The 144,179-nt window shown below is 44.7% G+C and overlaps 1 pseudogene; it reads right to left on the bottom strand.

Annotated features, from left to right (window-relative positions):
* Nucleotides 1-53,461: 53,461 nt before the first annotated feature.
* On the bottom strand, nucleotides 53,462-111,338 carry LOC139706374 (E3 ubiquitin-protein ligase RNF213-like; annotated as a pseudogene).
* Between the last annotated feature and the right edge of the window lie 32,841 nt (nucleotides 111,339-144,179).

Below are 144,179 nucleotides of genomic sequence, written 5' to 3'. Positions count from 1 at the left end.
CCTAACCCGACCAAACCCTAACCCAAACACAAACTCTAACTCTCGCCCTAGCCCTATCCCTAGATCTAAACCTATCCCTTATGATAACCCAAACCCCAGCCATAACTTTGATTTAACCCTAACTCTAAATCTAACCCTAACCATGAGCCTAAACCATACCCTATCACTAGTTTAACTCTAATGCTAATTTGAAAACAAGCCCTAAACCTAGCTCTAGCGCTCAAGCAAAACCAAGCCATAGCACTGACACTAACACTTAACATAAACCATAGCCTAAACCTACACCTAGCCCTAACAGTAGCCCTAATTCAAGTTCTAACCCTAACCTTAGAACTAATACTAACCCCGACTCTGACCCTAACACTGACCCTAGCTCTATACATCACTCTATCCCTAAACCTAATCCTAACACTACACCTAGCCCTAAAGCTAACCCTAAACTAGCCCTAATTGTAATGCCAGCTCATACATTAGCCATACCCCTAAACCTAACACAAAACCTAGCCCTAATCCAAGGACTAATCCTAGCTTTAACCCTAACCCTAGCCCTAACCATAACCCTATCCCTAGTCTTAACCCTAGCTCTAACCCTATCCCTTATGCTAAGACAAAGTCTCACCCTATTTCTACCCTAGTCCTAACCCTAATCTTAAACCTACTCCAAACCCCAACTTTATTACTAGACCTAACCCTAGCCCTCATTCTATCTCTAAACTTAACCCAAACCCTAACCCTAACCCTGACCCTTATTCTGACTCTAACACAAAAGCTAAGTTTAAAACTGACCCTAACCCTTATCCAAAATATAACACTAGCCCTACCAGTAACCCTATACCTAAACTTAACACCAACACTAGCCTTAGACCTAAACCTAATTCTAAATATAGCCATAACCCTAGCCTTAGCTCTAACAATAACTCTTAACCTAAACCAAACACTAACCCTACCCCTAGACTTATCCCTAGTCCACGTTATGGACCTAAACCTAAACCTAATCCTAACCTGAACCCTGACACTTACCCTAACAAAAACCTTAGCTCTAAACTTTATCCTAACACAAAAACTAACCCTAACACTCGAGAAACCCTACATCTAGCCATAACCATAACTCTAGCTCTTAAATTACTAATACACCTAACACTAGCCCTAAACCTCACACAAAACCTAGCATTAATTGTAGCCATAAACCTAACACTAAGCATAACTCTAACCCTAAACCTAGCCCTAAACCTAACCCTAACCCTCGTCCTAGCTCTAACCCTAGCTCAAACCCTTAACGTGACCATAAACATAACCCTAGCCCAAACCCAAAACCTCACCCAAAACCTAGACCTAATCCTAACCTTAATCATAGCACAAACCCTAGTTCTAACTCTATCCACTACATTAACCATAACACTAAACCTAATGCTAACCCTAGCCCTAACCCTAATCCTAATCCTACCCTAGCCCTGACTGTAACCCTAACCCTCACTCCATCCCTAACCCTACCTCAATTCCTAACCCTTAAACTTAAGCTAACCCTAACTCTAACCAAAGCCTAACCCTAACCTAACCCTAACCCTAGTCCTAACCTAAACCCTAGACATAACCCTAGCTCTAACCCTACCCATTACCCTAACCTGAAACGTTACCCAAATGATAACACTAGACTTAAGCTAAACATAACCTAAACATAAATATAAATCTAACCCTAGAACCAGCAGTGAACCTAACCCTAAACCTAACCTAAGCTAGCTCAAATCCTAACCCTAACCCTAAACCTAACACTAACTCTAAACTAAACTTATCCATAACTCTAACCTGACATCTAAACCTATTACCCTAAACCTAAAGATAACCCTAGCCCTAACCCTAACACTAACCCTAACACTAACCATGACCATAACCCTAGCACTAACCTTACCTTAGCACCAACCCTAGCTCAAACCCTAAACCATTTCCAAAACCTAATCCTAAGTCAAACCCTCGCCCTAACCCTGACCCTAACACTAACTCTAGCCCTAATCCTAACCATAACCCTAGCCCTAACCCTAGTTCTAACCCTATAAATTAGACTAATGATACCATAATGCTAATACTAACTCTAGGCCTAACCCTAAACCTATCATAAACCAAAACCATTTCTACTACTCTAAATCTAACCTGAACCCTAATTCTAACCCTATCAATTACCCTAACCTTAACTCTAACCTTAATGCTAATTTGAGCCCTAAACCTAAACCTTATCCTAACCCAAACCCGAAGGCTGACCATTACCCTAATAATACGCCTAGCTCTAAACCTGACCTTTCCCTAAATGAAAGACTTAAATTTGACCTAGCCATATCCTAACCCTAAGACTCTCCCTAACTCTAAACCTAGACCTGACATTAGCCATAACCCTAATTCTTGCCCTAAACCTAATACAAAACCTATCCCTAATCCTAGTGTTAAACCCAGGCTTAATCCTAACCCAAACCATAACCATAGCCCTAACCCTAAAGCTAATCATAAAACTAGCCCTAACCCTAACCATAGCACTAAAACAAAACTGAGCAACAGGCCTAACACTAAACCTTAACTTAAACCAAACACTAGAACTACACTTAGAACTAACCCTAGCCCTAATTCAAGTCCTAATCCTAACCTTAAAAATAACCCGGAACCTGACTCATATCCTAACACTCACCCTAGCTCTAAACAGCACCCTAAATTTAAACCAAACCCTAACAGTACCTCTAGCCCTAATTCGAGTCCTAACCCTAACTATAAAAGTAACCCTGACCTGACTCATATCCTAACACTATCTCTAGCTATAAATATCAATCTAACATTAAACCTAACCATACCACTGACCTACCCCTAATCTAACCCTCAAACTAACCCTAATTGTAACCCTAGTTCTTATATTTGTCATTGTTCTAACCCTAGGCTTAAACCTCACACAAAAACTACCCCAATCTGAGCCCTAAACCTAGCTTTAATCCAAACCATAACCCTAACCCTAGCCCTAAACCTATGTCTAACCCTATCACTTACCCTAAGCAAAACCCTAATTTTAATGGTAACCCAAGACCTATTCCTAACTCTTAGACTAAACAAATATTAACCCTATTAATAGTACTAAGCCTAGACCTAATTCTAGCTCTAAACCTATTCAAAACCTTAAACCTAACCCTGGCCCTTATTCTGACCATACCAAAAACCAGAGGTCTAAACCTGAAACTAACCCTTAACCAAACCCTAAAACTAGCCCTACTAGCAACCTTATACCCAAGCCTAACCTACCATTATCGCTAGATCTAAACCTAATTCAAAATCTAGCCTTAACTTTAGCTCTACACCTAAACAAAAACCTAGCCTTAGCCCTCACAATAACCCTTAACCTAACCCAAACACTATCTCTACCTCTAGACCTAACCTAGTTCTAATTCTAATTCTAGTCATAACACTAACCCAAACCCTGTCCCTTTCTGTAACACAAATCCTAGCTCTAAATTTTAGGCTAACAAAAATCTAGCCATAACCCCAACAATAGACCTAGCCATAACACTAACTCTAGGTCTTACTTTACATATAGCCCTAATGTAGTCCCCAAAACTCACACAAAACCTATCTCTAAGCATAATTCTAACCCTAACCCTAGACATAACCCTAACCCTAACCCTTACCTTAATCCTAACATTAGTTCAAACACTAACCCATGCCCAAATATGAATCTAGACTTAACCCTAACCATAACCCTTGTCCTAATCCTACCATAACCAAAGCCAAACAATAGTTCTAACTCTATGCATTACCCTAAACATAAGCCTAATCCTAATGCTAAACCTAGATTTAACTTAACCCTAACCCTAACCCAAGATGTCACACTAACCCTAACAATTGCCCTAGCCCTAAACATAGCTCAAAACCTAACACATACCCTAAACCTAAAACTAACCCTAACCCTAGGCTTAACCCTAACCCTAACCCTAGCCCTAATCCTAACCATAACCCTACCCCTAAACCTATCCATTACCCTAAACATAAGCCTAATCCAAATGCTAACCCTAGGCCTAACTCTAAACCTATCCCTAACACTAACCCTATCCATTTCCTAAAATTAACCTGAACACTAAACCTAACCTTATTAATTACTCTAACCCAATCCCTAACCCTAATGCTAAATCAAGCCCTAAACCTAAACCATAACCTAAACCAAACCCTAAACAAAGCACGTATCCTAACAATACACCTAGCTTTAACCCGGACCCTTTTCCAAAACCTAACCCTTACAATAGACCTAGCCATAAACCTAACCTTCACACTATCCCTAAGTGTAACCCTAACTGACATTAGCCATAGACCTAATTCTTGCCCTAAACCTAACACGAACCCAAGCCCTCATCCTGGCCCTAAACCTAGCCTTAATCCTAACTTGAACCCTAACCCTAGTCCAATCCCTAATTTCAACCCTCGCCCTAGTTCTGAACCTACGTATAACCACATCCCTGCCCTAACCCTAACCCTAACCCTAATCCAACACTAACACTAATGCTAACCCTAACCCTAACCCTAACACTAACCCTAGCTCAAATCCTAGCCCTAATTTAGTGCTAATCATAACCCTAACTCTAACCCGACCCCTAAAACTAACTCTAACTCTTGCCCTAGACCTATTTCTAGTACTGACTCTATCTGTAACCATAACCCTAACACTAGCCCTAACCTAACCCCTAAACGTAGCTCAAGTCCTACCCCAGATCTAAACATAACTCTAAATATAACACTAACCGTAAGCCTGAACCTCACCCTACTACTAGCCCTAACACTATCGCTAATCCTAAAACTAGTTCTAAACCTAGCTGTAGCTCTAAAACAAAACTGAGCCCCAGACCTAACCCTAACACTAACGAACTGTAACCTCAGACCTGACATTAGACCTAGCCCTAATTATTGACCTAAACCTTACCCTAACCCTAACCCTACACCTACCCATAACTCTAGCCTTATTTCTAGTGTTATCCCTAACCCTAAAACTAACACTGACCTTGACTCTGACCTTAACACTAACCCTATTTCAAACCATCATTCTAATCATAACCTAACCCTAACACTAGACGTAGCCCTAACCCTAACCCTAAAACTAGCCCGAATCGTAACCCTAGTTCTTATATTAGCCAGAACCCTACCCTAACCCTAACCTAATCTAAAACCTAGCCTTAACCCTAACCCTAACACAAGCTTTAACCCTAACATAACTCTAAACCTAATCCTAACCCTAGCCTTAATCCTAACCATAACTGTAGCCCTAAATCTAGCTCTAAACCTATCTATTTCCTTAACCCTAACTCTAACCCTAATACTAATCCTAGGATAACACTAACTCTATCCATAACCCTAACCCTATTCATTACCATAAACCTAACCTGAAACCTAAACCTAACCATATCCATTATATATATATATATATATATATATATATATATATATATATATATATATATATATATATCCCTAACCATTACCTGACCATAATAATACCCTATCTCCAAAAGTGACCCTAACCCTCAATGATAACCATACACTGTACAAAGCCATAAACCTAAACATGAAATTATTCCTAACCATAACCCTAGACCTAACATTAGCCCAAGCCCTAATATTAGCCCTAGCCCTAATGTTAGCCCTTATGCTTAAACAAAAAGCCTTAATCCTGACCCTAAACCTAACCTTAATCAGAACACTAACCCTAACACTAGGACTAACCCTAAAATGAATCCTCACCAAAGCCCTTAACCTAGCTATAATATCATACCGTATCCTAACCCTAATTGTAACCCTGCCCTAATCCAAGGCCTAGCCCTAATACTAAACCTAGCTGTAATCCTAAACCTAATTTAGCCCTAACCCCAAATCTAATCATATCCCTAGCCCTAAGACTAACTCTAACTCTTGACCTAGCCCTAACCCTAGTTCTAACATTATCCCTTAGTATGACTCAAAGCCTAGCACTAACCCTAGCCCCAATCTTAGCCATAGCCCCAAACCTAGATCTAACCCTCACTCTAAATCTAACCCCAACCTAAAACGTAAACTTCACCTTAACACTAGCCCTAATCCTAATGCTAATTTGAAAACTATCCCTCACCATAGCCATAGCATTCAAGCAAAAGTGAGCTACAGCTATAATCCTAAACCTTAACCTAAATCAAAACCTAACACTATGCCTAGCCATTACCCTAGCCCTAATTTGAGTCCTAAACCTAACCGTACAACTAAAAATGACCCTGAATCTGATCCTAAAACTAACCTTAGCTCTAAACATCACCCTAACACTAAACCTAACCCGAACATTAAATTTAGCCCTAACCCTAATTCTAAAACTAGCCCTAATCATAATGCCACATCTTACATTAGCAATAGCCCTAACACTAACAAAAAACCTAGCCTTAATTGGAACACTAACCCTAGATTTAACCCTAATGCTAACAGTAACCCTAACCCTAACCCTAGCTCTAACTCTATCCCTCACCCTATGCCAACCCTCACACTAATGCTACCCTAGTCCTAACCCTAATCCTTAGCCTACCCCAAAACCTAACTCTATTACTAGTCCTAACCCTAGGCCTCATTCTATATCTAACACTAACCCAAACCCTAAGCCTATCCCTGACCCTTATTCTGAACCTAACACTAGCCCTAGGTCGAAGCCTGACCCTAACTCTAAACCAAACACTAACACTAGCCCTACGGGTAAACCTATACCTAAACCTAACCATAACATTAACATTAGACCTAAACTTATTCCTAAATATAGCCATAACTCTAGCCATAGCCCTAAACTAAAACCTAGCTCCAGCACTAACAATAACCATTAGTCTAACACAATGACTAACAATACCCCTAGAACTAACCCTTGTAAAATTGTGCTCCTAACCATAAATCCAATGCTTACCTGAACACTGACCCTTTCCCTAACAAAAACCTTAGCTCTAAACCTTATCCTAACCCAAAATGTACCCTAACACTGGACCTATCCATAACCCTAACATTAAAACTAGCCATAACCATAATCCTGGTTCTTACGTTACCCATAGTCCTAACAATAGCCATAAACTTCCCTCCAAAACTTAGCCCTAAATGTAGCACTAAATCTAGCTTTAAACCTAATCCTAACCTTAGCCCTACCCCTAACCCTCACACTTGCCTAGCCCTAAACTTAGCTCAAACTCTCTTACCCTAAATGTAACCCGAAACCTAACCATAACCCTTGCCCCAATCCTAACTGTAACCATAGCACAAATCCTACTTCAAATTCTATCCATTACCTTAAATATAAACCTAACACTAATGATAACCCTAGCCCTAAATCTAACCCTAATTCTAACCATAGCCCTGACTGTAAATCTAAACCTCACCCTAGCCCTAACCATAAACACTTAACCTAAACCTAACCCTAACACTAACCCTAGGCCTAACCCTAACCCTAGTCCTAATCCTAACTTTAACCCAATACCTAACACTAGCACTAACTCTATCCATTACCCTACACATAAGCCTATCCCAAATGCTAACCCTAGGCCTAAACCTAGCACTATCCCTGAAACTAACCCTATACATCACTCCATACATAACCTGAATCCTAAACCTAATCCTATTCATTACTCTAAGCCTAACCCTAATGCTAATATGTGACCTAACCCTAAACATTAATCTAGAGTAAACCCTAACCAGGAATTTGATCCTAATAATACACCCAGCTCTAAACCTGACCCTTACCCTAAACCTAACCCTTACACTAGACCTAGCCATAAACCTAACCCTAACCATAACCCTAGACCTGACAATAGTCCTAGCCCTAATTCTAGACCTTACACTAACACAAAACCTAGCCCTCATCCTAGCCCTAAACCTAGCCTTAATCCTAATCCAAACCCTCACCCTGGCTCTATCCTTAATTTTAACCCTCAACCGAGACCTGAACCTAACTATAAGCCCATCATATCCCCAAAAACTAACCCTAACCCTAACTATTACATAAACCCTAAACCTAGCCTTAACCATAGGCCTAACACTAACACTAACTCTAGCGCTAATTCTATCCCTAATTTAGCCCTAACCCTCACCCTACTCCTAACCCTAGTCCTAAAACTAAATCACTCTCACCCTAGCCTTATTTTTATTTCTAACCCTATCCATTAACTTAGCCCTAACCTTAGCCCTCATTGTAGCCATAGCTCTCACCCTAGATCTAACCATAACTCTAAATCTAACCCTAAACTTAAGCCTAAACCTCACCGTACCACTAGCCCTAATACCATTGCTAATCCTAAAACTAGCCATAACCCTAGTCCTAGCCTTAAAACAAAACCGAGCCATTGCTCTAACACTAAACCTTCACCTAAACCAAACCCTAATCCTACAACTAGCATAACCCTAGCTCTAATTCGAGTCCTAGGCCTAAAACTAACCATAGCTCCAAATATCACCCTAACACTAAAGCTAATGCTGACACTAGAACAGCCCAAATCCCATCCCGAAAACTAACCCTAATCCTAAAAATAATTCTTACACTGGCCTTAGCCCTAACTCTAACCTTAACTCTAACACAAATAAAGCCATAATCTGGGTCCTAATACTAGATTAAACCCTAACCCTAAACCTAGTCCTAAACCTAACCCTAACTCTAGCCCTGACCATATCCCTTACCTAAGCCAAACCCTATCCATAATGCTAATGCTAGTCCTAATCTTAATCCTTACCCTAACCCTATTTTTAGTCTTAATGCAAGCACTCATTCTAGCTCTAATTCTAACCCCAAACCTAACCCTAACCTTCACCCTTATTCTGACATTAACACTAATTAGGGGTTTAAATCTGAACCTAACCCTAAACAGAATCCTGAAACAAGCCTTATAATAACCTTATATCTAAACCTCACCCTGACACTAGCCCTAAACTTAAACCAAATCCTAAATCTAGCAATAACACTAGACCTAGACCTAAACAAAACTTAGTCCTAGCTCTAACGATAACCCTTAACCTAAAACAAACACTAACCCTACCCCTAAACCTAACCTTGTCCTAATTCTTGCTTTCACCCTAACCCTAACTCTAACCTGAACACTGACCTTGCCTTTAACAGTAAACCTATCTCTAAACCTGAGCCTAAACAACATCTAAACCTAACACTAGACCTAGCCATAACTCTAACCCTAATACTAGACCTAATCATAACCCTAGCTCTTATATTACCCATAGCCCTAACCCTAGGCCTAAACCTAACACAAAACCTAGATCTTATCCTAGGCCTTATCCTAGCCTGAGGCATAATCCTAACAGAAACCATAGACCTAAACCTACCCTAACACTTGCCTTACTCCTAACCCTGGCTCAAAACCTAACCCTTACCCTAAATCTAACCCTAAACCTAGCCCTAATCCTAACCTTAACTCTAGCACTAAACCTATCTCTAAAGATACCCATTACCCTAAACATAACCTTAACTCTATTGATAAACTTAGGCCTAAACCTAACCCTAAACCTAACCAGAAAACTAATCCTAGAACTAACCCTAACCCTCACCCTCACCATAGACCTAACCACAGCTCAAACCCTAAAACTTATCGTAAACCTAACCATAGCCCTAACCATAAGCCTAATCTTCAATCTAACTCTAACCACAAACCTAAACCTACATCTAATCGTATCCATTACCCTAACCCTAACACTACTCCTAATGATGACCATAACCCTAACCCTAACACTAACCCTAACCATACTGTAATCTTATCACTAGACCTAAACCTAACCCTCGCACTAGCCCTAAACCTAGCTCATAACCCAACTCTCACACTAAACATATCCCTAACACTAACCCTAGATCTCACCCTAACCCTAACCCTAACTCAAGACCTCTTTCTAACCATAAACGTAGCCCTGAGCTTAGCTCTAACCCTATTCATTATCCTAACCATAACCCTGACCCTAATGCGAACTCTAGACCTATTGCTAACCCTAACATTATCAATTACCCTAAACCTAAACTGAACCCTAAACAAAAACCTATCATTACCCTAACCCTGACCCTAAAGCTAAAGAACCCTAACCCTAAACACTAACTTCAAACAAACTCTAACCCTGAACCATACCCTAATAATTCCCCTAGCTTAAACCTGACCCTTACCCTAATCCTATCCATTACACTAGACTTAGCCATAAAACATTCTAAATCTATCCCCAACTGTAACCCTAGACCTCACATTAGCACTAGCCCTAATCCTAGCTCTAATCCTAACACAAACCCCAGGGCTTATCCTAGCCCTAAACCTAGCCTTAATCCTAATAACGCTAACCTTAGGCCTAACCCTAACACTAACCCTAGACCTAATCTTACCCATAATTTTTACATATCCCTAACCTTAGCCCTAACCCTAGCCCTAAGTCTAATTCTAACACTCACCCATCCCCCATCTGCAGTTCTAAACCTATACCTTACTGGAACAATAATCCTAGCCCTAACCCTAGCCCTATCCTTAATCCTAGCCCTAACCTAGATCTAACTCTAACTCTAAATCTAACTTTAACCCTAAGCATAAAGCTAAACCTAACACTAGCCCTAACCTTAATGCTAATCTAAAACTAGCCCTAATCCTAGCCCTAGCCCTAAAACAAATCCCAGACATAACCCAAAACCTAACCCTTAACCTAAACCAAACCCTAAGCCTTACCCTAAACTTAGCCCTAATTCAAATTTTAAGCTGAACCAAAAACTAACCCTGACCCTGAATCCGACCATAATACTAACCCTACCTCTAAAGATCACCCTAACCCTAAACCTAAACATAACACTAGACATAGCCCCAACTCTAAATCTAAATTTAGCCTTAAATGTAACCCTGGTACTTACATTAGCTGTAACCCTAACCCTAGCACTAAATTAACACAAAACCTAGCCCTAATTCAAGACCAAACCCAAGCTTAACCCTAACACTTACCCTAACCCTAGTCCTAATTATAACCATAACACTAGCCCTAACCCTAGATCTAAACCTATCTATCACCATAACTATAACCCTAACACTAATGCTAACCCTAGGCCTAAACCTAAACGTATACCTAATCCTAACCCTATCCATTACCCTAAACCAAACCTAAACCCTAAACCTCACCCTATCATTATCCTAACCCTAACCTTCATGCTAATTCAAGCCCTAAATTTAAACCATAGCCTATCTCAAACCCTAAACAAGGCCCTGACTCTAATAATATCCCTAGCTCTAAACCTGACCTAAAACTCTACATAACCCTTACTCTACCTGTATCCATAAACCTAACCCTAATTCTATCTTTAACCATAACCCTAGAGTTGATATTACTCCTAGCCCTAATCCTAGCCCTACCCTAAACCAAACACTAGCCCTCATCCTAGCCATAAAACCAGCCTTAATCATCACCCTAACCCTAACCATAGGCCTAACCCTAATTCTAACACTCACCCAACCTCTAAACCTAGCTATAATGCTAATCCTTACCCTAAACTTAACCCTAACCCTAAACGTAATCCTAGGCCTAAGGTGAACAATAACCATAGCCCTAATTCTAGCCCTACACTTATTTCTAGTAAAAAACTTGTCTATTGCCTAACTCTAACACTAGCCCTAAACTTAGTCCTAAACCTAGCCATAGTCCTAAACCTAGAACAAACCCTAACTCTAAATCCAACCCTAACTCTAAACTTAAACCTCACCCTACCTCTAGCCCTAACTATAATTCTAATTTGAAAATTAGCCCTAACTCTTGCCATAGTCCTATTTGAACCCTAACCTTAACCCTCCCCTTTACCCTAGCACTAAGACTAACTCTAACTCACACCTATTTCTAGTTATATCCCTATTCATTACTGTAACCCTCACAATAGCCCTAACTGAGTCCTAACACTAGCCATAGCTCTAACCCTAGTATAACCATAACTCTAAATCTAACCATAATCTTAAGCCTAAACCTCATTCTACAACTAGCTCTAACACTATTGCTAATCCTAAAACTAGCCCTAATCTAAGCCCTAGCCCTAAAATAAAACTGAGCCATTGTTCTAACCCTAAATCTTAATCTAAACCAAACCCTAACCCATAACTACCCATAACCCAAGTTCTAATTCTAGTCCTAGGCCTAAAACTAATTCTCACTTTGACTCATATTCAAACACAAACCTAGATCTAAATATCACCCTAACCCTAAACATAATGCTAACACTAGACCTACTTGAAACCCTAACCCTAAAACTAACCCTAATCATAACTCTAGTTCTTCATTGGCCTTAGCCAAACCCTAGCCCTAACTTAACACAAAAATAGCCCTATATCCGAGACTTAATATTAGATTTAACCCTAACCCTAACCCTAAAACTAGCCCTAAACCTACCCTAATCCTAGACTAACCCTAGATCTAAATCTATCCATCACCCTAAGCCATACCCTATTTATAATGCTAACTCTAGTCCTAATCCTAATCCTTAGCCAAACCCAAACAGTAACCTTATTACTACTCCTAACACCAGCCCTCATTCTAGATCTAATCCTAACCCAAAACCTCACCCTAACCTTCACCCTTATTCTGACCCTAAAACTAATTATAGGTCTAAACCTGACCCTAAACAGAAACCGAAACCTGAAACTGCCCTACCAATAAACTTATACCTAAACTTAAACCTAACAGTAGCCCCATACCTAAACCTAATCCTAAATCTAGCTTTACTCTAGCCCTTGACCTAAACAAAAATTTAGTGCTAGCCCTTACAATAACCCTTAACCTAAACCAAACACTAACCCTACCAATAGACCTAACCCTAGTTCTATTCTGCATTTCACCCTAACCCTAACTTTAACCTGAATACCGGCCCAGAAACTAATATTAAACCTAGCTCTAAACCTGACCTTAACCCAAAATCTAAAACTAACACTAGACCTAGCCCAAACCTTAACCCTAAAACTAGGTCTAATCAGAACCATAGAACTTACATTACACATAGCACTAATCCTAGGCCTAAATCAAACACAAAACTTAAATAACCCTAACACTAATCAAAGCCTGAACCTATCCTAAACACAACCCTCACCCTAACCCTAACCCTAGTCCTAACCCTAACCCTAACCCTCACCTTAGACTAACTCTAGCTCAAAGCCTAACCCTAAGCCTAAACATAACCCTAGCACTATCCCTAACCATAATCCTAACTGTAGACCTAATCCTAACTTTAACCCTAGACCTAACATTAGCTCTAACCCAAGCCATTACCCTAACTCTAACCCTAACCCTAATGATCATCCTATCCATAACCCTAACTAAACGCTAACCCTAACCATAAACCTAACCCTAGACCTAAACCTAAACCTAAACCTTGCCATAGCCTTAACCCTAACTCAAAACCTAACTCTTACCCTAAAACCAACAGTAAACCTAGCCTTAATACTAAACTGAAAACCTAAACCTAATCTTAACCATAAAGCTAACCTTACATCTAACCCAATGTATTACTCTAAACCTAATCTTAACCCTAATGAAATCCCTAGCCCTAACCCTAAATCTAACCGTGACCATAACACTAAACCTAACCCTCGTCCTAGACCCAACCCTAGCTCAAAGCCTAAACATTACCCTAAATATAACCCTAACCCTAACCCTAGGCTAAGTTTAATAGCCCTAATCCAAAACCTAACCTAACTCTAGCACTAATATTAACCTAACCCTAATCCCTAACCATAGATGTACCATATATTGTATCCTTATGATAACCCTAATCCTAATGCTAACCCTATGCATAACCCTAACCCTTTTGCTAACCCTAAAACTCTCCAAGCCCTAAACCTACCCTCAAACCTAAACCTAACCCAATCAATTACCATAACCCTAACACTAACCCTAATGCTCATTTGATCCCTATCCCCAAACCTTAGTCTAAAACAAACCCTAACACTGATCCTGACCCTAAAAATTAACCTAGCTCTAAACCTGACCCTTACCTGAAGCCTAACACTTACACTAGGAATAGACAAAAACCTAACCCTATATATATACCAAAAACTGTAACACTAGACCTGACATTATCCCTAGCCCTAATTCTAGACCTAACCCTACAACAAACCCTAGCCCTCATCCTAGCCCTTAACCTAGCCTTAATCATAACCCTAACCCTAATCCTAGCCCTAACCCTAATTCTAACCCTCACCCTACCTCTAAACCTAGCTATAACATCATACCATACCCTAAAACTAACTATAACTCTAGCCCTAACACTAGGCTTAAGCTGAACACTAACTCTAGCCCTAATTCTAGCCCTAACTTAGCCCGATCCATAAAACTAATCACAACCCTAGGCCTAAGGCTAACTCTAACACTCAACCTAGCCTTAGCCCTAATTCTAACCCTATCTGTTACCGTGACCATAACCCTAGACCTAACCCTTGCCCTATAGATAGACCTAGCCCTAATCCTAGATATCATGCTAAATCCAAATCCAAACCTAATCCAAAGCCTAAGCCTAACACTAACACTAGCCCTAACCCAAATGCTAATCTTATAACTAACACAAACCCTAAACCTAGGACTAAAACAAAACTGAGCAACAGCCCTAACCCTAAACCTTAACTTAAACCAAACCTTAAGACTATACACCTAGACATAACCCTAGCCCTAATTTGTGTCCTTACCGTAACTTAGCCTGACCCTGACTCGTATCCTAACACTGACCCTAGCTCTAAAGACCACCCTAAACTTAAACCAAATCCTAACAGTAGCCCTAATTTAAGTCATAACCCTAACCTTAAATTTAACACTGACCCTGACTGATATCCTAACAGTCACCCTAGCTCTAAACACAGTTTTAAGCTGAAAGCTAGAACTAACACTGACCCTGACTCTGACCATAATACTAACTCTTGTCTAAATATCACCCTAACCCTAACCCTAAACCTAACACTAGACCTACCACTAACCCTAACCCTTAATTTAACCCTAATTGTAACCCTGGTACTTACTAATGTAATGTTATGTAATGTTACCACTAACCCTAGCACTAACTTAACCCAAAACCTAGCCCTAATCCAAGCCCTAACCCGAGCTTTAACCCTAACTCTAATCCTAACCCTAGCCCTAATCAAAACCATAACCCTAGCCCTAAACCTATCTCTAGCCCCATCCATTTCAGTAACCATAACTCTAGGCTAAACCTAACACTATCCCTAATCCTAAACCTATGCATTATTCTAAACCAAACCTAAACCCTAAACCTCATATTATAATTACACTAACACTAACCATAATGCTAATTCGAGCCCTAACTTTAAACTTTAACATATCCCAAACTTCTAACCCAGACCTTGACCCTAGCTCTAAACCTGACCTAACCCTAGACCTAACCCTTACATTATATGTAGGCATAAACCTAACCCTAAAACTATCTTTAACCATAACCCTAGATCTGATATTAGCCCTAGCCCTAACACTAAAATAAAGCATAACCTTCATCCTGGCCCCAAACCTAGGCTTAATCATTACCCTAACCCTAACCATAGCCCTAACACTAATTCTAACCTTCACCTTATCCATAAACCTAGCTATAATGCCATTCCTTAGCCTAAACTTAAACATAACCCTAACCGTAACGCTAAGCCTAAGGTGAACACTAATCTTAGCCCTAGTCCTAGCCCTAATTTAACTCTATGCCTAACCCTAACCCTAACCCAAGCCCTAAGACTAACTCTAACCCTCACACTATCCCTATCCCTACTACTAACCCTATCCATTACTGTAATCCTAAACCTAGCCCTAAACCTAGCCATAACCATTGCCAAATCCTTATTTCTAGTCCTAACGCTAGATCTAAATCTAACTCTAAATCTAACCCTAACCCTAAGCCTAAGCCTAACATTAACAATAGCCCTAATGCTAATCATAAAACTAGCCCTAACACTAACCCTTGTAGTAAAGCAAATCCAAGAACTAGCCATAACCCTAAACCTTAACTTAAACCAAATCTTAAAACTAAACCTAGACCTTACCCGAGCCCTAATTTGAGTCCTAATCTTAACCTTAATACTATCCCTAACTCTGACTCATATCCTAATACTCACCCTAGATCTAAACACCACCCTAAAATGAAACTGAACCCTTACAGTAACCCTAGCTTTAATTTGGGTCCTAACCCTAACCTTAAAACTAAATCTGACCCTGAATATTTACCTTACACTAAAACAAGCTCTATATTTCACACTAACCTGAAAACTAATCCTAAAATTAGAGGTTTAACCCCTAACCATAACACTAAAACTAACCCTAAAAACCATAGTTCTTACAATAGCCATTGCTCTAACCCTAGCCATAACCCTAACACAAAACTAGCCTTAATCCAAGCCCTAAACCTAGCTTTAACCGTAACCCTAGCCCTAACACTAGCTCTAACCCTATGCCTTACCCTATGCAACCCTAAATCTAATGCTAATGCTAATGCTAATTCTAATCCTAAGTCTATTCCTTCACCTAACCCAAACCCTAATCCTATTAGTTATCCTAACCCTAGTCCTCATTCTACCTCTAACCATAACCCAAACCCTAACCCTAACCCTGACCCTTATTCTGACCCTAACACTAATAATAGGTCTAAACCCGAACCTAACCCTAAACTGAACCCTAACATTAGCCCTATTGGTAACATTATACCTAAACCTAACCCTAACACTAGCCCTAGACCTAAACCTAACACTAATCTATCCATAACTCTAGCCCTAGACCTAAAGAAAAACTTAGCTCTAGCCCTAATAATAACCCTTAGCCTAAAGCCAAAAACTAACCCTTCCCCTAGTCTTAACCCTACACGTAATTCTGGCTTTCCCATTAACCATAACCCTAAACTGAACATTGACACTGAAAGTAACACCCTAGCTCTAAACATCACCCTAACCCTAAACCTAACCCTAAAACTATACTTAGCTCTAACTTTAATCCTAAAACTAGCCCTAATCATAACAAAGTTCTTACATTTGCCATAGCCCTAACCTTTTGCAGAACCTAGCCCTAACCCAAGCACTACCTTAGCTTTAACACTAATGCTAACCATAACCCTAACTTAGACTAACCCTAAATCTAGGCTTTACCCTAGACCTAATCCTAAGCATAACACTAGCCCTATCACTAGCTCTAACCCTATACATTACCCTAGTGATAACCCTAACTCTTCTGCTAATCCTAGGCTGAACCCTAATCCTATACTTAACCCTAAACCTATCCATTACACTACACCTAACCTGAACTCTAAACCTAAAACCATCATTAACCTATCCCTAACCATAATGATCACTCGAGCCTTAACCCTAAACCTTAATCTAATAAAAACCCTAAATCTGACCCTTACCCAAATAATATCCATAGCTCTAAACCTGACCCTAATAAGAAACCTGATCCTTACAATAGACCTAGCTATAAACCTAACCCTAAAACTCTCCCTAACTATAACCCTAGACCTGACATTAGCCCTTGCTCTCTTAGTCCTAATCCTAACAAAAAGCTTAGCCCACATTCTAGCTATAAACCTCGTCTTAATCATAAACGTAACCATAACCAAACCCTAATTCTAACCACACCCTAGTGCTAAAAGTAGATATAATCCCATCCCTTAACCTAAACCTAACCCTAACCCTAACCCTAACACTAACCCTAGTCCTCAAACTAGGCCAAACCCTAACACTAACCCAAGTCTTAATCCAACCCCTAATTTAGCCCTATTCATAACCCAACCCAAACCCTAGCCCTAAGACTAACTCAAACTCTCACCCTAGCCTTATACTTAGTTCTAAACCTATCTCTTACCATCACCCTATACCTAGCCCTAAACTTAGCCCTAATCCTATCCCTATCCTTACCCCTAGCTCAAAGCCTAGATCTAAACCTAACTCTAAATCTAACCCTAAAACTAAGCCTAAAACTCACACTAACACTAGCCCTAATTCTAAAACTAGACCTAACTCTACACCTAGCCCTAAAACAAAACCGAATCATAACCCTAACCCTACACCTAGCCCTAATCCTATCTATAATTCTAGTCCTAACCCTAACCTGAAAACTAATCTGGACTCTGACTCTGACCCTAATATTAAACCTAGTTCTAAACATCATCATAACCATAAGTTTAAACCTAACACTGGACATAGCCCTAACCCTGACCCTATCACTAGCTCTAATTATAACGCTACATTGTACAGTAGCTGTAGCATTAACCCTAGCCCTACCCTAACACAAAACGTAGCCTCAATCCAAGTCCTAAACCCAGTTTTTTTAATATGTATTTTTTCTTAAATTTCGTTGGACACAACATCTTTATTTTATTGGTATGTGGTGCTGAGGATCGAACGCAGTGCCCTGCACATGCCACTTGAGCACGCTACTTCTTGAGTCACATCCTCAGCCACTAAACCTAGCTTTAACACTAAAGGTGAATCTAACCCTAACCCAAGAAAAGACCTAATTCTATAAATAACCCTAATCTTAGGTCTAAACCTATCCATTACCTTAATGATAACTCATTATGCTAAACCTAGGTCTAACCCTAAACTTATCCATTACACTAAACCAAACCTAAACCCTAACCTAACATAAACAAAAGCCCTAAACCTATACATAACCCTACCCCTAATTTTAGGTCTAACCCTATCCATTACCCTAATGATAACCCTTATGCTAACCCTAGGCCTAACAATAACCCTATCCATTACACTAAACCACACCTAAACCCTAAACCTAACCCTTTCATTACCTTAACCCGAATCCCAAATGTTAATTCAAGCCCTAAACCTAAACCCTAACCAAAGCCAAACCCTCACCTTGATCCTGACCCTAGTAATAACCCTATGTCTAATCTGACCCTTAGTATACACCTAACATAACACTAAATCTATCCCTAACTGTAACCCTAGACCTGACATTAGCCCTAACCCTAATACTAGCCCTAAACCTAACACAAACATTAGCCCTCATCCTGGCCCTAAACCTAGCTTTAATCATAACCTTAAACCTAAGCCTTGTCCTAACCCTAATACAAACCATTGCCCTAGCCCTCAAACTAGCTATAACCCAATACCTTACCCTAAATGTAATCCTAACTCCAACCCTAACTGAAGGCCAAAACATAACACTAACAATAGCCCTAATTTAGACCTATACCTAACCATAACCCTAACCCTAATCCTAGCTCTAAGACTAACTCTAACTCTCATACTAGCCCTATCACTCATTCTAATCCTGTCCCTTAAAATAATCCTAAATCTAACCCTTGCACTATCCTTAGCCCTAGCCCTAACCATACATCAAAACCTATCTCTAAATCTAACCCTAACCAAACGCCTAAGCCTAACCATTATAAATACAATTATATTTTGATTCAGTGTCTACAGATGTTGGCTTCAATTATTATTTAGAATATAGTCATTAGTTTCATAAAAGGCATATCATTTCTGGTGGTGTATAGAGAACTGAGGGTCAGGGGTAGGATGCTATGTTAAGGGGGAAAGGAATGAGGGTATGTGATTAATTTAACTTAACAACATTGGAGGATAACTCTAATGAATAGACAGGGGGGATTTATGGAAGAAGGTATGAATTCAAACTCCGTATCTGTATTCATTAAATTATCCTATGTATAAATAGTAAAAGTTAGGAGGCTGAAAGTGGGATAGAGGGAGAAAGAAAAAAGAAGAAAATATAACAAGGAATAAAGAAAGAGAGGGAGAAAGAAAATAAGAGAAAATAAAGAGGTGGTGAGGTGGGGCCTATGCCATTCCTCTATATTACACAACTCTAGTAATTCAGTTCTTAAAGTCCAATTTCATGAAAGTTCTTGGTTTCACATATGTTGATGTTGTGAGGACCAGAGGGGAAGAGTAGAGGAGAATGGATGAGAAGAGCAAGAAAAGAAAAGTAAGAAAGAAAAAAAGTATCTCAGATCTCTCTTTTCTTTTCTTGCAGTAGGTGGAGTTGTCTATTCCTAGTTTGGGTCTCTGTGCTCAGGATGGTGGAGGTCGCCAGGGTGAGAGGGCTTGAGCTTCTACCTGGAGCCTCCCTACTCTTAATCTCTGAATTGGAAACCAGGTGCCTGTACAGTTGTTGTTCCTCATTGATAGCTAGACTCCCCAAAAGCTAGTGTGAAAAATCTTGAGTTATCACAGCTGGAGGTAGGGGAGTTGGAAACCGGGTACCTGATAAGCTGCAGAACCAAGCTGGTAGCCACGCCCACTGATAGATGATGAGTAAGTTTTTGCAAGATGGATTCCATCGATTACCCATGTATGGTGTTTGGTGAGGTGGGTGGTTCTGGAGTGATCTTGTGCTGTTTCCAGAGCTCGGTTTGGTGACCTGCAAGCAAAGCCTCTGTGTTCTGTGCTGCCTTCTGTGTGTGCAGAGAGTGCCTCCGTGGCCAAGACTTCTGTCTCAGCCGAGAGCGAACCCGCAGCCCAGCCTTCCATCTGTGCCGAGAGCACCCATGCGGCCCTAGATTTCCTCAAATTTCTATGATACTGGGAAGGTTTCATCTTTTACTTAGCCTTACTATGCTCCACATGTTTGGGCCTTGTCGGTTCAATGGTTCACTCTCAGGAACAGTTTGTATTTTAAGGTTTCTCTTCATTATGGCTTATTGATGTGGATGAAAATTGAGCTGAAAATCAAACAGGGTTCACCAGAGGTGCTTGAAACTTCACACAATTAGTTCTTAGTGGTCACTCTCTGGTTTCTTTCAATTGAAGGTAGGCCAAAGATGAAGCATGCAAAAGAAACTGTATCTGAGAGCCCTTAAGGAGAAAACAGAGAATCATGTATGTAATGAAATATGTCTCCCAAAAATTTGATCAGATTTTTTTGATACTACACAGTATTCATCTTTGAGCTTGCTACACTAGGCTCCCCAAGTTTGGCACTTTTAGGATCAATGGTTCTCTAAACAGGTAAGGGATAGTGTTATGGTTAGGGTTAGGGCTAGCTTTAGAGCTAGTGTTAGGGTTAGAGTTTGTCTTGTTCAAATTTCTTTGATACTGGGAAGATTTATCTTTTACCTAGCCTTACTATGTGCCCCAGTTTGGGGCATTCTCAGTTCAATGGTTCGCTGTTGGGAATAGTTTGTTTTTAATGTCTCACTTTATTTTGACCTATATGGGTAAATGAGAATGGAGCTGGAAGTCAGAGGGTTGGTGCTAGCTGGTTGAAACTTCACACACTCAATCAGTTGTCTGTAGGCACTCTCTGGTTTCTTCCTTGTAAAAGTAGCCATAAGCTGAAGCATGCAAAACAATTTTATCCAAGAGCACTTTAGGAGAAAAGAGGGCAATATGCTTGTACTGAAATACCTCCCCCAATTATTTGGTCAGATTTATTTGATACTGGATTCATATGTAAGCTTGCCCCACTAGTCTCCCCAAGTTTAAAACTTTTATGATCAAAGGTTCTCTTAACAGGTTAGGCTTAGGGTTATGGTTAGAGTTAGGGTTAGAACTAGTATTAGGGTTAGAGTTAGTTTTCTTCAACTTTATGAATACTGGGCAGGATTTATCTTTTTTCTTTTCTTACTATGCTCCCCAAGTTTGGGCCTCCTAGTAAAAGGGTTATCTCTTGGGAGTAGTTTTAATTTTTATCTTTCACCTCATTTTGCCCTATAGGGGTGAATGAAAATGGAGCTGGACTCAAACATTGTTTGTGCTAGCTGCTTGAAACTTCACACACTCAACCAGTTCTCAGGGCACATTCTCTCCTTTTTTGTTTTTTTTTTTTTTTTTTTCTTTTGGGAGTAGCCCAAAGCTGAATTAGAAAGAAAGAGCTTTATCTGTGAGCACTTTAGGAACAAGCTTCAACTTTTTTTGCATGGATTACTTTGATATTGTACAGGATTCATCCTTTTCCATTCTTAGTAGGATCCCCAAGTTTGAGTTTTCAAGGTTTGACAGTTCACTGTCAGAAATAGTTTAAATTTTTAGGTTTCACTTTATTATGGCCAATAGACATGAATGAAAATGGAGCTGGAAATCAAACAGAGTTAGCATTAGCTGCTTGAAACTTCACACACTCAATCAGCTCTCTGTGGGCACTCTGTGGTTGTTCCTTGTCCAAGTACATTAAACTGAAGCATGAAAAAATAATTTATCAAGGAGAACATTAGGAGAAAACAGAGAAATATGCACATACTGAAATACCTCCCCCAAATATTTGGTCAGATTTCTTTGATACTGCACAGGCTTCATTGGTTAGGTTGCCCCATTGGGCTTCTTTACTTGGGGACTATTGTGATCAATGGTTTTCTAAACAGATTAGATTAGATTTAGTATTAGATTTGGGCTAGGGTTACAGCGAGTGTTTGTTAGATTTAGTTTTGTTCAAAATTCTTTTATACTGTGCAGGATTCAACTTTTACCTAGGATTACTATATTCTCTAGGTTTGGGCCTCTTAGGTCAAGGGTTTGCTCTCCTGAACAGTTTGTATTTTAAGTTTTCATTTCATTTTGACCTATGCGTGTAAATGGAAATGGAGCTGGAAATCCAACAGGGTTGGTGCTATCTACTTCAAACCTCACACACTCAATCAGTTTTCTATGGGCATTCTCTGGTTTATTCCTTGTAAAAGTAGCCCTAAGCTGAAGCATGCAAAGCAACTTTATGTGAGAGTACTTTAGGAGAAAACAGGGAAATATGCATGTACTCAACTACCTCTCCAATTATTTGGTCAGACTTGTTTGATATTGTGAAAGATTCATCTGTTCAATTACCCAATGTGGCTCCCCAAGTGTGGGACTTCTAGGATCAAAGTGACTCTAAACAGGTTAAGGTTAGTGTTAGGGTTACTGTTAGGACTAGGATTAGACCTAGTGTTAGGGTTAGATGTTAGTTTTGTTTTCAAATTTCTATGATACTCTGCAGGATTCATCTTTTTCCTATTTTGACTATACTCCAAATGTTTGGGCCTCCTAAATAAAGGGTTTGCTTTCAGGAACAGTTTCAATTTTCATGTTTCTCTTCTTTTTTCCATGTAGGGGTGAATGGAAATGAAGGTGGAAATCAACCAGGGTTTGGGCTAGCTGCTTGAATCTTCACACACTCCATCAATTTTCAGTGAGCATAATCTGGTGTTTGCCATGGAAGTAGCCCTAAGATGAAGTAGAAAGTAACAGCTTTAACTCTGGGTGCATTAGAAGCAAGCATAATACCCATGAATTGAAAGAGCTTCAAGTTTTTTAGTTGGATTAATTTGACACTGTACAGGATTCATCTTTGACCTAGCCTTAGTAGGCTCCCCCAGTTTGGGCCTTCAAGTTTCAATGGTTCAGTGTCAGAAAGAGTTTGAATTTTTAGTTTTCACTTCATTAGGGCCTATATGTGTGAAAGCAATGGAGCTAGAAATCAAACAGTGTTTGTGCTAGCTGCATGAAACTTCACACACTCAGTCAGCTCTCTGTGGGCACTCTTTGGTTTATCTTTGTGAAAGTTCCTTAAGCTGAAGCATGAAAAACAGTTTATCCATGAGCACTTTAAGAAAAAAAAAAAAAACAGGGAAATATGAATGTACTAAAACACCTCCCTGAATTTTTCATCAAATTTTTTTGATACTGCACAAGGTTCATCTGTTTAGTTGTGCCTCTAGGTTCCCCAAGTTTGGGACTTCTATGATCATAAGTACTCTAAACAGGTTAGAATTAGATTAGGGTTGGGTTAGATATAGTGTTAGATTTAGAGTGAGTTTTGTTCAAATTCATTTGGTACTTGGCATAATTTGTGTTTTACCTAGCCTTACTATTTTAACCAGATTTGGGCTTTATCCCTCCAATGGTTTGCTATCAGGAACAGTTTGTATTTTAAGGTTTCCTTCATTTTGACTTATACGGGTAAATGGAAATGGAACCTGAAATCAAACAGTGTTGGTGCTCGCTGCTTTAAACTGCACACACTCAATCAGTTCTCTGTGGGCACTCTGGTTTCTTCCTTGTGAAAGTTTCCCAAAGCTGAAGCATGCAAAAACATCCCTAATACTAACCCTAAACCTAACCCTAACCCTAGCGCTAAGACTAACCATAAACCTAGCCCTAAACCTAACACTTACACTAACCCTAAAACTTACCCCAAATCACACCCTAGCCCTATCCCTAAACCTAACCCTAATTCTAGACTTAATCCAAACCATAACCTAGCCCCAACCCTAGCTCTAAACCTATCCATTACACTAAACATAACTCTAACCCTAATGGTAAACCTAACACGGTTGCTAAACCTAACTCATCCATTACCTTAAATGAAACCTAAACAAAACCCTATCAATTACCCTTATCCTAAACCTAACCCTAATGCTAATTCGAGCCTTAACACTAAGCTTTTAGCTAAATCAAATGCTAACCCTCACCCAGACCCTGACCCTAATAATAACCCTAGCCCTAAAGCTGACCTTTAACCTACCTAACTCTTACACTACACCTAGCAATAACCTAACCCTAAAATTATTTTTAACATTAACCCTAGACCTGATATAAGCCCTAGACCTGGTCCTAGCCTTAACCCTAAAAGAAACGCTAGCCCTTAATCTAGCCCTAAACCTAGCCTTAATCCTTAAGTGAAACATAACCCTAGGTCTAATCCTCATTCTAAAGCTCACCCTATCCCTAAAGCTAGACTACTACTATACCTAACTCTAATTCTCACCCTAGCCTTATCACTAGTTCTAAATATATTCGTTACCATAAACCTATCCCTCACCCTAACCCTCACCCTAGCCCTAGCCCTAAGCCCTAGCCCTAACCCTAGATCTAACCCTAACTCAAAATCAAACCCTAACCCTAAGCCTAAACCTTAACCTAACACTAGCCCTAACCCTCATGCTAATCCATAATCTAGCCATAACTGTAGCCATAGCCCTAAAACCAAAACAACCTATATACCAAACCCTAACCATACAACTAGTACTAACTTAAGCCCTAATTTGAGTTCTAACACTAACCCTAAAAGTAACCCTGACTCTGACACTAACCCTAACATAACCCTTGCTCTAAATATCACCCTAACCCTAAACCTAACGGTAACACTAGACCTAGCCCTAACCCTAACCCCAAAACTAGTACTAATTTCAACACTATTTAATGCATTACCATAGCCCTAATCCTAGCCCTAACCAAACCCAAAACCAAGCACTAATTTGAGCCTTAACCCTAGCTTTAAACCTAACACTACACCTAATCCTAAACCAGAATATAGCCCTAAACTTTCCCCTAACCCGAGCGAGAATTCTAACTATAACCCTATCCCTGTCACTAGCTCTAACCCTATCCATTACCCTAACCATAACCATAACTCGAATGGTAACCCTAGGCCTAACCCTAAACTTATCCCTAACCCTAACATATTTCATTAACCTAAACCTAACCTGAAACCTAAACCTATCTTTATCATTACCCTAACTCTAACCTTAATGCTAATTCAAGCCCTAACCCTAAACCTTAACCCAACCCAAATTCTGACTCTGCCCCTTCCCATGATAATATACCTAGCTCTAATCCTGACCCTACCCCTTAACCTAACCCTTATACTAGACCTAGCCATAAACCTAACCCTAAAACTATCCCTAGCCATAATCCTAGACCTGACATTTGCCCTAGCCATAATTCTAGCCCTAAACTTAATACAAAAATAATTCCATAGCCCTATTCCTAACCCCAGCCATAATCCTATTCATAACCCTAGACCTAAATTTAGCAATAACCCTATCAATTACCCTAAATATAACCCTAATTATAATGCTAACCCTAGGCCTAAATCTAACCCTATCCCTAACTGTAACCCTATCCATTATGCTAAATCTAACCTGAACCCTAAACCAAAATCTATCATTACCCTAACCCAAACCCTAATGCTAATTCGAGCCCTAACCCTAAACCCTAACCTAAATAAAACCCTGAACCTGACCCTGACCCTAATAATACCCCTAGCTCTAAATTTGTCCCCTACCCAAAACCTAACACACTAAACATAGCCCTAAACCTAACCCTAAAACTATCTCTAACCATAACCCTAGACCTGACATTCACCCTAACACTAATCCTAGCCCTAACCCTAACACAAACCCTAGCCCTCCTCCTAGCCCTAAACCTAGCCTTAATCATAACTCTAATGAACCACTAGCCCTAACCCAAATTCTAACCTTCACCCTAGCCCTATCCCTAGTTCTAACCACATCGTTTACATGAAACCTAACCCTAAGCCTAAAACTAACTTTAGGCCTAAACATAACCATAAAACTAGCCCTATTACTAGCCCTAATTAAGCCCTATACCTAACCAAACACTAAGCTTAGCCGTAAGACTAACTCTCACTCTCACCCTAGCCCTATTCCTAGTTCTAACCCTATGCCTTACCATAACCCTAATCCTAGCCATAAACCAAGACCTAACAGTATCTCTATACTTAGCCCTAGACCTAACCCTAGATTTAATCCTAAATCAAAATCTAACTTTAAATCTAAGCCTAAACCTAAGCCTAACACTAGCCCTAAACCTAATGCTAAGCCTAAAACTAGCCCTAACCATAGCACTAGCCCTAAAACAAAACCGAGCCATAGCCCTAATTTTAAAACTTAACCTAAACCAAAACCTAACCCTAGCCCTAATTTGACTCCAAACCCTAACGCTAAATCTACTCTGATCTTGAATTTGACCCTAACACTAACCCTAGCCCTAAACGTTATAGCTAACCCTAACAATAGACCTAGTCCTAACCCTAATCCTATAACTAGCCAAAATCGTAACCCTGGACAATATATTGGCCATAACTCTAAAACTAGCCCTAACTCTAACCAAAACCTAGCCTTAATGCAAGACCTAACCCTATCTTTAACACTAAATCTAAACCAAACGCTAGCCCTAACCCTAACCCTAACCCTAAACATAGCCCTAATCCTAGCTCTATTCCTATTCCCTTCCCTAAGCTAACCCTAAACCGAGCTATGGTTTGTGTTAGGGTAAGGGTCAGTGTTTGGGTTAGGGTTAGGTTTATGATTAGGTCTTGCATTAGGACTAGGGTTAGGTCTATGGGTAGAGTTAGTGTTTGGGTTAGATTAAGGGTTATTGTTCGGGCTAGGGCTAGGTTTTTATTTAGGGCTAGGGCTAGAGTTATTGCTAGATGAAAGATTAGGTGTAAATCTAGGTTTACTGTTAGGGTTAGGTATAGGTATATGGTTACAGGTTGCACCAATGTTGGGGGTCGATTTATGGTTAGGGTCAGGTTTAGACCTATGGTTAGTATTAGGATCAGAATAAGGGTCAGTGTTAGATTTAGGGTTTTGGATAGGAATAGAGATAGATTGAGAGCTAGTGTTAGGAGTAGTAATAGAGTTAGGGTTTGGGTTAGGCTAAGGATTAGGTTAATACTATGTAGCTTTAGTGTTAGAGTTTGGCTTAGGGTAAGGGACAGGGTTAGTGCTAGGGTTAGGGCTAGGGTTAGGGCTAGACTTAGGGTGAGGGTTAGGGTTAGGGCTAGGGTTAGAGTTAAAATTATTGTTAGGGCTCAGATTAGCGCTGTTTTGTGTTAGCTTTAGGTCTACGGCTAATGTAAGAACTAGGGTTACAATTGGGGCTAGTTTTAGAGATATAGTTATGTCTAGGTCTAGTATTAGGTTAGCATTAGGGTTAGGGTTATGTTTAGGATAATGGATAGGTTAGGGTTAGGGAATATGTTAGGGTTAGGCTGAGGGTTAGCATTAGGGTTAGGGTTAGGGTTAAGGTGTTGGATAGGGTTAGAGCTAGGGTTAGGGCTAGGGTTTTGGTTAGGGTTAGGGCTAGGGTTAGGGTTAGGTTTAGGGTTAGTGTAAGGGTTAAAATTAGGGTTAAGTTTAGGATAAGGGTTAGAGCTATATTTAGGGATAGAGTTAGGAATAAAACTAGCATTTGGGCTCAGATTAGGGCTAGGTTTTGGGTTTTGTTAGGGATAGTGTTAGTGATACGGCTAATGTAAGAACTAGGGTTATGATTGGGGCTAATTTTAGGGTTACAGTTAGGACTAAGTCTAGTTTTAGGATTAGGTTTAAGTTTAGGGTGATGTTTTGGGCTACGATTAGTGTTAGGTTCAGAATCAGGTTCAGGGATAGTTTTAGGTTAGGGATAGGACTTGAATTAGGGCTAGGCTTAGGGCTAGATATAGGGTTAGGATTTGGTTTAAGTTAAGGTTTAGGGTTAGTGCTATAGCTTGGTTATGTTTTAGGGCTAAGGCTAAGTTTATGGTAAGGGATAGAGTTAGAACTAGTAATAGGGCTAGGCAAGAATTAGATTTAGTCTTAAGGCTAGGGTTAGCATTAGGATTAGGGCTAAACTTGGTTTAGGAATAGGTCTAGGATTAGTGTTAGGGTTAGGCCTAATTTTATGGCTTTGTTTAGGGTTAGGTTTAGGGTTAGGTTTAGGGAAAGAGATGGGGTTATAGCTAGGTTTAGGGCTAGGGTGATGATTAGAATTAGGTTTAGGGATAGGGTTAGGATTGGGTTAGGATTAAGGCTAGATTTGGTGTTAGGATGAGGGTTAGGGCTTTTTATAGGTTTAGGGCAATTTTTAGGGATAGGGTTAATGTCAGTTTTAGGGTTATGGCTAGGGGTAGTTATAGGGTTAGTTTCAGGCCACGTCTTGTATAAGGGTTAGGTTTAGGATAAGGATCAAGTTTAGAATTAGGTGTTTTTTTTTTTGTTTTGTTTTTTTTTTTTTTTTTTTTTTTAAGGTGAGCTTCAGGTTTCAGTTATGGGTTAGGTTAAGTTTTAGGGTTAGGGCTCAAATTAGGCTTTGGGTTAGAGTTAGGTTTAGGGTAATGGATATGTTTAAGATTAGAATTCAGGTTAAGATTAGGATAATGGGTATGGTTAGGGTTAGTTATGGAGATAGGGTTAGGCCTAGGATTAGTATTTGTGTTATGGTTTTTGTTAGAGTAATCCATAGCATTAGAGCTAGGGTTAGGGCTAGTGTTTTGGTTAGGATTAGGGCTAGACTTAGGGTTAGGGTTAGGGCTAGGGCTAGGGTTAGTGTTTGGGTTAGGTTTAGGATATAGGTTAGCTTTTGAGCTAGGATTAGTGCTAGGTAGAGAGTTAGTTTTAGTGTTATGTCTAGGGTTAGATATACGTTAAGTTTAGGGTTAGAGTTAGGGTTAGGGCTAAGGTTACCTTTAGAATTAGGTTAATGGATAGGATTAGGTATCAAGTTAGGGTTAGGGGTAGTTTTAGGTTTAGGGTTAGTGTTAGGGTTTAGGCTAGGGTTAGTTAGTGTATAATTTAGGATTTGATCTAGGGTTAGGGCTATGTTGAGGGTTAGGTTTAGGGTTAGGTCTAGTATTAGGTTTACAGTTAGAGCTAGAGCTAGGGTTATCATTAGGTTTAGGGTTAGGTTTATTGTATTGGATAATTATAGAGATAGTATTAGGGCTAGTATTAACATTATGATTAGGGCTAGGGTTAGTGTTAGGTTTAGGGATAGGGCTAGGGTTATGTTTAGAGTTAGGGTTAGGGTTTTAGCTAGGTTTAGATCTAAGATGAGGGTTAGGATTAACTTGAGGGATACGATTAGTGTTAGGGTTATGCTTAGGACTAGTTTTAAGCCTAGGATTAGGGCTAGATTTTGTGTTAGGTTTAGAGCTAGGGTTAGGGCTATGGGTATATAAGGACTAGGGTTATGGCTAGGTCTAGTGTTAGGTTTACATTTTGGTTAGGGTCAGTTTTAAAGCTAAGTTAGTTTTAGTGTCAGGGTCTGTATTTGGATTAGGATTAGGGTTAGGGATAGAGTCTAAATTAGGATTGGTTAGGTCTAGATGTAGGTTAGTGTTTGGGTTAGGTTAAAGGTTATCATTAGGGCTAGGGCTAGGTTTTTGTTTCAGTCATGGGTGAGAGATAAGGCTAGATTTATGATTAGGTTTATGTCTAGGGCTAGTGTTAGTGTTAGGTTTAGGTATAGGTTTACAGGTAGGGCTAATGTTAGAGTTTGGTTTATGGTTAGGGTCAAGGTTAGGGTTAGTGTTTGGGTTATGGTTATAACTAGAATGGCTAGATTAAACTAACTGGAAAACTGACCCTATACATAATTCTAAATTTAACACTCACCATAGCCTTAACCCTAACTCAAACCCTAAACCTAACCGTAAACCTAAACATAACCATAAGCCTAAGCCTAACACTAACAGTAGAGCTAACCCTAATACTCATCATAAAACTAGTGCTAACCCTAACCTTGGAACTAAATCAAAACCGAGCAATAGACCTAACCCTAAACATTAACTTAAAACAAACCCTAAATTACACCTAGAACAAATCCTAGCCGAATTAGAGTCCTAACCCTAATCTTAAAACTAACCCTGACCCTGACTTTTACCCTAACACTCACACTATCTCTGAAACACAACTCTTACCTTAAACAAAACCTTAACAGTAAACCTAAATCTAATTTGAGTCCTCATCCTAAAACTAATATTGTCCCTGACTCCTACCTAACAATAACCCTAGCTCTAAATTCATGCTAACCTTAAACCTAACCATAAACACTAATCTTAAACATTAACCTTAAATCTAACTAAATTGTAATCCTGATACTTACATTATTCATTGCCCTAACCCTAGCCTAATGCTAACACAAAAACTAGCCATAATCTGAGCCCTAAACCTAGCTTTAACTCTAACCCTAATCCTAACCCTACCCCTAACACTAGCTCTAACTCTATCCCTAAACCTAAGCAAAACCCTAAACATAATGGTAACCCTAGACCTATCCCTAATCCTTAGGCTAATCAAAACTCTAACCCTATTAATAGTCCTAAACCTAGCCCTCATTCTAGCTCTAACCTATCCCAAATCCTAACCCTAACCCTGACCCTTATTCCGATCATAACACTAAACTAGGTTTAAACCTGATTCTAACCCTAGACCAAACCTTAACACTAGCCCTACCAGTAAACTTATACTAAACCTGACTCTACCACTAGCCCTAGACCTAAATCTAATCCTAAATGTAGCCTTAACCATAGCCCAAGACCTAAACAAAAACCTAGCCCTAGCCCTAACAATAACCCTTAACCAACCCTACCCCTAGACATAAACCTAGTCCTAATTCTGGTTTTAACCTTAACCCTAACATTAACCTGAACATGGACCCTGCATTTAACAATAAGCTAACTCTAAAGCTGACCCTAAGTGAAAATATAAACCTAACACTAGACCTAACCATAACCCTAACACTACAACTAGCCCGAATCATAATCCTAGCTCTTACATTACCCATAGCCCTAACCCTACACCTTAACCTAACACAAAACCTAGAGTAAATCCTAGGCCTTAACCCAACCCTAGGTGTAACACTAACCCTAACCCTCGCCCTAATCCTAACCCTAACTGTAGCCTTAGTCTTAAATTTACTCAATGCCTAACTCTTGCTGTAAATATAAATGTAGACTTATCCCTAACTCTAATCCTAACCCTATCCCTAACCCTAAACTTAACCCTATCCCTAAACCTAGCTCTGAACATACACATTACCCTAACCCAAAACCTAACCCTATTGATAACCCTAGCCATAACCCTAACCCTAACCCTAACCCTAACTGGAAAACTAAGCCTAGACCTAACACTAATCCTAACACTTGCCATAGCTCTAACTTTAGCTCAAACCCTAACCTGTACCAGAAACCTAAAACTAACCATGCCTTAACCTTAACCCTAAAACTAAATCTAACCCTAAACCTAAACTTACATCTAACCATATCCATTACCCTAACCCTTATTCTAACCCTAATGATAAACGTAGCCCTAATCCTAACCCTAACCCTAAACCTACTGTAATTTTATCCCTAGACCTAATGCTGAACCTAACCCAAAACTTAGCCCTTGACCTAACTCTAGCTCAAAACCTATCCCAAACCCAAATCCTAATCCTAGCCCTAATCCTAACCGTTACCATAGCCCAACCCTAGCTCTAATTATATCCATTACCCTAACCATAACCCTAAACCTAATGCTAACCCTAGCTCTAACAATTTTAAATCTACCTTTATCCCTACCTCTAATTCTAACCTGAACCCTCAACCTATCCCTAACACTTACTAAATCCATGAGCCTTATCCTTAACCTAACGGTAAGAAAAAACTAAGCCTAACACTAACCCTAACACTAACCCTAACCCTAACACTAACCCTAACGTTTGACCTAACCCTACACCTAACCCTAGCCTTAGCACTAACCCTAGCTTAAACCCTAACCTGTATCCTAATCTTAACCCTAACCCTAAACCTAGTCTTAACTATAATCCTAACCCTAACTCTAGCCCTAATCCTAAACATAATTCTAGCCCTATCCATAGCTCTAAATCGATCAATTACCCAAACAATAACCAAAAACCTAATGATAACCCTAGACCTAACCCTAACCCTATCCATTAACCTAAACCTAACATGAACACTAAAACTAAACTGAAGCCAAAACTTAACCCTATCCCTTAAACTACCCCTAACTCTAACCCTAATGCACTAACCCTAAACCTCAGTTAGTTGAGCACTAACCCTAAACCTCAAACTAATCCAAACCCAAAACCTGACCTGACCATTATAATACCCCTAGGTCTAAACCTGAACCTTACCCTAAACCTAACTCTGAATATAGACCTAGCCATAAACCTTACCCTAAAACTAACCCTAACCATAACCCTTGACCTGATATTAGCCTTAGCCCTAATTCTTGCCATTAACCTATCACAAATGCTAGCTCTCATTCTAGCCCCAAATCTAGTCTTGATCCCAACCCAAACCCTAACACTAGCCCTATCCCTAATTTTATCCCTTTTCCTATATCTGAACCTAGATATGACCCCAACCCTTCCCCTAAATCTAACCCTAATTCTAACCCTAGATTTAACCCTTACACTAAACCTACACCTGATCCTAGCCCTAATTTAGCCCTAACCTTAATCCTAACACTAGCACTAATACTAACACTAACTATCGCCCTAACCCTATTCCTAGTTCTAACTCTATCCCTTACCATAACCCTAACACTTGCTCTACCCTTAGCCCTAAACCTAGCCTTACCACTAACCCTAGATCTAACCATAACTCCCAATCTAACCCCAACCCTAAACCTAAACCTCACACTAAATCTAGCCCTAACGCTAATCCTAAAACCAGCCCTAACCTAGTCCTAGCCTTAAAAAATCGAGCTATAGCCATACCTCTAACCCTTAACCTAAACCAAAACCTAACTCACACCTAGCCCTAACCCTAGCCCTAATTCAAGTCCTACCCTAACCCTAAAATTAACCTTGACCCTGACTCTGACCCTAACACTAACTATAGCTCTCAGATCAATCTAAAATTATACCAAACCCTGAAACTACACCTACTCCTAACCCTAACCTTAAAATTAGCCCTAATCACAACCCTAGTTCTTATGTTAGTCATAGCCCTAATCCTAGCCCTAACCTAGGGTTAGTGTTAGGGCTAGGCCTAACATAGGGCTAAGCCTAACCCAAAACCTAGCACTAATCTGAGCCCTACACCTGTTTTAATCCCAACCCTAACCAGACCCGTAACCATTATTTTAAATCCAACCCTAACACTAAAACTTGCCCTAAACCTAAACCTAACCCTAGCCTTAATTCTAACCATAATCCTAGCCCTAAACCTAGCTCTAACCCTATCCATTACCCTAACCATAACCCTAGCCCTAATGCTAATTTTAGGATAACCCTAACTCTACCTCTAACCCTAACTTTGTCATTATCCTAAACCTAACCTGAAACATAAACCTAAGCATAAACTTTACCCTAACATTAAAACTAACCCTAATGCTAATGAAAGCCCTGATCCTAAACTTAATCTAACTCAAACATTAATCATGACAGTAACCCTAATAATAACGCTATCTCTAAACCTGACTCTAACCCTCAACCTAAACCTTACACTAGAACTAGCCATGAACCTAACCCTAAAACTAACCCTAAACATAAAGCTAGACCTGACATTAGCCCTAGCACTAATTCTAACACTAACCCTAACACAAAACCAAACCCTAATCCTAGCCATAAACCCAGCCCTAATCCTGGCCCTAAACCTAGCCTTCATACCAACCATAACCCTAACCCTAGCCATAACCCCATTTTGTACCTTGCCCTAAACCTAGCTCTAATATAATACCTTACACTAATCCTAACCCTAACCCTAGACCTAAACGTAGGCCTAGCCCTAACACTAACCCTAGCGCTGATCTTAGCACAAATTTAGTCCTAAACCTAACCCTAACTGTAACCCTAAACCTAACTCTCACCTAGCACTAACCCTAGTTCTAAATCTATCCCTTACCATAACACAAACCCTAGACCTAAACCTAGCCCCAAACCCATTCCTACTTTAGCCCTAGCCCTATACCTAGACCTAACCCTAACCTCAATCAAACGCTAATCCTAAGTATAAACCTCACCCTAACACTAGCCCTAACCCTAATGCTAATTGGAACACTAGAATAACCCTAGTCCTACCACTCAAACAAAACCGAGTCATAGGCTTAACACTAATTCTTAACCTAAACTAAAACTTAAGCTTATACCTAGCCCTAACCCTGGCCCTAATTTGAGTCCTAACCCTAACTTTAGAACTTACTCTTACCCTGACTCAGACCCTAACAATTACCCTAGCTCTAAACATCACAATAACACTAAACATAACCCGAACACTAAACCTAGCCCTACACCTAACCCTAAAACTAGCCCTAATCTTAACACCAGTTCTTCCATTAGTCATAGCCCTGTGCTAAAAGAAAAGCTAGCTCTAATCTGAGACCTAATCCTAGCTTTAAACCTAACTCTAAACAAAACCTAGAATTATACCTAAACCTAGCTCTAACCCTATCCCTTACCCTAAGCCAAACCTTCACCCTAATGCTACCCTAGTACTAACCTAATATTTAGTGTACCCCAAACCATAACACTATTACTAGTTCTAACCCTAGGCCACATTCTAGCTCTAACCCTAACCCAAATCCTAACCCTAACCCTGACCCTTAATCTGACCCTAACTCTAACCCTAGGATTAAACCTGACCCTAACCCTAATCTGAACCCTAACACTAGCTCTATGGGTAACCTTATACCTAAACCTAACCCTAACACTCGACCTAGACAAAAACCTAATCCTAAATCTAGCCATAACTCTAGCTCTAGACCTAAACAAAAACCTAGACTTAGCCCTCACAATAACCCTTAACATAACCCAAACACTACCTCTACCTCTAGACATAAACCTAGTCCTAATTTTGGCCATAACCCTAACCCAAACACTGTCCCTTTCTGTAACACAAATCCTAGCTCTAAACTTTATGCTAACCCCAAATCTAGCCATAACACTAAAAGTAGACCTAGCCATAAGCCTAACTCTAGGTCTTACATTACATATAACCCTAATGTTTGCCCCAAACCTCACACAAAACCTATCTCTAAGCATAAACATAACCCTAACCCTAGACCTGACCTAACCCTAACTCTTGCCTTAACCCTAACCTTAGCTCAAACACTAACCCTTGCCCAAATATAAATCTAGACCTAACCCTAAACTTAACCCTAACCCTAGTCCTAATCCTAACTATAACCAAGGCCAAACCCTAGTTCTAAATCTATCCATTACCCTAAACACAACCTAACCCTAATGCTAACACTACCTCTAACTTAACCCTAACCCTAAACCTAGATGTCACACTAACCCTAACCATTGCCATAGACCTAAACATAGCTCAAACCCTAACACTTACCCTAAACCTACCTAACACTAACCCTAGGCTTAACACTAACCCTAACCCTAGCCCTAATCCTAACCATAAACCTAGCCCTAAACCTATCCATTACCCTAAACATAAGGCTAATCCAAATGCTAACCCTAGGCCTCACTCTAAACCGATCTCTAACACTAACCCTATCCATTTCCTAAAACGAACCTTAACAATAAACCTAACCTTATTAATTACTCTAACCCAATCCCTAACCCTAATGCTGAATCAAGCCCTAAACTTAAACCATAACCTAAACCAAACCCAAACAAGAAATTTACCCTAACCCAAGCCCTCATCCTAGCCCTAAACCTAGCCTTAATCCTAACATGAACCCTAACCATAGCCCAATCCCTAATTTCAACCCTCGCCCTAGTTCTGAACCTAGGTATAACCACATCCCTGCCTCTAACCCTAACCCTAACCCTAATCCAACACTAACACGAATGCTAACCCTAACCCTAACACTAAACCTAGCACTAATTCTAGCCCTAAATTAGTGTTAATCGTAACCCTAACTCTAACCCTACCCTTAAGACTAACTCTAACTCTTGCTCTAGACCTATTCCTAGTACTAACTCTATCTGTAACCATAACCCTAACACTAGCCCTAACCTAACTCCTATTCTAGCCCAAGTCCTAACCCTAGATCTAACCAAAACTCTCTATATAACCCTAAACCTAAGCCTGAACCTCACCCTATCAGTAGCCTTAAAACTATCACTAATCCTAAAAGTAGTTCTAAACCTAGCTGTAGCTCTAAAACAAAACTGAGCCCTAGACCTAACCCTAACACTAACCTAATTGTAACCTCAGACCTGACATTAGACCTAGCCCTAATTCTTGCCCTAACCCTAACACAAAACCTAACCCTACACCTATGCATAACTCTAGCATTATTTCTAGTGTTATCCCTTACCCTAAAACTAACACTGACCTTGACTCTGACCCTAACACTAACCCTATTTCAAATCATCACTCTAATCATAACCTAACCCTAACACTAGACCTAGCCCTAACCCTAACCCTAAAACTAGCCCAAATCATAACCCTAGTTCTTATATTAGCCATAGCCCTACCATAACCCTAACCTAATCTAAAATGTAGCCCTAACCCTAACCTTAACACCAGCTTTAAACCTAACCTAACTCTAAATCTAATCCTAACCCTAGCCTTAATCCTAACTATAACCCTAGGCCTAAATCTAGCTCTAATCATATCTATTACCTTAACCTTAAACCTAACTCTAATACTAATCCTAGTATAACCCTAACTCTAAACATAACCCTAACCCTATTCATTACCATAAACTTAACCTGAACCCTAAACCTAACCTATCCATTATCCTAACCCTAAATATAATCCTAACCTAATTTGAGCCCTAACCCTAAATCTTCACCTAAACAAACCCTAACAGTTACTCTGACCCTAAAAATACCCCTATCTCCAAAAATGACCCTAACACTCAACCTAAAACTTACACTATACATAGCCATAAACCTAACCCTGAAATTATCCCTAACCATAACTCTAGACCTAACATTAGCCTTAGCCCTAATCCTGGCCCTAAACCTAGCCTTAATCTGAACCATAACCCTATCACTAGGCCTAACCCTAAAGTGAACCCTCACCCTAGCCCTTAACCTAGCTATAATAACATAGAGTACCCTAACCCTACTTCTAATCCTAGCCCTAAACCAATGCCTAGCCCTAAACCAAGGCCTAATACTAAACTAGCTCTAAACTAGACGTAATGTCGCCCTAACCCTAAGACTAACTCTAACTCTTGACCTAGCCCTAGTTCTAACATTATCCCTTCCCATGACTGAAGGCCAATACTGAACCCTAGCCCGAAACTTGGCCCTAGCCCCAAACTTGGCCCTAGCCCTAAACCTAGATCTAACCCTCACTCTAAATCTAACCCTAACCTAAAACCTAAACCTCACCCTAACACTAGCCCTAATCCTAATGCTAATTTGAAAACTATCCTCACCATGGCCATAGCATTCAAGCAAAACTGAGCTACAGCTCTAATCCTAACCTTAACCTAAACCAAACCGTAACACTATGCCTAGCCCTTACCCTAGCCCTAATTTGAGTCCTAAAGCTAATCATACAACTAATAATTACCCTGATTCTGATTCTAAAACTAACCTTAGCTCTCAACATCACCCTAATCCTCAACCTAACCCTAACACTAAACCTATCCCTAACCCTAATCCTAAAACTAGCCCTAATCATAATGCCAGGTCTTACATTAGCAATAGTCCTAACCCTATCACAAAACCTAGTTTTAATCTGAACCCTAACCCTAGCTTTAACCCTAACGCTAACACTAACATTTACCCTAACCCTAGCTCTAACCCTATCCCTTTACCCTATGCCAACCCTCAATGTAATGCTACCCTAGACCTAACCCTAATACTTAGCCTACCCCAAACCCTAACTCTATTACTAGTACTAACCCTAGGCCCCTTCTATCTCTAACCCTAACTCAAACCCTAAGCCTATTTCTTACCCTTATTCTGACCCTAACTTTAACCCTAGGTCTAAGCCTGACTGTAACCCTAATTGACACTGATTGCTATGATATTCAATGCACACTGCCTTGCATGAGGGGCCTGGCAGCTGGGCTGCATCTAGTCAGGATATGTTGGGCTGTCCCTTGGGCTCAGCAGGAAGCCATCATGCCCAGCATGTGGCAGAGTCTCTTTCCTTGCTGCATTTTTGTTTGGTCCACAGCCCAGCTACACTAGGGTAATGTGACAGGTTGCTGAGAGACCCAAGGTATTATGCACATATGGCATGTAAGATATTGGTGTACTTTTTATCTTGGTACCAGGAATTGGACACAGGGGTTTTTCACCACTGAACCACATCCCCAGACATTTTATATATTTTATTTAGAGATAGGGCCTCACTAAGTTTCTGAGTCTAGCTTTGAACTCACAATCCTTCTGCTTCAGCTTCCTGAGCTGCTGGGATCACAGGTGTGTGCCACCATGACTAGTGACATTAGTGTATTGAAAGCTGTTCATGGAGAAAGCCCAGGGTAGCAAGTTGGACAGGCAGTGCCCCTTCCTCCTGCCCCAGTATACCTCCTGCAAATCTTTCCTTTTTTTATACCTTGTCCATTGGCAGATGGAAAACAAGAGGAAATTTTCATCTCCATGGTGCCCCCAACACAGGCCAGTCACCCAGGGAGAGGGGTTTACTTGTCATGCCACAGCACTGACATCATTAGAGTCCTTAATCTGCTTTGATTCTTTCATGACCAGCATCCAAAGAAGCAGCTGTCCTAGGTTGTGTGGGAAAAAAAAGCAGCTCCTACTGATAATTCTGGTCTGCCCTATATACCCTGTGTGAGATTCAGTGTCCCTCAGGATGACATTTACCTGGACATTCTTGTCTGGGCTTAATGTGACTTGGGAATAGACTGGGGCACTTCAGGGACATGGTTTTTCACTGTCCTCCACTTCTTTAAAGATGACACACCTCCCTCCTCTTCTCCATTGTTGACTACCTTCTTCCATCTTGATCTGGAACTGGGGAAATGGGCCCCAGAGGATCTGCAGCCACCTACCCTCTGCCAACTCCACTCTGGGAGCCTGGAGTCTGGGGGGCAAACTGGTACATGAAGGATTGGGAATGAGGCAGGTCACAGGTGGGCCATCCATTGTGCCCTTCCTCTCAGTTTCCACTTCAAACTCAGGCAAAGAGAGGAAGTGGCCAGATAGGCAGGGAAAAAGTTGCCTTCCCACAGTGGAGATGGGGCTTGAGGCTGTTCCTCTGGGTGAGGGTGGCAGGAGTGTCCCTAGCTCTCTGGCAGTGGGTACGGGGTCTCACTTGGCTTCCTGTTTGGCATCCTCTGAACCCCTGGCAGCCCATGCCTTGGCCTCATTCCAGGCTGAGGACAGACTCATGAGTACTGAAGCATGGCCACACCAGTGTGAACCCCCTCTGTGGCTCACTATGGCTGGTGGGGCACCAGTTAAAAATGAACCCTCAAAGAAAAGACAGAGCAGTTCAAGGCAGGTTTATATTCAAAGAATGGACTGAGCAGGAGAGCTTTGATATTCGCACAGCTTTGGGTCCATTGTGCACATGAACATAAATCCTCTTCATATACACTTTCTGGTCTGGAACTGGCCCTGGGAAGGTCTGTCCTATTGGGGCACTGTGGCCACATCTACCAGTCAGTGCTGGATAGGATAGGCTTCCACTGGCCATACTAGTTGTTCCAATGGGCATGTCCAGGATCCTCCTCCATGTTCTGATGGGCCTCTACCTGTGGTTTGGTTGGTGAGGTCCTCATAGCTACTTTCCTGGGGGTGGAGTGGGAAGTCAGCAGTCCAAGTGCTCACAGCACTCAGTTCTCTCCACTCTGCTTGGCCCTGCTTTTCCTGTGAGCCTCCAAGCCTGCCCTGGGGCCTCTGCTGTTGTCATTAGTGTCTTAGGACTCTGTGCCTTCTGGTTCCTGGTAATGGCATGGAGAAAGGGCTACCATAAAATGCCAGAGCTAGCCCAGAAGACACGGTGTGGTCCTTGGAAGCCCTGAGGATGCATCTGGCCAGAGCTTGACAGGCCCACCCTGCACTTAGATTGGCAGCTCCAACTGTGAAGCTGGGCAGTCCCAGTGGCCTGTCTCTCAATTCTTAAAGCAGCTTAATAAGGCTTAGGGATAGTCACCAGGAAATGAGAACAGAAGGGAAATAATCACAGAGGATGAACAGCTCTCGATGTCTTGTGCTGTCCAGGCCTAAGTACCACACCAGCATGGATCCCCACTGTGGCCCACTATGGCTGGTGGGGCACAAATTAGAAATGAACCCTGAAAGAAAAGACAGAGCAGGTGGAGGCAGGATTATATTCAAAAGAGTGGAATGAGCAGAAGAGCTATGGTGTTCATGCAGCTTCTCTCAGGGAGTAAGAAGTGCCGAAATAGGGCTTGGAAGCCAGGCTGTCACTGCATGTCACTGCAGCCTGTGCTGCTGCAGCCTGTGCTGCCACTTATTAACATACTGGGCCTGAATTTCTTCAGCTATACAATCCAGTTCCTGCCTCGTTGTGAGGCTGCCATTGGGCTTTGCTAACCCATCTACAGTCCTCACAACAGGACTGTGTTGTGACACCTGGGACCAGAACTACTGTGCTGCCTCACAGATGAGGAAAAGAGGGCCAGGCTGAATGCGATATAGCTAGTTGTGAAGAGCTACCAGAGGCCATGTCATTTCTGTGAAACCCAAGGCAGGGTCCCTTGAACGTAAAGTGGACCATGAGAAGCTGGGATAACCCTGCAAGGAGACAAGCTTGGGGTCAGTTATTTCCAGAGAGTTCCCAAAAAGCCAGGAGTCTGTCTCACTCTCCTCCCCCTTTAGAGACCTCTCCTGTGTTCCTGGCCAGTTCATAGCCACAACACTGCAGCAGAAATAGGCTGGCCACTGAAAGCAGCCACCTGTGAGCAGCCTGAGCCTCCCCTAGTGCTCACCTCTCCTGCACTTGTGCAGATGGCCTGAAGTGACCCAGAGTCCTGCAAATGTGTTCTCAAGAGCAGATGTCACCCTGAAGGAGACAGAGCTTGGTAAGATGTGATGGCGATTCTGAGCCAGACTCTGGACACACCTTTCCTGACCAACAGTCTGTGATACCCTCACACCTCAGGCCCAGATTTCCAGATATTACGAACAACAGCCACTGGTGTATGGGTGACAAGGATGCCACGAACCTCAGTTGTGAGGCTCTGAAACAGATGAAGAGGGTCCTAGGGTCCTCCCTATATGAGCAGCTCTCCACATGAGTGAAGTTTGAAGACTTCACTCAACTCTCTTTTGCAGACTCCCAAAGACTGTCATTCCAACTGTGACTCCTGCCATTTATAGAAAGTTCAGCAAGGAGATCAGAGTGAAAGAGGGCTTGTGTGTCACAGGTGGAGACTGGGAAAGACCCTGGTGAGAAGGGATATGGAACAGGGCACAGTCCCAACTTGGACCATGGCCTCAAGAAGCCCCCATGATCCTGGCTCAGATGGATTTAGCTTAGCTTTGGGATCACATGACTCATGGACAGCAGCAGCTGATCCTCAAATGGCTTCTGCTTCAATGGGGAAATAGGTGAGGTGGGCAGTAAGTGTCTGGCAGGCAGTAGCCCAGCGTGGCAGGAATACTTGCACCTAGCAGTGGCAAAGCAGCAGTATCTATGACCAGGTGTCCACCAAGCAGTAGGAGGGAGACTAAACTCCAAGACCATCTCTCATATTATCTAGGAGGGCTGAGAGGCCAAAGGGCCCAGAAAGAAAATGCCAGGCCTGCAGGACCCATACCCATCCCAGGAGGTATAGGGACATGGGCTTCTGGATGCAAGGGGCTTTTCTCTGATTTGTGATTTCAGGACTTGGTGGGCTCTTCTTCAGCTCAAGGCACATGACCCTGTCTATTTATAGGTGGACAAAGTACTTTTCATGTGGCTGACACCTCAGCTGCAAGTACAGGGGCCACTCATTGGTAAGCTGAGAAGAGGACAGAGACCTGCCCAGCAGGTCTGGGATAGCAAAATCCAGAATTCTGGGACTGAGGGGCCTCTGAGATAATCTCCTGATTTTTTTTTCTCATTAGGCCACTGCAAAAGAATGGAAGAGAAAAGGCCTTTTGGGGATGGGGACGTACTCAGGTTAGACAGCCCATGAGCCTAAGACTTCAGCAACATCCTGGATGGGAGAGAGCGAGGCTTTTGCTAGTGGACACCCACAAGCCCACACATCCACCACCTCTTTGCAAAGCTGCCCCAGGAACACAGCCATGGTGGTATTCAGGCTGCTGTTGCCACCTAGAGGTCATTCTGCACACTTGTAATCAGGCCCAGGCAGGGCTGAAGCCCACTTTCAAAAGAATGTGCTTGGTGGTTGCCTGCATCCACTCAGTACAGGCAACAGGCCCAGAAGTTGGGAGATCAGAACTAGCAGAAAGAGAGGGGAGGCTTCTGGTCCCTCTGCCCCATCTCTCAGCAGTCTCCAGGGCTGTGCTGAGGAAGGCAGGTATAGACCATATCCCCAACTCCTGCCAAAGGCCCAAGGGCCTGGTAGTACACAGGGAGCTGCTGCCCAAAAAGACAGATCTGAAAGCCCTGAACACTGGCTTCTGAGTCCCTGCAGTGAGGTCTGCAATATGAAAGCTTAAGATACAAACTGGCTCCTGTTTGCTTCATACACCACCCACCCCCCATCATCTGGCTGAGCTGCCTGATCAAACTCCTACCTGAGCCAGGGCCTTTGCAAATGCTGTTCCTGAGCCAGATATCTTCTTGATCATGGCTTCCATTAGATTTTCACCTTATGGCTTCTGTGGAACACATACTGGCATGTGACTGGCATCCCCTCATCATAACTGAGTGTGAAAGTGAGCTGTGGGCATCATGTGCTCACCTGCAGGCTGAGTTCCTCTCAGCTGAGCCAACTGGCTCATTAGAGTGCTGATCCCCTGACCTCTGAGCACCAGTTTAAGTGCTGACTACCTGGTATAGCCACACCCTGGAGTTCCTGATGCCATAAGTCTTCCTCAGTGCTTTCCCCCAGTGTTCCTGCATGGGTCCTCAGCTAAGAAATGCTCCTTCTGAGCTCCTGATTGGGGACTAGTGGAGCACCCTGCCATCAGAGATAACATCAAATGATCTTCCAGAAAACCTGGTACCCAGGTGCAGGAGGTTGAAGTAAAGGAGAAGCTGAGTGTCAGGCACAGTGGCTTCTGAAGTACAGGCAGGCAATTCTCAGTATAGAATTCCTGAGAACTCTGCATCCTCCTGTCTATACTCCTGCCTCTAGGGACCAATATGTACACACCAGGTTACCCAGCAAGGGGCTCCTAGACTTGTCCTCAGCCCAGGGCCATCTTGTCCTCAAACCACTGCTCTGTGACCCCAACTGAGCTGACGAATGGTGAGAAGTTTAGGTGCTGGACCCCACCTGGTAAAAGGGTTCTGGAATCTGGCACCTGCAGCAGCATCAGGTTAAATGCATGGATGTCTCCAGGCTCATCTTGTGGCCCACAGAGATGTAAAGAAGCTTGGTGCTAAGGCTGTATCTCTTCAGGGCCTATAGCATTAAAGGTATGTTAGAGAAATATGGGACACATGCCCTTGGGTCCAGGCCAGCCACAGGGGCTAAAGGCTCTGATGAGGTCCTGAGTGTAAGCAGGAAGCTCTTGGACTCCTGGCCCTTAGGCTCCTTCCCAGTGCCTGTCCCCAGGCACAGTGGGCAAGTGCTGACAGCAGAGGGTCTGAAGTGCATGTGTGCGAGTGCATGCACTGCCTCTGATCTCACAGAGTAGGGTGAAGGTCCAGGCCAGTTACCATTCCCAAGATAGTGCTAGAGCCTCCTGAGAGAAGGAAAGCATCTCCTTCAGGCCACAGAAGCTAAATCTAAAAAATGGGTAGAAAACTTTAAAAAAAAAAACTTCTTTCCTTGGTGAAGGGCTTATGTGAGCCTCTTTCTCTTAAAAACCTAGTTACAAGCCAGGAAAGGGAAGGGCTCTATCTTGGATGGATACTGTACCCAAGCAAAGCCATCTGCTGAGACAGCCTTAAGTGTGTCTAAGGCCTGACCTTAAAACGAGAATTGAGATGGGCAGCAGCTCATCTGGGAACACAGCACTGGTAAGTAGAGGAGTGGGCTAGGGCACACAGGCCACCTTGGCAACAGGCTATGGCCAGGACTGAGCTTTTACCTTCCTTCTGCTTCCTCTCCTACTAGGAAATCGTGCATGTGTGGGTCACCTCAATACTTTCCTTTGGAAGGGAGAAGGTGATCCCAGAGTGTATCACATTGGCCTGGGTAGAGTCTGGACCTCTGCACCCTCCACTGATGTTGATGGAGTGAGTGCTCCACACAGGCTCCTGAGCTGGTGGAAAGGACAGATGGGGTCTCGGCTCTTGGAATTTGCTGTCCAATTGAAGATCCATAGTGTTAATGTCACCTTCCCAGTTCAGTTTGCAGGGCCAGAGGAGGGAGATGCAGGAGTGAGAAAGGGTGTGGATGTAGTCACAGGCAGGAGCAGCAGTCCAAAGCACAGGCAGTACCATGAGCAGGGTCTGGAGGCTGAGCTAGGCGAGCACCCAAGGGGGACAGGCAGCTGGGATGGCATGGGGGTGACTGGAGAACAAAATCTACAGTAACCAATGTGAGTGTGGCAGCAGCACAAAGGTGGAGATGGTAGAGCTAATCATAGCAGAGGGAGGAGTCCAGGAGCCTGAGGGGTTGTAAGCTACAGGCTGGGATGCACTACCCAGGGCCTCATGGAGGGAGGCACCCAGAAAACACCAGGTGTGCTTTACTCCAGGCCAGGATCTAGGCACACAGAGGTATGCAGAAAGAAGGTAGCTGACCAATCCTTCCCATCTCCAGGGCCATTCCAGGCACCTTCTGGCTGAGCTCAGGCTGTCCAGCCCTCCTTGCCTTCTCATTGTGCAGGGCACTGTTCTCCAGCCCATCTACCTGCAGGAGTTTCTTGGCCACTCCAGCACAGGGCAGCTCTGTGAGGACACCAAGGTAGCAGGCCACTCCAAAGCTTGGCAGTTGGCAGAGGTGGGTGAACTGGTGAAGTGGGGATGGCTAGCAGTAAGCCATGAAGCCTGCAGATGGGCACAGTATGAGGGATTAACATAATCTCACCATCTGCAGACCTGCAGAGCACTCAGGGCCCAGACTTCAAGACCCTCTGTGCCCTGACTTCATTGGTGAGGTTGGTGCAGAGGAAGCCTTCTTCCTTTACAGGCCCAGTAGCCTAATTAGCATGCTCACAACACTTCACCCTCTTCTTCCTTTCATTTTCTGGCAATCTTCTTTTTCCTCTCCCCTTTGCTGCTGCCTTCAGGCCTATGTATATGTTCCTATGGCCTGGGTTTCCATGCCCAGGAGCAGTCTGCTGCTCTCAAGACTAGCATCCAGGTCAACATGAGTTTACCCTTTGGCTTTGGGGCCATGGGGTCCAAGGGCAGTGGCCAGGATGACCATCAACCTCAGCACCCTCCTGGACCAAAGTCTATTCATCCACAGTCCTGATTATGGAAAGAGGCCATTCTGTCCATTTAATGGATGGTAGTGAGGGTAGGGCTCTCTGAGTTCAGGCCCTGTGACTTTTCACAGTGGCCAGGTTGGCACTGGACCATGGTCCTGGAGATGGGCCAGTGTAGGGCACTGTGGAGAAGAGGAGGGTAGGCAGTGAAGGTGGGGTAAAAAGGGGGCTCTTCTCTGGGTGGGGGATCTGTCCTGTGTCTCATGGCCTGATGGTGAAAATGAGTCCAGAAAGGAGCCATCAAAGTCCTGCTGGCAGCAGATGCTCTTGCCATGGGTTTGGAAGTGCCCTCTCTGGTCCTTCCCAGCACCCACCCTGACCTCTTTTGGGAGCAAGAGTACCTTGATGGTAGAGCATCAAATTTCTACACACAAGGAGGACCTTCAGAGCCACAGGGGAGTCACAGTCAGCTAAGCTGATCTTCACTCCTCACTATTGGCTGTCCTTGGGGCAGCACAAAGAAGAACTGCCACAGGGGTCCAGGTTTTTAGAAAATTCTCTTCTTTTCTGGCTCTGGTTATTGGTGGCTCACAGGAGCCTCGCCCTTTGACCAGGCTGAAGCAGAGAGGCCACTTTACTGCCCTGAGGTGAGGCATCTGCCTGGGGGCATGAGGCCTGGCTTCTATAGCCATTGCACCAAATCAAATAGGAAGGGCAACTCTTGGAAGGCCATGAGGCCAACCATTCATCTCTCTTCATACACCACCTGCCACCAGGCATGCAGGCCAGCAGGCACCTGAGGCCACCTGCTTCCTGCGTCCATTTTCTCTGCCCTGTTTCTCACTGCCAAAAACAAACCTCCCGTCTCTACCCCACCCATGGCCTCCTTCTCTGCCTCACCCATGGGTAAGTTATGCAAGGTAAAAGATTTGAAAGAAGTGACAAGATAACCTTCCCCAAAAATGGTGGTGGGGATTGAGTTCAAAGGTGAGCTCTCAGTTCAAAGGTGCTCACCTGGGACCTGGTATGTGTGAGGATCCCCAACTCCTTTTCCCAGGAGCTGTTCTAAGGGTGGTGGTTAGCCTCACCCCTGCTTGCCCCTTCCCTTCTGGCCTTCTTGTAAGTCAATGCTGACTTCTCCACCACTTGCATGGGCTGCTGGAGGCTCAAAGACAATGCACTGGAAGGCACTAGCATGAAGGCAGCATCATGTGGACACTGGAAGAGATGAGAAAAACCGGGTCTCCTGGAGGCTGTGACAATGAGGTTACCACACTGACTTTATGAAAAGACCTCTAATAATCTAATAAGTTGGGCATGCCCTCAGAGCTAGGAAATCTGAGAGAATAGGGGTTTGCAGGGACAGGATAACTTAGAGACACAGAGGGAGGAGGGGAGTGCACCCTGGTGTGCAGCTGCAAGGACAGAAGATGAACTGACTCTGAAGACTTTTCACATGATGTTAGGAGGTGTGGGTGTGGAGGACAGAGGGCTCAGATGGACCGGGCTTTCTGGAATGACTGGGAACAACCCAGAAAGCTTTTAAAGTTCAGCTCCTTTTCTTAGGCTTCTCTGGCAAAGAGACTGTTTCAAACTCAAAAGACCCTACCCCACAGTGGAAGAGGGTGGCTGGTTATAACCTGGTAGAGCATATAGGTCAACCTCTGCTCTGGAGCATATAGGTAAACCTCTGCCTACAGCACATGAATGCTGGGCTCTTAACTCTCTTTTAATTCATCTCCCTGGCCTGAGCTACTTTGCAGCCTGATCTGTTCATTTCCCCCAGGGGGTACAGTGACATCTGTAATAGGCTCATCTTATGTGATGGGCATGGGAAATGAGAGGGGGCTTTCCTTTCTTGCTCTCTGGTTTTTGGAGCTTGTGTGGAGAAATTCTAATTAAGCAGCAACCATAATCCTATGGGGACACAGGATGCCCCTTGGGTCCCTGTGGAAAGCCATCTGTATGCTTCAGCAGTCCAGCCTGTTTGGCTTCACTAAGAATCAGTTTCTCTTGTCTACCATTAGAGTGGACCCTCCCCACTTTGGATAATTTACAGCTAAGTTTCTTACCAATTTACTGATGAAAAGGCCAAGAGACAAGTAAGCCCTCTAGGCTAACAGAGGAATCAATTCTCCTAGGTGTGTTAAGTTGACAATCCGGCCTCCAAAGAGTAGTAGAAATTGTGATTTAGGAGCTATCACCAAGAGATCTGGAGTATTCAATAATAAAAATGGGGTGTGGGAGGTGGATGGTTCTAGAGAATGTGTATGTAGCAGGACTCTTGGACTTCAGCCTCCAGAACTGAGAAAAATAAATTTTTGTTGTTTATAAGGCACTTGGTCTGAGAATTTCTGCTATAGCAGCTCAAATGGACCAAGACAAGGGTGCAGGGGGCCACTCCTGGACTTGTGGGGTGAGGGGGCTCACTGAAAGAAGCAAGTCTACACTAGGTCTTAAGAGAGAATTGGGAGCTAGCCAGGTGAAGACTAGTCCAGGAGAGGAAATGTGCCTGGAAAGGCCAGGTGGCCAGGCACAGCACTGTATGTGAGGGAGGCAAAGCCAACCTGAGAGGGCTGTGGGTGTGGGGAATAGGGTGTGGGAAGGATAGTAGTGGTGGGAGCCCAGCCTACAGGGTCATATCAACAGGGGACAGATCACAAAGAGCTTCAAGCCACTGTCAATAAGTGTTTACTTGAGGTTACAGGAAGGACACTGAAGTCCAGTTAAGAGGACTTATGGTGACATGATCCCACTTTTTTTTAAGGAAATCACTCCTAGCCTTGGGTATCAAGGAGTAATATTTGGGGTGGGGAGCCCATGGCCATTTGCCTTAGTAACCTACAGAGGCAGAGATGGCAGAACAGACAGGGAAGGGGGTAAGGGGAGGCAGAAAAGAGGGCAGATTCCAGCAAGATTTAAAAAGCTGAAAATATGAAGATGACATCAGACAAGATGTGAGGGGAAGGGAGGAACCCAAGAAGGGACTGAGATTTGCAGCTTGGGCAGGTCAGAGTGTATGCTGCCTGTCACTGAGGTGAGCACCCAAAGCGGACAACCATACTTGGAGGTAAAGACCATGAGTTGGCCATTAATAGTCACAGAATTCCCTTAATCTTTTATCTTTTCATTTTTCCCCTTTCAAACACTTCTCACCTGTTAATGAAATTCTATGAAAGGTGGGCTGCAGATGTGGCTTAGTAGTAGAGTACTTGCCTGGCAAAATGCCAGGTCCTGAGTTTGGACCCCAGTACCGAAAAGGAGAAAAGGAAACAAAGAAACCTATATACCATTAAGCTCTGAGAGACCTCTGCATTTTTTAATATTGGCTTTAGGTCTTATTTTATTTATTTACTTATTTACTGCTGTGTTGTCTAAGCTGTTCTCACACTTCTGGACTCAAGCCATCTTCCTGCCTCAGTCTCCTGAGGAGCTGGGACTTTAGGTGTGTGCTGCCACCCCTGGTTAGATCATATTTTAAAGCAACAGCACATATAAATCCAGCTGTGGCAACACAGGCTGCCCTTTCTGGTCAAGTTCCCCCTTGGCTCCCAGGTAATCACATTCCTAAGCTTCTCTGAGGTTTTCTGTGCCTGTGTAAACACCCTGCAGATCACTGACATAACCACTGTATGGCAGCACCCATGAAAATTCAGATACCTGTTTCCAATAATGGGTATGTAATATGTATTTGGGTTTTCACAATTCTGAAAGTGATTTTCATTGCTGTACTAATACTCTAGCATACGTCTGCTTCAGTAAAAACAGGAAGTTCGGCTGGGGAATGCTGGCATGAATGAAGCTCTGAGTTCCACCTAAGCACCACAAAATAAATCAAAGTGTCTCCAGGACATTTATTTAGAAATGCACATCTTCAGCAATGCAGGATAGTGAATTTAATGATTTAATGGCTGTTTCTGAGAGTTTGTGGTCAGATATAATATTGAAACCAGAATTAGACACTCAGATAGGCAAGGGTCAATCCAGAGAATGGAGGTATTGAAATGTTAATTCCTTCAGAACACTTCCTCCACCCTTATCAACATAACCTTCCCTGTACCAACCTGTTGCTAAGGTAACTGGTCCTAGGGATGGTCCCTCCCTATAGGGAGTTTTAATTAAGCTCTCTTCCTGCCTAAATCACTCTGCTTTGGCTCCTCCAGCCCATCTGCATCTCACCTTTTGGCCATCCATCTTCTGAGCCTTGTCACTTACACAGGAAGGAGAGAGATAAGGGAGAAGAGAGCTGGAGAACAAAGGAAGCCTAGGACATAAAAAAAGGCAGAACACCCTCACTTCTTGGGATACCAGGATACCTGCTATGGCCCCCTTTGTCCCTCCTGGGAGAAGTCTATGTTATCCCTTTTTTAAATAAACCCTGCTCTATACACTTGCCTCTGCATGTTTCTCTAATGTTCAAACTTCAACATTTGAGGAAGCAGAACTTGTCACTGGTAACCTGTGGTATCAATGTTAGTACAGATGTTCCTATAGGAAGTAGTCCCCTGGGCATTATAAAAGTAAAGACTGTTCCCTATTTCTACTTTGCTGAGGTTATATTTTTTCTAAATCATACATTTTGTCAAATGTTCTCTATACCTATTGAAATTACCATTTAGAGCTTGTTGTTTAGCTTAGACAACTGATGATATTTATATATATTTTTGAGCTATCCTTGAATTCCAAGAATTTATCATACTTGTAAATGATGTGTGTTAATTATCCTGATAAATTTGATTTGCTAATTAACAAACAAACTCAGCAATGGGCAAAAGACTTAGCTATTTCTTCAAAGATACATAAATACCCCAAAAGCACAAGAAAAGGTGCTCAACATAACTAGCTATTATGGCAATTCACACTCTGAGGACCAGGTTAGTAGCTCAGTGGTAGATCACTTGCCTAGTATGTGTGAAGCACTGGGTTCTATCCTCAACACCACATTAAAATTAAGAAATAAATAAATGTGTTCAAAATAAGCTAAGTGTTCCTTATTTAAAAAAACAAAACAAAACTAAACAAAATTCTGAACCAGGCAAGGTGGCACATTCCCAGCAACAAAGAAGGCTGAGGCAGGAGAATCACATGTTCAAGGCTGGTCTCAGCATCTTAGCCAAATCCTGACTCAAAATTCAAAAAGGGGCTGAAATGTAGCTCAGTGGTGGAGCACCCCTGCATTCAATCTCCAGCACCTACCCCCCAAAAAAAGAGAGAGAGAAATTTAATAAATTGATACAGTGAGTCACCTTCTAGGTATATATCCAAAAGAATTAAAGCAGATCTCAAATGTTGATGAACACTAAAGTTCACAGCAATCATAACAGCCAGAAGATGCAGAAGGTGGAAGCAGCCTGAGTGTCCATTAACAGATGAGTGGACAGACTCAGTATCCACCCATATAGTAGCATTCATTATTTAGCTATAAGAAAGTTGAATGCTGACACATGTCACCATATAGATGAACCTTGAAAACATCATGCTAGGTGACACAAGCCAGACAAATGCTGAGCTATTCCACTTATATGAGGTACCTGAGGCAGTCAGAGTGACAGAAAGTAGAGCAGGGATCTCCAGGGGCTGGAGTGGGGCTGGGGTGTCCTTGTTGGGTGCGGAAGGTGAGGACACTCTGGAGCAGGATCTGGTGGCTGTGTAACACCACTATGCTTGAAGCCACTGACCATACATTTAAAAGTGGTTACACGGTGCATTTGGTGTAATGTGTATTTTAGCACATTTTTTTAAAAAGCGGCAGTGGCCCAGTGGTGGGGTGGTAGTTGGGAACATTAGGGATAGGACAGAAGGGAAAGCCAGTTCCCTGTTACCTGAAGAAAATATGCATGAGCCACAAGAATTGGTCTCCCTAGCATCTTTTTCTGCAGCTGGCCTACCTGCCTAACAGCTACCTCTGTGTGCAATGTCTAACTCTCCTGTCAGAGCTGACAAGAAGCCTCGAATACCCATCACATGCTGGCTATTTTCAGCTTTTACCAATACCCAGGGTGTATAGGCTAACTGTAGGAGGGAGCTCTGAAGTGGCTGCCTGCAGGGGGTTTGACTGGAGTTCCCAGGCATCCCTCAGCTTCCAGCCAGAGAAGAGAAACTTGTAGCAAAGATCAATGCATGACAGCAACCTTCCCAGGCATCAGGTAGCCAATGAATGGCCCTGGGTCTTCTCTGTAGCTGGAGGGGACACACAGAGCAGAGGCCAGTGTACAGCACAGACTTTAAGTTTGTAAACTAACTGGGTACCATCTGTGGCTGTGATTATTTGCACAGGGATCTGACTAGAAGAAAGTGATCCAGAAACCCATGAAGTTTTTGAAGTAATGTCATTGGGGAAAAAGTCTCCCACCATCTATAAACATCCACATGCTTGCTCTCAGGACCAGAAGACCCATCTGTCAGCTAGCAGGCTACCTGACCACCAGAGACCACACTGGACCTGGATGAGTGGCCAGTACATCCCCAGAGGTCTGAGGGTGCTGCATGGGACAGTAAAACTTGGAGAGAACTGTGTCCAGGCCATGTGAGAAGGTGTTCAAGGATGCCTCTGGGACAGGAGTCCCTTGTGTTTCATTTTTGCTAGCAGAGTAATAAAACTTGTTTTTCCTTTTTCTCAAGGGAAAAATAAAACCCTCTATGATTCATGGTACATAAGCACACTCTGCAAACAGTTTCTCGATGCCTTTCAACTAGATGAGGCCAAGGTACTTAGTTTAGAGCCATGAAATATGAGCTGGTCTGTGTGTGTGTGTGTGTGTGTGTGTGTGTTTGTGTGTGTGTGTGTGTTTGTGTGTGTGTGTGTGTGCGCAAAAGTGTGCTCGCTGGACTGTGTTTAAAAGGCACTGTGTGCAGGAGCTGAGGTAAGGCTCAGTGGCAGGAAGCCAGCCTAGCATACATCAGGCCCTTGGTTCCTTCCCTGGCATTGCCACTCCCTTCTTTTTCTCTCCAGTCTATGACAGCAAGAACAGGCTTCAAAGACCAGCAGCTGGAAGGTGGATGCCTTTCTCATACACCCTGACAGTGGGCACTTTGGAGGGCAATGGCATTTCACCCATGGGATGAGATCATGAAACAATTACCCTAGCCCAGGTCATGGGGTGAAAGAGGTGGGAACCTTGTTGTGCTGAGTGACCATTGTTACTTGTTAGCCTGGCTACAGAGATGGTGGCTTTCTCTGAGGGGCAAAGGTTGTGCTATCATTGGCTTTATCTGGTGTTGGGAGCAGAGGCTCAGTAGTTTCCTGTTTCCATGGTCCCATGGATAGCATGTATTTTGATGTCCCAGCTCCAGTGGCACTCTCTTACACCACTGTCATCCTGCCGAGTATGGTGGTGACTTTGCCCCCAAGGGCTAGGCTACTGGCATGCTCTAGGTCATCCTGGAGGTGGGTGGAGCCTAATCCTTCAGCTCTTGCAAAGCATCTGCAAGCAAGTTCCTGAAGAAGTCCCTTTCTGTACAGTCATTTCTATCCCTAAGTAATATGCCCTGACTCAGCTATCAGGGAGGGCAAATTCTTGAACTGAGCTTATCTATGCAATGGCCGGCTGATGAGCCACATTCCCCCATGGGACTGGATGAGGGCCCAGCACTGACCTGCAGGTGAGGGCAGAGTGGGCTCCCAAACTCTGCATTCCACCAAGAGAAGTGCCCAGTGCTCACATTGTCTAGTGAAAGACGTACTTGGTCACAAGCTGACACAGCTCAGGAATCTGGCTCTCGGTCCCCAGAAGCATGTGCTCCACAAAGAGTGCAATGGAGAAAACCTGATTCCACTGGGTTCTGTCAAAAGAGGGTGTTATACACTCAGCTCCAACAGAGGACTCTGAGGCAGGAGGAGGGGATGAGAAGGCAGGTGTGAGGCAGCACAGGAGGATGAGCTGACAGGAAAGGTTATCCACCAGCCCTGTCCTCAGCACTCCCCCAGCTCTCCATGCAGGCAGGACTTGGAGTCTCACTTTGCTACCTCAGCATGTGAGGTACTGCCACTGTGCCCATTGTCTCATAATCCTGCACACGGTGAGTCCCTCTTGATCCTCATGGCCCAGCACAGGTTAGGACCCTCCCCAACCCTGAAGGCCTGCCGCTCTGCTTGCCCTGCCTGCCCCTGTCTGTTCTCATAGCTCCCTGCCACCAAAGTGGTTCTCAAAGTGCAGCTTAATAACCTACCTGCCTGTCTGTGGCCCTGGGGCACCATGGCCTTCCTGCATGTGGTTTTCCTGTTTCTCCAGCACCTAACAAGATGCCTGGCACTTGACATGGTTCATCAAGGGCAGAGTGAGTGCACAAAAAGCCCCTCCCATGGCAGGAGCACCTGCTTACCCTCCTGCCAACTGTACCAGGACCTGGATTCCACTGATGAGCACAGGCCAAGAATGACAGGGTGAGCTGGGCTCTGGGTCTCATCTTACCTCTTCAGTGACAGCTCTGGCTGTGCTCTTGTTGTCTTGAAAGTACCAATCTGAGCAGACAAGCTCCAGTGGTATGAACAGCTTCTTTCCCAGCTGCATCCAGGCCTGGGGACTTGGCTTTAGGGTGTCTCTTGTCTCTTGTCAGAATTTCAGCACAAGTCATTGCAGCAAACACATCTAGTGTCTGAGAAGAGCAGAGAAATCATGTGACCCTACAGGGCCCCTGCTTCTCCACCCACCTGTTTCATTGGCTGTGGTTCCCTTAGGCCAGACCTTCTGGCAGGGGCAGTGTGTCCTTGCATTCTAGGTTCTTAACCTGCTCCTTTGGGTCTTGGGATACAGGAAGCACTAGCCAGCTGTTCCCAAAATCTCTCAGCTATGCTGATGCACATGCCCCTGAAGGGTCTTTTCTTGTGCTCCTACCGACAGACCAGGGCCTGGGCCTCCCTCCCAACTCATTGCCAACCATGTTATGCTTTTGTGCGGCTTCAGTGAGGCTCTGCAGAACCTGCAGGTGGATGGTCACAATTCTGGAGAATTTGTGCAGCCGGGTCCTGAAATGCCGATAGGCAAGGTGCATCCACAGCAAGCAGAGCCCATCCTCAGGCCTCCCTGAGGCTGCTCATAGCTCACAGACACAGGGCCACAGGACCGTCTGCAGAAATTTGGGTTTTGAAAATTTTTCAATACGTATTTTTAAATCATAAAAATATGTTTTCCTATGGGAAATCAGAACTATTCAAAAATCACAAGAAAGAAAATTACAAGCCAGACTTCCTATCTCCTGACTTGCTTTTCAATACAGCCTCTAGCCATTTTCCTAGCTGTGTCTTTCCTCAGAATCATCCTCAAATCAGAATCACTCTGTTCCTGATTTTTTCCACTCAGGATTAGATTATAAGAATACCTCTATCACTCATTTTCTGTGAAAATATTGTTTTCAATGGTTGCAAACAACTATTTTAAAATTGTCCTACTTTAATATGTCCCTCCTTCATTTATTTGGACACTTAAATTGTTTCTAATTCTTCTTGATCAGAAACAAAGATCAAAAGCCTTGCTGTGAGCACCTGCCTGGACTTGGCTGATACTCACAGTATGGTGAGCAGCTGCAGGGAGCAGGCTTCCCAACCACCATACCATGTGACCACTGCTCTGCACCTGCCCAGGAAGACTGTAAGCCTGCCCTTCTTTTGGAAAACTCAGTTTTGTCAGATGAGCAGGCACAACTGGCATCTGAAGACTGTTTATCTTCTCTTGATTGACTGGTGGGGCTGAGCATGTGAGCAAAGCCTTCTAGAAGCCTGCACAACTATGCACTGTACAGCTGAATAATAACTTCTACCCATTTTAAAAATAAGATATATTCTGCTCAGTCTCTGAAACACCTTGCTAACATTTCATTATGCTGGCTAGAGTATGTTCTCTCACATTCTTTACCTTCTTTTTCTGTGCTGCATGTGACTGCCAGGCAGCTGAGTTTCCACCTCAGGCTTGGCTGCAGCTCTGCAGTCAGCCTTGTCTAGCATGTCTGAGGCTCTTGGTTTCCTCCCCAGCTCCAGAAACAAAAAGTGTCAACCATTCCACTGAGTTTCACTTATTATTTTTACCTTAAGAGGTTAGCTACATGTGTAGCTAATTAATTTTGTCAAGAGAAACTCAACAATTTTGTCAAGAGAAACTCAACAATTTCAAGAGAGTGTTATAAGGATCCTGGAGAGCTTCTTAAGGTACTAGTATGCCCCATTTCTGGAGGCCTTGGGGAGGGACAAGGACTGGTCATGTGTTCTGAGCTGCTCAGGGGACATTCTGAGCCTAGCATCCTGCATGGCTTCATTCTGTTCTCCCACACAGCAGCATTAGCTCTCAGAAGCTGAGTTCCCATGCTTGCTCCCAGTCCATACCATGAAATTTCCACACATGATCTTGAGTAGGTACCTGCCTTTAGCTCCTCCCAGGTAGACACTCTCATAGTCAAGATCAGGAACTACTTAAATAGCACTGAACCAGGTCCTGCTGTAGATCCCTAGGGAGCTGTGCAAGAAACATGCCCAGGGTAGTCTGCTGGAAGATTTCTACTGACTTATCTGACTGTCCTTTAGGGAGAAAGCCAGAATGGATTGAGACAATTAAAGCCATAAGCTAAGAAAAGCTTGCTCCCTAGGAAGGAGCCACAGGCTAGTGTAGCACCTGGGGGTGACTCAGAGACAAAGTGACACTGGCTGCCTTATGGGACTAGAGAGTGGTAGATGTATAAACTAGGGGACACAGAAAGGAAAGCAGGATCAACATTCAATTTAGGCCACACTAGCCCCAACAGGAAAAAACATATGAGGGAGTCTAAGTTTTGTGCTGTATGTCTGTTTGCTGTAATGGGGCCCCAATAACCCTGAGTTCCCAGGAAATTGGGACCAAGTGGGCTGCTCATCAGGGCTGGGGTCAAAGACTATGCCAATCAGAGAGATTTGCCTTCCAGCAGATGGGGAGTTTGCTCCCAGCTGCACACTCTGCTGGACCAGCAGGGTTCTGTAAGGCATTGCTCCAGATGAAGAAACACCCTCTCAGCAGGAAACAGACTGCTACACATTGGTTTAGGACAAGCAGCAGAATACAGACCCAAGAAAACAAGTTCACTTGGAATATATGGTTCTCTAAGCAAATTTTGAAAAGATGCTTTCACATGTATGTGAAAGATGACTTCCAAAAACACAGCACTTCACTGGCTTTTCTAGAATGACCATGGTCAAACTCAGCCCCCAGCATGTGAGAGCAGAGCACGCACTCTCTAGCTTGTGTGACTCAGGAGAGACCAATGGCTTAGCATGGAAGAAGGGGACACACTCCTTTCATTGCTAGTATTTGCTGAGAAAGCTTAAAGGGGACCTTTCCTGGGTCTGAGCCTCAGGATTGGAATGTTCAACTTGCAGCAGGTAGCAAGCCCTGTCCCTGATGGAACATGCTCCAGTTGACCATACTGCTGGTCAGTGCACCATTAAATCACCTCACAGGCTCCCCTGATGGTGTGACTTAAAGGCTTCTAACCTCCTAGAAACTTTCACTCCTTCAGAAGAAATTTCAGAATGAAGGCTAGACATGAACTTGAGCCTATTCCACGTGCAAAGTGTAAAAACTACAAGTCCCAGAATTTACTAGGCGCTAGCTGCTGTCTGCCCGCTAATGTTCAGGCAATGTCTTTGTGGGTAAAGTCTGCATAAGCCAATCTTGAGCAATGCTCACTTTTTACATCTGTGATATACTGGGCCTTGACCCAGAGCTCTTCCAGATAGTCCCTGATTATCCAGCTGAAGGGGACACTGTTACAAGCACCCTCAGGAAGGCTCATATGGTTCTGCCCCATGATGGTAAACATCTCACTCTTGGATCTGCAGTTAGGTGAAGTGAACAAGAGGTGAAGGTGCTGTGGGCCAGGGGTGGCTCCATGGTAGAGTGCTTTCTTGGCATGTGCAAGGCCTGGGTTCCATCCCCTGCAACATATAAAAATAAAACAAGGCTGCACAGACAGTTGCAGTCTCCATTTATGGCCAGGGCTCCTGCTGAAAAAGAACTGGAGGGCTACCTCATAACCCCTGTTTACAGACAGAATGAAGGCAGGCCACCTATGCAGGGCCTAGGAGGGGCCCAAAGCCTCAGGCAGAACCAGGTCTTTAGGGCCTGTGCCTGTCTCTCTCCTGCATCTTATTGGCCTACATTCCAGAATTGAAGTCCTTGCAATCTGAACAGAAAGCTTGGGGAGGCCCCACACAATAGGGAACAGTATAATGGAACATGAGTGTGATCAAGGACATATTCTTTCCAAAGGGCAGTGTCCCCACTGCACACAGAATCCAACATGACTTTCTGAACTATCATAGGTGCCCTGAGAGGAGAAAATGAGGAGAGAGGAGACAGGACAAAGTCCTGCCAGGATGCCACAACCTCTAGGCTGCAGAAGGATCTGGTGAAACGTTCCTTGGAAAGCAGCATCTATGTTCTCAAGCCCAGGAGAGCAGCTGAGGGTGCTGTGTGGATTTTAATTCACCTTATATTATTCATCACAAGCAGAATGTTCAACAGCTTATTGTTACTAAAAATATACATCCACAGCTGCCCAGGCTGGTGAGTCTGGTCTTATCAGAAGCTCCAGGTTGCCATCTCTGTCCATGAGAGAGATCATGCTGGACAGCAGAGGGGTGACTGTGCTTTGGACCCACTTCCAAAGGGTATGTCTGCAGCAGGGGTGGGACAGGGGACAGGGGACAGTGACTCAGCATCACAGCCAGTGCTGTTCTTGACACCTCCTTCCTCTGTGACAAACTTTTTAGCCTATAAGCCAGGGCTAAAAATTGAAGTTTCCATCACTTTTCAGTATAAGAGACTTACAAATGAAATTGTCTTAACATTATAAGCAGGATGGATGGAACTTAATTTTACATCTAGTAATAGTAACTAGTGCCTTGAAAAGGTGAAGAAATATTTGTTGCATTTTATATATATATATTTTTTTTTTCAGAACAAGCCTACAAGGTTCTAAAAACAAATCGAATAAGGACCAACTTCACTAAAAAAAAATAAATAAATATTTTAAGAAAAAAATGTAGCCATAGAAAAAATATAATAAAGATGAAGAGACCAAACTGAATTTGATACAGACAAAGTTAAATAAGAAAATATGTTTATCTAGAATTCAGCTTTTCTTAAAGGTGTTTCTGTAACTAACCCTGAGTACTTTAGACTGACAGTGCTTAATTGATTGAATTAACTACATCTCACATTCATGCTAAAATGATATATTTTTACATAATGAAAAATGCCACAATTTCTTGTGGTAAAGGATAGAATTAATAAATATTTATGTTGAAAAAGAAAGTGAAGCCCTTTGTAGGGAATTTTTTTTCTGAGTATACAATAAAAAGGATTTACAGCGAATTTAAAAATATCTACTGAGAAAACAAACATCCCATTAGTCAAGGGCATCCCTTGTCTTAAGTCCCCAGTCTAGAACATGCACAGAGGATGTAGGGGAGGCAGTGAAAAGGCCCTGGGTTGGAGCAGCTGAGAGCCCTGAAAAGTGCTCCAGAGTAATGCAGTCACCACAGAGGGTCTCCAGGAGACCAAATTTGAAACACTTTGAGAATTAAAAATCAAATGAAGGCAACAGGCTATATAACATGATGAACTAAAAACCAGAAGACTTCTGCCATAAAGGATTCCAAGGAGGCCAGCTATCTAGCCCCAAGGGTATGTGACATTAAGTCTGAGACACACAGTGCTGGTGAAGTGTCACAACATCCTGTGACAGAGCAGCAGTTTCCCAAGGGCCTGCCAGCCCCAGATATGGGCATTGAAGGCACAGTGCAAACAGGTCCAGTTGTTCTTGGGTGTTGCTGGTGACCATGGAGAAGAAACTGGTCTTAGGTGCTGTGGACCATTGGGCAGTGAAAAGGGAGGCTGGCAAACCCAGTAAGGCCAGAGCAACAGTGACAAGGGGGCAATGGGAACATGGCTTGGACATGTGCTAGGAAAGGGAGACCATCCAGGGAGACAAAAACATATTCAGTTTCTGGGCTCACAAACTTCCTTCGGAAGGTGTAACTAGGAAAGAAGTCAAGGAGCACTGCAGAGAGAAGTCAAAATGGTAAAGCTCCTGTGTTGAGGAAGCAAGCACCCATGGGCCCTGGCCACCCTGGACTCTGCCATCACCCACATTCCCCCTGTGAACCACGTGAGGCAGCAGACCTGGAGCCATGGGGTCAGAAGAGCTGAACTGGAGGGACCTTGGAGGACCTCATTGGCCTAATATCACCCTGCCAACAGGTAGTTTCAGATGCTTAGACTCTCCATCTGAGACCTTGAGCAAACCTCCTGTCCCCATAGCAAGGCTCTTTAAAGGTTGTCTCAAGTCTGAAGAAAAAGGTTACGGTTTTGTAGAAAAAGGATCACGGATAATAAATGACACTCCTGGGTCCTATTTTTGTACTTTCTGTTACTTCAAGCAGTAGGCCTGAGAAGATAATTTCTGTTACTTGTCTGCACATCACCATCTCAATTTTAATAACCATGAATGGCAACCCTGTCTGCTATTTATGACATGCTGGCCAACGTCCTATGAGAACAATATTTTTTTAAGTTCTCTATAATGAAACAAAGTAAAGCACACAAAAGTAGAGAAAGGAAGCCAACAATCCCCATGACCACCATTCAGGTGGCCAACAATCTTCCATGACCAACTCCAGGTGGTCAATAAACACCCCAGGACCACAACCTGCATGGCCAACAACCACACATGACCACCATCCAGGTCTGTTTTGGGATCTTGGAGCAAAAACATAGCTCTGCCCTCCTCAGGTGGAGAAAAATATACCTGGTGTGCTCCTTCCCCTGAGACCGTATAGCAGGTCCCTGCACTGCCCACTGCTCATAGTACCTGAAGGTGCCAGCCTCCTGGAGCACATCCTGGTTTGCAGCTTCTCTCCCCACCCACTCCTTCAGACTGCAGACCTTGTTCTCTTTTTGTTTCATGTTGCGTGTGCAGCTATTTAAAGACAGTCACTCATGTTTTGGCCCTACCTCCATGGAATCCCACATTGGATGCTCTGCTCCTCATCCAGGAGAGTTTTGTTGCCACAGTCTGGCTGGGCACGAATAACCGAGCTGCCACAAAGCCTTGTAGGTTCAAAGAGAAACTACTTTATTTCAATTCTCACCGGCACTGCACGCATGCTTTTCCGCCAATGCCACCCAATGCAGTGTTTCCAGAAAAACCCCACACCGGAAATCCCTCCTCTGGCACTTCCCCAACCAATGGAAACTCTCCGGGAATCCCCGTGAGAACTCCAAAGTAGCACACCTGAACTCCAAATAGCAGGCACCCAAGGCAGCAAAAGCACCCCATTGCCCAACAGTAAAGGTCAAATATACAATACAATCAATCCAGCATCACAGCAATTATATATAGCTTAACTCAAATCATCATCTCAATGGTTCACTTGGTGTCACCTTTCAAACATTCCCTCTGGCAAATGTCAGGCGTCATTCTGACTGGCTGTGGCTCTCAACATCTACCCCCTTCTGTTTAATTAAACAACAAGCAATGTGGCTTAGGGACCATGCCTGTTAGGTTGTCCAATACTACATATGGTCCTTACCTGTAATTGGATGAGCTGACTTCAAGGCCTCAGTCTCCTGCCTTAGGTTGGTACCACTGCAATTGGATCTTATCTGTCACTGACTACCGGTCCAGCATACAGCCATAGTTGTGGATAGGCCTTTGCACCAATGGGGGGGTGAGGTTCTTTGCCTCACATCTCTTGGACCCCAAATTTGGCCTTTGTACCAGTGGGGGGTGAGGTTATTTGCCTCACCTCTGTTTTTGGAAAAATTGTACCACTGATGACACCATCAGCAAAGATGCCCCAGCACTACCACAATTTGCTGCACCAACAGATAGTTCACAATGCATACAAGTGATACATAGTCCAGTCAAGTTCTGCAAGCAGTTCAAAGCAGAGGAATCCATCAATATGTACATTTCCTCCCAATGTAAATCGAACTCCTTGATTGAGCATTACTTGTTGAGTTATTATTCATTGATGCATCAGTATATACAGTTTGTTGTGATAGCTATTGCAGAAGCTGTATTTTGGTTTTATGTTTGCCTTCACCAGCACTGGGATCTGGCAATGATGGCTAAAAAAAATTATGTAACATTCCAGCAGGCACTAAAATAAAGCAATTTTCTAAACAATTTACATTATCCTGAAAAAAGGAATCACCCAAGTGAGTCCTCTGTCCAAAATAATGGGCAGCCACGGCTCAGGAAGCTAAAGTAGGAGGGTCACAAGTTCCAGGCTAGCATCACCAACTCAGCAAAACCCTATCTCAAAATTAATAATAATAACAATTAGGGTTGGGGATGTGGCTCAGTGGTAGGGCAGCCCTGGGTTCAATCCCCAGCACAAGTGAAACAAAACAAAACAAACAAACAAACAAAAAACATGGATCACAACACTCCACAAAGTGAAGGGAATCACAGGCCATGCAGAACCCAGCATCCAGGTGGGGTCTCCCTCCACAAGGTGAGGATGCAATCCACTGGAGAAGGAAAGGGCCACACAATGCTCAGGAGACAGATGGACATGACTGTCTTACAACTGGGGCCAGAGGGGCATACCAGGAGGCTGAGCAATGGTCCTCTCATAGTACTCAGAGTTCCTTACTGGTGGTTACCACACTCTGGCATGCAACACCACATTCCCAGGGCAGGGGCCAAGGGTAATGGGCAGGTATGACACCTCACCAAACTTCCTTGAGGAATGAGTACTCAGTGTCAAACTGCTGCAGTGACAAGATCACAAGCTTCAGGGACAAGCCCTTCACTTCTACCCATAGGGCCTTGCAGTCATGGTTCATCAGCAGTCTGGAGAAGGCCAGCCCAGGATGTGTCTTTTAAGGAGAACCAACTATGATCCATGCCCCAACCTGGCTGTGCAGCTTTCACCTATGACACTAAGGGCATCTGGCCATGGGCATGCAACATGGGCACAAAAGTCATCAGCTGGATTTCAAGCAAGGGCACAGAGCACCGGGTCAGAACCAAGGGCCAGTGGGCACTCAGACAGAAAGAAGCCCAACCCAGAGCAGTTTTTATATACAAGGAGTGGCTGAGGCAAGCAGGACCTCCAAGGTCAACAGATGGCAGAAAGAAGACTTGGCCTGACTAAAAGAAGCCTTTATCTCCTTATGAGATTCCAATGTCTGTCTTTCAGCATTGGACCCTACCTGAGAGCCTTCTGATCCTTTAGGGCTCAGCACAATGCCATTACATTTTGTAATCTGACTTCATGCTATCAAATGGAGTTAGCCACTGGCAACTCTCCTTCCCCTCAGTAGTTTTCCATTCTTTGCCATGGACCATATCCCATGGTGAAAACCCAGACATTCCCAGGCACATAGGACCTCAGCTATCCAGACCCCATTTTTTTTGGTACCAGGGAACCATGCAGGGGTTTAAGCACTGAGCAATAACCCAGCACTTCCTTTTAATTTTTATTTTGAGACAGGGTCTTGCTAAGTTACTTAGGGCCTCCATAAGTTCTGAGGATGGATTTGAACTCTCAATCCTCTTGCATCAACCTCCCAAGCCACTGGGATTACAGGTATGTGCCACTCCGCCTGGCTCCAGACCCCTTCTCTAGACCTGTCCTTACTGACAAGCTTCATATTCCTACATCCAACCACACAGCAGACATCCAAACCTATCCAAAACAGATGTTACCACTGGCTCCCAAACCCATTGCTCCTTCTTGGGGTCTCCATGATGATGGCACACAGCTGCAATGATCTCAGGAAGGCTGTCCTCCACCTCCTGCCACCCCTCCATGGAATTGATGATTAGCCCAGCCCCACTGCCTGCTAACCATTTGCAGTTTGCACCATGCCAGAAGCTTCCTGACAGATCTATCCTCTCAATGTCACTCTCTTACTCCACTGTCTTTCCATCACCCAGCCATTAGGGCATGTCTACATACACTTTCCTTCATAGCTCCTCTCTGTGCAGTCAAGGTCAAGCCCAAGGCTGTCCACAAGCCCCTCCACATGTCTCTCCAACTATCCCATCTCCACAACCTGGCACTCACAGCCTGAATTTCAAGCTCTGTCAGCACAGAGACTTCTGCACAGATGCAGATTCAGACTCAACACCTGTGCCTCAAGAAGGCCTCTGCCTCTGACATCTACCCAGTCAGCCTTCATGGCCAGCCCAGGAGATGTCTTTTAAGGAGAACCAACTATGATTCATTCCCCCACCTGGCTGCACAACTTTCACCTATGACACTAAGGGCATCTGAATGGGAGGCATCCTTGTCCATTACTCTTAGTCTGTCCAAAAATGAGAAGCAGGCCAATCACTTATATCCCAGGTGGGCCCAGTATTCTGGGAACTGAACTTTGTGCTCAGTGCTGCTCTCAGAATAGAGCTCTGCTCACAAACATGTGAGAGAGGCCAAAATGGACTTATCCTCATTGTGCCTAACATGGAGGGACATACGGGTTTCCCAGACTGAACAGTGCTTTAAACAGAGTTGAGACCTTCTGGCACTGGAGATAGAGGGCTCATGGATGAAAGAGAAAAAGGAAAGGCTGTGGGGGCAGTCACCTCTGCGAAGATGGCATGGCGCTCCAGGTCCACATTGTGAAGATGAGCCTGGAGGAAATCTGCAAAGGAGTGGTGCTGCTGCTTGTTCCAGTATTTGTGTGACAGTGCCTGTGCCACAAATGAGCCCAAAATTGAGGTGCTCAGCTCCACCACAGCATCTGGTGTGGCACAGTACAGTAGGATCAGCTTGGCCTCCTCAGACACCCTGTGGTACATCTCCTCCATCAGGTCCCCAGGGCCCTGCCTCTTCACAGCCTGCAGCACCATGGAGGCACAGGCCTCAGAGTGGAAGCTGATAAAGACATCAGCAGGGATGTACTTGTGCCCAGCAAGGAATTGATGGGCCTTCACATCAGCAAATTGTTCCGCCTACTGAGTGAGCTACTGCACTATGTACTTCTGCCACCCCTGCAGCACTGAGCTGAGGTCCAGGTATTTCTTCTCTAGCCGGTTAATGAGGGGCATGGGGAACTGATCGTACACCATATTTTTCTCCTTGATGACAAGTAGGTGGAAGTCAAGGTGGACCTGACACTTGACATGATGGGTGCCAAGCCCGCGGTCCTCATACTTCTGATCCCCGAAGTAGATGTAGTACTGGTTGAGTGCATCGTACAGGCTCTCATAGAGGTGCTGCAGGTTCAGCAGCACCACCATCTTTCCTGTCTTCACGCAGATCTTCACCTGGTTGATGTTTCTTCAGATCTGGGTATACTCCTGGTCCCGGGGAGAACTGGAACCAAAGATGATCTCAGGCTACTGGTCCTCACTGAACAATGACTACTGCAGGATCTGCAGGGCCATGTAGTTTTTGGTCAGTATGAGCAAGTAGAGGGATTCAGCTTCTTCCAGTTCCCCAACTCTGCTTGATGAGTTCCAGGGTGCTGACTGACCTCTCCCACACACCCAGCCTCAGGTAAACTGGCTATGAAGATGTCCAAAGAAGGGATGTCATCTTTGCCTCTGAAGTTCTGAAGGACTGCCTGTGCAATATCCTGTGGAGAAGGCTTCTTGTTAGATGCTCTGGCAGTGGCAAAGACCATCTTGATGAGGCTAGTTGTGAAGCCCGAAGAATTCCTTGTTCTGCCTGCTGGACACTGTTTCATAGGCTTTGGCAAAAGGGGCGAAGTACCCTTGGGCCCTGTCCTGCACCAGGCTGCCTGCAGAGCAGATCCCTCTGGCACTCTCTATGAGCTCCTTCTCACTGGGGCTGCTGTGGGACACAAAATACCCTGGTTCATCTTGGCAGGGTCAAGGGCCCAGTTGGAAATACCTATGAAGCCAACATTTTGGTGGGGGGGAGGATCACCTTCAATGCACCCATCTTCCAGCAGTGGGTGCAGAGCCTTCAGGGACACTTTCAGGGAATCTTCTGCCAAGCCAACCTCATCCAACACCACCACAGATACATACTGCTGCAGGTCCTTTTCCTGCTGAAAGTGAGCACACTGCTTGAAGGTGTTCATTATGCCATGTGGGGTGCAGTGGGGGCTACACTGGAATGACACCAGGTGGACCTGCTTCAGGCTGTGGAATAGAGTGGAATGTGAGGCTTGGCCCTGTATGGCATCTGCCATGATGGTCTTGGAAAGAGATTTGGAGCTGCCAGTCTTTCCCATCAGGAAGAGAGGTATCTTTAGCTCACTGCAGTTGATCATCTGAAGAAGTTCTCCTTCAGAGCCAGGTTCCTGGCTATGTTTTTTCTCAGAGGCATCTCACTCAGGAAAAGATCCTGTGCATGTGTTAGCTCATCCAGGATGACCCTGCTGTCATCATATGGTTCTGGAAAATACCTGCCAATGGCTCTGCAGTAGGATTCCTTCTCCTTTAGGGATTCATGGTAACAGACCCCCACATCCAGCACTAGAGACCAGAAGATGGGGTCTCTCCTGAAGTTATTTTTTCTGACACTGATCTCACAGAGAAAGGTGTTCAGCTTCACCAATAGTACTTTGCTGTGGCCATGAAACCAAGTGAACACCTTCACACAGCACTCCACATCCCAGAGGCTGACAAAACTGCACTTACTTTCAGTGTTGCTCATGAACCTCTGAGAGGTAGAGAGCACTTCTGTGATCACATGAGTCTCATCCTCACTGATCCTGATGTAGTCCAGTAGTCTCTGCACCATCTGCTGGATGTAGAGCTTTTCAGCAGTGTTATTCAGCTGCCTGTAATTCCACACTAGAGGAATCAGCCTCAGGGGCAGGGCATGGACATGGTACACCAGCTGCCTGAGGTGAATAGAGCACAGCCTGTCTGCTGTCTCCTCTGCACTGACCCTGTATCCCAAACCACCTGACTCCAAAGGGCAGATGGTCTACTAGGAGTGCTTCCTGTAAGAATTGCAGGCAGCTATGATGTATGTGCAAGCCTGAGTCCTCCTCCAGGGACTTTCCATTCACAGTTTGGTCACATAAGACTTCATTAATACAGCTTATGGCTTCTGTTCTGTTGGCTTTGTCAAAAAACAAGATGGTGTCTAACTGGTGTTGGTTCTTATTGGATAAGGCAGTTTTCTCAGTCTCTAAGACTTTGGAGTGAATCATGGCTGCAGTTGTTCCTCCATGGACCTTGACCTGTTTTATGGTCTTATCCCAGGCATCAGTGTGCTGCAGATCATTAAGGAGTATAATGAACCTGGTTTTCCCACAGCCCATTTCTCCCATGATGATAACTGGGATCCCACACCAGAACCCCATTTAAATGGCCAGAATCTTGAGCATGTTTTCCATTGTAAGATCATATGTTTCATCAGGGACAAGGGCCTGAGGAATTCCTAGTAGCTGGCAGGAGTCTCAAGAGTTTCTCATATCTGAGCAGGTTATCAAAGTCAACATTGAAGGAAACCCCCTGAAGCAACAACTCCCTGTACAGTTTTTCTGCCATGACATCTTTCCTGATTATCTCCCCATTGAGATGGTTGATGGCATCAATGCTGTCATTCTCATTGGGCCAGAGATGGTACCTATGAATGTCATGGTCTCATGGTCGCCATTGAAGAACACATATGGGTGAGGCTCTGACTCCCACCTCCTCTAGAGAGTGAATGGGGCAAGTTCTTCTTCATCAACCCCATCCATGGTGACTGTGTGCTTCCCTTGGCTTTGGTCAGAAGTATGAAATGTTGGTGTAGCAAAGTCTCTTGCCATGACAATCATAAAGGTAACCACAAAGTTCTTGAAGCCCTGTAGTATATCTCCAGGAAAGTCTGCATTGCAGAACACAGAGGCCTCACAGTCCTTGAGCTGAGATTTGAGGAACAAAACAATGTTCTGGAGCTCAGACCAGGAGGGATTTATGACTCCACAATATATTAAAAGGTGCTGGATGCACTCCTCTGAATCTTCTTGATATTGAAATGTGTCTAGGTTTTGTTTTGATGGAATCTTTTTAAATATTGGAAAGGTCTTTGGAAAGTAGCACTGAAGAATTCTCTCTCATCCATTCCAGGCTCTATGAAGATCCTCTCAGGGCTGCATAGCTGTCACTTCTTTGGGAGGTTTGCAGGTGACTCTGGGGAAGATGTCAAAAAAACTGAACTGAGGTATATGTGGATTCTGCAAAGAAGAGACATAAATAGAAGTTAGAATTTGTTTTCCTAAAAGAAGCCCATATGTGTTAACCCTCCATGTGGTCTCCTATGCATAGGCCTTTATGAAAACAGTCGCTTGAATGCATGTGGCTTTCTGCAGCCTCTTGTTCACAGAGACTGGCATCTGCATGTTAGAGCATTACAGAAGCTCAACTATGGCAGCTGCATTATGAACCAGAAAGCTATTTCCAATCCTGTGGCTTGATCTCTCCACCATGCATGAACACATGTGCAACAAAAGGCACATTTTCTCTGTTAAACTATTTTTTTTCAGGTTTTCATGCAGTCTCAGCTAACAGGTTTCCATGAATGAAGTCTCAATGCCATCCTAACTAGCAAAAAGGGAGACAGTGGCCATCAACAGAGGAATCTCCTATACTCAGAACACCTTGGATTCAACCCAGACATAGGACCAATCTGACATATCCAGACAAATCCAAGATGCAACCAATCAACACGAGAGTATCATCATTATAGATATCATTAAGATTTAAGTCCAAGCATGCATTTTCCCTTACATGTATTCATAGCTCCCCTAAGGTGAAAGTGGAAAACAATCAAGGTGTGTCAACACAGGCTACAGGCCACAGAATCAAAGATGTGCCATGACCACCTGCAAATGCCCTGTGTAAATACCAGCTTTGTAGACCTTTTTGGCAGTACTGAGTTTCCTTCTGGAATTTCAATGATATATAAATGGCATGGGTTCTGAAGCCACATTTTCCCACTTATATCCATTAGGTATTGCAAAATGAGGATTTTGAAAAGAAAGACCCAAGTTCCAGTCTGTTAGTAAAGACAGAGAAGCATGGGTTTGAAAATACACAATTGCCAACCATTCCTCCCAAACACTAGCACCCTTCTGTCTTCTTCCTTGAGAGAAGGGTACTGACTACAGGCAAGTGAATAAGGAAGGGACTCTTCATACAAGGAGAAGCAGATGGGGCCCTGGGAATGTGAGACTTCTGATGTAGCCATTCAGTTGCCATGTGGGCACTTACCGAAGCAGTCACATCAAAGTGGAATATCATGGGCGTTTTCCAATACTGAGCATCCCAGAAAAACAGGAGGGGAGCCCAGGACCTGGCCCTCATCCACCTGGGAATCAGTCAACTGAACAATCTTTAAAGGCACCTTTTCACTGATGAATTTCTTTTTTCAGTTTTTCATGCAGTCTCTTCACATAGAGAGATTTCCCTATAATGTTAAAACAAGGAAATTAGATCCTAAGCCTCTGGACCCAAGAAGAACAGATTCAGATAGATTAGAAGTTACTTCTCTGCCAAGAGCAGTGGCACATGCCTATAATCCCAGGAGCTTGGGAAGCCAAGATTTGATGATTATAAGTTCAAGGCCAGCCTCAGTAACCTAGTAAGGCCCCAAACAACTTAGTGAGTCCATATCTCAAAATATAAAATGAAAAAGGCTGGGGTAGGGCACCCCTGGGGTAAATCCCCAGTTTAAAAAATTTTAAAAAGTTACTTCTCTGTATAAAATTCAAAACTGATGCAACAGAACATCATATTAGATAATTCCACCATGAAGCCAGAGTCCCGAGCTGTCACCCACCCAGCATCCTCACATTCTCCATGATGACAGTGATGGAAGTGTAATAAAGTAAAAGCAGAGGCATGTTCCTTGGGGGAGGAGAGAGCAGGTTGTGTCTGGAAAGGGCACAGTGATGCTCACAGGTTGAAGTCAACAGAATGGAAGTCACCACCTCTTTCCAAGGAACCATAACACTGACTAAAGGGAGGGTACAAAGACACTCTTCTCCTGGAGCCAGAGCAGCTGTGCCTCTTCTGCTCACACTAACACTGTTATGCTCAAATTAAGGACCCCCAAAAGACCACTAGAGACCAAAATAGATGTAAACAGCAAAGAGGTGTTTATTGCGAGCTAGCTCGGTCCTCCGCATGCACACAGCAACTGGTGACACTGAGAGGCCCTGAGCCCAGGGTTTGCAGCAGTTTTATACATTCTTTGGAGAAGGCAGGGACCCCCACATACATCCTAGCATCTCTTAGCAAATCATCACACACAGCGGGAAAATCAAATAACAACTCTAAAATATGATTAGCACATTCACTGGCAGGAACAAGTTGGGTAGGGGTGATTGGTTGCTACAAAAGGGGGATTCATTTGAAGTGATTGGTTTAAGCCAAGAGGGGTGTTCATGCTGAATTACATGGTTTCCCAACACCATAAACTACTGGGAGGGTCATCTGGCACCCCAGGTATTTCTCATGCTGATTGGTGGCTTCTAGGAGGTTACTATGGGTCTTCACCTAGCCTGACTGAGTCAGGGACACCTGGCACAGCAGATCTCTCCTGTTATTTGTAGATAAACCACTTAGCAGGGTGGGAATGTGCCTAGGAGTGCTCTGTGGGTCTTTCCAAGGACAAAGGTCATGTCCTTTCCTTGGACAAGCTTTGCTCTGAGATAGAGGCTGGTTTTTCAACATGACCTGGAAGAGGTCAAAGGAGGTTATGCAGGAAAAAAGTGTAGAGAAGTCCACACAAGGAAAGGAGCAGGGCTCCCAGGAATTGCTACCTGAGTGGAAAAAATCTAGGGATGCACTGATTGCAGGGAGTCAGACCCTCCTGAGACTCACTTTCCCACCTGAAGAGGGGTGTCATCTGAGGTGCCCACTGCTACAGAAGCAGGGGTCACTAGGAAGCCCTGAGAAACTGCCTGCCCACCCCAGGGCTCCCATTACCAACTCCTGCTCTCTCCAAGGCCACGATCCCCACACACATCTGGTCTCTGAACACAGCTGCCGCTGACAAGGTCTATACTGGGACCCGGTAGTGATGTGCCAAGTAGGCCTGGATGGCATGGAGGGATGCTTGGGGGATGAGGTGTACTTTGTGCTGGCTGAAAGCTGAGGGCAGGGGACAGCACTCCTTTGATGTCACATACCATCACCAGTTGGTAGTCCTCCCAGGGACACTGTGTGCACAGGCTATGGAAGAGGGCCTTTGCCTGGCAGGCCACCTAGTAGCTCAACTAGTCTGTGAACAGCAGGCTGTAGACCTTTTGCCCCTGGGAAACTGGGGCCAGGCCATGGTGCAAGAGCAGGGCCACCTCCTCAAACATGGTCCCTGGTGGGCAGGGGGTGGCCTGGGGCCTGCATGTAGATGGCCAGGGCAGCCAACAGCACCTCAGAGTGGCCACACATGACCAGGTTTGGCTGGCCAGCCTGCAGGCCCTCAGGGAGAGACCGCTCCACAGGAGGCCCACCCATTCTGGCCAGGTAAGCCAGACAATGGCCCAGGGCCTCCAGGTCCATGTAGCAATGCAGAAAGTCACTCATGCTTTCCAGGGACTGTTCCATGATATACCTCAGCTTGGTCACAAGGCTGATCTTAGAGGATTGCAATGGTGGTAATTCTTCCATCACTGTCCTCACACAGTGTCTGGTGGCCTCATTGAACCCCTTGATGGCCCTTATGATGTCAGCTGGGTGCAGTTGCCTTTGATGAAGGACAGCATTATGAGGCAGCTTTGCTGGGACTCTGCTTCCTGAGCTTGGTGCTCAGGTGGATCAGCTGCTCAGCCATGTAGAAGTTGAGGTAGAATTGCTCCCTCTAATTCCTGCTCACCAGCTCCTTCCAGTCATCTAGGAAGTGCTCCATCTGCCTACAGAGGGCTTCCAGCAGCTGGGTGACATCCCCACTCTCTGTCAGCTGGGTTACCAACTCCAAGTTGAAGTTAATGCAGATGGAGACGCCATTCCTGGGGCAGCAGTAGACCTTGGCAGTCCAGGTTTGGAAAAGCATGTTTCTCACAGAATATAGGTTCAGGAAAGCTTGCACAAGCCACTGCACATGGCAGAATAACTGGGGGAAACAGGGGCATAAGGCAGATGTCACAGTGAGCTACTGCAGGGGGACATACCAATCTAGACACACACGAGTTCTAATTCAAACGACTTGGGTTCACTCCTCCCATAGGGTCACTGGGAAGCACGATCAGCCTAGGGAGAGGGCAGCCACCTTCAGGAAGAGATCAGGTGGCAGATAAGAATATAGACTGTGGGCTGGTCTGTGCTCAGTGGTAGAGCACTTGCTTAGTATGTGCTAGGCCCTGGCTTTCTATCCAGCACTGGGGAAAAATGTCAATTGTAAAGTGCAAATAAACTGTAAGAAAATAACCTTTACATGAGAGAGAGACTAATATATAAATCAATAACCTGTGTCAACAATTACTTCAGGTTTTTGGGGATTGAATCCAGGGTAGTCTACCACTGAGCTATGTCTCCAGCCCTTTTTATTTTGAGACAAGATCTCACTAAGTTGCAGAGGCTGGCCTTTAACTTGCAATCCTCCTGTGTCAACCTCCTGAGTTGCTGGAGTTACAGGCATGTTCCACCACACCTGGCTTGGTTACTTTAGTTTTGATGAAGATTGCCCATTAGAAACTTGAGATGTTTGATTTTACCAATTTACAGAGTAAATGAAGCCATTAATATTTCTTCTTAAAGACTATCTACCTGATCACCTCCTGTTAAATGCAGTGGATTGACCAACAGTAGTGACAGATCTGTTTGATGCTGTTAAGGAAGAGCTGATGCCTCCAGGGGCTGTCCCACCTCAGATGTGGCTCCAGGCAAGGTACATCCTGCAGACCCACCAGCTCCACAATCTCTGGAGCCACTCTGTCCACCAGAGGCCAACCCCTGCCTGTTTCCTTTTGCAGGCATCAGGGCAGTAAGCATGCCCAGCCTAAGGCAACAGGGGCACCTGCTCACCTCAGAAAACCTCTTCACGTCCATACTTTTGTGGTATTTCTTGCCAGACATCAGCATCAGCTTGTTTAAAAAATCCTTCAGCTCTTCCAATGTATAGCAGTGATCTGGCTCCAGGCCATTGTGACCCCCAGGGAGGATCAGGTGCAGAATGGCATCTGGGGAGATCTAGGATGTAGAACATGTTTAGAATCAATTTTCTGGTGGCTGAAACGCTGACTCTGCAGCAGGCCAGTGCTCGCCACCAACACCATACCTAGAATCTGGGAGGGCTCACCTTCTGGTTGCCTGTGGATGCCCTGATCTCATAGATGCCTCTGCTGTTGATTGCTGTGGCCAGGGACAGGGAAGAGAGCTTGATGGACCCATGGCTTTCCTTCACTGTCTTCAGCCAATCCAAGTTTCTGGCAGAATCTCACTGTTGGGACAAAAGCAGAGAACATGGACCAAAGTTTGAATGACTGTCTTGCTTCCTGTCCTCCTCATGCCTCTGCTCTTGCTGGGCAAACTCCAGCCACCCTCTTCCAGGGCTCTAGGCATAACTTCTTGCCCATTTCCTGAGGTTGCCTCAGGTACCCCTTCCTGGTACCCCAGGACACTAACCACTCATTGTGGCTGCAATGGTGCCAGATTCCTAGCTGACACTTGGAGTGCACATGGCCTGCACTTATGGATGATTGGTTAGATAACTACAGGCTGTGCCCTCTGGTGGGTTCCCAGAGCAAAGGCCCTCTGAGGAGAGATGCCTGACTGAACAGGAGCCCTAAGTTCTTAAAGTCCTGCCATGGTCCCTGAGTATGACCAGAAAAACTTAGAAACATTTTAAGAGAATGTGAGCTTCTAGCAGACAAACTGAAAACTGCTCTCTCTGTCCATCTCCCTACCCTTCAAACAAATGCAGGACCAGCTGTCCGAAGGCCAGTGCAGGCCTCTGGACATCTCTGCTCATTGGGCGAGTTACGTAATGAAGGTTAACTCAGACTCTGGTACAGACAATTTACTTAAATGTTTTTATTTTTCTCATAAAAATTAATCAATATCAATTGTTAAAAATACCCAAATTAATAAAATAAAAGACAATTACTACCATTCAGAGAAAACCACTGTACACCCTCTTTTAAACTTCCTATTGTGCTCTTTTCACACTTGTCTTGTAGGGGGAGACTGCTCTTGATATGCAGTTCCATAGCTCTCTTCCAACCCAAGACAAAGAAAGCATTTCCATTCATGAAGAAAAGCTGGTTTTCAACATCAATTTAAATGGCTGCCTGTGTGGCCTCAAAGCACAGAAGTTCCCCAGGGTTGCAAGATTACCATGTCTTGGAACAAGGAACAAGACTCACCAGCTTACTGGGAAGGTGAGTGTCATTTTGCAGAACCTTCCAGAGTTCTTTCAGCAGTTCCATGAACTAGCTGAAGCTTGCCTTCTTGTCAAGCTTATACAGAAGGGACTCATAGCCCTGCACAGCATCATGGAAGCAGACCACCCAGTCCACATCAATGTCATTTTCTTCAGCCAAGATGAAGGCAAGGTCCACAAACACCTGGAGCTCGATGATATCTGGGACAGAAAGGGGATTTGCAGAGGACCACTCCACAATGTTGCACAACTCATACTTGGGGCATGATCCTTACTGAGGCCATCAGTAGACACTAAGTAAACATCTAGGGCCTACTCCCACTTCCTGCCTTCAGTTAGGACTCCAGGACACCTTTTTTTTGCAGGATATGATGAACCACTGACCAACATCTAACCTTTAACAAATAATTCCCAGGCATTGTACTAGGCTTGCGTGCACCTTATTTCCTTTAATTCACAAACATCATCATTTAAACAAAAACAGGTTCAGTTGGTAAATAATATGTGTATAATTATTATTTTTTTTTAAATTGAGATAATTCTTCTGAGTTAATTACCAAACAAAGATTATACATCATAGCAGACTCAGGAATACAAGCAGTACAGATCTGGATGAGAGCTGGAGCCAGCTCAGCCCCAGTTCTAGCAGGAGGTATCCTTCCAGGCCTCTGTGGTGCATCAGTGCTCCTCCTGCTCCATATGTTTGGCTTTTCTTACCTCTCCTCCCCCACCATCTATCTAATCTACACAACCACATAGGCTGCCTAGACCTAGACTGGGAGAGAAATGCACAGCTTCTGCAAGCTTGCTGCAGCAACATTCCCTTGTGTGCAAGAGATTGTCTAGTCCTCTAGAAGAATGAGTTGGAAGGCACAAAAGGAGTCAAGATACTGAAGAAAATGATGCCAGCATCCAAAGATGGAGAGAGCAGCAAAGAAAAGAGTTTTAACCAGAACTCTGAAAAGCTGTCCTGATGCAAACTACTGGAAGCAGACACTGCCCTCCACCTAACACACACACATGATTGAGGTGGGATGTCCTCAAGTTCAGGAACAAAACTTAGCAAACACCTGAAGCTGAGCTACCCTGTACCTCCCAGAACCTCATGCAGCCAGCTGACCAGCTCCTTCTGCAGGGCCAGCTTCTCCAGACACTGGCAGTGGGGCTAACCAATGTCTTGTAGCAGCTTCTTGGCCTGGATGAGCTGCAAGCTGATCTGATCCAGTCTTTCATGGCAGGTGGCCTCAAAGTCATCAGTCTGCAAGATGAAGCTCTGTTGAGGGCTACACAAGAGATTGCCCATGCCTGCCTTCCCACATGCCTGGACAAGAAGATGCTACAGCAAGAGTGTGATACACTCTTGCACCAAAAATAGTATGACTTCCATGGCCCTCTTTGCTATGCTGCAGAAGCTACTGTCCACAGTACCTCGGTGCCATGACAAAGCCTTCAAGGACTTTGAAACCTGTTCTGCACAGCAGCCCTGCCAGATCCGGGCTTCTCTGTTTGTGAGAGTTACAGACTTGCTGAAAGTTTCAAGATTAGGTATGGACAATTCCACACTCTGCTAAACTTTAAGCACTATCATGCCTGTCTCTATTAAACATAGCCACACACACCTTAAAAATGTGAGGCTAAGAAACAGGAGGGAGAAACACAGGCCTGACCTACGAAGGAAGCAATGTAGCACTTGGTACTTCCTGTTGGAACTAGGAAAGGTACCTGGACAATTGACAAAATATTTCCTTTTGCGCTTTTATAACCTAATGAAATAAGATTCCTCTGGAAAGAGGATGGTTTCTCTCTTCCAAATTATTGGTTCTCATATCGACCCAAGAAAACTCACTAGTTAAGGAACAGTCACACTCAAGAAAAGGTAAAAATGCAGGCCATGGAATGTTCCAGCCTCAGTGCAGCCCAAACAGAGCCTTTAAGAGGTTGCCACACTGCCGATCCCAGAATCCCTGGGGCTTCCAAGGAGTCTGAGGTAGGCCTCCACCTCAGAGGAGTCCCCAGCAAATAACTAATAAAGTTTATTAAAGTGTAAAGAACACTGAAGTCACCAGTCAAACCAAAATCTTTTTTGACCTTGCAGATAACCTTGGCCGAGCTGATTGCCTGGTGAAGGCTATGGTACTCCTTGATCTGCTCAACATGCTCTGATATCCAGCCCTTCGGGGCCTGAGGGTGTACTTCACACATGATCTGGAGATCCAAAGTCAGGTCATTGTATTTATCTACAAAGTCTTTGAAGATGACATCAATTTCTGCCAAGGTGACATCTCTTAACTTCAGATACTGATATAGTTTCATGAACCTTTGATAACAAGGTGAGTATAAGTACTCATAGGCCTCTGTAAGCACAAGAGGTCACATTTCATATTCCCCTATGGGATCATTCAATGACTCTGTGGCTTCTTCCCAGAAGATCTGGAAGATGTGGCTGTCTGTCAGTGAGCCTATCCTTTCAGCCATTTCCTGGACCTCAGGGCCTAGGTGGTAGTGTGTTATCTGTTTACAGGCTGAGGACTCCAGCTGGCTCACACTCATGGTTTCACTCAGTCATTTGCAATTCAGGTCTTCCAGGTGCCTTGCTTCAATCTCTCCAAAATCCACTTTGGAAACCACAAGGAAGCATAGAAGTTAAACTGCTAGTCATGATAGCTTCTTATTTTACTTTCCCAGTACTTCTAATCACTGCCTTAAGAAAACTAAGTGCATATCATTGCTGGGATTTTTGTCACAGGAAGAATTCATCCCTTCTCCCCTCCACCGTGCTGTGGGCTCATTCATCAGTTTTCATGATAAATAACAGACTGTAATCTCTTGTGTGAAAAGGACAGTTGGAAACACATATCCATCTCCTTTCCTCCCAAACCCAACTCCAGTGACATATTAGAAATTGCTTTTTAAAAGATCATAACCAGCAGGAATGAGGAGTAGAAAAGGAGCCCAATAGCAACACACACTGGGAAGTAGAAAGATGACCACGCCAGTGGCAAATGATACTCCAAGGGCCTGAAAACACAGACCCTGAGGCCACAGTACACATAAGCTCAGCCAGGCCAAGCACAAGTGCCTGGTAATAAAGGACACTAGTTTCTAAGGTCACCCTAGACTGGGGGAGGCAGAGAGGGAACAGGAAGTGTGTTCAAAGTCTGCTAAAGAAGCAGTTGGTGAGAGTTCACCTCAGCATGGAGGCTGCCCTCTGCCTGGCAAGGGACAGGAAGGACCACCTGAAGGGCTCTCAAGCCTGGAGGACACTTCTAGACATATACCTGTCTTGAGTAGTTACAAAGGACAAGATGTATTCAATTTAAGGATGAAGAGGACCACACCACCACCAGGGCAGAAAACTGGAGTAGAGGAGCTCACCCTCCTACTCTCCCTCTCAGATCCAGAAACCTGGCAGCAGGCAGGGTGCTGCAAAAGTGACCAGACCGAAAGAGAAGCCCTCAAGGACCAGGTCAATTGAAGGGCAGCCACAGAGCCTCAGGGGCCATGGCCCAGAAGCCCATAGCCTATCAATCCACTTGTGGTGACTGTCTTTATAGACACAAACAAAAATCTCCAACTAGAATAGAAAAAGCTTTAGCATGGGGAACATACAAAAACTCAAAATAGGGCTTATGTAGCTCAGTGGTAGAATGTTTGCCTACCATGTGTAAGTCATGGGGTTTGATGCTCAGTGCCTCATAAAAAAGGAAGAAGCCTAGATTTCATCCTTAGCATGCAATAAAGAAAATAAAGGAGGAAAAGCCAATGGAGAGAAGCAAATTGGATGAAGTGGAAAACTATGCAAGGAAAAGAAAAATCTTTAAAAATAACAATAATCTCCAAAATATAAGATACTTCAACCATGATCCATGACAACAACATAGTATATAAATGGATTTTTAAAGAAAAAAGGGAGGGGCTGCAGTTGTGGCTCAGTGGTAGAAAGATCACCTAGCACGTGAGGCACTTGATTTGAATCTCAGCAATACATAAAGATAAATGAATAAAGGTATTGTGTTCATTTACAACTAAAAAAAAGAAAGAAAGAAAGGTGCTGGTGTGGTGGCATATGCCTGTAATTCCATTAGCTTGAGAGGCTGAGGCAGGAGGATCACAAGTTCAAACTCAGCTTCAACAAAAGCGAGATGCTAAGCAACTCAGTGAGACTCTCTCTCTAAATAAAATACAAGGAGCAGATGACAGTGACTTCAGCCTTCCTGCCACACAGAAGGAGGTGGAGCAGACAACAGCGATCTCAGCCCACTCCACAGACCAATGCATGGGGTGGCTTTCCCCTGGCTTCCATTTAGTGACAACAGGCAGGACCAACAAGACCATCTGCCAGGTTCCTACAGGCAAGGTATTGGTAGTATTTAGGGTCACTTCATGATTATAAGTTAGAAACTATAATACCTCAAATCCACACTGCCAGAGAGGAAGACACATGGATGATATGAGGAAACAAGGGAGGAAAGTGCTTGAAACACACCAAGCTGATACAATAATAGATTCCATTGACATTCCATTCCAAACGTACATAATTAAAATGATCTGCAGAGCAAAGAATGAATTAAAGGAGCAAATACAGACAACAGTTGACTGTTCCACCAAAGAGATATGAGAGGAAATACAGGTAACAAAAGTTTGCTTCAAGAAAAACATAGAGACTGTGGGGAAAAAAAAAAAAAAAAAAAAAAAAAAAAAAAAAAAAAAAAAAAAAAAAAAAAAAAAAAAAACAGAAATCCTTGAAATGAAGGAAACAATAAACCAAATAAAAAAAAATAATAGAAAGCACCAACAGTACACTAGATACTTGGAAAACAGAACCTTAGGCAATGAAGACAAAATATTTAATCTTGAAAATAAAGTTGACCACACAGTGAAGATGGTGAGAAACTGTAAACAGAACTTTCAAGAATGATGGGAAAACATGAAAAGACCAAATATAAGAATTACTGGGATAGGGGAACATACTGAGATACAAACCAAATGAATGCACAATATCTTCAATGAAGTAATAATAGGAAATCTCCCAAGCATGAAGAATGAATTGGAAAATTAAAAACAAAAGGCTTTTAGGAAAGCAAATATACAAAATTACAAGAAATCCACAACAAGGCACATTATAATGAAATTGCCTAGCATATAGAAAAAGGATAGAATTTTAAAAACCACAGGATTAAATTTTCAGATTACATATAGGGAGAGACGAATTCGGATCTTAGTAGATTTCTCAGCTGAGACCTTCAAAGCTAGGAGATCCTGGAACAACATATATCAAGCTCTGAAAGAATATGGATGCCAACCAAGAATCTTGTACCCACCAAAATTAAGCCTCAGATTTGATGACAGAATAAAAATCTTCCATGATAAAAATTAAAAGAATTTACAATGAAAAAGCCTGCACTACAGAATATTCTTGACAAAATGTTCCATGAGGAGGAAATAAAAAATAACAATGAAAATCAGTAAAAGGAGGAACTACATTAAAGGAAAATTCACTCAAAGGAGAAACCAAGTCAAGTTAAAAACCAAAAATAAACCAAAATCACCAGGAATACAAACAATGTATCAATAATAATCCTGAGTGTGAATGGTCTAAACTCATCATTCAAAAGATATAGATTTACAGATTGGATTTTTAAAAAATCCAAAAACATGCTGCTTTCAAGAGACTCATCTCATAGGAAAAGACATTCACATACTGAAGGTGAAAGTGAAAGGATGGGGGAAAAACATACCATTCACATAGGCCAGGTAAACAAGCAGGAGTTTCTGTGTACTAATGGATAAAATGGACATCAAATCAAAGTTACTAAGAAGAGGTAAAGAAGGACATTTGATATAGCTTAAGGGAACCATACATCAACAAAACATAACAATCATAAATATCTATGCCCCAAACAATGGAAGTTCTATGTATATCAAAAAAACCTTCTCAATTTCAAGAAGAAATTGATCACAACACAGTCATACTGCATGACTTTAGCACACCTGTTTCACCAACAAAAACTAAACAAAGAAACTACAGAACTCAATAATATAATTAATGATTTATACGTAACCAACATAAAGAGTATTTCATCTACCATTGAGTAAATACATCTTCTTCTCAGGAACACATGGATCCTTCTCTAAAATAGACCATATATTAGGCCACAAAGCAACTCTCAGCAAATACAAAAAATAGAGATACTACCCTGTATTCTATCATAGCATAATGAAATGAAAGTAGAAATCAATGATAAAATTTAAAAAAAAAGCTTCTCCAATAGCTGGAGACTAAATAATATGATATTAGAAGAGAAATGGGTAGCAGAAGACATCAAGGAGCTTTTAAAAGAATCCCTAGAGGTAAATGAGAATATCAACACATCATTTAAAATCTCTGGGACACTATGAAGGCAGTGCTAAGAGGAAAGTTGATTGCAGTAAGCTCATTCATTAAAAGAATAAAAAGTCAACAAATATATGACCTCACATTACATCTCAAGCCATTAAAAAAGAAGAAAAATCAACACCAAAAGTAGTAGAAGACATGAAATAATTAAAATCAGAGCTGAAAACAATAAAATTAAAACAAAAGAGACAATTCAGAAAGTTGACAAAATAAAATGTTTTTTTAATATAAATAAAATTAATAAACCTTAGCCAGCCTAACAAAGAGAAGGAGAGAGAAAATTCAAATTACTAAAATTCATGATGAAAAAGGAAATATCATGATGGACATTACTAAAATACAGAAGATTATTAGAAAGTGTTTTGAAATTTGTACTCCAATAAATAGAAGATCTCAATGACATCAACAAATTTCTAGAAACATATGATCTATTCTCTCTGAATCAGGAAGACTTACACAATTTAAATCAATTTCAATCAAGGAAATAGAAGACACCATCAAAAGCCTACCAACAAAGAAAAGCCCAGGACCAGATGAATTTTCAGTTGAGTTCTACAATACTTTCTAAGAAGAACTAATACTAGTACTCCTCAAATTATTCCATGAAACAGAAAGGGAGGAAACCTCATTCTATGAGGCTAACATCACCCTAATACCAAAACCAGACAAAGACACATCAAGCAAAGAAAACTTCAGACAAATATCCGTAATGAACAGACACAAAAATTCTCAATAAAATCCTGGCCAATCACATATAAAAACATATTAAAAAGAGTACACGACGATCAAATGGGATTCACCCCAGGGATGTAAGGTTGGTTCAACATTATGGAATCAGTAAATGTAATACATCACATCAATAGACTTAAAGACAAGAATCATATGATCATCTCAATAGATGCAGAAAAAGCATTTGACAAAATACAGCACACCTTCATGTTCAAAACACTAGAAAAACTGGGAATATTAGGATCAGACCTCAACATTGTAAAAGCTATGTATGTTAATTCCAAGGCCAGCATCATTTTAAATGAAAAAAAATATTCAAATCATTACCTCTAAAAACTGGAACAGGACAGGGATGCCCTCTTTTACCACTTCTATTCAACATAGTCCTCGAAATTCTAGCCAGAACAATCAGAAAAACAGAGGAAATTAAAGGGATATGCACAAGAAAAAAAGAACGTAAACTATCAGTATTTGCTGACAACATGATTCTATATATAGAATATCCAAAAAATTCCACCAGAAAACTTCTAGAGCTAATAAATTAATTCAGCAAAGTATCAGGATATAAAATCAATACCCATAAATCAAATGCATTTCTATACATAAGTGATTAATCCACTTAAAGAGAAATTTGAAAAACTACCCCATTCAAAATAGCCTCAAAAATATAAAATACTTGGGAATTGACCTAACAAAAGAGGTGAAAGACCTGAAAACTACAGGACACTAAAGAAGGAAATTGGAAAATACCTTAGAAGATGGATAGATCTCCCATGCTCTTGGATAGGCAGAGTTAATATTATCAAAAGGACATACTACTCAAATTTTTGCACAGTTTTAATGCACTTTCTATTAAAATCCCAATAAAATTCTTCATAGAACTAAAAAAAATAATCATAAAATTCATTTGAAAAAATAAGAGACCCAGAATAGCCAAAGCAATCCTTGGCAAGAAAAGTGAAGCGGGGGGCATCACTATACCAGACCTTAAACTTTACTGCAGAACAATAATAACAAAAACAGTTTAATATTGGCACCAAAATAGACATGCAGACCAATGGTACAGAATAGAAGATACAGAGACCAACCCACATAAATACAGATTTTTCATACTAGACAAAGGTGCCAAAAACATACACTGGAGAAAGGATAGCCTCTTCAACAAATGGTGCTGGGAAAGCTGGAAATCCTCTGTAGCAAAATGAAATTAAACTTCTATTTCTTACCATGCACAAAACTCAACTCATAGTGGATAAAGGACCTAGAAATTATACCAGAGACACTGTACCTAACAGAATAAAAAGTAGGTCCAAATCTTCATCATGTCAGATTAGTCCCCGACTTTCTTAACAAGACCCTTAAGGTATGAGAAATAAAATCAAGAATCAATGAATGAAATGGATTCAAACTGAAAAGCTTGTTCTTAGCAAAAGAAACAATCAGTGAGGTATGGGAGCAGAATTTTACCACACACACGTCAGATAGAGTGCTAATTTCCAGGATATAGAAAGAATTAAAAAAAAAATACCAAAAAAAAAAAAAGAAAAAAAAAAAAAACCTAAACAACCCAGTCAACAAATGGGATAAGGAACTGAACAGACACTTCTCAGAAGAAGATATACAATAAATCAACAAATATATATATATATATATATATATATATATATATATATATATATATATATATATATATATATATATATCTGTCCAACATCTTTAGTAATTAGAAAAATGCAAATCAAAACTACTCTAAGATTTCATCTTACCCCAATCAGAATGACAGTTATCAAGTATACAAGCAATAATGAGTATTGGCAAGGATGTGGGGAAAAAGCTACACTCATACATTGCTGGTGAGACTGCAAATTGGTGTGTCCACTTTGGAAAGCAGTAAGGAGTTTTCTTTGAAAATTGGGAATGTAACCACCATTTGACCCAGCTATTCTATTCCTCAGTCTATACCCAAAGGACTTAGAATCAGCATAGTATAGTGACATAGCCACACAAATGTTTATAGCAGCTGAAGTCACAATAGCTAAACTGTGGAACCAACCTAGAGGTCCATCAAAAGATGAGTGAATAAAGAAGCTGTGGTATACATGTATACACAAACACACACACACACACACACACACAAACACACACATACACACACACAATGGAATATTACTCAGCATTAAAAGAGAATAAAATTGTAACACTTGTATGTAAATGGATAGAGTTTAAGAATATAATGCTAAGCTAAGTACACCAATCCCAAAAAACTAAAGGTGGAATGTTTTCTCCCTTTAGTGGATTCTGATCTATGATGGGGGGAGGATGGGAAGAATGAAGGATCTTTGGATTGGGCAAAGGGGAGGTTGGGTAGGGGTTATGAGGGTAGAAAAGACGGTGGAATGAGATGGAAATCATTACCCTAGGTACATATATGATTGCACAAATGATGCATCTCTACACAATGTACAACCAGATAATTGAAATGTTGTGCTCCAGTTGTGTATGATAAATTGAAATGCATTCTGCTATCATGTACTACTAAGTAGAACAAATAAAAAATAAATATAATAATAAAAAAGAAATTACTCAGTCGACCAAAAAAAGATATAATCCATGCTTATACAATTACATCAAATTGAATTCTACTGTCATTTGTAACTAAAAAGAACCAACAAAATGTAATCTCAAAAAATTCAGCATACTACAGTGATTCAACCACATCAATGTTTATAGCAGCTCAATTCACAATAGATAAGCAATGGAGCCAACCTCAATGCCCTTGGACAAAGGAATAAAGAAAATGTGGTAAATGTACACAATGGACTGTTACAATTACTCGGTTATAATGAAAAATTATTTTATGTTTTTTTTTTTTTTTTTTTGGTTAATGGACGGAAATGGAGACTATCATAAGTTAAATAAGCCACAGCCCAAAAGTTAAAGGTTGAATATTATGTCTGACATGTGGAAACTAATTCAAAATAAGGGGGGGGCATTAAAAATAATCAAAGTAAGATCAGAAGAGTAGACGAAAGTGTATGAATATAAGGGGGGGGGAGGGATAGGAAAAGTCAGTGTAATGAATGCAACTTAACTTTCCTATATACCTGTGTGAATATTCCATGAATGTACCACACTGAATCTCACCATTCTGTATATCCACAAGATACTAATTTTAAAAAACTCTTAAGTAAATAGCAAAATGATCAGTAGAGTAGAGGGAAAGAAACAGGGAGTGGGAGAAAATTAAGGTAAAGAAAAATACTGGGGATTGAATTAGAACAAATTATATTCCATGCTTTTATAATTATGCCAGCATATTCTATTTCTATGTATAACTAAAAAGAACCAATAAAAAAGAAATATTTTATTTCTTTTATTTTTTATTTCTTTATTTCTAAATAAATAAAATATAAAATAGGGCTGGGGATGTGGCTCGGTGTTTAAGTGCACTTGAGTTCAGAGTTCAGAGGGATTTGGTATCAATACCTGTTACAAAAAAGAAGGAGAAGGAGAAGGAAAAACAGAAAAAAAGGAGTGCCTTCAAATTAAATATATGTGAGAGCTGAAATGAAGAGTTCAATGCCCAGGCTGCACAAGAAGTTTGAGAAGGCTCAGAAAGCAGAGCCTAAACAGGAGAGATGTTATGAAAATCAGACAACCATTCCAGGAGGCCCATCAGCTGCTGATGTGAACCCAGCAAGAAGGAAACCACAATAAACCAATTCATGAGAACTCCCTAGAGCTCTAAGTCTAGATTTCCAGCTGACAGAGACCTGCCTGTGCCCAGTCCTAGAGATGGAAAACAGTTCAACAGTCAAGTACAGTTGAGAAGAATGGACCCATGAGCACAGACCTTCCAGAGAACCCTGAGCCAGGGTGCCATGCAAACTCCTGGCACCCTCTCCTCAGGGATGTGGCCTGAAGGCCAGCCAGTCCTCTTCCCTTGGCAACTCTGTGCAGACAGCCACTTTCTCTCCTCCTCTCCTCCACCACCACAAAGACGAACCACCCCCTTTGGGGGCTCAAGGCCTCTGGTGACCTGACCATCTCTCAGCCCCTCTTTGCACTCCAGAGGTATCTGCCAGGGACCACATGTAACTCCAGTTCAGGCCCCTCTTTAGAGAGGCCTCTCCTGAGCCCCTGAGGGCTGCACAACTTGTGCTTTTACAGAACCCACAAAACCTGGGTCTGCCAATTCCTGCCCCCATTGAGGCTCACAGAACCACCCTGGGGCCTCCATCTGGGCAAAGTGATGAGGTGACCAAGCAGATGCCATACCTGCAGTAAGGAACCCATTCAGACAGCAGGAAGAACATGGTCCTCAGCCACAGTAAGCACCAAGATGGAGAAACACAAGGAGCTGGGGAGACATACCAACAACAAGGCTCCAGGCAGGGTAACTAGAACACAGGGCACAGAGGCAGGGCAGAAGAGCACTGAGGGGTCTCAAGAGAAACTGAAACAAGGGCCCTTGCACAATGTCATTGAACAGCACAGCACCTTCCAGGACAATCTGGATGCCTCAGCGGGGCATGCATTTCCCTTGTGCTAGGCCTCAGGCATTCCACCAACTCCAAAAGTGGCCCCAGTCCCATACTGACCCATCCTGGTGTCATCCAGGGCTGTACAGAGGTGGTCAATAAATGAACTGCAGGAACAACCCTGAGGCTGAACAAGCAGCAGGGCCCTGAACTGTGCTCTGATCCTCATGGCAGCCGCCCAGATGACCACCCTACAAGAGGCTCCCACTTGCCCCAGCATGTTTCTGTTTTGGTCAATTTTAGTACTGCAAATTTTGTTTTTATAGCCCAAGGAGAGCATTTGAGACCACAGATCTGGGACCCCAAACAACGAATGAGGACATTTCCTTCTGCATAAAAGTAAATCCTAAATAATTGACAAACTTCCAAAGCACCATCTATCGGAAACTGGCACCAACCTAGGATGGATAAAATAGTACCACCTGGAGAAAGCAGACACCTTATGAACAATCATTCTTAGTGCCTATAATCCCAGTGGCTCAGAAGGCCAAAGCAGGAGGATCCTAAGTTCAAAGCCAGCCTCAGAAACTTAGTACAGCTCTAAGGAACTCAGTAAGACCTTGTCTCTAAATCAAATACAAAAAAAAAAAAAAAAGCTGGGAATGTGGCCAGTGGTTAAGCACCCCAGGGTTCAACCCTGGCATAAAAAAATAGAGTTTATGGGTGGTATTTTAAAGAATAAATGCTGAAAGGAATAAGGTGCAAACATAGACTTAACCATCTCTATTCCTGTTGTCACAGTTCTGAAGTGGAAAAAGTTTAAAAAGAGAGTCGCCCCAAGATGCCACTCTGCATCACCCACAGCAGAAACTCAGTACCCACAGTGGAGAAGCTGCAAAGCAACATGGAGCTCCCCCACTCAGCAGCAGGAATGCTGCCCTAGACACAGCTGAGAGAAATGAGTGTGAAGGCCAAGGGCAATGCATCTTCAGAGGCAGAAATCAAGTCAGGTTCCCTCTGGGGCATGAGGGCGAGGATGACTACAGGCTGAGGGGCACAGGGGCCTGAGTAGGGCGGCAGGACGTGGGCTCTGCTGCCATGTTGTGTTGCGACATGAAGAGAAAGGTTCTGGTGGGGAAGATGAGGCATAGGTATGTGCTTTTTTAGGGGGAAACAGGCCCTAGTTTTCTGTGAACAATAGAATTAAGGACAAGGAATGGGTCATGTTTTTCATGAGGCTAAGAGCGAAGTGTGTAGTCTGTACAAAACAGAACCCAGCATCTAGGAGGTGCCAAATAAATACATGACAGCTGACTTGACCACTCTGTCTCATCCAGGCTTCCCCAAATACCCCAAGTTCCCTTCCAAATCAGGTTGCTTGGAATCTCAAACCTCTCCTGGGTATAACATTCGGTCCATAAATCCCACTCACCACTGGAGGTCTAAGTCCTACGATTCTGCAAATGACCTCAGCAGATGAGGCAGGGATCTCATAAAGTCTCAGGTGTTTGGTGATCCTGCAGACAGCTTCATGGAGCTTGAAGCCCACAGCCAAGAGGATTCTCATGAGGTCTTCTCAATAATCTTACCACCATCAGGAGTCCAAAAAGATCATTGAAGTCATTGGGAAATGAGAAAACAATACCAATTACCAATTACCAGTCCCTTCTCCTTTGTAAGATGTACAAGTATACCTGCACTCACAGCTCCTCAGGAGGCTGAGGCAGGAGAATGGCCCAATTCAAGGTTAGCCTCAGCAAATTAGCAAGACCTTATCTCAAAATAAGAACCAAAAAGGGCTGGAGTGTGGCTCAGTGGTAGAGAGCCTCTGGGTTCAATCCCCAGTACTGCAAATAAATTAATTATTTAAAATAAAATAAATGAGCACAAGTAAGGCATTTACTTGATCTCCTCCAAGGTATCATTACAATAAGCCTTAAAGCTGTGACTGTGATAAGAAGGGAACACAGTCCTTTTGACTTAGCTCAGCAGTTGGAACTCTATAAAAACCAAGTTAAAATATTTTCAAATACATTCCCTTATTCAAAAAGATAGCAAAGAGTGACTCTTTCTAATAATTTAAACATAACTTAAGAAAAAAATAAGAGAGATACAGGAGGGAGGGAGGGAGGGTGCTAGAAGAAGAGTGTGCACTGTATATGGAAATCCTTCCACCTGGTGTGAACGGGTATTACATTTACTAACTGACAGCCTGGTGATACAAGAAAGAACCCTGCAAAGTCACAAAGACTTGTCATGCAGGGAGACCCTGTGCTGTGCCCCATGTCCAGACATCCCAGGGGCTCAGAGGAGGGAGACCAGCAGTGCTGAGAGGCTCCATGAACACCTGGGCCCCTAGTGCACATTTTTGTTCTGTGTTTCCTGTGCTGTTCCTCCAGGTGGCAAAGGTCATGCACAGGTGCAGGAGTAAATGATTCTGCAAGGCAACCTTTGATTTTTGTTTTAAACTCACACAACTTACAAAAACCATAGAAGCAAACATTTAAAAAAATGCAGGACACATACATTTTCACTCTGAAAATGATCATTTAAAAATAAACAAAAACACAAAGGCCAAAAGGTTGGATGGGAATTAAGCAAAATCTCAGCACCCAAGAACTATGACTGGCTTTTTTGTTTGTTTTTAGTCCTGGAGACTGCACCCAGGCCTTGCACATGCTAGGCAAGTTCTCAACCCCTGAGCTACATCCAAAGCCTGATTCATTTCCTTTAAGAAAAAGAAGAAATTAAAACCTGGATGGCTGGATTCACAACTGCAGAGTACACTGGGGCACTTGCTGGTGTGCCACCTTCCCCCTTTGACAAGAGGTGGCTCACACAACATAGGAGCCTTGTAGCAACTGGATGCTCTACTTACATGTCCTTATAGATGTTCACGAGGTAAATGAGTATTTTGAAAACCTTCCCAACATGCTAAGGCAAGGAAGAGAAAACAGGTGTTCATGCTGAGAAGAGAGAAGGGCACAGGGACTTGTCTTGTTCTACCTGCACATTAGACTTCAAGGGCTCAAGGGCCAATCTTCATTTTCCACTGGTAAAATGCAGGCTGTAAATTTGTACCAATTTTCATTTTTTTTTTTGTTGGCGTTCTTTTTATTGTCTTTTGTTTTTGGAGCTGGGGATCAATCCCAGGGCTTTGCCACTGAGCTGCATCCCAGCCCTTATACCATTTCCTTTACCCCAAAAAGCATAAAGGGAAAAACAGCAACTATGACACATGTGATGTTCACAGAGCCTTCTAAGAGTCATAATTAACAAGCGGCAATGTTCCTTTGTGCTCTGTATACTAAAAAAGAATCAACTCTGGGAAGTCAAACTTTAACCCTAAGAAATAATGACTTCTTATTTCAGCAATTCTTAGCACTTCCCCCAATCTGCCCTTCAGGACAGAAGACCCACAAGCATTCAATGTTCAGCATGTTACCTGCTTTTGCTAAGCAAGGACCTGACAATCTACTTCCAACCGCAAACCTCCAAGACATCTTCTGAATCTTAGAGATCTTCTGAAGCCGTTGCAGCCTGTTGTGAGCCCCTAGAAAACAGTCCAGGACCCAAGCAGTAATGAGACTCAAGTATTCTGTGGAGTTTTCCATATAGGGAACGAGGCTTCCCAGAGGCAGTAAACTTAACAAGGATCGAAAGACATACTCATCCACACACAGAAACTGCTTCCTGCTCTCCATGAAGTAAAGAAACTGGTTCCTGAAGGAAAAAAACTGGGACAGAGACCAGGGCAGCAGTGAGAGCATTGAACAGACTCAATACAAGGAAAAGCAAGGCTGGGAAGGTCCAGAATTCTAAGATTTTAAAGTAGATATCAATGCATCATGGAAACAGACATACCGAATGCATCAAATGAAAACTGAACAAAATAGCCACATGCATGTCACACCTGTGATCCCAGCAACTCAGAAGGCTGAGACAGGGAGGATCAAAAGTTCAAGGCCAGAGAGTTTAAAGATGGCGGCGAGGGGAGTGCATTGCCCCCGTGTGCTGCTTCACTGTGTGGGAGTATGACAAGTCAGGACGGCTAAAGGATATCTTGTTAGGAATTTCCAGCAATAGTGGGGTGCTCCGGAACCTGGAGGAAGGATTTCCATCGCACGAGGATCAGCTACGGGGACTCAAACGCGAGAGGTTTGTCGCACTGCTTATTCAGCAAATCGGCCCGAGGCTAGAATCTGCAGCGTGCGCTGGGATAGAGACGCAGGGTTACAGCGCTGCAGTTTCTGCCAGCCGCGCAAGCACCGTACTCAGGGCTGAATTCTGGGTTCGAGACGGGGGAAGGAAGCGGTCCATCTCGGTTCTCCACACCGGTCAGACCACAGAGGAGGCCAGCAGCCACCATGTTGGTAAACTGACGTCACCACCGCTGTTTTCGACTGACCGCAGCTCATTCAGCCATAGAACAGGTAATTTCAGGCTGCAATTCGCCTGCGGCTTGCAGACAGATTGCTAGGGCTCAGCGCCTGGGTGCTTCTTAGAACCTGATTTTATCGGAGTGAATACCCAGCGCGGAGCGGCTGCTGAGCCCGCGGAGGCTGCTTCTTGGACCCTGCGCCTACCAGAGCATACAACAAGCACTAAGCAGCCGAATTACGGCTCCCAGAACTGAGCCCGCGGGGACTGCTTCTTGGAGCTTACATTTATAGGAGCTTACACCGAGCACGGAGTGGCCGAGTTCCGGCTCCCGGAACTTCCCTGGCCCGGGGCTAGGAGCCCGCGGAAACTGCTTCTCGGTCCGGGTCCTGCTGAGGGCCGGTCAGGACTCACCCGGTGCTTTGGTTGCCCGGCAAGGGGAACGAAATGCTGCCATTCGCATAGGATACCAACATGGCAGAGATCTGATGTCTGCAGAAAGCGGCGGAGGAGGGAACTTCATCAATACCAGTGCTGACATAAGCAGTTGGTCTCCTGGTAGGGGGGGTGAGGCACAGTCACCCGAGTCTCCTCAATTTGTCGTCGAGCCAGAGGGAAGGAGCCGGGCCGCCGCCAGCGCCCGGAGCAGGCCCAGCGGCTTGCCAGCGTGGTGACCGCGTGACCCCAATTGGAGAGGGGGCGGAGCGGAGCCGCCACCCGCAACCGCAAGGTGGGCAGACCCGCGACCCGGTGGTACATGGGCGTGGTAGGAGGGGCAGGGCAGAGCCGCGGTTCGCGCTGTGACGAATGAGCGTGCAAGGTAAACAGACCTGTGACAGCCTGGCGGGTCAGGCCCAGTGGCCTGCCAGTGTGGTACACACGTCACCCCAACTGGAGTAGGGGCAGAGCAGATCCTTCTCCCACGCCCGGATCAGGCCCTGCCGGTGTGGTGGTCACGTGACCCCAATCGGGGGCGGAGCAGAACCGCCACCCGTGCCCGCAGGGTGAGCAGACCAGTGATCAACCTGTAGATCAGGCCCAGGGGTCCGCAGGCGTGGTAGGAGGGGCAGGGCAGATCCGCCGCCCGCGCCTCCAAGGTAGGCAGACCTACAACAGACCTGCGGATCAGGCCCAGGAGCCTGCCAGCGTGGTACAAACACCACCCTAATTGGAGTAGTGGCAGAGCAGAGTCGCCGCCCGTGCCAGGAACAGGCCCAGTGTCCTGCAGGCGGGGTAGTCACGACACCCCAATTGGAGTAGGGGCAGAGCAGAGCCTCCACCCGTGCCCGAAAGGTGGGCAGATCTGCGACCGACCAGCGGGACAGGCCCAGTGGCCTGCCGGTACGACAGACACATCACCCCATTTGCAGTAGGGGCAGAGTAGAGCCGCCGCCCGCGCCTGCAGGGTAGGCAAACCTGCAACCGACCGGCGGATCAGGCCCAGTGGCCTGCCGGCGTGGTACACTCGTCACCCCAATTGGAGTAGGGGCAGAACAGAGCCGCCGCCAGCTCCCAGAACAGGCCCAGTGACCTGCCGGCGTGGTAGCCACGACACCCCAATTGGAATAAGAAGAGAGCAGAGCCGCCGCCCGCACCTGCAGGAAAGATACGCAAGCAGTATGAAAAGACAAGGAAAGAAAGGACCACAAGCAATGCAGGTCAACGCAACTTTAGAAGAGGTAACAGCTGCAGCAGATGGAATGTCAGATAAAGAATTCAGGATATACATGCTACAGATGATCTGGAGTATCAAGGAAGACATTAAACAGCAAAATCAGACAATGAAAGATCACTTCGACAACGAATTACGCAAACAAATCCAGGAAGCAAAGGATCAACTATACAGGGAGATAGAGGTTATAAAAAACAAACAAACAGAAATCCTAGAAATGCAGGAAGCAATAAACCAACTTAAAAACTCAATGGAGAATACTACCAGCAGAGTAGAACACTTAGAAGATAGAACATCAGACAATGAAGACAAAGTATTTCAACTGGAAAAGAACATAGACAGCTCAGCAAGACTGTTAAGAAACCATGAGCAGAACATCCAAGAAATATGGGATAACATTAAGAGACCAAATTTAAGAGTCATTGGGATACAGGAAGGTACAGAGCTCCAAACCAAAGGAATGAGAAGTCTATTCAATGAAATAATACAAGAAAACTTCCCAGACTTGAAGAATGAGACAGAATCCCAAATCCTAGAAGCCTACAGGACGCCGAATGTGCAAAATCATAAGAGATCCACACCTAGACACATTATAATGAAGATGCCCAACATACAGAATAAGGAGAGAATTTTAAAAGCTACAAGAGAAAGGAAGCAAATTACATTTAGGGGTAAGCCAATCAGGATAACAGCTGATCTGTCAACACAGACTCTGAAAGCTAGAAGATCCTGGAATAACATATTTCAAACACTGAAAGAAAATGGGTTCCAACCAAGAATTGTGTATCCAGCGAAATTAAGCTTCAGGATGGAGGATGAAATTAAAACCTTCCACGATAAACAAAAGTTTAAAGAATTCGCAGCTAGAAAACCATCTCTTCAAAACATCCTCGCCAAAGCATTACAGGAAGAGGAAATGGAAAATAACAATGAAAACCAACAGTGGGAGGTAGGACAGTAAAGGGGGGGGGATAATCAAAGAGGAAAACAAACCATGTTTAGTAACAGAAATAAACAAATATGGCTGGAAGAACAACCCATATCTCAATAATAACCCTAAATGTTAATGGCTTAAACTCACCAATTAAGAGACACAGGCTAGTAGAATGGATCACAAAACAAGACCCAACAATATGCTGCCTACAGGAGACGCATTTGATAGGAAAGGACATACATAGGCTGAAGGTGAAAGGTTGGGAAAAATCATATCACTCATATGGACTTCGGAAACAAGCAGGAGTGTCCATACTCATATCAAATAAAATAGATTTCAAGCCAAAGTTAATCAAAAGAGATAAAGAGGGACACTACATACTGCTTAAGGGAACCATACACCAACAAGACATAACAATCATAAATATTTATGCCCCAAATAATGGTGCAGCTATATTCGTCAAACAAACTCTTCTCAAGTTCAAGAGTCTAATAGACCACCATACCATAATCATGGGAGACTTCAACACACCTCTCTCGCCACTGGACAGATCTTCCAAACAAAAGTTTAATAAGGAAACTATAGAACTCAATAACACTATTAATAACCTAGACCTAATTGACATATATAGAATATACCACCCAACATCAAGCAGTTACACTTTTTTCTCAGCAGCACATGGATCCTTCTCAAAAATAGATCATATATTATGTCACAGGGCAACTCTTAGACAATATAAAGGAGTAGAGATAATACCATGCATCTTATCTGATCATAATGGAATGAAACTGAAAATCAACGATAAAAGAAGGAAGGAAAAAGCATACATCACTTGGAGAATGAACAATAGGTTACTGAACGATCAATGGGTTATAGAAGACATCAAGAAGGAAATCAAAAAATTCTTAGAGATAAATGAAAACACAGACACAACATATCGGAATCTATGGGACACATTGAAAGCAGTTCTAAGAGGAAAATTCATTGCTTGGAGTTCATTCCTTAAAAAAAGAAAAAACCAACAAATAAACGATCTCATACTTCATCTCAAAATCCTGGAAAATGAAGAGCAAAACAACAGCAAAAGAAGTAGAAGGCAAGAAATAATTAAAATCAGAGCTGAAATTAATGAAATCGAAACAAAAGAAACAATTGAAAAAATTGACAAAACTAAAAGTTGGTTCTTTGAAAAAATAAACAAAATCGACAGACCCTTAGCGATGCTAGCGAAGAGAAGAAGAGAGAGAACTCAAATTACTAGCATACGGGATGAAAAAGGCAATATCACAACAGACACTTCAGAAATACAGAAGATAATCAAAAACTATTTTGAATCCTTATACTCCAATAAATTAGAAGATAGTGAAGGCATAGATAAATTTCTTAAGTCATATGATCTGCCCAGATTGAGTCAGGAGGATATAGACAACCTAAACAGACCAATATCAATTGAGGAAATAGAAGAAACCATAAAAAGACTACCAACTAAGAAAAGCCCAGGTCCAGATGGGTATACAGCAGAATTTTACAAAACCTTTAAAGAAGAACTAATACCAATACTTTTCAAGCTACTTCAGGAAATAGAAAAGGAGGGAGAACTTCCAAATTCATTCTATGAGGCCAACATCACCCTGATTCCTAAACCAGACAAAGACACTTCAAAGAAAGAAAACTACAGACCAATATCTCTAATGAACCTAGATGCAAAAATCCTCAATAAAATTCTGGCGAATCGGATACAAAAACATATCAAAAAAATTGTACACCATGATCAAGTAGGATTCATCCCTGGGATGCAAGGCTGGTTCAATATACGGAAATCAATAAATGTTATTCACCACATCAATAGACTTAAAAATAAGAACCATATGATCATCTCGATAGATGCGGAAAAAGCATTTGACAAAGTACAGCATCCCTTTATGTTCAAAACTCTAGAAAAACTAGGGATAACAGGAACATACCTCAATATTGTAAAAGCAATCTATGCTAAGCCTCAGGCTAGCATCATTCTGAATGGAGAAAAACTGAAGGCATTCCCTCTAAAATCTGGAACTAGACAGGGATGCCCTCTCTCTCCACTTCTGTTCAACATAGTTCTCGAAACACTGGCCAGAGCAATTAGACAGACGAAAGAAATTAAAGGCATAAAAATAGGAAAAGAAGAACTTAAATTATCACTATTTGCAGATGATATGATTCTATACCTAGCAGACCCAAAAGGCTCTACAAAGAAACTATTAGAGCTAATAAATGAATTCAGCAAAGTGGCAGGATATAAAATCAACACACATAAATCAAAGGCATTCCTGTATATCAACGACAAATCCTCTGAATTGGAAATGAGGACAACCACTCCATTCAAAATATCTTCAAAAAAAATAAAATACTTGGGAATCAACCTAACAAAAGAGGTGAAAGACTTATACAATGAAAACTACAGAACCCTAAAGAGAGAAATAGAAGAAGATCTTAGAAGATGGAAAAATATACCCTGTTCATGGATAGGCAGAACTAACATCATCAAAATGGCGATATTACCAAAAGTTCTCTATAGGTTTAATGCAATGCCAATCAAAATCCCATCGGCATTTCTTGTAGAAATAGAGAAAGCAATCATGAAATTCATATGGAAAAATAAAAGACCCAGAATAGCAAAAACAATGCTAAGCAGGAAGTGTGAATCAGGCGGTATAGCGATACCAGACTTCAAACTATACTACAGAGCAACAGTAACAAAAACAGCATGGTACTGGTACCAAAACAGGCGCGTGGACCAATGGTACAGAATAGAGGACACAGAAACCAATCCACAAAACTACAACTATCTTATATTTGATAAAGGGGCTAAAAGCATGCAATGGAGGAAGGATAGCATCTTCAACAAATGGTGCTGGGAAAACTGGAAATCCATATGCAACAAAATGAAACTGAATCCCTTTCTCTCGCCATGCACAAAAGTGAATTCAAAATGGATCAAGGAGCTTGATATCAAATCAGAGACGCGCCGTCTGATAGAAGAAAAAGTTGGCTACGATCTACAGTCGGTGGGGTCGGGCTCCAAATTCCTCAATAGGACACCCATAGCACAAAAGTTAATAACTAGAATCAACAAATGGGACTTACTCAAACTAAAAAGTTTTTTCTCAGCAAAAGAAACAATAAGAGAGGTAAATAGGGAGCCTACACCCTGGGAACAAATCTTTACTCCTCACACTTCAGATAGAGCCCTAATATCCAGAGTATACAAAGAACTCAAAAAATTAGACAATAAGAAAACAAACAACCCAATCAACAAATGGGCCAAGGACCTGAACAGACACTTCTCAGAGGAGGACATACAGTCAATCAACAAGTACATGAAAAAATGCTCAACATCTCTAGCTGTCAGAGAAATGCAAATCAAAACCACCCTAAGATACCATCTCACTCCAGTAAGATTGTCAGCCATTAGGAAGTCAAACAACAACAAGTGCTGGCGAGGATGTGGGGAAAAGGGTACACTTGTACATTGCTGGTGGGACTGCAGATTGGTGCAGCCAATTTGGAAAGCAGTATGGAGATTTCTTGGAAAGCTGGGAATGGAGCCACCATTTGACCCAGCTATTCCCCTTCTTGGTCTATTCCCTAAAGACCTAAAAAGAGCATGCTACAGGGACACTGCTACATCGATGTTCATAGCAGCACAGTTCACAATAGCAAGACTGTGGAACCAACCTAGATGCCCTTCAATAGACGAATGGATTAAAAAAATGTGGCATTTATACACAATGGAGTATTACTCTGCATTAAAAAATGACAAAATCATAGAATTTACAGGGAAATGGATGGCATTAGAGCAGATTATGCTAAGTGAAGCTAGCCAATCCCTAAAAAACAAATGCCAAATGTCTTCTTTGATATAAGGAGAGTAACTAAGAACAGTGTAGGGACGAAGAACAGGAGAAGAAGATTAACATTTAACAGGGATGAGAGGTGGGAGGGAAAGGGAGAGAGAAGGGAAATTGCATGGTAATGGAAGGAGACCCTCAGGGTTATACAGTGGAGGAGGTAGAGAGAGAGGAGGGGAGGGGAGGGGAGAGGTGGGGAGGGGGGAGGGTGGAGGATGGGAAAGGCAGTGGAGCACAACAGACACTAGTATGGCAATTTGTAAATCAATGGATGTGTAACTGATGTGATTCTGCAATCTGTGTATGGGGTGAAGGTGGGAGTTCATAACCCACTTGAAACAAAGTGTGGAATATGATATGTCAAGAAATTTGTAATGTTTTGAACAACCCACAATAAAAAATTAAAAAAAAAAAAAAAAAAAAAAAAAAAAAAAGTTCAAGGCCACCCTCAGCAATTTAGTGAGGCCCTGTCTCAAAAAAAAAAAAAAAAAAAACATTAAAAATTGACTAAGGATATGGCTCCATGTTTGAGCACCCCTGGTTTCAATCCCTGACACTAAAAAAAAAAAAAAAAAAAAAAAAAAAATTAATTAAAAAACAAAACAAAAAACCATTTCCATTTGGCTTTCATTTCAAAAGGTTCCAAAACTAGATGAGATATGGGAACAATTGAGCTCAATACCTTTATCCCTAATGATGGCACTGACTCCCAGTGGATGAGGTGGGCAAGGGGATAGGTTATTCCACACATGGAAGTTATCTGTGTGTGAATACAGTGATGTTTTCATGTTTAATTCAGGTTTATTTTAAGTTTTGTACTTAAATTGGATTTAAAAAACATTTTTATGGTGTTGGGGAGACAACCCAGGGCCTCACCCATGCCAGGCAGACCTCTGTCACTGAGCACAGCCCAGCTCCCTTCGATTTTTCTTATGTAGTTGTGCTTTCTAAGTCTTCACTGAAGAATCTTTCCTCACTCCAAGATGACCTTATTTAGAAGCATGCTGTTAACACATCCAGGCATGTAAGGATTTTTCAGAGAGCCTTCTTCTCAACTGTGGTTAGGAACCTGCACCCTTGGACAGCAGCACCTCCAGGGTACTGAGAGTGGTTCAGGTCAGAATGCAGCCTGTCTTGTTGCATGTGCTCACGGGCACACCTGAGAAGGGTATGTGTCCTGCCATGCAGGGTGCCAGAGCCCCTGGGTGCCATCTGGGCCTCCAGCTTTCTCCCTAACATCTGTACCATATTCATTCTCCTGCCAATTGTTTTACCAGTCACTGAAGAGGAGGCACACAGCTCCATAGAGCTATAGATATGGATCTGTTGGCTCCTCCTCTCAGGCTCTTGTGTGGGATTGGATTGGATTCTCCACCCTGGGGTTTAGTCCTACTTGGTCCCTTTGTTATCTAGTCCTCTGTGACTCTTGCTCTGACTTTTTTCTTTTGGGTGGTGCTGGGGATGGAACCCATTGCCTCAGCCAAGCTAGATAAGTGCTCTATCACTAAGCCCCAGCCCCAGCCCAGGCCTTATTCTGGCTTTTTAAATTGGTGGAATGCATATTGCTTAGTATTTAGTTTGGAGTTTTGCAACTGGGAGTCCCATTTCTCCTGCTGAAGCACAGTTCTCAGTGGGGACAGTGGGTTAAAACCCACCCCCATCCCACCCAGGGGGGCCTGGCAATACCTGGATACACTTGTGCCTTTAAGACTTGGGGTGGGGAAAGACATTGTCTCTGTACCCTTGCCCACCCAAGACATCCATTCCAGGAGGCCTGAGCTTCCCACCCATGGGACACTGATGCTTCTTCCTTCTCTCACACCCATACACAGCTGTTGGTAGATATCCTCACCACTGTCTCTCTTTCATACGGGGCACAGCAACTGCCTGGGTCTTTAAAACTTAGGAAACCCACAGGTGCTAAGAGTTCAGGAGAGGCCACCTGATGTTACCCAAGCTCAAATTTTATTTTGAGATAGGGCCTTCACAATCAGACAGCAGAGAATGTGGAAGTCCTCTGCTTTTCCTGGCCAGTTCTATGGCCTGAGCTTTATGGCTAGCAGTAGGATAAGCTTGCTCCAGCCCTACCAAATGCACTCATCACCCACCACTTCAGCTAAAAGGCAAGGTCAGAGATCAGAAACTGAGATTTGTGATACTCATGGCTGAGTCCTGGGATATACAGAGTTGCTAAGTGTCTGTCACAGAAATGAGTAAACACACATTAATATAGTCATAAGAGGAAGACTGCATAGCACATTGGCCATGCCAGTGATCCCAGTTGTTTCAGAGACTGGAAGATCATGAGTTCAGCCCAGGCCAGGCAACTTAGCAAGACCCATCTCAAAAATTAAATATTTTTTTCTTGGTGGGGAGTGGTTCTGGGGATTGAACTCAGGGGCACTCATCTACTGAGCCACATCCCCAGCCCTTTTTTATTATATTATAGACAAGGTCTCACTGAGATTCCTAGTGCCTTATTTTTGTGAGGCTGGCTTTGAACTCTGGCCTCAACTTCTGAGTACCTGGGATTACAGGCATGTGCAACCATGCCCAGCTTCAAAAATTAAAAATTTAAAGAACTGGGGATGTAGCTCCATGGCAAAGTGCTGACATATCATTCCAATATGCACTTACTTTAATGCAGCATAACAGCTTACTCATTTAGCAATTCTTCCTGAAACTGAGAGAAGGAGGTTCCCTTGAGGGCAGCTCAGATGTCCTCAGACTGGCTCACAGAATCCTTTCTTGGAGGGGCCAGCTGCATATAGTAGTTCAGGACAGGGAGGATGCCAAGCCAGTCGAAGACCCTTGCAGCAATGCATCTTTGGCACAGTTTGACAAGTACACTTGCTATCTGGAAGGGAATTACGACCTACTGTGAGCTGTGGATTGCTGTGTCCAAACTTCCCTTTGGTCTGATGTCCCAGGAGGGAAGGGACAGCCACTTGCACCCAGCAGAAGGAGCATAATACACACCTAGACTGAGTCCCAGACCAGGAGGCACAAGGTGGCAAGGGGGACAAGTTCCTGGCCCCCAACTCAGTGCACCAGGATACCACAAATGCCAACAGACACCCACTAGAGTCATTTCCACCCACACCATACAGCTGAGGTATTGAGGTGCTTGGTTTCTGGCCAAGGAATTCACATAGGGCCTAGGGTTTGAACCAGATAGTCTGGGGACAGTGTACCTAAACACAAAGCAAATGTTTTTGTTTTTATACTGGAATTAAACCCAGAAACATTCTACCACTAAGCTATATCTCCAACCATTTTTATTTTGAGATAGGGCCTCCCTAAGTTGCTGAAGCTCTAACTTATAATCCTCTTGACTCAGTCTCCTGAGTCGCTGGAATTATAGGCATGTGTCATCATGCCCAGCTACAAAGCCACTTTTTAAAAGGAATGGCACATGATGTGTGTTCCATGGGCACAGAAATTGATGCTTCTTCCTTCTCTCACACCCATACACAGCTGTTGGTAGATATCCTTACCACTGTCTCTCTTTCATATGAGGCACAGCAACTGCCTGGGTCTTTAAAACTTAGGAAACCCACAGGTGCTAAGAGTTCAGGAGAGGCCACCTGATGTTACCCAAGCTCAAACCAAATAGAAGCAGAAGAAACCATGATCCTCCAAGCACAGCAGCTCAGAAGAGGACTCCCCTACCACATAAAAGGCCACGGCTGACACAGCAGGGGCAGTGTGCTTCCACCAGCACAGGTGGGCCAGCAAGAACAGCATCCCTGTGGGTTCTGCAGCTGACCTAGGTGACACCTGCAGGCTGGCCTGGGCCCCAGTGCTAAGGCATGCTGAGTGTGAAGAGGAAGGTCCTCCCAGGAGCACTTCTATCATATACTTTATATTATTAATTTATTTTTCCAGATGGGGTTCCACTAAGTTGCCCAGGCTGGCCTTAAGCTCTTGGGTTCAGGCAACTCTCCTGCCTCAGCCTCTCAAGTAGCTGGGATGACAGTGCTGCCATAGTGCCTGGCCCTGTGAAGCTTTTTGAAGTCAGTGTATTCAGGAGAACACAGAATTTAACAACACTAGCAATGACATACATGCCAGCAAAGTGACAGGAGCAAGTGGTGACATGACTGTGGTTTTATTTTTCCCCAGTGTGCACTCAGCCTTTCTCTGACTAGCACTTATCTCTATAATCAGATAAAAATCATGATAAATGCCTACAAAATCTCTGACAAAACAAAACAAAACCAAAAAACATGAGATACCTCTCAGATGTGACCAGGATGTGGTGGAGGTCGCTGTGCAAGGCATCCGGTGAGCAGGGACTGGGGCAGAGAATGGAGCACCGTGAGGTCAGGTCACACTCCGATAAGCAGAGTTTGGTATCTTCCCCCAAGGAAGAGACTGATCAGACCCATTCTCAGTCTGCTCCACACAGGGCAGCCTTCAGACAGGATGTCCCCACTTTTTTCTTCTAGAAATGGTCTTATCTGCTTTTTAAAATACTCCTACAAGTGTTTCTTCACCTGAGGCAGGGGGAAAAGAAGAGGCATGACCATGGAGTGCATGCCCTGGAGGCTGGAAGGCCCCTTGGGCAGGGGATCAAGGTCCTGAGGACAGAGAGCTCTGGGGAGGGCCCCATCTGCCCTACCTCCCCACCTTCCCAGCACATGGGCTTTTGGAGCAGCAGGAGCACATCCATACTCAGTCCCAAACCGTGTAGTGAGGGGGTCTGGGAGGCCCCAGGATGCTCATGATAGCTCAATGTCTAACTGAAAGAGGGTGCCAGCTCTGTCTCCAAGTCACAGTGTGGCTAAAGGGGAAAGGATGGGCTCCACCTTTTCTTTCAACTCTGCTTAAGCCCAGAAAGAATGCAAGATTTGTGCTGGGAATGAGGCTCATGGGTGCAATCAGGAGGAGAGATAAGGAGAGAATTTCCAAGAGGTGGTGCAGAAACAAAGGGATGGGAAGGCCCTCCTGACACCTCTACACCTGCCCTACCTTAGTCACAGGGTCTCTATATGCCTCTAATAGGTCAGAGGACCCTGACCACCCACATCAGAGCTACTGGTGATTGGAGGAAAACTGATACCTCTTCCTCTCTGAGGCCCAGGCTATGCCAGGGCTGTGCTTTCCCTTCAAAAATCATAGGCACTTGGACAACAGAGTAAAACTGCTGGAACTGGGTAAAGAAGTTCCTCAGGTTGATGGGGTTCCAGGTCTGGGGATGTTGCAGATGTGGCTCAGCATGATGTTGGCTGCCATCTTCTTCAACTTCACCACCTCCTTCTTTACCTTATTAGTGAAGAGGTTCTGGAATTTTTCCAGTGTTCCAGGAGGCCTAATTCAAATTATGTCATCATATTGATGCCAGTCTATGGGTGATAGCAAGAAAAATGTCACACTTAAGATTTCAAAACCCACCAGCCCAAGGCACCACTCCAGAAGACAGAAATACAGCAGAGCAGCAGCCAGGCACAGTGGCACATGTCTATAATGCCAGTGATGATGAAGCAGGAGAGTCACAGGATGGAGGTCAGCCTTAGCAACTTTGAGACCCCTTCTAAAAAATAAACAGAAACAGGGGAGTACAATAAGGATGAAAGGAAGTAAGGAAAACAAGAGGACTCTGGTAAATTGAGGTGACCAGAACTCACTGCATCAGCTGCCACAGGCAGGTCATGCCTCTACTGAGATAAAACCTAGACAATACACAGTGATGAGCTTCAAACCAAGTATCTACTAAGCCATGCAGTTCAGCAAGCCTGGTAAAAGCTTTCAACATTACCACATGTAGATTAAACATTTTATACCAAAACTCCATCCCTCACTATCAACTGAGTCCTGTTCTGATAAATGAGCAGGGTGCATAGTGGAGCACCCACCTCAAAGAAAATGGTGAAGACTACCCAGCAGACACAGAGCCACTATCAGGTGCCCAGTGTAGGGCAAGGGCTGAATTTATGGCTACTCTGAGGGCCAACTGCAAGAGACACAATTATAGACCAAGAAAACCCAGCAACATTAACTGTAAAATAATTAGAAAAAAAAAGTGGTTAGCCAAGCACCATGGTTGAATGCCTGTACTCCAGGCAATTTAGGAGGCTGAACAAGGGGGATCCAAAATTTGCAGGCAGACTGGGTAACTTAAGAAAACATGACTCAAAATTTAAAAAATGAATAAAAGAGCTAGGGATCTAGCTCAGAGGTAGATCAGAGGTAGAGCACTTGTCTAGCATGAACAAGGCCCTAGGTTCCATCTCCAGCACTGTCAAAAAAAAAAAAAAAGAAACAAAATTTAAAAAGAGAGAAAACCTATACAAGGGCTGAGAGCTGGGCATGATGGTACATGCCTGTAATCCTAGAACTCCAGAGGTTGAAGCAGGAAAACTACAAGTTGGAGATTAGACTCAGCAACTTAGGAGGCCCTAAGCTACTGCACACTACTGCCATATTGGTAGGCCTTGCCATCCCAGCTCTACCCTGTCCTTGCCTACCCTGTCCCTGCCAGGTGACAGTTGGCCAGGGTTCATGTGCTATTTGGAGCCTGGCCTCCTCAGAGCTTCTCCCTCACCCCACTGTAGCCCCTCCCTTTGTGGGAATTTTCAGAAGAGAAGTTTCATCTCTCCTTGTGGAATCATCTAATTAAGTCCAGTTTCACCTCAAAGCTGAAGTCCTCGAAGTACACTATTGTTATTAAAAATTACGTGTACAGGGGCTGGGGTTGTGGCTCAGCAGTAGAGTGCTCACCTAGCATGTGTAAGGCCATGGATTCAATCCTCAGTACCACATAAAAATAAATAAATAAAATAAAGATGATATTGTGTCCAACCAAAAAAACAATATATATATTTTTAATTACATGTACAGCCATGTATCATGGTGTACATACAGCCACTCCAGAGGATGAGGCAGGAGGGCTTCTTTTCTAGTTGGAGCCCAGATACTTGAGGTCAGCCGAGAAAACATATTTTTAAAATCCTAGGTCCTGGAGGTTGCTTAGGACAGGGCTGGGTGCTCAGGCAGGCCAGTACTGCCAATATCTTCAGAGAGGGTCACCGAGGAAGAGCTGCTTGGGGACTGAAGATGTGCAGAGGGTTCTTTTCAAAGATTCAACAAGTTGAATGTGGGAGCCACCCAAGTGCCACCAGCAAAATGTGATGAGGACAAATAACAGAGACCCATAGAGAGTCAGGCTGTCCACACATTATCCTGCTTCCGGTCACCACCTGGCCACCTTCAGGAAGGGCCAGCCAGCAGCTCCCTGTTCCCTGCTTTGTCCCAGAGTCTGCCTGGTACTCGGGCCCACCCTGCCCACATCCCCAGCCCTTTCTGTGGCTCCCTCACTCCTTCCCATTTCCTCTCACATGAGTTAAACAACAGCAGGGGCAGTGCACAGGAGAGAACCCATGCAGACCAGGCAGTCTGCTCCGCACAGCAGCACCCAGGCCAGGACACAGGCACCACGGGAGAGGCCCTTTACCTCTGGAGCACAGGAGTGAGGATTTGACACACAGGCAGTGGTTCACGTGCCCCCCTGCCTTCTGTGGCTGCTTGTAGATGTACTCAAACTCCACAGTGCAGTTGGAGCCTCGGCTGCAGGGAAGGACAGACTTGTAAGGAATGGCTCTATCCAGGCTCTGCCTGGGAATGACAATGCTGTCCTCAGTGAGAGACCCATACTCATATAAGTCCCTGCAAACCAACAGACACTGGCCAGTGATCTAGAAGTCTTATTTCAGAAGATTTTGTTCTCAAACACACCAGGAACACAGACCCAAATAATGGACACTGACCAAAATGGCATGTCTAGAACAGGACAGGGCTTCCTTTCTAGTTAGAACAAAAAAAGAGCCATGGTGAAGGGAGACAGAGAATGCATGCTGGGAGTGTCAAACACACTCACCCAGGGAAAAAAGTCACCCCAAGGACTCACTGATCACCTCTAACAAACACCAGAGGGACTGGGGGCCCCAGGACTCACTCAGTGTAGTACATCTCACAAGCGTCACTCCACTTTGGCTGTCCAAGCTCTTCTCCTCCCCTGATGAACACAGTGTGGAGCTTGGGGTACAAGGTGACATGCGTGGGGATGATGGTGTGGAAGTACACAGTTATCCTCTCCTAGGGGTTCAGCCAGCTGGAAGAGGGAAGGAAGCACTTTGGTCACTAACTGCTCCTGGCCCAGCCCCCCTCCTCTTTTTCCACTGGTCATTTTCACCCCTAGCCACTGCCCACCGTAAGTGGCCAAGAAGAGGAAAAGAGAGTGTGAAGCCCCAGCCTGGCCAGCCCACCTCCCCTGCTGACCCCACAGCTGGACTGTCCCAAGGGCCCTCAATAGGTGTGGATGGCATCCCTGGGCCCTGGGCCTGGGCGGGGCAGCCTGGTACCTTGAGGGGAAGGCCTGACTGCTGGCCTTCTGGTTCTTCTGCTCCTTCTCCTTTGTCACAGCAGCTGTGTCAATTTTGTCACTCCCTTCTGGATTTCTCAGGTCTTTGGGCTCTGAGCTGTTTTCACCTGGTTTTTCTCCAGGAGCAGCCAACCTGTCCTTGGTCTCACCCTCCTTAAACAAGCAACCAAGCCCCAGCCTAAAAGGCTGCCCCTCAGCTATGCATCTCACAACAGCCCAGGTGGACTGTCCAGTCCTTCCAGTTCACTCCCATGGCCTCTGAGGACCCTCCCCAACCTCGCCTGTGCCCTCTTCCCTCTCTCATTCCTGGGCACACTAGTTTCTTCCACTGAGAACAGGCTGCCACAAGATACCCCCAGGTCTTAGCATGCCAATCTTTTCATCTGAATGTGTCCCCAGAGACCCCAATGCTCAACCCTCACTCCATCTAGCCTCTGCACCCCCAGAACCTCCCTGGAAGCCTCACCCAGCCTCCTTGGCTGAGGGACCATCTTCCCTCATGGCACCAACAATTTCATTCCTGGGGACCCTCCTGGTACCAACCATGCTCTTTTTCCCAGCTCACTTCCTGTTGCCTGGCTTCGTCTTAGTCTTCCCCCATCAAGAATGAGAGCTCCTTAAAGGAACGCTTTGTCTCCTGTGCACTGTCCCTAGCTCTCCACAAACATTCCACACAATCAGACTGAAGATGGGCTAGTGACTGGCTGCAGGAGAAGGGGGATGGGAAGGCCAAGCAGTGTCCCCCAGCCCAGCCTGGAGACAAACTTGTACCTGGCACTGTTCCTTGGAAGCAGGGAGACTTGCTGGCAGCCTATTTGCTGACTGAACCTTATGTTTCATTTTTCCCAGCCCTGTTAACTGGAATATCTGGCTGAGCTGTAGCATAAACGCCCTAGACTCATGGGGTCTGAGCCACAGAGACAAATGGAAGTGCTGCCCTGCCCCAATGGCTTAAGAGCAGCATTGGCCTTAATGCTGAGTGTGGGGTTAACTGTCCATCCCCACCTCCCCAGCTGCACTCCCAGAAAGGGAAGCAACCTCTCACACACATGGCACACCAAAGGTGCTAGAGCCAGTCCTATGCCCCTGACCACCACTCACTACACTCACCCAAGAGGCTGGGACCTCCAGGTGCTGCCTGGCCCTCTGTGCTTCTTTCTGAGGCTCAGAATCCCCTTTGGACCCAGGCAGTGGGAGCCCCTGGGCAGCATCTTTGCAGGTAGATGTTGGTGGCCCAGACACCTCCTGAGAGAGGCCCCTGTCCCCAGAGGGTGTGGAGGTGTGAAGATCCTTTTCTCCCATGTGTTCCTGTGGTGCTGGCCTGCTCTGAGCCATATCTCCTGTGGCTGCACCCCTGCACTGGCCAGCTGGACCAGCCTGCTGGGCTTGGCTTTTGGCCAGGGCTGTATCCTGGGACCAGGGCTGTGAAGGTGAATTTGTACTCTGGGGAATGGAAGGCAATGGGGCCAATATACCCGGCTCTGAGGAAGCAGTAGTGTCCTGATTCTTCCTCCTTTTCTTCCTTTTGTTCTAAACAGGAGAGACATACCAATTTTACTTCTTAGGTTTACTAAAACTTGCTCCACATTTCCCTCCCATTTTTTTGTCCCAATTTCTCTGGTACAGCAGGCTTAGCTCTGGTGAACCACTTACATTGGTCACTGTGCCACTTCTTTATCATGGGTGGAACTGAATTAAGCAACCAAGGTTGGGGTTGGGGGAACCAAGGAGCAAGAGGCCAGTCAGAGCATTGCAAAAAGGGGCTCGGGGTGTCACTGCAAGATTGGTCTTGGACACTACAACACTCATGGACTGTCCATGTGAAACTCTTTGTTGTATGCATCACAAGCAGGAAAACCAGAATAAAGAAGAGGAGGAGACTGCAGAGTGTGGAGGAGCAGTGAGGCTGCTCCTGGGCTCTGGAAGTCTTGGGCAGCTCCCAGGCAAAGCTCCCACCTTGGAAACCAGGAATACAGCTTGTGAGGAGCAGGCTTCTGGGATCCTGGCCCCAATGGCTATGATGCTCTAGAGGAGGTGTCCGTGGGCCACTGAAAGCAAGTGGTTTGTATATCCTGAGTCCTGGCTGTATGTGGGGAGACCCTGCCATGCCAGAGAGCTGGGGGTGAACCTGCACCTGCCCTAGACCCCCACTCCTTGAGTTAAGCCATCAAGAAAAGGGAAGAACTTGGGTACATCTGTGCCTAGAGGGTGCAGCCTTCTTGTGAGTCAGTATGCAGCTTCCCCAACAATCTTAGCTGACCTTCTGGCAGAACTTCCAAGATGCCCACAAAATCAATCCCTTCAGGCACCCTGAGCTCTCCTAGCCTGAGTCATGCTCATGAGAGTCAGCGCCCAGTGTGTGCAGTAGAAAGACAGGGTTTAAGAGATTTTTTTTTCTTCTTATGGTGCTGAGGATGGGACCCAGGACTTTTCACAAGAAAAAAGATTTAAGACAGAAACTTCTCCGTCTTCCAAGGGCAACCAAATCACCCAAGACACTGTTAACATGTGCAGTGACTCAAAAGTCTGGGTGGGTCCCAGGGTACTCATTTCCACAGGCTCCCTGGAGGCCCGTGCTGCCCAGTCAGGCCAAGTCATGAGCATGAGATAGTGCAGCAACTGGTGGTCCTCTCCATGACACCCCAGGGTCACCAGGAAACCTCTGAGACTGCTGGATAGGTCTGGGATCTCCTGACCTTAATGGTGTCCATAAGCATTCTGATTGTTCCAAGAAATTGCTGAAAACTACCACGTCAAAGCAGTGTAGGCTCAGGGAGGGACACACTCCCTAAACCCTTCCACGAGACCCTGAAATGTCAGTGCTTAATCCAAGTGGTGCTGCCTCCACACTGAGCCACTGAGTGATGTGAGCCTCTGTGAGGCACAAGGACCATGAGGGCATGAGGGCAAAACAGGGTCCTGTCCCACAATGCTGGACACATTATGAGGCATGCCAAGGACAAATCCAGCCAGGAGGGCATGGTGGGAGTTCAGAGGCCACCCTGACTCATAGGCTTTCTAGAGAAGGTGACAAGTGGCTGAGTCTGAAAGATTCAGAAGCTCTAACCAAGACTGCTCTCCTTGGCAAGTACTCACAGGTCTTTGGGGACAAAGATGAGCCCTGCCTCCCAAGGCCTCCTGCTCACCCACAATGAAAGCCAAAATTTAGCACACACAGACCCCATGAGGCTCAGGCTGCACTCTGCCCTCACCCAGTGTGAGCAGCAGCTCTGGAGTGAGTGAGGCCTGGACACAGGCAGTGACTCCAGCAGCACCTGGGGGCAGCACTGAGTGCAGAAAAACTGATATGTGTGTGTGTGTGTGTGTGTGTGTGTGAGTGTGTGTGTGTGCATATATATAATGTAAAAAGGGCTGGATATGTGATTTAGAAGTAAAAACACCTCTGGGTTCAATTCCTGGTACCAAAAATTAAAAACAAAAAAATAAAATAAAAATCAAATTTTTAAAAAGCAATGAGAGGAGCTAGCCCCTAAGTATAGATGGGCCAACTGCCAAAGGAGTTGGTCAGGGAGCCAAGGGATGGGATGCTGCACCGACTTTTTGCAGGTATTGTGGCTGCTGTGCTGCACTGAGCCCTGGAGAGCATCCTACTGCCCTGGATATTCAGCTGCCTCCACCCACAGACTGTAGCACAGTCACACCCAGCCTCACCACATGCCACACTAGCCAGGTGACCCTGGGGACTTACTAAGCCACCATGTGCCCTAGTTTCCTCATCTGTTAAATGGAGCAGATGTCCCTAAATCACAGGGTCACCATAAGGATGACCTGCAGTGAAAAAGCATGTCTAAAGTCATGGAAATCTCTCTAGCTCAGCAGGGGACTGAGTCTATGTCATCATGCACAAAGGGTCTTCAGGGTCACCTGCTGACAATGCAGGGTGGCACAGGGTGGGTGTGGGACTCATGTGGTCAGCGCCTCACCTCTCCATTGTACTGGGAAAGGTCCCTGCAGCTCGATGTTCTCATCATGCACCCTGTAAGGCTAGTGGCATCAGCTCTGCTTCAGCCTCAGGGTCAGGTCTTGTGGGCTCCTTCAACCACTGATTTCCACCTCACGGCCACAGCAGGTGGAGGACCAGGCTGGAGAGTCTGTTAGAACCAATGGGGCTTTGGGGGAAAGCTTTCCCTCTATTCTTCTTCCTCTTCTTTTTGTTCTGATTAGTTATACATGATAGCAGAATGCATTTCAATTCATTATACACAAAAGGAGCACAACTTTTCCTTTCTCCAGTTGTAGATGATGCAGTGTCACACCACATGCACAGTCATACATGTACCTAGGGTAATGATGTTCTTCTCATTCCAGCATCATTCCTTCCCCTATTGCCCTCTTCTCCCCTCCCTCCTCTTTGCGCAAACAAAGTTCCTCCATTCTCCCCCTGCACCCCCACTCTCATTATAGATCAGCATCCACTTATCAGAGAGAAAATTTAGCCTTTGTTTTTGGGGGATTGTCTGACTTAGCTTACATGATATTCTACAACTCCATCCATTTTCCTGCAAATACCATAATTTTATTCTCTTTTAATGCTGAGTAATATTCCAGTGTGTATATGTACCACCATTTCTTTTTCCATTTATATGTTGAAGGGCATCAAATTTGCTTCCACAGTTTAGCTATTGTGAATTGAGCTGCTATGAACATTGATGTAGCTGTGTCACTATAGTATGCTGATTTTAAGCCTTTGGATATAGACCAAAGAGTGGGATAACTGGGTCATTTTCCTCTGTTCTGAAAGAGCATCCTTTGTTCCCTGGATGAAGCAATGAGGCAGGGAGCTGGGGATGCCATGTGACCAAGGGGTGGGATGGTCTGTAGCACAAGAGACAGTGGCCAGGAGGGAAAGGAGGCAGTGCAGACTGGCAGAGCCACACCTGCCCTTCAGTGCTACCAGCCAGGTGCCTAGAATGATCTCACCTACAGCCTTAGAATTGATCAGTGATATGATCATTAAATTCCTCTTAACCAATTTAAGAGGTAATTTTTGGTAATTTGCATTTTTGGTAATTTGCCAACAAAAGTTTTCTGATGGTTCGAAAAATCAAACCTCAGATTCAGTTATTTTCTCCTTACAGAAGTGAAAACTAAGTACAGGTAACCAATGTACCAACTGCCAGGATGAAATTGATGCCAGGGTCTTGTAGATACCTGCAGGTCCCCACACGGCACAGAGGATCCTCCAGGCCCATCAAAGCACACACCTTGCTTCAACCTTAGAACAGCTGCTAGCTGCCCTCTAGGAGCGGTGTGGTCAGCAGGCAGGCACTCAGAATCAGGATTTTAAGAGGGCAGGCACCCTGGGGTGGGGCTTGCAGGTGCTCTGATGAGGGCCTGGCTATACCCTCCATGACACAGTTGTGTGGAGACTGCAGGAAATGCAGGAGTGGCCTAGGGAAGACCCTTAGAAGGACCCCAGTCAGTTCCTTGAGGACAACTGCCAGGGAAGGGTTAGTGACAGGTCAGTGACAGCCCCCTGTTGACTCATACCCTTTTGGTTCTACCTGGGCAGCAGCAGGCCACTCATTTTCAATATAAACACAGCCCAAATCCCTGATGGACAGAACTGCAGTAGCTCAGGTGGATCACAAAAGTTACCCTTGGAGGAAAGTCCATACTGGGCTTCCAAACTCACCAGGGCACAGCCCAACTCATATGGGAAACAGTGTGTGACCATGGTACTCAGGATGAGCCACAACCCTCTGTGAGTGACAGCTCCCCCTGCAGGGGTGAAGCAGCTCTGCTTTCCTCCTGTGCATAGCACCTTCATTACACAAGCGAGCTTCTCTTCTTGTGTTATAGTGAACCTGGAACACACCCAACCAATGCTCTGGAAAATTACAGGGCAGGATCTGAAACCCAAGGAGCAGATATCAAGCTCTGTAGGGCACCCACCATACCACTGGTGTCTCAAGCACAGCTTGCTGATGGGCACAGCCCTAAATTGGATACCACCTGGTTGGTAAGTAGAACTCTGGGTGGCCTATGGATGTCAACAGAGAGACTTTCACAAGAAATAGAAGCTAGAAGTTGTGGTGGGCAGGTAGGATATGCAGCACAGAACAGAAAGATGGCACCCATCAAATGACCTGCCACAAGTGCCAAAACCTGAGTGGGTGCTGCTGCCTCAGAAACAGCTCAGTTCCCAGCTCAGTCTTCTCAGTGGAGGTGTGAGGGTGACCAGCTATTCCAGGGCTGGCGGGAGGCTCTGCAGGCAGAAACACTAACTACCTGCTCATCATCCACAGTGAGGGTGTCCAAGACCTCACACAGAGCAGCCTCATCCATTCTCCTCTGGCTGGGAAGGTGCTGGGCAGCTGTCTGCTTACCAGGTATGTCCTCTATGGCATCTACAGAAGGTCCAGAGGCCACTCCCTGTTGAGACATGACCCCTTCAGACAGCGCAGGGTCACCCACATACCCTGGAGCCCTGCATCAGCCAGGCCCAATCAGGGAAACCTCATGGAGCAGGGAAAACACAACACAGAGCCCAAGGCAGCTGAGGACAACAGGAAGAAGGATGCAGGTGGGCAGGCTAGAAGTGTCCACCAGGTGGGCAAATCAGTTCATGGTTCCCTGGGGCCTCCACATGAACACCTGGGCCTCTGCTTCCAACAAATGCAGCTGCAGAGGCTGCAGAGGTCAGTCAAGGCACCCAAGGCTCATCCAAGAATAGCATCTAGAGCCTCCAGAGGGCAGGTGTGCCTCCACCAGGCAGCCTCTGTCAAATCATGCCAGCAAAAGTCTGAGGAAAGAAAGCCACTGAAGGCCGAGGGCCACTTGTCCCACCTGACTCACTCAGGCCCCTGCTAGGTTGCTTCCCTTGCTGCTGGAAGTTCAAACCCCTGAGCCTCTGGAAGGATGCAGAGCCAGCAAGCAGAAGCCCACAAGCCAGCATCCAGTGGCCACTAAAGAAAGGGCCAGGAGGAGGCTGGCCACCTCTCATGGCCCTGTGGACCATAGCACTCTCTCAGGCAGGTGCTAGGACATTCTCAGTTCTGCTGGGGAGGGCTGGGAAGTGGCTGGTGGCTTCATCCTGGCTTCTGAGATACAGGCCACCCCCAGGCTCTGCCCACACATTGGGAACATCAGGTCTGAGATCAGAGACCTTCTCTCAACAGCGACACCACCTCAGGTGAAGCATGATGTAGGCTCACTGTGGCACTGGGAAGCCACTGCCCAGAGACACTTGCATTGCTCACCTGTGCACTTCGCTCCCAGTTTCTTTCAGTTGCAGCCTCTGCACCTTCAGTCACATATTTTAAATAAATCTCCTGTGACAACACCACACACAGTGTGAAAATCATACAAAAATAGATAGTTTGGAGTGGTTCTGTTGCTGTTTTGCAGTGCAGGGGCTGGAACCCAGGGACTCACACATGCTGGCAAGTGCTCCACACCGAGCCACTCCCCTGCCCCAAACACTTGAAAGTGAACACTCTCAATGTCATTCATCACCACCTGTACTAGGCTCCCAATTCATCACCCCAAAAGCCACCAATCTCACATCCCTCCCCCCCACACACACCAACTCTGAGCTACTCATCTGTCTGGATGAACTTTTTCTGCATGTTTCCTATAACAGGAATCACACACTTTGTGTCTTGCCCCTCAGGTTCCTTATCATAGCACTGTGTGTCTGAGGTCCACCCTCATTTCAGTTTGGACACTTACACTTCCTTCTTTATTATGGCTGACTGATATTCCACGGAGTGTATATAGCCTAAGGAGTGCACCTGCTCTTCCCCTGCTGAGGACAACCTGGGTTGCTGTGCCACTGGACTGCCATGACTCTGCTGCTCTGAATGTGCAGACAGGCATTTGTTCAAACACCCATTCTCTTTTCTCTTGAATGAATACTTAGTGGAACTGCTGGGTCATATGTCCATTCTGAATTTAACTTTCTGATAAGCTGCCACACTGCTTTACACAGTGGCTGTAGGACTTCACATTTCCTCCAGCATGACACCACAGCTCCAACTTCTTCACCTCCTCACCAACACCTGTGATTTGACACTTTTTATCACAGCTCTCCTAGTGTGTGTTAGGTGGTGTGTTAAGAAGTTTTGCATTGCACTGAACCTCCAATGCATCCTGATACATTTCACAGGCTTCCTGTCTTCTTGTATATTTTCTTTGGAGAAAAGCTTTTACAAGCCAGTTGTGGCAGTGCATAACTGTTGTTGCAGCTGCTCCAGAGACTGAGGCAAGAGGATCTCAAGTTCAAGGCCAGCCTGGGTGATTTAGTGAGACCATCTCCAAATAAAATAAGAAGGGCTGGGGTGCTGTTCAGAGGTAGTGTTGGTCTAGCATGCAGGAGGTCCTGAGTTCAATTCCCAGTATGAATAAAGAAGGGAGGGGAAGGATGGCTGCTTTAGGCAATTTTTTTTTGTCCAGAATTAAGTTGGACTGTTTCTTTGTTGTTGAGTCATGTAAGTTATTTATATATCATGGATACTAATCTCTTACCTGATACATGAATGACAAACACTTCTCCATTCCATTGGCTGCATTTTCAGTTTTTTTTTTTTTTTGTCCTCCTCTAAATGAAAAAAAAAATCATTTTGCTGAAGTCCAAGTTTTCTACTTTTTACTTTTGTTTCTAGTGCTTTTGATGCCACAATTAAGGAAGTTTTGTTAAACATTTGGTGACCAAGTACCAACTCTATGATATTCCCTCAATTTGAGTTTTACTTCTATAGTCATCAGTAATGTCTCCACTTCCATTTCTACTTTAGTTTCTTTCACACCTATTAAAAATATATACCTTTATTTGTTTGTTTGTTTGTTTATTTTCATGTGGTGCTGAGGATAAAGGAACCCATGTGCTAGGCAAGGGCTCTACCACTGAGCTACAACCCCAGTCTGGCATCTTTCCCCATTGGTGTTTTGCAATTGCACACATTGATGGTGTTTGTTGTTGCATGCTGGTACATGCAATACACAATGTAACAATACGATTTGGCCAGGATTCCTCCCCAGCAGTTCCCCTCCCTCCCCACCTCCCACCTGCACCTTCTTTTCTCCCACTATTCTCCCTTTGCTTGTCATGGTGTCTGTCCCCACCTTCCTTTCCCTTTTTCCTCTAAAGTTTCCACATAAGAGATAAAATATGGGACCCTTGACCTTCTGAGTTTTTTACATATTATCTTTTTTTTATTAGTCTACAAGTTTAAGGATCTTGTTGGTCTTTTGAAAGACTCAACCTTTTGATTCATTGGTTTTTCTTTACTGCTCTTCTATTCTCTCCTTTTTAAAAATCTCTGTTATAAAATTTAGTATTTCCTTCCTTCTTTGTCTTTGGGTTTAGTTTTCTCACCTTTTCCTAGTTTCTTAAGGTGTGAAGTTGAGACTGAACATAGAGCTCTTGTCCTCAATCATTTTCTTTTTTCTTCTCTTTCTTTTCATTCTTTCATTCTTTTTTTTTTTTTTTTTTTGAGACAGGGTCTCACTAAGCTGCTGAGGCTGGCCTTGAACTTTGGATCATCCTGCCTGGACTTCCTGGTCACTGAGATTACAGGAATGTACCATTGAGCACAGCTATGGTTTCCTGAATATTGCTCATTTTTTTTTCTTCCACAAAGATTCTTCAACTTATTCTATGAATGTTTAAAAAGAACCTTGTCCTGCTGCACAATGCAACATTTTTAATTGCCATGCCCTAAGTGTCTCTGCAGTGACTCTCACTTGAAGTTTCACCAAAGCCTTCAGTATCCCCTAAGATCCAGGTTTGGGTGGCCTTCCCTACTGAGGAAGAGGTGACTCCAGCAAAAGATCACAACCATACACCACACACACACACCTCATTCCCCACACAGGCCTTGCACCGTGACACACATGCACAAATCAACACTCACCTCACACACACCACATACACCAGACAATACACACATACACCTTCCCTTGCGGGCACCATGTATAGTGCACACCAATGTGTCACTGCCACACTCTGAACCATAGACCATCCTCTGCAAGGAACCTCAAACCAGACCCAGCCCAGGAGCAGAAAGCCCCAATCCCCTCCATGCCCAGGAGGAAGCCTGGGAGCAGGTGTTGCACACTGAGTGTCTGTGAGCTGGAGCTGAGACAGGGAGCATTTCCCCAACCAGTGATCCTGAACACTTGCAGGGAGATCCCTCTCAGAAGCTTCCTGGGGCTCCAGTGGGTTCCCTGACCAAAAAATAATTCCCTAGTGCCTGAAAACTCCCAGAGGCCAATGGGGTCTTACCTCTAAGGAAGAGCACCTGCCAAAAAGGGAGCACCCACACACGGGCCCTGAAGCACAGTAGAGGTGCACCCAGCCCCATATCTCAACACGTAGACCCAGAAGAGAGTGGGACCCACACTTGGCCCAGCCAAAGCTCCTGAGACATCCACATATTTGGTCTAGGGCTGGGAAAGAAAGGTGGAGACCCAGGGCCTGAAGCCCGTAGACTCCTGTGGTGATGGACCAGACACTGGGGGCAGCCAGGCCACTGCCTATGTGGTAGCACTTCTTGGGCCAGCTGGACTGCAGTGCAGTAAGTTTGCAGGGAACAAGTTGGGCAGCAGGGGACACATGGCAGCAGTGAGGGTGACTCAGACAGACCAGCTCAGGCACCAGGGAAACAGAGGAGGGGCAGGGATGGATGGAGGCAGCATGGCTCACTCACTCTTTGGATGGTCCAGGACCCTTCATCAGAATTGGGCTCAGCTGCATTTTTCTGCCAATCACTGGAGCCTGGGGACAAGCACAGGTCCCTGTCTTCCTTCAGCACTTCCCTACACTCCATCTCTTCCTTCAGGGATTGGGCCACCAAGAGTTATTCTTCTCAGAATCTACACAAGGAGATGAAGGACAGGTCAAATCATGAAAAATGCAGGGAGCACCATAAGGCCACACTGGGATGACCACTGCAGAGATCAACCCTGCCTTCCCCAAGGCCCTGGTGTGGTTTCTGCTACCAGCCAGGTAGGATGTGGCCAAGGACTCAGCCACAGCTACAAAGAGCAAATCAGACAGAAAGAGCCTGGGCTGTCAGGTGCATGTAATGCTAGCAACTGGGGAGGCTGAGGAAGTAAGATTCCAACTATGAGGCCAGCCTCAGCAACTTAGTGAAACCCTGTCTTAACATAAAGATCAAAAGGGCTGGGGATATGGCTCAGTAGTAGAACACCTCTGGGTTCAATCACTAGTACCAAGTAAGAAAGAGAAAAAGGTAATGCAGTAGAAATGGAGAGGAAAAGAAAAGAAAGGGGCAGGGCAAGGACAATGTCCACAACATTCCTAACTCTGCAGCTCTAAAACAGAATCTGCCCTTTCCTTCCTACAAGACATGGCCTCCTCCTTCCTCAGGGGCAGAAAGCCTTAGTCCAGGTACCTCCCAGTTGAGGCCTGCCTCCCTTAGCCTAGCACTACCCCATCCATCTACCCTCCTGTCTATGGAGAACCTCACCTGACCAGATATGTCAGCCACCCAATGCACATACAGCCACTCAAGATTGCATACCTGAGCCCAAATTTGATCCTTCGAAGAATCTCCATTGTCAAACCTGGGTCTTGATGACATGGTGCCATTTCAAGCATGTGCCTGGAACCTTCTCTGAGCTGACTGCCCAAGGCCTAGGTCTGCTGGGTTCCAGGTGTTCCCTTCCCTAACCCCTGCTCTCTTTCCTCTCCTAGCTCTTTTACCACTGCATCTCTTCCCTACACATTCTATGAAGACCTTAGGCCCAGAGCGCTGGAGGAAGAAGACCCTCAGGCACATACACTAAAGGAGGCCAAGATACAGTTTTCAGACCATATACCAAGTCCTTGTGCAGGACTCAGATCCTATGCCGAGTCCCTGTGGAGAACTCAAATTCAACACCAAGACCACATGCAGGACTCAGACCCTATACCAAGTCTTCTAACTCCCCACACACAACACATCACCAAAAAGTTGAAAAATTTTCTGCCACATACCCCACTCCCAGGCCACTTCCCTTTCACAGCTGATATTTTACAATAAACCCAGGATTCTGACTGGCCTCCCTCCCATTATACCAGGGGACAGACAGCTCTAGTGAACCTCATCCAGTCAAAACCTGGCATCTTCTCTGGCCCCAGGGACAGACTCAAGAGCTCCAGGGCTCCTACTGGAGTTGGACACACCCACCCCCTCCTGGTGGTTCCATGATGGTGAGCTGGATGTTGGACCTTGGCCAACATCATTTTCACCTGCAGCCTGAGGACATAGGTGAAATGCTCCACTTCAAGAGATCAAATGCCAAATGTATGTGATGATAATTCTGTTATAATTCAAAAGCAAACACACCTGGGAACAGCACAGCAGGCTTTACCAGCCCACTTTGTGACAGGTGCTGGGGGCAGAGGGGAGCAGACCTGAGACACCGGATGCCATGGCACAGGCCTCTTTCCCACCTGGTGCACATCCACTCCCTCCCTGGGCTGGGCCTCCAGTGGAGTCCCCTGGGATGCCTTAAGGAAAGGGGACCTTGCTATTTGGACTTCATTCTTGTTAGATGGGGTCTCATCCACTCATGCCCGGGACTGGACTGAACCCCACCCACCCTGGGCCCCAGAGTCAAGGATGCTTCCCTCCCAAGTGGTGTCCACCATTCTGGCTCCAAGCAGCACACTCCCCACCTCCCAGGAGCCTCGATGCTCTGGCAACTCTGAACTTACTTCCTCCATCATAGAAACATACATCCTCCAGGAAAACACAGAATTAAATAGAAACATGGTTCCTGGACCTTCTTGCCTCCTCCAGGAACCTCCCAGCATTGGGGAAAGAGTTCCAATTGGGTCCCTGGGGACCTGGGCAGGAAAGGGTGGCCACACCTCTCAAAGCCCTCACCCCACCGCCAACCCCTGCCTGTGCAGAGACCCCAGGTTTCCCCCCATGCTTTCATCCAAGGGACCTCTAGACCTGAGTACCTGGCAGAACACATTGGGTCCAGGATTCCTACCAGCAGGTGAAACCACTTGAAAACCTCCAAGTGACTGAGAGGAGTAGCCTCCCTCTGCTGCAGAGCCAAGTTCCCAGTTCCTTTTTCAGTTTCAATTCCTGTAAACAGTTACCCACCAGGTGTGAGGAAGCCAGGGCTGGCACCCCTGCCAGGCTTTGGCTCAGGTGAGGTGCCAGAAAACTCTGCCCTCTCTCCCTACCTGCAGAGATGGGCACCCCCTGGAAGGCAGCCCCTGGTAGTGTAAGGGATGACAAACGCAGGCCTGGATAAAAAATGAACTATCAGAACACTGTGATGAGAAGTAGTGCCTAGAGAAGGTAGGGTTCCTGCCCCAGGAGGGTCCCTGCCCCTTTCTACTCAGATATTTCCAGGAAACCTGATTACCCTTTGCCTTTTGAATTGTATATAACTACCCTTGGAATCTAATGACTCCCCTTTGAAGTGTAAACTCCTCTGTGGAGGCTCAGGGTCAGGACTAGAGACTTGTCTTTTGCTGTTCTTTTCTGATTCCTGCCACAGTAGGACTCCAGTATGAGAAGAATCAGGGGAATTTGATAAAAAGGCCACATGTCCCTGTTCTCAGGAACATCCCCCTTTTGTTTTGATACTGCTGGCAAGTGGTTCTGGGCCCAGCCCAGGCCCTTGCCAAAAATGATGAGGGCCAGAGGGCAGTGGCCTTTCAGGGAGGCTCTGCAGCAGAACGAAGGTGGATTTCCACTTCCCAAAGGGATGGGGACTAAATGAAACCCCTCTGGGTGCTGTGTCTGCCCCATTGGCCCATTTCTGGCCACTGTCATGGACCACCCTGTCTTGTCACATCATTGATTTTAATGCCAACCCCACAGAAACCCTATGAATACAGGCTGGCACTGCTTATCACTCAGACCAACACCCCTTTTCTCCCTCAAACCAGGACCAGCAAGACCTCAACCACAGTTCAACCTGCATGTGAGCTCCAGAGGGTTCAAGTCCTATCTCTTCCTGTTGCTAGCTGTGTGGCTGTGACAAGTTCCTTAACTTCTTTGTGTTTCATCTCAAGATCTATAGCACAGGGTTTTATGATAATGTTGTGTTTAGCACAGTGCTGGGAACATTGCAGGTTAGCAGCTTGGCTTTTTAAAAATCTCTGGGAGTGCAAACCCTCCTCTCCCAAGGCCCAGCTGGCAGATGTTCTTTCTGATACCCAGGGGTGGAGAACCCTGGTGGCTCCACCATTTCACAGCTCTATCATCACAAGGCAAAAAATCTACAGCCACTCAGATCACTAAGTGCATCTGCACAAGACCCAAGGCCCAAGGCCCAGCCAGGTTCCAGAAGAAAAGATGGACTCCAAATCTCACTGTAATTCAAAGCCCCTCCCCCAAAGAGCCATAGACAAAACACCAAGGAAGCCAAAATCAACCAAAGAAAGCAGCTGTATCCTCACACCTCCTATGGCCCAAAGAAAGTACCTGAAAATGAGAATATGCCCAGGTAGAGCACGGGGAGAACCACTCACACCCATGACACATGCTCACACTCAGACCAAGGGTCAGCTGTGGGTGAGCAGCAAGCTGAAGTAAGGACTTTGTTCCCACTCAAGCACAGGTGTGAGTGGCACATCTTCAGAGCATATGTGTGGTCCTCTCCCAGCCCTCCATGCTATGCACAGGTTGCAGATTCAAAGGGTGCTCTGGGTGTCCTTGGAACTATGGAGAGCAGTGCTACCCTCTGGGAGTGCTGTGCCCCTTGGGCTCTGGGGCAGTGGGACAGGAGGAGGGGAGGTAGTTTCTCTATCCCTGTGTTCAGCAAAGAAGACCCATCTGACAGCTGGTGCCCTCCTGTCCCTCCACTGACAGCCTGGGCAGACTGCGGGGACCCATCCATTGACACTGCAAACCCACAGAGCCCTCCCCCTCAAGCAGCCTCAGACACCTCCTTCCAAGATATCCTCTGGAATATCCAGGGCCCTTCAGCTCATCCAGAGGTTTTTTATCCCCAAGAGGGACTAAACCCTAATTCCCTCAAAGAAAAGAGACTGGAAACTTTAAGCAGGACAGATGACTCAAGCAAAGAACCTCACAAAACTGCTTGAGGAAAGTGCCCCCTGGGAAGAGTTGGGGGCAAGGGGTCAGGATCTCCTGAGGCTGCAAGCTGGCACTGCTCCCATATACCTGAAAGGCACAGATGCCCCCACTCCCCATTTACCCCAGTGCCCCTTGGGTCTTGTCTGGTCTGGGGCTGCAGGAGGCAGCCTCTCCACACTGGCCAATGAACTTGGAGGCCTCCTCACAGGAGACATGCTGTCTCTGGCTGGGGGTTCCTCCAGCCCAGTGTGCCTTACACTGCAGGTCTGAAAGAGAAGCAAGAGTCCCCAAGGCAGCAGCTACAAACTGTGCCTCCAGTCATGTGGCCACAGTCCCATTTAAGTTTTATTTTGTGAGAAAATGTGATTGCTGTAGCCAGAAAGTTCCCCTGGCCAATGGAAACCTAGCAGCAGTTTGTCTCCTGTGGCTGCTCATGGTCATTGCCCAATCCCAAGTCCCACTCTACCCTGGATCCCCTTCCATCCAGAAGCCCCCCTCTGTCTCTGCCATCACCCAGGGAGGCTAAGACTGCAGCTCAGACTGCAGGCCAAACCAGCTTTCCAGACAACCACTGATAACTTGGGGCAGGTCGGCAGGGAACTCAGGTGGATCTGCAGCTATGTCAGAACCTTGGCCTAATACATGTGACCCCTGGAAGCCTGCAGGGCTGCTTGGAAAGCAAGCCTTGAGCCGGATGCACCTGCCTGCCCTCAGTGCCTTAGTATCTCAACCTGCTCCCTGAGAGAGGGGACAAGATAGCTGCCCCACAAATAGCCCTGAGCACAGGTGAGGGTTAGGTGAGTCTTACAGTGACAGCTTTACAGCATTAGAGAGGTGCTAGTGGCCATGGTCACCTCTGGCTGAGCAGTGCTTCCTGCAGAGGTCAGTCTGTGGTGGGCAGCCCAGGGATTTCAGTCTGGGAGCCAGGTTTCCAATACCTGAGGGGACACTGCCAGCTAAGGGGGCCCACTCCTCTCCTTGACCATTGGCATCCAACTAGGGAGAGGGTCACGGCCACTCCAGGTTGGGATTAAGACGGCAGGCCTTGGTTGTTTTCTAACCTGGGAAACCTCAGCACACCCACCCATGCACCATCCTCTTCTTCTGGTCCTGCACCAAAGAGTTGTGAAGCAGTGACCACAACAGTGGCCCCTCACCAGTTGGAGACCACAGCTGCATGCAGACTTCCCCTGCTGCAGCCCCTGCCCCTCTTCCAAGGTCTGCACTGGAGGGCCAGCTCTTCCAGGTGATTCACCTGCCACAGCCCAGCCCCAGTTCCCATTGTGCCCCCTCCCCTCCACATAGCCCCTGAACAAAATACCACCAAGGTCTGGGCACTCAAACACCTTCAATGACTCCCCCCTTTCCCCAGGCTCTTTTACACTATGGAGAAGGGAAAAATGTCTCCCCTCTACCTGCCTAGGTTCTTTAGCTGAGCTATGAATTAAATCAACATCAGACGACTAACAGGCGGATAATTTTGCACATTTAATTTCATACCTAGACACAAAATATGAGTTGAAAAAGGGTCAGTTGGCTGAGGTCCTGGAGAAGACAGTTAAGAGAGGGTGAGGGTGGAACCGTGAGATGAATGGAGGTTGTGTCATTATACAGTTTCCCAGGTAACCAAAGCTGTCTGGGAGCAGACTCTTTACTAATGCAGATTTCCTTCATTGGGGACAATTTCTTTTACAGAAGTCCAGTTGCTTCTGGACTCCAGGTTTTTAAGAATAACCAGTCAGCCAGAGATATGCCTAGGTGTTTTGGGGGTCGGGGATATGTTCTATCTCCCAGGTCACATTTTGTGGCAGTGTGTCTTAGCCTGTTACCATCTGTGGTTGCCTTATGGAGTGCTCCACTAGCCTACTGACCAGGACTTCCAGAGTAGAGCTCGGGACACCTCTCCAGAGCACTCTATTGCTTTAAGTCTGCACCAAGGGCCAAAAGGCAGAGTGAACGCCCCAGACAGTCAACTATTCCCTGTTCAGCTTATGTGTTCGTTCCCACCATTCCTTTAAGTCTTTTTATCAATCCCTAGCCGCGACAAAACTCAAGGCCCAGCCCAGTCCCCAGCCACCACCAAGGAAAAGCTGGTCTGGGTAGGTGGCTGGCCCGCGTGTCTGTGCTGCTCACAGATGCTACCTGTGCTGGACTCCTGCTCTGGAACCTGTGAGGCTTTGGCTGCGCTGCAGGCGCTGCTGTTCTGGGGCCGCTGAGCCTTCCTCCTAAAAGTCACCAACAGCGGTTAGAGTGGCGGGGCCGCGGGTCCCAGATCCACTTCCCAATTCACCCAGTGATCCAGCTGCAGCCTGTTCCTCCCAGCTGTGCTGGCTGGGCGGCTCCTGTGTCCCCAGGCTGTGGCAGGACACGAGTTGGGGGCTGTCCTCCAGGGATGTCGCACTGGACCCAGGAAAGGCCTGAGCCCTGTTGCCCAGCAGCCTGAGAGCTGGGGTCCGGACAGTGCTGAACCCGCAAGAAGAGGTGTCTGCGCTTAAGTACGCAGCACCGCCCTGGCCTCGTCACCACCCTGCCTAGCACCCAGACTCGTGGGACCTTAAGTACCCACTGGCCAGCACCCAGCCCAGCGAGACTCATATCCCGCACCTGCACCCGCTTCACCTTCCCTAGAGGTCTCTGGGCCCAGGAGACCTGGATCCGCATCCCCGCACCCCGCACAATGGAATCCGGTACCCATGGAGTTAGTCCTTGCCACAGGGACCCTTGGCACCCAAAAGACCCACAGCCCCCATGTCTGAACCCGCCACCTTCCCGCCGGCACCTACAGCCCAAGAACCTAGCCGACTTCCTGCTTTCTTTTCATCCCAGGTCAAGTGCCCCGCGGGCCTCCTCTCAGCAGCCTCCTAGCCACTGCTGGGCATGTAGGGATGTGGCTGCAATTCGCCACCACGTGATTCCCCCAGAGGACCAGACACCCTCACAGATCACCGCTCCTTCCCCCAGGAGGCGTTCCCTGCCGCTTTATGCCTGGTACAGGTCAGGGAGGAGGCCTTGATTTCTGCTGGCTCTGGATCCCCTGAATCTGCCCCACATCCACAGAGGGCCAGGAGATCCTTGGGAGGACCCAGATACATGGGGGTTCCCAGCCCCAGCCACCCAGCACCTCGGACAGTGTCCACCACAACCGCAGAAGTAGCGGCCAGCTGCCCAGGAGCCTGAAACCAGGACTTGTTCCTCCAACCTTCAGGACACCAGTGATAGTCTGGGCATAGTGACACATGTCTGTGATCCCCAGAGACTTGGGAGGCTGAGGAGGCAATTGAATCAGAAGTCAGACCCTGCCTCAAAATAAAAAAAGTACTGTGGATGTGGCTCAGGTCAAGTGCTTCTGGGTTCAACTCCTAATAGGTTATCAATCAATTTATATAAAGTTTTAGAAAGAAAATTGGGTGTCACCATTCTACCTATAATGTAACTCTGAATTCCCAATTTAGTTTGTGGTTCAAGATAAATGAAGCCTCAGCCTGGATGATCAGGTTACATCCTCTACACCAGCCTTCTTTCATCCCTTAGGGTCCTGTCTGACCAGGCTCATGGCATTTGCAAGGATTTCCAGGCAATTTCTGGGAAGAGGTAGCAAAGATGTTGTTCCCTGCTTTCCAGCAAATGGGTACCTATGCATGGTGGCATGGATGTCCTGTTTCAGAAGGTGCAGACACTAGCCTCAAGGTGCTCCAAGCAGATAAGGGTGTTGCAGCATGTCTGCCTCTTGGAGCTGGTGCATGACTGTAAGGAGCTCTGACAGCAGGGTGCTCACACTGTCAAGATGGTCTAAAACCCAGAGAACCAAGTCTGAAGCCCTCAGAGCTTGCGGACAAATGCAAGACCAAAGGTGATGCGATGGCCTGCATCTGACCCACATGAAAATGATGTTTAAAGGGACAAAACATGTACATGATATATACATGTATGATGAAAATTGTAATGTATGGCCTAATAGAATTAAGAAACAACATGGAAAAGAGCAGAACTATGTGGATGGTGGCAGGAGCAGTTTCTTTTGCAGGGCTGAACCTGGAACAGAGGTGAATGTGGAGCAGGAGGATGATGGGAGCTTGAGGACATGGCCAGTGGCTTCAGGTGGCTTCACCTATAGTTTGGCCTAAACAGGTGGTGATACAAACCAGGTGCAGAAGCCTATGCTAGTCATCCCAGCAACTTGAGAGTATGAAGCAGGAGGATTATAAGATCCAGACCAGCCTCAGCAACTTAACAAAGCCCTAAGCTACTTAGTGAAACTGTGTCTCCAAATAAATAAATAAATAAATAGCCTGGGATGTGACTCAGTGTTAAAGTGCCCCTGGGTTTAGTCTCCAGTAACAACAACAACAACAACAACAACAACAAAAACTATGGTGACTTGGGTGGTGTGACCTGCCTAAATATCTCCTCCTCTCAGGATGAAAAACAACATGTTCACAAAGGGTCTTAGAAAATCTTTTTGAGGAGAAGCCTGTAGAAGAACAGAGGGGAATCCATCCATCATGGCCACCCCTGCCACACCACTGGCCTTGTTCCCCAACCCAGGCCTGGAAGCTCATCCCACACAAAAAAGCTATGTCCAAGAGGTGTGTTTATTTTGGGGAAAGAAAGGCTTCATTCAGTGTCCAAAGAATGGAGAAGAGGGAGCTTTGATCCCAAATCAGCTTCTTAGCTCCAGGGGTTACAGATACAGGATAGGATTCAAAAACAAATAAAGAGCAGGAATGATCATGTCCTTTCTGGAAACATGTGGAGATACTACAGGAACTGGGGTAAAACTTCTTTTTCCCCTTTTGTGGTGTTTCTGGTTGTGGTGGCTGGTAGGTGTATTTAGCTTTGAAGGGGAAGAAGAGAGGTCAGGAAAGTCTAGATCAAGTTATCACTGTATTATAATCCTGGACAAAACATCTTTCCACCATCAACATGTCTATGTGCAGTGCTGAGTAGAATCTGACCCAAAGACTAAGGCACCAAAGGGGACAGATGCAGTACGAAGGCAGAGGTGCATTTTCATCTCATTCCCATCAATCTTAAGACACCTACAGGCCCAAGGGTTAGTGTTTTCTGCAAAAGTGTCCTTTGGGTCCCTGAAGGGAAGCCTAGGCAACTGCTATCATGAGCATGTCACAGTGTCATCTACAGCAGGGCTGATGGGAGAATAATGATATATCCCCCAGCCTCGGGATCTCCAAATACAGATTGTGAGGTCACTCAGGAAAAAGTAAGGCAGAGGGGTTTAGGTTTTTCCTCAGTGGCAGTCATGGTGCATTTCTCTGCAGCTCTCAATGCACTGAAAGAGGTCCTTCCTGACTTGGACCTCTAAGGAAAGAACCAAAAGAAAGAAATAAAAAGGGCAAGAGGAGAGGCGGCTCAACAGTGATACAGGTTTATTCATGACAAACCTTTGGGGAGGTGCGGTCCCCAGCAGTGGCTAGAACCCAACTTCTGCTTATATCCCAGGAAAATTATAGTGGGGCAGGAGAGTGGGAAAGTTTCTGTAGTTAGGCCATTGATAGGGGTTATCAGGGAAGTGACTTCTGGTGTCACCTTGGTGGTGACTGATGTAGTCATTTCCCCTTGTTGAACCAGTTATTTCTCAGAATTCCAGTCCCAGATTATGATCCCCTTCCCTATGTGATGATAGGTTATTGCCTTGGTTTAGATCAACTTAAGATCAGGCTGAGTAACAGTGACCTGGGATGACTCTTGTTCTAATGTGGAGGATTTGTTCAAAAATGGAGCTGTCAAGTTCTTCCTAACACAACCAGATTGCAGTCTTCAGTCCAACCTGATTCACTTCCTGGCCCTCAGGACATATCATGGGAAGCCATGGTCTTCTCCTTGCCCTCTCTAATAGATCTAACACCAACCACACATGAGATGTGACTTTCCTTCTCTTCTGCATGTTTTGAAGTTCCTGGCATCACCTCCAGGTTGCTTAGCCACAGAGAAGTTGCAGGGCACAAATAGGTACTCTCCTGCTGGGAGAGGGCAGGCAGAGGCACTCTGCTGTATGTGTGAGCATGTGGGTATCTGTGTGTGTGTGTGTATGTATATTGAGGATTGGAGGGGCTACTGGAGGTACAAGTGCTTCAAGCTGGGCTGCTGAGAACAAAGGTCTTGGGTGTGAAAGCTCAGAAGGCAGGGCTGTCCAGGTTTGAGGCTCACTGCTCCATGCCTGTTCTGGCTTGGGATTATGGGCTCTCCACCTCTCAGACCCATATATCTGGATACAGGGTGTGTGTGCCAACATGGGACAAATAAAACACTTGCATCTCCTTCTGAATTGCTTACAAGAACACTGCCAAATAAGGCAGACCTATAGCTCCCAGTTTCTGTAGCATCTATTTTCCAACTGTCTTCAGATCTTTGGGTAAAAATTGTTTAGAGTGAAGTTGTGGGGATAGGGTCAGCTCTTCTTATTGGTTATGGAAAATGAAAAACCCCAAGATAGTGTGGCCTGGGGAAAAGGATCAAAAAGCCATACATTGATAGCTTTCAAGTCTCCCAAGATAATCACTTCCCAGATGCTGGCTGCAGGTGGGGAGAAATTGTTTCATCAAACCTAAAGTGATAGCCTCTAGGAAACACCAATCTCTTCAAAGATAACCCATTTTCAGGTGCTAGCCACTGACCCCAAACCCAAAAATTCAAATTCCTGAGTGCCCAGACTGACATGCTCACTAAATCTCCCACAATGTATGTAACCTAGTCCCCTCCTTTGTTCAGTGGCTCATTTTCCACCAAGAAAGTGAGTCCAATACTGTAGGTATAGTCTGTTCCTTAATAAAAGCCGAAATGAAGTATGTTTTTGGCCCAGTTTCTTTGTTCTAACACTTTTCTGGGCTTGAATATTCTTGCATGAGGATTCTGCTCCTCTTGGAGTAACAAATGTCCCAGTGTCAATCTTTGCCTGGGTTAAAACAGGACAGGCTGAAAAGTCCTGCATCAGCCCTAAATGTGTTGTTCAATGTAGGCTCAGACTAAGAAACCATGAGGTCACCAGCTAGTGGCAACCTCTCAAAACACAACAAGGACCCGGTGTGGTGCTCAGCCATGAATGGCATGCAGGTAAAAAACAGCGAGGTTGACTAAAAGCCACAGGGAGCATTCTCTGAGGTATGAGCACCTAGGAGGTGGAGGCTTGGTATTTTAGAACCTCTCCCAGCCTTCATTAAGAAAAGCTACTCTCAGGATCACATCTTCATTGCCTCTTGTAACCAAGTCTCCAGCACTCCCCATATCACCCAGACTATGCCACAACCCCCAATCATCCTGAAGGCCAAATCCCTCACAAAATGTGATGGGGGCTTTTCAAAAGGTAGTGAACTGATTAAGGGAGAGGAAAATTAAGACAAAACAGGGGGATTCATTTCCTTAAAACCTCTTACCTTGAGTACCACACCATCCTGTTCGGAGGCAGTCATGCAGCCCCCATGCTGTCAATCAAAAGTCAAGAGGAGGGAGACTTGGGCAGGACTCTGGTTGCTTCCTGTAATAAGAGTACATTGTGGTCTGGCAGTGGTCCACAATTAATGACTTCTTCAGAAGCAGAGACCACACAGCAAATTGATCCCTAGAAATATTAATGTTCACCACCAAGGCCTCTTCCTTCCTTCTTTATCCTTCCTTCCCTCCCTCCCTCCCTCAATCCTCCTCCTCCTCCTCCTCCTCCTCCTCCTCCTCCTCCTCCTCCTCCTCCTCCTCTTCTTCTTCTTCTTCTTCTTCTCCTCCTCCTCCTCCTCCTCCTCCTCCTCCTCCTCTTCTTCTTCTTCTTCTTCTTCTTCTTCTTCTTCTTCTTCTTCTTCTTCTTCTCCTCCTCCTCCTCCTCCTCCTCCTTCTCTTCCTCTTCCTCCTCCTTCTCCTCTTCCTCCTCCTTCCTTCCTCTCCTTCTCCTCCTCCTGCTTCTGCTGTTCTTCTTCTTCTTCTTCTTCTTCTTCTTCTTCTTCTTCTTCTTCTTCTCCTCCTCCTCCTCCTCCTCCTCCTCCTCTTCCTCCTTCTTCCTTCCTCTCCTCCTCCTCTTCTTCTTCTTCTCATTCTTCCCTTCCTCTTCCTCCTCCTTCTCCTCTTCTTCCTTCTTCCTCCTCCTCCTCCTCCTTCTCCTTCTCCTCCTCCTCCTCCTCCTCCTCTTCTTCTTCTTCTTCTTCTTCTTCTTCTTCTTCTTCTTCTTCTTCTTCTTCTCTCTCTGTCTCTCTGTCTCTCTCTCTCTCTGTCTCTCTGTCTCTCTCTCTCTCTCTCTCTCTCTCTCTGGGATTGAACCCAGGGCTGCTTCATCCACCAAGGCACATCCCCACATCCCAGACTGTTTTTCAATTTTTAAACTTTCATGACAGGGTCTTGCTAAATTGCATAGTGCCTCAGTATGTTGATTAGGCTGGCTTTGAACTGGTGATCATTCTATTTCAGCCACCCATGTATTTGGAGGTATAGGTGTGTGCCACCATGCTCGGCTTGTCCCTGAATTTTATTCTTCCAATTAGTAAGACTAGAACCAAGAAGAAAGTTGGCAAGATGTGGAATCTAGTCTCATCACAAAACTCCACTTTCATTGGGACCCCAATAAAACTGGTGGACAGGAAAAGCGCACCAACCCTCTTCTCTCTGAGAGGACCCACTCTCTTCCTATGACAAATAGAAAGGCTGATGGTTGTCCCTTTTGAAAAGTAGCCTTAATTGGATCCAATGATAGCCATTTCGAGTATGATTCTTTATTTTGCCCCCCCCCCCCTAATTTTAAAAACAGCCAGTCTTGTAGATTGTAATCTGAGCTCCTACAATCAGAATAAAGGGCAGTGCTGCCTTAGGTTAGAGATATCAGCAGGCCAAGTGGCCACACTTGCTGGCCAGGTTCTGTAATATGGCCTCTGCAAGAAGGAAAATTTGGCTTCACCCACACACTCTGGAGCTCATGTTTTATTTCTTCCAGCATCCTGATGATAGGTAGTAGCTAGCAATGAGCAGTGAATGCAGGTAAGGTCACAAGTGTTTCTAAATTACTTTAGGGTCTTTAAACTATTTCCAAAGTATATGATAAAGCAATATGTTGGTAGTTAATTTGCAGAAAATTAAAAAAAAAAGCAATGGAGATAGTTGGAAATCACATCAAGAGAAAAGGATTAATGGGACTAACTACTAACTCTTGACAGGGTTCATTGATGTTGATGTAAAGCCAGGAATTATGGCCAGAGATGTCTCCATTTTTCTAGGAAGAAAGATTGCTTCAGGTAGCACAGGTGCACTAAGGTAACTTCTCACTAACTATTTACCCCAGTGCCCACATTAACATGGGATTGTCTTGTAGATGAAGGTCCCATTAAAAGGATGGCCATCATGACAGTTCTGGAGAGGACGAACTAAAGATAAACACTCCACCACTTGAAGTGAAGGAGAAGTTGAACAGATGACTGGAAGAGTAAAGAGGTGAGCTCCAGTTCTCTTGGTAAACATCAAACAGTAATAAGTTTGGGGAAAGCATTGTCTCCTTTATTGTTCTCTGCTAAGAGATGGCCCACTCTCTCCGGAGAGTGCTTTCTACTTAATCTTCATTTCCTTTTAACTTTATTTTCATCTCATTTTCACTTATAATATCATTCTTTTGCATGCTTTTGGTTTCTGACTTTAAATTTTCTTTTGTCAGAACACAAGAACTAAGGTTTGGTGTTTTAGCTCCCTGCTTCCCTGTGAAACTGGTATTTCTAACATCCCTTGAGATTGTTTCATTTCCCCCTTTCCTGTCCTTTCTGATAAACTCAAACCTTTAACTCTGAGCACCATGTCTGAAGTTTTTCTGACCTGATCCCAAGAACCCTTCACAGAGCCTCAGTTTCTAGGGAGGCCCTAGCCCCAATATTTCCTTTCATCCTTAACACACATTTCACTGATATCTCTGCAGTTCACATTTAAGAAATGAATGACATGGGGGTTATTTCTAGTTTTTGTTTGTTGGTTGGTTGGTTTTTTTGCAGTAATGGGGATGGAACCAGGGTCTCATGTGTTAGGCAAGCACTCCACCACTGAGCTGCATCCCAGTCCTTTTTGACACAGGGACTCACTAAGATGCACAGGCTGTCCTTGAGCTTGTGATCTTCCCACCTCAGCCTCCAGAGTGGCTGGGATTATAGGTGTTGCCCCTGTGCCCAGGATGAGTCATATTCTTTTAGTGTAGGTTGCCATACCCTAAGAGAATTGCATGGCCAGCTAGTGGGTCACTGTCCTCCTTCACAAAGGATTTACGATGCTAATTCATTCATTCCTTAAATGTGAACTGCAGAGACATCAGAGAAATTCAAGTGGGGACTGCTGAGAATTCTCACCTCAACAAAACCAGTTAGAAAACTTGCAAAAAAGGCCCAATCAGCTTTTTAAGAATTCTGGAAATTAGAAAAAAAAAAAAAAAAAAAAACACTACATTTTATTTATGTGCATTAATTATACAGGATGGTGAGTTTCATAGGGGTGTATTTGTACCTACAGGGAAACATAATTTGGCCAATCTCATCTCTAGTATCTTCCCACTCCTTCCCATGCTCCTTCCTCCTGATTCCTCCTCTACCCTAAATGTTTTCCTTCAACTTTCCCTCTTAAAATCTTAGCTTGCTCATATCTCAGAGTCATTCAGGGCCACATAGAGGAACACATAAAGTTTCATAAGAATTCTGGAAATTAACATGTGGTGACAGCAATCTGGGAGCATTTATTTAAGAAAAATGGTGAGGCTTTGTACAGTGACTTCTGTAGCATTTTGACTTGGCTCATCCCTGCTATCCACTACAATTCTGTGGCAGCCTTGGAAACAACAGGGAGGCTACTGAGTCCCTGGAAGGAATCCCTCCTTAGCAAGGCTTGCTTTCTTTGACCTGTGTTTGAGCCCTGGAAAAAGAGGACAGTTAAGTACCATGTCCCTTAAATCCCCCTCTATGTTCACAAGAACCTAGCCATGTCAAGGCACTAATTAGATAGCTCACCTGAACCAGAATGTCCACAGTACACATTATCTCAAATCCTAATTAGTGCAATACATATGTCATGTTTGTATAAATATGTTAAATAAACGCTATTGTCATGTATAAGTAAAAAGAAAAAAAATATGAAAAAAATCCTAAGTAAGTGTGGCTAAGTTTGTGCAATGGAATTAAAGGCTGCCCTTCAGGGTCCAGTGCCAGGAATGGGTTGGACACCTGGGTCAGCATCCAGTAGCTCTGGAGGTCTCTGAAAGAGTCTCTGAGCAGGTCATCTTCCTGTATGGTCCATCTCTCTGCTGGATAATACTGGCTTCCTGTAGCTGTGCCGGGTTCACTTACCCTTTTATCCTCTGCATTTGAGATGCTTCTTCTAGTAACAACCCAGAGGAATCTCACAGAGGATGCACTGAGCCTAGAAAGTCAGACCCAAAAACAATCTTTATTTTTCTTTTTTGCAGTGCTGGAACCCAGGGTGTTCAGCACACTAGTCAAGTGCTCTACCCCTGACACATGTTCCCAGCCCTTTTTCACATTTTACTTTGAAACAGGATCTATAAGTTGCTAAGGATGGCCTTGACCTTACAATCTTCCTGTGTCAGCCTTCTGAGTTGCTGGGATTATAAGTGTGTGCCACAATACTGGCTAGAACAGTGGTTCTTTCTAAGGGTGAAGGCCTGAGGAGACTTTTCAAAATGAGTGATATGTTATCTTAATTGGTAGATTCACAATCAAGGGGGGACATTTAAGCTATTTCTTTGTATTTAAACATTACCTCAACACATAAATATTTAAAACATCTGCAGAGAAGGAGGGTCTAAGTTTCCACCTGTGCCCCTATGGCCCTCCCCTTTCTCAGAGATTTGGGCTGTTCAGATCATGTTCTGTCCTGTCTTGATCCTTAAGAGTGTGGGCATGCTGGACTGTCCAGCTCACTAGAGAATGTCCCCTGTACTCATCTGCCTTTTCCAGGATGGAGGAGTACTGGAACCCCCTTAGGTCAGCAGCCAGTAGAGAATGGAACACTGGCACCCGTGGACAGATGTGCTCCAGTCCAGGGCACAGGCCCTCCTGCCCAAGCCACAGGGTGGGCAGCTGAGATGGATACGCCCTAGTGTCTGGAGAGGGCCATTTCATCTCCACATAGGTAGGTGGAGAGAGGACAGCCTGCCCAGAGATCTGCTGCAAGGGGAGAGATCTCTATATGAATATTCTCTAAAGACTACCAGAAGGAGTTCTGTGCACATACCACCAAGAACATGACAACCATGAGCCAGGAGCCTGGCTCTGGAAGCAGATGTCCCCAGCACTAAATACAGTTTGGCTACAGACATGGATTGGTACTGACAGCAGGGGAGTGGCCCCTGGAGGACAAGCAGAAGGTAAAGGTTAGGCTGTCAGGAACCCAGGTCAGAGGCAGGGGGTCAGGCCATGCCTGCCCTTGAAGACTAGGGCAGCACCCTGCCTGTGGAAGTCCTCCAGGGAGTTGTTGAGCCCCAGCACCGTGGTGTAGTTAATGCTGCAGATGTGTGCATTCCAGGACAGTTCAGCGCCTGGGGATCAGGCCACTCTGTCACACCTAGTGAGAACATCAGGGTGGCAGGACCCACATGACAGGGGGAGCCACACTTGGGGCACTCTGGTCCTTGCTGAAAGAGACAGCATGGTGTTCTTGGGTCCAGTGCCCACTGCAGATCTGTGTGTCAAACCCATGATGGTGCAAACAGGTGATCATCTCCCTAATGCCTGGAACTGGTTCTCAGTTCCTGAAAGCCAGGTCTGAGGAACAGAGAGCAGTGGAACTGAGGGCAGTGGGAACTCACAGTGACATCAGCCCAGCCACATAGCTTTCAAGACTTGGTTCAGTATTACCTCCGATAGGGCCTTAATGACAAGGAAGTGCAGGCCACTGACCAGCTGCAAGAAAAGGACCTGCTCCTCTGACACCTGGGAAGGCAGAGGGAAAGGATCGAGTTCTGGAGGCAGGTTGGTAATAGCCGCTGCCAGGCCTTGTCTGTCCCAAGCAGGAAGCCCATGTTGATCCCAATGTGCTGGAGGAACAGAAGGGGGCACTGACAGGAGGCCAGGCACTGTGGAGACTGCTGTAGTGCATGACCAAAGGACATCATGTTCAGCAGGGACCAAAATCACCTCATGAACTCAGACACCATGACAGCCAGGCCAAGGAGTCACACCATTGAGTGCCCACTCTGGTGGTCCACACCTGGGTCTTGGGCATGGTTATGGAGTGCAGGAGGATGAGCAAGGACACCAGAACCCCATCCAGCATGCTGTACTGGTTCTCCCAGAAACACAGCAGGAACCTGACACAGAGAGGTAGCAGGTCCAGCCTTGGGAGAAAAGTCTGCTGAGAGGCACCTCTGCTCCCTGGCTCTCCACTACCACCTGAGCCCAATGCACCCTACAATCAGCCAGACAGCCTCCCAATCCTCACACATGGAACAATGGTGGATATGGACTCAAAGCAGCCCCAGGGGGCTCCATTTCTGGAGCCTCAGGGGCAACAGCCACAGGCCACAGCTGGTACACAGGCCTTGGAAGGAGGAATAGATTCTTGTTCCTGAGGTTCAGGCAAGACATGCCTGGGCCATCCCTCAAGGGAACTCAGAGGGAAAGGAGCATTGGAGCTATCAAAGGGCTCAGGAGAGAGGTTGTGTGGGGACCACAAACCCCAGGCTCACAGGTCTCGTTTGCTAAGGAGGTGATCTGAGGGCAAAGTGCAGCCACAAAGTCTCCACAACATTTGTGACTCAGAAATGTTTCACCCTCACAAGCCTCAGTTTCCCAGCACACTTGGGGGGACAGGAATCACTCAGGGGCCAGGGTCCTGCCTAGAAGGCCACACAGCCTTCCCCAGGCAGATTAGGAACAAGCTCTGACACCCTTCATCTGAGAGGCCCCAGGGAGACACAGCCATGCACAACAGTAGACTCTGGCCTGTTAAACAGGACACCCCTTCAAATTAGGCTGTCTCCCTCCCCCACACACACATACTTCAGGGACACAGATAAATATGGGGGACTCACAAGTCACCAGCCCACCTCCTGGGGTGCACCCCACCAATTGGGCATTCATGGCTGTCCAGCAAGTCAACAGACAGTTCTGTTAATCTCTGGAAACACTGGAGGTGAAGGGGAGACCTCTGCCTGCAGGCTGCAGAGATTTTCCTGGGGTGCCTGGACTGGGGGAGGAGGTGAGACCACTGAGGCTCATAGAGAGCTGTGCTCACACCACCTGCTTCCTTTATGAAGGACATGTCAGAAAGCCTGAGTGCTCTTGGAGACCCCCTGCTTTGTCCTCCACCACAACCAGGCACTTGCTGGGCACCACTTTCCTCCACTTGGCCACTACTCAAGGACAGCCTGTGGGGTCTGGGCTTGGCCCCAAGGCCAACTTGTCAGGGCAGAGCCTCAGTCCTCCTGCCTTAAATATGGGAAATTAATTTAGGCACCACCATGCTTGGAGCACCTGCATGTGCTGGGAATGTTCTAGTACTAAGCACAGTGCAGGGAGCTCAGATGCCACTCTAAGGGGCAGGCATGATCCCCCACTCCAACCATGCTTCAGATGCAGTCACAACTGACTGGGGGTAGTCAGGAGGCCAGATGGACTGTGACAGGTAGAAGGAGAAAGGGTCCAATGTGGGCAAAGCACCCAGTTGTTTGAAAGAGGTCCTTGGGCTGGGCCTTCCCAAAAGGAGCAGAGAAAAAAGGAATGGTCACTCACCACCCAAAGCTGAAAGTGACTCCTCTGGATGAAAGGAGATGAGGGAGCCCTGCAGATCTGGTGGGGAGAAAAGGAGGCTTTCAGGATTGGGAGATGGAAGACAATAGCAAGGCCAGAAAGATGCAGGTGGTGACCTGGTCCTACATCTGACCTCTTGCTTTGGGAAAGAAAATGCAAGCCGTAGTCTTCCTGCCCACGATGATTTCAGCTTTTTGCAGGGAGAGGAACTAGGGATATAACCGTGGGCCTCATGCATGCCAGGTGAGCACCCTTCCTCTGAGCCAGCCCCTGCCCCAGTTATAGTTTTATAATGTAATTCTGGGCCCAGATTGTCAAGGGCCTCATTCACCTCCAGCAGAAATGTGGCTAAGGGAGGCAGTGTCTGTAGGATACAGCTGCCACCATCCACATGGCTCCACTAAGGTCCTCTTAATTCCTCCTCTTCTCTGCTGCTATGGTCCACCAAAGTGAGGAACAAGCTGTCTCCCTCAGGTAGCACTAGCTGACCACTTGGGGGCAGCCCAGGCCCACAGCCTCACTGGGATAAAGAACCAAGCATCAGCCCATGCTAACCCCAAGCTGCCTTGCCATAATCCACCACAACAGATCCTTCAAAACTGCCACTGTCTCCTCGACTCTAAAATCCACGACGCGAGGCAGATTCATGTCTTGCCCACAATCAGCTCTGGTCCAGCTGTTTAGCATCAGACCATCCAGGTCACATGGCCTGGTGCAGATCCTTGAGAGTGAGAGGTCTGGATGTCAGTGGCCATGGCAGAGGAAGTTCCCTGACCACCCTCACTCCTGATGGTTTCTGGTTCAGAATAGAACTTTTCTGTCACTGATGGGACAGTCCCCCCCCAGTTCTGGATTGCTGTGGAACCTGTGCCAGCCTCTCCCTGTGTACCAGCTGGGAACTGTTGGCCTATTTCAGATCAAGAAGCACACATTCCCCCTCAACAACCTGAACTTTGTGACCTCCCCTTGTCAGTGCTGTCTGGGCAGCAGCCAGGAACTCTTGTTCTATTGGGAAGGTTCTGGGATACTAATTCTTTTCTGCTCCTCCTCCTGCTGCTGCTGCTGCTGCTGGGGATTGGATGTGCTGTTCTTGGGTGACAGGTGTGAGCAGCTTAAAAGCAGTTAAAAGTTCACTGGCTGGTGGCTGGGGTGAGGGTTGCTGTGGGTTTCCTCTGCCTCAGTCCAACACTTTTGTTTTACTAATGAACATCAAGAAGAAGCAAGTATGGGGCTGGGGATGTGGCTCAAGCGGTAGCGTGCTTGTCTGGCATGCATCCGGCCTGGGTTTGATCCTCAGCACGACATACAAACAAAGATGTTGTGTCTGCTGAAAACTAAAAAATAAATATTAAAAAAATTCTCTCTCTCTCTCTCTCTCTCAAAAAAAAAAAAAAAAAAAAAAAAAAAAAACAAACAAGTAGCATGTACTGAAGAAGACCCAGAGCCCCAGTTGAAATGATCACAGTGCTTTTGCTGGAACCCAAGTTGCTGGAGTCAGTACAGCAGGGAGATATCAGCACAGTGTTTCAAAACTGAATGTCATATTTGAATCCCGAACTACTGGGAATGAAGACATGGTCTACAGTCACTCCCACCTCTGCCAAAGCCTTCCTACAGCCTCTAGAGCACAAGGCAGTGATAGAATTTATTTTCTATTTTTGATCCCCTTGTGTGCTGTCTATGAGACAGTACACACTAGTGGATTTTATTTTGTGTACATTTTGCAATAAACCCCAATTATTATATGCTTTGAAATAGCACAAGAGAAAAATATTTAATATTAATTTGACAGTATTTAAGATTATTATATTCAGCAAGTATCTAAAGTTAATTCCTTTCTTTTTTTTTTAAAAAGAGCAATTGTCATTTTCTTTGACCTCCCTGTTCTGCTCTACCCCCAGACATTTTAATAATGATCTTTCCTATTACACAAGTACTAGCTGCCTACAGATCTAATGGTATTTCATAAAGTAAAATCAGAATGAGGAAATTTCATAGCAAAACCTTTCCCATAGGTAGAAAACTTATCAAGAGTTACAAGTAATGTCAATATGAGTGTGTAATTAATTTTACTACAACAGTTCTCTGTAGAAATCTGAGCCTCAGCATCCTCATCCCCAACATCAAGGCAGAGCAGCCATATGATCAAGGAGAGATGTGTAGAGGAATGGATTGGCTTGACATGCTGCTTGATTAGTTAATGATTACCCCTCATTCTCTTTTACCTGAAGAAATTGTAGGTCTACAGAAGGTAACAAAGTTTTATTTGTTTAAATTTTTAATTAATTTATTTTTTTTTCATTTTCCACATTTTTATTGGTACATTATAATTGTATAAAATGATGGAATTTGTTGACGTTTATCCATACATGTACAAAATATAACAATACAATTTGGTCAATATGCCTACTCCCCCAACTTTCCCCCCTTCCTCCCTTTCCCCCACCTGCTGGGTTCCTTTCTGCTACTAATTTCCTGTTAATTTTCATGAAATTCCTGGCTTCAAACTTCTTTTACATTTTTCTCTCTAGCTTCCACATATGAGAGGGAATGTGAATGACACTTGACCTTCTGACATTGGTTTAGTTCATTTAACATAACAGTTCCATCCATGTTTCTTCAAATGACATAATTTTATTTTTCTTTATGAAATAAAACTCCATTGAGTATATATACCATATTTTTTATCCATTCATTTGTTGTAGTCCAGGTAGGGTGGTTGCATACTTTGGCTATACTATAAACTGTTGAGAGCCATGGCCAGTCAGAATGATGCTGGGAATTTGCCAGAGGAAATGTTTGAAAGGTGACACCAGCGAACCATTGAGATGATGATTTGAGTTAAGCTATATATAATTTCTGTGATGCTGGATTGATTGTATTGTATATTTGACCTTTACTGTCAGGCAATGAGGCAGCTCTTGCTGCCTCGGGCACCCCCTACTTTGGAGTTCTCATGCTACTTTGTAGTTCTTGTGGGGATTCCCAGAGAGTTCTCATTGGTTGGGGAAGTGCCAGAGGAGGGATTTCTGGTGTAGGGGGTTTCTGGAAGGGCCAAGTTGGTGGCATTGGCGGAAAAGCACATGAGCAGTGCCGGTGAGAGTTGAAATAAAGTAGTTGCTGTTTGAACCTACAAGGCTTTGTGGCGGCTCAGTTATTTGTGCCCAGCCAGACTGTAGCATTTGGAGGTCTGTGCGGGGAATGCCTGAAGCTCAGAGGTAAGTGAAATTGCTCGCCCCTAAGGGAAGGCGAGAGAATGGGTGATCATTTCAAAAAACAATGTGTTCTTGTTTTGATTTGTTTTGATTTTGTTTCAAGCTGCCTATCCCTAGAACTTTCTCAGGCAAACTGTGAAAATGGTTGGCTCAAGGTTTGAAGTTGTTTGCCCCTGAGGAAGAGATAGAAATAGACCACAAATGCACATGTCAAGAAAATAAGAAAATTGATACAACGATTTTTTGTTCCTTTTTTGTTTCATTCTGTTTCGGTTTTGTTTTGTGTTATCTTTATAGTAGATTAGAAATTAGTAAAAAACAAACTGAAAGAGTGTTAAGTAAATCGTTAGAGGTTCAGACCATGGAGAAAGACATTTTAGATCAAGCAAAAGAGAAGGTCTCTCGAACTAGTCAGACAGAGGAAGAAAATTTAAAGGAAAAGGGGCTATTAGGGGAAAAGCTACAACAGGAGGCTGCTACTAGCACCATTCTATCACCAGAGGGCGTAATTCAACCAAAAGCTCCACCTATAGAGACAGCTGAGTGGCCCTCAACCCCCGTAGTTGATAGATGGAATCCTGAGACAGGACCTCAAAGATTAGCATGCCATGAACTTGAGCAGGCAGGAGGGCAGCAAATTCACTGTGCTCTAGATTTCAAAACAGTGAAGCAGTTAAAGGAGGATGTAACAACCTATGGCCCTCAAGCACCCTTCACTGTAAGCATGGTCGAATCCATTACCAACTTGAACATGACACCAGCAGATTGGTCTAGTATGTGTAAAGCTGTGCTAAATGGAGGTAAATACCTGTTATGGAAGGTTGCCAATGAGGAATTTTGCATGGAGAAAGCTAGGTGAAATGCAGCAGCTGGTTATCCTCAGAGAAATCTAGATATGTTGTTAGAAAAAGGACCTTATGAGGGTCAGCTGCAACAAATTTCATATGATCCTGCTATATACTCACAAATAGCTGCAGATGCAGTTAGGTCATGGAAGACATTAAAAGGACATGGAGATTTAGAAGGTCAATTATCTAAGGTAATACAAGGAGCTAATGAACCTTATGCTGAATTTGTAGATAGGCTTATTCAAACAGCTACCAGAGTTTTGGGAGATACAGAGCAAGCAATGCCATTAATTGCTGCAGTCTGGCTGGGCAAAATATCACGAGCCACTCACAGCCTTGTAGATTCAATCAGCAATTCTTTATTCCTGAACTCACACCGGCACTCTACAAGCACATTCTGGGAAAAATCCACACTCTCCACTGGGCTCTGAATCCCAAAATACTCTCTGAATCCCGTGAGAACTCAACGGGAACTCAAGGAGCGGGTGGGCGTTCGAGGCAGCAGGATACGCCCTATTCCCAGCAGGGTCCACCTTAAACCTGGAACTTCCCTAAACCCAAGGAGCGGGATACTCCCTATTCCCAGCAGGATACACCCTAAACCTGGACCCACCCTAATCCAGCAGGATCCTCCCTAAACCTGGATACACCCTGGTTCTTGAGCAGGGTCACCTTACTCAAACATACATGCAATGTCACTGCAAATGACCTGGGTCCAAAGGCAAGCCCATTTCCACAATGGAGAGTCCTCCCTCTAAGCAACATGGGGTAGGCTGACAAGGATATTACCATGCATCATTCCTACTTGGCAATGGCTCTCAGCATCTCCCCCCTTCTGATTAATAAAACATATGCATATAGGATATTTTGGAACATCCCTGAAGAAAAATCAGTTAATGTTTCACTTAACAGGAATCCCATACAATCCACAGGGACATAGCATAGTTGAAAGAGCTCATCAAACTATTAAAACATACTTATTAAAGCAAAAAGAGGGAATTGGAAAGGGGTATATATCCCCCAAAGATAAAGTAACCCTTTTTACTCTAAACTTTTTAAATTTGGATTCATCAGGACTTACTGCTGCGGAAAGACATATGTATCCAAAAAATGTACATAAGCCTAAGGTACTTTGGAAAGATATTCTAACAGGACAATGGAAAGGTCCTGACCCAGTGATTGTCTTGAGTCAGGGTTCTGTTTGTGTGTTTCCACAGGGAGAACAGCAGCAGATTTGGATTCCAGAGAGACTAACCAAAACAATTTCTACAGACCAAAAAGAAGATGATTTGACTCAAATCCATGACAGCTGATATCCAGAGCTCCAGCTTGTCTATTCTTACATCTCTGATAGTGATTAAGCAGGATACTTTTTTCAATATCTATTTTATTATTGCCTTTTCCCACATCATAAAGTTCTATTTTATTTTTGACTTCATACAGACCTAGGTTAATGTTTTTCTGATCAGTTTTATTTTTTGACTGTGGAGTTTTTAAACATTGCAATGGAGATTTCACCTTGGTAAAGCTACAAGGCCTTTACTATTGTCTTATGTGTTGTCTGTTTGTGTGCACTCTTGGTTTTGTGTTGTATGTCTGTGTGTGCATATGCCCATATTTCATATATGAGGAGCACTCATGAAAAAATGGATCCGAATTTTTTTATTCACGTGATTTAAATGGTTTAATCTAAATTAGGTAAACAGCTGTTAAGGATTGTTTTTAAAGGAGGTTAACAGATCTGTTTGTTTACTTTCACCTTTCCTTTTCATTATATTTATTAATTCTTTTCAGGATAATGTCTCTTTAGCATCATTGCCAGAATTCCTATCTTCATCCCAGTGCCGGTGAAGACAAAGATAAAACCAAACTACAGCTTCTATGATAGCTATCACAGTAAACTGTATAAACTGATGTGTCAATGAATATAACTCAACAAGTAATGCTCAATCAAGGAGTCAACTTACTTTGGGAGGAAACGGACATATTGATAGACTCCTCCACTTTGAACTGCTTTCAGAACTTTCCTGGACTATGTATCACTTGTATGCATTCTGAAATATCGTTTGGTGCAGCGAATTGTGGTAGTGCTGGCATATCTTTGCTGATGGTGTCACCAGTGATGCTATTTTCCAAAGGAGCTGTCAATTGGCTTGGTGTCGTGGCATTTCTGTATCCTCCTCCCTTCTGCTAGTGATGGTCTAAAATTTGGGGGCCAACAGAGGTGAGGCAAAGAACCTCACCCCCCCACTGGTACATAGGCCTATCCACAAGTATGGCTGTATGCTGGACCGGTAGTCAGTGACGGGTATGACCCAATTGCAGTGGTATCAACCTAAGACAAGGACCTAAGGTATCAACCTAAGCTCAAGGACCAGGGTGGATCCGGGTTTAGGGAGGATCCTGCTGGATCAGGGTGGGTCCAGGTTTAGAATGTACCCTGCTGGGAATAGGGCGTATCCTGCTGCCTCAAGCACCGGCCCACTCCTTGAGTTCCTGTTGAGTTCTCCTGGGATTCAGAGAGTATTTTGGGATTCAGAGCCTAGTGGAGAGTGTGGATTTCCCCCAGAACGTGCGTGTAGAGTGCTGGTGAATTTTCCCCAGTACGTGCGTGTAGAGTGCCGGTGACAGTTCGGGATTAAAGAATTGCTGTTTGAATCTACAAGGCTGTGAGTGGCTCGTGATTTTGTGCCCAGCCAGACTGCAGCAATTAATTAAACAGCTAGCCTTTGAGGAAGCAAATAGATGGTTCAAGGAGGCCATTAGACCATGGAAACATGAAGATTTAAACACATATATTAAATTATGTAGAGACATTAATTAACAAGGGCAAGCCTTGGCAGCTGCAGTACAACAGGCTTTAGATGCCAGGCGGAAAACATGCTACATTAGTGAACAAACAGGACATTTTAAAAGGAGTTGCCCCATAGGAGGAGGGTTTAACAAAGCTAGGTATCAAAGGAGTAGAATACAAGGTATTTGCCCAAGATGCCATAGAGGGAGACATTGGGCTAATGAATGCCGTTCTCAAACCACCATAGAGGGTACTCCGTTATCAAAAACCGGACAAGGACCAGGTGTTTACCCATGATATCATGTAGAAAAGCATCAGGCTCCATTGCCAAAAAACAGACGGAGGGCCCAATGCTCCGGGGCCCACGACCACAAATGTACAGGGCACTGGAGGAATCCAGTGACACCATCAAGGTAGTGCCCAGAACACATTGTCCTTTAGATCTCTCATCAGATAAACTAGAGGAAGTGCAGGATTGGACATCTGCTCCTCTGCCAGAGAAATACTAACTCCAGAGATAGGAGTTCAAATCATTTCCACAGGGCTAAAAGGGCCTCTTCCCCAAGGAACAGTAGGCTTATTATTAGGAAGCAGTTCTTCAACTCTAAAAGGACTTATGATAAGTCCTGGGGTAATTGATCCTGATTATGTAGGTGAAATAAAAATTATAGCTAGTTCTCCAAGAGGTATATCAGTAATTTCACCAGGAGATAGAATAGCACAGTTATTAATAATACCCATCCTGCATGATAAATTTTCCAGTCATACTGTAGAAAGAGGTTCCAGGGGACTAGGCTCCACAGGTATAAATTGGCTATGCTGTCTTTAAATTTAGATTCTTGCCCAAAAAGTAAATATTCAAGGACATGAATTTAATGGGGTACTGGACACAGGTGCAGACATTAACATCATATCTCCTCAAGAATGGCCGAAACATTGGCCATTACTACAGGCCACTCAAATGCTTCGAGGCCTAGGAGTGGCAACTAATCCCCATAGAAGTGCAATGGTATTAGATTGGAAGAATCATGAAGGATGTGAAGGAACTATACAGCCATATGTATTGCATCATCTTCCTATAAATTTATGGGGACGAGATGTCCTAGATCAATTAGGTTTGATATTAACAAATATCATCAATCCAAATGTGCCCACTATTAGGACTAGACAAGGTTTTAGGAAAGAAACAAGATTAGGAGAACAAGAAAGAGTTATAGCAGCACTAATTAAAATAGATCAAGGAGTAAATAGACATGGATTGGGTTTTCAGAAGGGGTCACTGAGACAATAAACATTACTTGGAAATCAGAAAGACCAGTGTGGGTTCCTCAGTTGCCCCTGACTAAAGAAAGATACAAGTAGCCTATGACCTGGTCAAACAACAATTAGCAGAGGGACATATACAACCTTCTGTATCTCCCCATAATACTCCCATTTTTGTCATTAAAAAAAATCTGGTAAATGGAGATTATTGTAAGATTTAAGATCCATTAATAATGAGATGGTTATTATGGGACCTGCTCAATCGGGGAGTCCCCAATTGTCTGCTTTGCCAACAACCTGGTATGTTTTAGCTATATATATTAAAGATTGTTTTTTTTTTTTTTCAATTCCAATTCATCCTGAGGATAGTCCATGTTTTGCATTTACTATCCCTGCACTGAATCATGAAGGTCCAGATCAGAGATATGAATGGAAAGTACTCCCTCAATGGATGGCTAACAGCTCAACTATGTGTCAAATTTATGTTAAAAAAAGCAATCCAGCCACTTAGAAATCAAAACTCTGAACTACAAATATTTCACTATATGGATGATGTATTGTTAGCACACAAAGATAAAAACACATTGCTAGAATGTTATGCCACACTTATGGGTCACTAAATGCCGCAGTCTGGCTGGGCACGAGCCGCCACAAAGCCTTGTAAGTTCAAACAGCAACTACTTTATTTCAACTCTCACCGGCACTGCTCGCGTGCTTTTCCACCAACGCCACCCACTTGGCCCTTCCAGAAACCCCCCACACTGGAAATCCCTCCTCTGGCACTTCCCCAACCAATGGGAACTCTCTGGGAATCCCCGTGAGAACTCCAAATTAGCGTGAGAACTCCAAAGTAGTGGGCGCCCGGGGCAGCAAGAGCCACCCCATTGCCTGACAGTAATGGTCAAATATACAATACAATCAATCCAGCATCACAGCAATTATATATAGCTTAATTCAAATCATCACCTCAATGGTTCTCTGGTGTCACCTTTCAAACATTCCCTCTGGCAAATGCCAGGCATCATTCTGACCGGCCTTGGCTCTCAACAGTTTATAGTATAGCCAAAGTATGCAACCACCCTACCTGTATGTCAACAAATGAATGCATAAAAAATAGGGTATAGTTTTTAATTTATCAGATGACTTATCATCAAATATTACATATACATACCATATCCAAAAATGCTGGAAGAATATTTTTTCAGCAATTGTGTGAGCCATTTTCTCTTTTGACACATTATATATAACTAAATATAATGAGATTAATTCTTTCTCAGCAGCAGTAGGGCAATATAAAAATTGTGTTGATAACTTTATGTCTTTTTTCTTTCTTTGAAAAATATTCAAGAGGCTTATCAATGAAAGATC

The sequence above is a fragment of the Marmota flaviventris genome, chromosome 7 (genome assembly GCF_047511675.1).
Source record: "Marmota flaviventris isolate mMarFla1 chromosome 7, mMarFla1.hap1, whole genome shotgun sequence".
Classification (NCBI taxonomy): domain Eukaryota; kingdom Metazoa; phylum Chordata; class Mammalia; order Rodentia; family Sciuridae; genus Marmota; species Marmota flaviventris.
Note: the sequence above shows the minus strand (reverse complement) of the source record. Positions and strands in the feature narration are given on the sequence as shown.